This window comes from Talpa europaea (assembly GCF_964194135.1).
Source record: "Talpa europaea genome assembly, chromosome: 15".
NCBI classification, from domain to species: Eukaryota; Metazoa; Chordata; class Mammalia; order Eulipotyphla; family Talpidae; genus Talpa; species Talpa europaea.
Window position 1 is genome coordinate 52,182,711 of NC_140083.1, and position 144,179 is coordinate 52,326,889.

General features: G+C 41.8%; 1 protein-coding gene across 1 annotated transcript in view; it reads right to left on the reverse strand.

Annotated features, from left to right (window-relative positions):
* The window catches only part of RASSF8 (Ras association domain family member 8), a gene marked incomplete at both ends in the record, with an annotated part of 15,488 nt that extends 12,921 nt beyond the window's left edge, over positions 1 to 2,567 (reverse strand). Inside the window, one exon of the mRNA XM_084255115.1 lies at positions 2,465 to 2,567. Coding sequence (XP_084111241.1) covers positions 2,465 to 2,567 — 103 coding nt within the window. The remainder of the gene's footprint in view (positions 1 to 2,464) is intronic.
* Positions 2,568 to 144,179: the final 141,612 nt, after the last annotated feature.

Below are 144,179 nucleotides of genomic sequence, written 5' to 3' on the forward strand. Positions count from 1 at the left end.
GGTTTCCTGAAAGTAATTTTAGCTATCCAGGAAAACCCCATAATTTCTAATCAGCTATATATATATATATATATATATATATATATATGTGTGTGTGTGTGTGTGTGTGTGTGTGTGTGTGTGTTGTTTTACCACAGATGTTACTTTGTCTAAAATTACTTTGCTGTACAGTTTTTAGAAATATCTGTGGTTTTTAGTCCACTCTTAACAGAATAGCTAATCCCTTCCTGGGGTGGTTTGTTAGAGTGGCAACTTCCCTAATTAATAAACCCTGTATTATTTATTTATTTATTTATTTATTTATTTATTTATTTATTTATTTAAAGATTTACTTATGCATACAAGAGCTGGGGTACAGGCCAGAGATGCGGGGGGTGAAAGGATTCACCAGAGACAGAGTGGGGAACAGAACAGGCAGACTGACTGAAATACACTGCTGAGGGGAGCAGCGGGCGAAACAGGAGAGGTCTACTGCGCCATGTGGGTTTCTCCCTGACTGACCGGGATCGAACTCCTGTTGCAGAGGCTGCGGATTGCTTCATAGTGCGGTGCTTAACCCCTTGCACCACCAGAGAGCCCCCAACCCTGTATTATTTATTACAGTCCAAGTAAGATCAAGATGCTAAAAAATTTCATTTAGTGTTCTGATTACCAGAACTCTCATTATGAGATGGATAACTACTTAAGTAGCAGAAACAAAAGTAGCAGAAGCACACTGTACCCAATGCTAAGAAAATCTTTGGGCACAAGAGAAGCGAGGACCAACAGTTCTTGACTGGACACCAGTTCACTCCTCTCTTCGATGAATTCTGAATCTGCAGTATTTATGATCCAGAAAGACAGAGTGTTCATTAGGGGAGTTTGGAGGAATCATAGAACATCTGTATTCAAATTGTTAAGTTATTCAAAACAGGACTGGACTGAGGTACTGAAGAAGCAGAAGTGGGATGTAGGTGTAGTTAAAACTTCCTTTTAGCTTGTTCACAAACAAGAATGTTCTGCCATCCACCAGATCATGTACATCTGGGATGTTTCCCGTGAAATTCTGTGCAGAAAATGTGGTCACCATATGTACAGATGCCATTTATTAAACTCCCTTTTACCCACCTGGACTTTTGTATAAACCACTTGCTTGATTTTTGTCTGTCTACCTGCCTACCTCCCTATCTAATTTCCTTCCTTCCTACAATTGCCCATGACTTGATTCCCAAATAGAACAAAGACAATTAGGTTTGACATTTGTAAATCTTAGTCTTCACTAAGCAGGAACCAAAAAAAAGCTCAATATTTTAATATAAATGAATGTGAGACTTCCAAAAGTGACAACAATGAAATAAATTGGCAGCAAAGAATAGGAAACAAAATTAAATGCCTAATTTCCCTCTCTTCGGTAATTAAGCATAGGTGCACAAATATAATTTTAGTCTCCCAATACAAGAAAATTTCATTGGATGTGGAAACCTAGGATTCTCAGCATTGTTTTAGTGTTTGAGTGTGCTGTATAGTATTTAAGAAAAAATTAAAAGACGTCAGTATGAAAATAAAGTCTATCATTGTATATCTGTCTCTATAACTGCCACCTTCCAACAGGGCACCTGCCATGACACAGGTGGCATTATCCCTGCCACAAAACACTGAAGGGCCATGGCGACAGTGTGAATTGCTTCAGTCTTGAGTTAACCTGACTTGCTTGCAATATAAGCTAGCATGACATAAACTCCTGATAAGGGGTTCAGATCCAAAGAGTCACTAAGTACCTAGCATGGTGCTGAACACACACTCCCCTCCTAACATGTGCTTGCTAGAGGGTGGATTTAAGATGCCGCTATGAGCCTCAATCCACACAACTAGCTTTACTGATAAAGGGGTTTATGCCCTCATCACATTCCAAAAGGACTAAAAGGCAACTGAAAAGCATGCATAAAATATGATCAAGATAAGCTAAGAGTGGATAGGAAGAAAAGTTGTAAAGGGCAGAAGAGTAAGATGGTGTGTGGCCAATGAGCATGTCCTTGACACCCCCACCTTCACTGTAGGGGATTAAAACTGTAACCGTTATCTTTCTCATGGCAAAAACAGATATTTGATTGGTTGCATTTTCTCCATATTCAGAAATAAACAGTAAATAGGATTTTTCCTAATGAGGGAATCAGAAATATGTTTTGGTTTAATAAAATATCTTGAGTTTCAGAAACACTGTTCAAGATGAACCACAGAAGAGAAGGATGAACAGACTCGAGACTCAATGAATAAAATCTGGTGTGTTGTTGAGGGTGGGAGGGGAACAGAGAATAAACCTCTTCAAAGATAACCTAAACACAGGTGATCAATATCAGAGTGCTGTGAGATAAAGCATGGGACCAATAAATAAAACCCACTGGAGACTTGGATTTAAAACAAGCAAACAAGAAAAGGAAGCATAAAGAAAGAAGGCAACTGATCTCAGACACCAGCGTTCACTTACCTATTGCTTGAGCTAGGGCTATTACAACCTCCTGGCAAGTTGTGACTTCTGTGACCCCACAAACAATCCTCTGAACTCCATCTACCCATACTTTAAGTTCCATGGTGCTCCAGCCAGTCACCCAAGGGCCCTGAGAGTGGTCATCGGGGTGTCAGGTCATGTTCTGGCTCTGGGAACACGAAGAAGGCAATTTCTGAGCAATCAGCTAAAAAGGGAAAAAAAAAATCTTCAATGAAACTGATCTTAACATTTCTTCTAGAGAGGACACAAAACAAAATCTGTTTAATATAAAATTTAATAATCCCACTACCAAGAATAACCCCATGTACTTCCTTATTTTACCAAATTGAATTCAGCAGCAAGAATGTAACCAGTGTTTCATGTTACAGCTGCCCTAATTATAACTTTAATCATAAAGTCACTCTCCGTTGGGTAGAGAGATCTTATTTACTTGACCAAGCCTTATTGTTCAACGCACCAGCTGTTTCTTTGGTTTTTAAAATATTATCTCCAATATTAAAGAAACAAAAAGTTCCTTTTGTCTGAGGAAGCACAAAGATGGAACCAATGTCCAGATTCTTGCCAGCAATTACAAGAGGCATCTCGTACACCCATTGCCTGTGTTCCATGTGCCCCAGCCTCTCTCCTTCAGGGACCGAGTGGGGCTTCTGCACACAGATGCTCCAAAGCTGAGGCAGCAGGGGTCAGGGAGTATTAGGGAAAGGAAAGGAATTCCTTTGATGCCTGATGATTTCCCCAGGTATGAACTGCTTATCCTTTTCTCATTTATTTAATTAGGGTTCCATAATTATCTTTTTTTTTTATTTATTTGTTTGTTTGTTTGTTTTGTTTATACATGCACTGGGTACAGTCAGAAGCGTGGGAGGGTGAGAGAATTCACCAGAGCCAGAGCGGGGAGCAGAGCAGGCAGAAGGACCGAAGTACACTGCTGAGGGGAGCAGCGGGCGGCAGGAGAGGTCTGCGCGCCATGTGGGACCCTCCTCCGGTGGCCGGGGAGCAGCCGGGGATCGAACCGGCGCCGCAGAGGCCGTGGGCAGCTTCGCAACCCAACGCTCAACCGCTGCGCCACCGGGGAGGCCCACATAATTATCTTAATTATGAGTTAAATCTAATAATACAAACAACCTTTTTACACTTGCTGTCTCCCTGGTGGTTGAGTTTTTGTTTATCTTCCTTATATGTCAATAAGAAATTTTACATTCTCATACAGTCAAATCAATGCTTTATTTTAGTGATTAGAATGAGTCTGCTATTGATTACACACAATTCTGCAATTGATTACACACAATTCTTTTTCCTGCGTGTTTTTAAAGTCTCAATTCTTCCTGTGTTAAGTCTTCAAGCAAGCTATGATTGGTTTGTCCCCTGTTCTGTCATCTTCCTATTTCTTTGTTGTTTTAAAAAAAATCTTATTATAAAACAGCATTTACTGCAAATAGTAACTTATTCCTTGTATATACTCAAAGGACCTCAGAGAGTTCTAGTTCACCTGGTCACCCGGGAGGATGAGTCAGAACACAAGTAAGGGGCAGGGGAGTAAACTAGTTGTTGTCTCCAGAGCAGGTACAAAAATATGTCGTGTCATCCTGAAGGCAAGGGAAAGGATGACTGAATGTCAGGGCCCCTTGGTCACTTCAGCTCTAAGGGGGTGGCAATGCAGGTGATTTTGGAACCACCTGTGCAACCTGGGGAAGAGCTACAAACCCCACAAGATGCTAATGTCTTTTGCGGGGGGCGGAGGGGGGCCTGGGGTGAAGGGTCCTAGATGATGTGCTATTCGTTGTTGGGACATAATTAAGACTAAAAATATCAAAAAATGGTGTTACATATATTAAAATAATTTAACTTCATTAAAATTATAAAAACCTTAGCTGAATTAAAAACTCAGCTGAACTAAAATCCATCTAACACCTGGTCCCTCATTTTTCACTAAGATCTTAAACTTTGAAAACCTTACAAGGAAGACAGCAGGTTATCCTTCCCAGACAGTTTCTCCCCCCACCCCCCCAGATATCTGCCCTTTAAATGCATGAGGCTCATTTTTAAGTTCTAAAAAGTGCTTCAGTACACCCCCAAATATTTTTCCCATCTGAATGATCACTGTTTCACCTCAAACTTTTATTCATTAAGTGAACACAGATGAACAAAAAGCACATGTACATCTGTTAAGTATTACTGAGAGCAGTAATGCTGTGGGAACACACTGGGCACAGATAATACTGCTCAGTTCATACAAACTAGCAGGCGATTCATCCCGTGACCAGACTCCCACTGCAGCTCCTCACAGAGGAGACCATGCCTGCATTTTTGTTTTACCACCACTAATAACATCTTTCCAGCTTGAATCCTTGAGGGCAGGAAATGCCTTCATGGATCAGCTCAATGGTCCAAAATTTTATTTCTAGGAGGACCACTGTTTTGAGTATATGGCTTCCAGCAGCTTTGGCGTTGTCCTGACCGTCACCCGGGCTTCCCGAAAAACCAGGGAGTTTTTCAGGGGAGTTATGGAGACAGCCTTGTCCATCCTTCCTCTCACAGTATCCCTTTGCTCCCTACCAGCAGTGACAATGCCTCCCCCACCATCCGTTCCCCACAACTAGGCTGGTGGGAAAGAGGGGTCCTACGCTTTTGGTATATGTGGTGGACGGGTCATCACTGGGACTGAGGACTCGGGAAGCAAAGGCACGTTGGCATCTCAGCTGGAATTCAGAATAAATTTTGCCGTAGAAACAGGGAGGTGGGTGGAAATGAGGTTCTACTGCAGAATATTGACATAGCTGCTATTGTTTTCATTATGAGGTTTCCATATGCCAACCATGATCATTCTAATCATTTCTATAATGAAAAACTAGGTTTAGTTAGTACCATGCTGCAGCAGAACAGTTCTCTATCTAAGAACCATATATGATATTCAGAAATCCAGCATTTACATTTGTGGCAACACGGTCCCTCTTCCTTACCCATGGAGTCCTGACTTGTGAATTCACCTGGCTAGACTTATCTGTAGCCTCTAGTCCCTGCATATGGCACTGTCCCAGTCACTGGCAAATGTGTTAGTGCCTGCCCGCACACTAGAGGCTGAGGCTGAATGCGACACTGCCTCCTGTCTGGCTCTCCCACCCAGCGCCCTGGCCTGGCATGTCTGCAGTCTCAGGTGCTACAGACTTCATGCTGATTTCAAAGTACAGCCCCCCCCCCCACCCCCACCCCATGCATATGCGCAAGTGTGGCCTGTGATCAGGGATGTGACTGATGGAGAAGACCTTGTGTGCCAAGGAATCTTGTTCAGGCAACAGTTACAGTGCTGAAAGCTGTCAACAATGCACACTAAATAATGTCTCTACACAGGAGAACACAAAACCAGGGTGTGTACCGACCACCTGATGCAAATATCATGACCCAAGCCTATGCCTCTCCCATAAACAAGGGCTCCATACACCCCTAACTTTACAAAACACAACCCCCTGCAGGTGACAAGAATTGGCTGCATATGTGTGAGTGGTAGATCCTTCCAGGAATAGAAGCCATCTATCTGCTGAGCAAATACCATGTTCTTTGGACACCAGGTGTGAGCGTGCAGAGGGCTCACTGTCGACTTGAACATTCCTTCATTGCTGGTTTTATTCAAGATCTGAGGTTTCTGCATACCAATTTTTTTTGTAGAAACAGTGTACAGAGAAAGTGGGTCATAGCCCACCTCCATGTTACAGACAACACAGATGCTCACCACCAGCTACTTGGGCATCAGAGACAGAGACTTGACACAATGACTATGATACATTTTGAACATATTCACTATAACTACTAAGAACTGGATACTGAAATTCTCCTTTGTACAGACAACTGGCAAAACAAAAACAGAAGGGAATTTGGTTTTCCTCATCCTAAAATGATTGTGATGCAGAAATAAAGTGAAATAACGCAGCCTCACTGTTAGCAACTAGAGAATATTAGCTTTTAAATCTTTAAGTGATTGCTGAGGTGAGGAGAAACTGTGATGGGTGGTTGCCGCCTGTGGAGCCTAGACAGGCACTGAAAATGAGTAACCACCTTACAACCTGGTGGGTGGAGCCTGTGCAAGGGGGAGTAGGGCAACACACACTAGGCAAGTGAGAGGCAGACAGCAGAACTTAGGAGACATGGGTGTGGTTTTGGGGAGTGGCCTGAGGTATCCACCACAGGTCATCTGCTTGAGCTGCAGCCTCAAGTGAGCATGTCTAGAGAACTCTGCTTCTGCAGGCTGCACATCGAGTTAATGGTAGGTTGCCCAGGTGAGCAGGTGCTCTTAGAGACAAAGTGTCAGAAGAGGGTCCTTAGGAAGAAAGACGGGGTGACAGAAAAAGGGCTCCATAAAATGAATCTCCAAGAACAGGAGTCCTGAAAGGTGCACCCAGGGGGCAGGGCTCTGGGCAACATCTCACAACACATCGTCTCCAGGAGGCGAGAAAAAGGTTCTGACACTCCCATCGCAGGGAAACAAGCTAAACTTTGTTCACCTCGCTCAGTGACTTAGCCTGAGTGTGTGAGTGTGTGGGTGGGGTAGAGGGGAAGGTGGGGCTGCCCATAAAATATCCCCCTGAACTCTTATTAGAGTCTACAATGACTAACTTCTGGAAAATATGCCTATGTATAAAATGAGATTTCTGCCAGCCTGGCGTATTTAGAGGTGCCTAGACGTAAAGCTATTTCAAGCTTTACTTATAGGAACAATACAGAACAAATAAAATTTACTAAGAATCCTGGCATTCCTTCATGTGAAGTCTTCATGGCCACAATTAATCTACCTCTTCTAAAGGTGGGTTTTACATTTTCTTTTTAGAAACCTATCGAATTCAGAGCATTTTAAAAATTCAGAATCTTAAGCAATCTCTGCCCTACTACTTGTCAGATCCAATAACCCACACTTTCTCCTCCACTATCTGCCCTGGGGTCACAGCATGTAAACACACCATAGATTTCACATTTCTCAAATCCCCTGTGCTCAAGTACCACCCCCCCCCCCCCCCCGCCGTAGTGGAGGCAAGGGATGTGCATGCTCCCTAATGGCCGGTGGACTCCTGCTCATTCATTCCTCACAACACTGTAGCAGTTAGGTATCATTTGCCTCATTTTAAAGATGAGAAAAGTGAGTCTCAGATTCGCTAATAAATCCTATCTACCATCTCCTGGAAATTTATTTCTATTAATAAACAACGATCAGACCACATGTACAGATGTGTCATTCCAGTTGAAGGAAAAGGTCATCCAACTAAATAATGCTGAAAACCAGAGAGAAAATGATGCTAACCCTGTGAACACACAACCCAGAGTCCCTCTGATAAACACACATGCTAGTGAAATGAATGCCTGATGGTCAGGTTCAATTTTCAGCACCAACAAATTATTCTTTCGGTTTGGGAAAATTATATCCAGATTTACTTGTACAGGGTCCTAACTGAAATGTTTGTACATTTGTTTTAATTTTTAACTCCTGCCTTAAATATAAAGCAAAGCTTCTTAGAGATTTCCTGCATTTTCTTTGGGTTCACAGTATGAAAAAACCTCCATCTGGAATAATCCATCTTTTTTTTCCAAGTGAAAAAGGAGTGGGAAAAAGGAGTGATTAGTGGGAACATGCATCAGGCTTTGATCCTGAGTACTACTTACTGTGTGACTTAAGATGCATAACTATTCAAGTGGCATTTGTGAGAAACAGAATGCTTTCTTTTTTTAAATGTACCAAGTGCAGGGGGTGGCACAAAGCATGGACTTAACATGCTTTGTGTATGGAAGTAAACTTTTTTTTTTTTTAAATTCAGGTAATGCTGTTTTACATTGATGTTTGTATTTGGGGAGTATAGGATCTCCTCCCACCCCCTGCCTAGCTTTTTGGTGCTGTCACCATAGCACTCCCACCACCAAAGCACCCACAGCCCTCCACCATAGGCCACTGTGATCCTCCCCACTTTATTCTCGCTCCGTCTCCTTCCCCTCTGAATGCTTCAGTTCTGTGGTCAGGCTTCAAGAGCTGGTCTTTGAGTTTGGCTTTATCTGACCCTTTGTTTCCCTTCTCTATATTCCACATGCAGGTGACACTGTCCAGTATTTGTCTTCTCCTGATTTATTTCGCTTGGTATAATCCCTTCTTTATCTACTTTGCCACAAATGGCAATGTAGTATTACATCACTTATATATGCCACATCTTCTTGAAACCACTCATCCGTTTTTGGGTACTTAGTTTGTTTCTGCAGCTTGACTGTTGTAAACAGTGCTGCTATGAGCACAGAAGTGCAGGTTTTCCTTCGAATGAGGGTTTTTGTGTTCTTTGGTAGATACCTTGGAATGTAATGGCAGATTCATTTTTAATATTTTGAGAAACCTCCATACTATTTCCCATAGGGCCTGGACCAGTCCACATTTCCACCAAGAGGGTTCCTTTTTCTCCACATCCTTGCCAGCATGTTATAAATTCTAACTTTAAAAAATTATAAACTTTCTAATGAAGGAAATATAGACAAGTACATTTTCAGAAACATTATTTGAATAAGAATCTCTGAAAATAGAGAAAATTTGGGTTATTAGACTAGTGGATATTTCTAATCTCGTTAATCTATGTTAAGAATGTCAATTATCTCCACATCTGGTATTAATATTAATATATGATTCAAATTGAAGTTATTGTTATGAAAATAAATCCCTTTATTAAGAACCACCCCTTTTTTATAAAGTAAACTTTTAAGATACAATAGGTTTTAATTTAACATCAAATTTAGTATAAGAGCCATTACTTTCACTGAGTTTCTTATTCATACCATACCTCCTGAGAGCTTTTTGACAATTACCATTTCTAAATCATTTATCATGTTTTACATTTATCTGCTTACTTTAAAATGAAGACTTCTCCACGCCCAGAGGTCTTAACCACAGGTCATAAAACTGTATCAGAAACAGTCCTTTGCCAGGATGGTACTTACTGCTGAACTAATAATTTGGGTAAATTTTGACCTATCAATTAAAGCTTTGCGCAAAAACACAGGATCTCTATATAATAATTACCATCTCAGAGAAAAGAAAATCTTTACAAATATCCATTTTAGAAAACAGATGTGTTTTAGTATCCATAGCTGATCTCAAAAGTAAGCCAATTCAAATTAACTTCTTTTACCAGTCTAATATGCTGATACCACCAAGAAGTCATCTCTCTCTAGCCCTCTAATCCCATGGTTACTGTTTGTAAAATCATTTTAAAACCCCATAGAAACACAAGGACATGTCCATTAGATTGACTTCTTTGGTGTTTAGAAGACAGGACACTAAGAAAGCAAGGGTCCTGTGTGAACCTAAGCTGGGAACATCATACACTGAAAGGGTGACGGGAAGAGGCACAGAGAAAGGGCAGAGCCATAGATGGCTTGGGACAGGGGTCACTTGGTAGGTGTGAAGGATGTCATCAGAGTGATGGAAACTACCAAGACCACTACACAGATGTATACAGTCCCCTGTCAAGGCTTTAGTGGCTCTGGTAGCCCTCACTGTAAGCTGGTTTCCACAGTGGCTACTCCTTAGCAGTAGTAGCCCTGAGCCAACGCTAACTGAAATGGCACCACTCCATATGGTCACCACTAATCTTGGTACATGCAGCTTTCTTCTATTTTTTCCTACTTTCAACCATCCCAGACTTGCCATATTTGTTTTCCCAAGTGACAAATATACCCTAAATACATTTGGTTTTACCTGGTGAAGATTCTAAGGAAGTTGCAGGCTCCTCACAAGCAGAGCTGTCAGTGAGTGATGGGCACCCAAGGGGTACACATCCTCCAGGCATGTGCAGGTCACTCACACATAATTCCACTTAGCCAAATGGACCGCAAGGCTAGCCTTTCAGAGCTAGCCACCCACTGTCCATCTACTGTTACCATCTTACTGAATGCAGAAGGCAGAACCATCATTTGATGAAGAGAAGTTCCAATATCTGTATTTCCATAGATACTAGTAAAGCCATTGGAATAATGTTAATTTGGGTTACTCTGAAAACAAATTAAATGATTGGGCTTTACACAGCACAAATGCGACTGACACACACACAGTACCAGTACATAAGATATGGAGGGAGTTAGTTGCTCTTGTAAAAAAACTCCAGTTAAAATGGGGATTACATATGATATTTATCACAAGATATCACTGGCTCCCATTTCTTGCTGTAGTTTTATAAAAGGCACTGAAGAAGCCATCTGTCTGGCAATTTTACTTCACATTAGGGTCCAGTCTACTTTGCGGCCCTTGAAGGACAGTTGGAGGCAGGTAATGGCACCAAGTCCTTTGATGCTATAGTTCCTCTCGGGCTGTGCCCAGAGAAAAACCACATTCTCGATCTCAAAGTAAAACCCCCCTGAATGCACATCAGTAAAATCATACTTTCTGGTGTCCATCCTAATCCAGGGTGCTCGTCCATAATCAAGAGAAAGCCAACAGTGAGTTGTGAGGTTATTATGATGTGCTCCTCCTGAAAAAAAAAAATTACTGAAAACTTGTTTTCAAAGGTAGATTTCTGTACAGATTGTGATATTTCTTCTTGCGCCAGATACTCTGGCGCCTTCACAGTGAACTGACCCTTCAAATGCAAACATGACTCTGCTTTTTCGGGAATCTAAAGAGTAAGAAATAGCGCACACTTATTGATTCTTACTATGCAATAGATGCCAAGTGAACCATTTTATTAATACACCAGTTCATTTAATCCTTTCCATTCTTACCCATAACTGTATAGGATATGAACTGTTATTAAACAAATGAGAAATCAGCATCTCACTGAGTCACTCAGCCAGTGAGCAGCAGATGCAAATCTCAATAAATCCTGTGACCACTAAAAAGCTACTTATATCTATGAAAAAAAAACTTCAAGTGAAGTTTATGAGGAAACTTGCAATCACCATTCCTGGCACAGGAGAGAAAGGAATGCACCCTAGGGAGTTAAAAATATCAGCCTGGCTCAATGAATGAGAGACTGACCTTAATTCATTGCGACCAAACTGAGAAGCTACAAAGAGCTAAGGTTTGGTAATCAAATCAGACTTGGTAAGGACTATAGGACCCCTAAAGTTCCTTTCAGGAGATGCTCCTCTCTGACCACCCAACTCAGTAAAGCAGGAATAGAGCTTGAGTCAGAATGAAAATGTTCTAAGACCTCCCAAAATTTATGTCCTCGCCACTACAGAAGCTGTCTAAAAGGTGGAAATCTTTTTCTTCTCCACACCTGGATATTCACTAGTGATTTTTAACCATTTTAATGACAGCAAATTAGCCCCAGCACCGTCTAGTCACCACTCAGGTACTATGAGTCTGTCCCCTGAATTCAGATTTATGACATATTGCAATGAAAGCCATGGTTTCATTTAATGGGGAATAAAGGTAAATCTATTTTCATCTGAAAAATCAAGATCACTATGAACTTCATTCATAATAGCATGAATGTTGAGCCCATCAATTCTGAAAAACAAGTCTATTTCTATCACAATGAAGTATGTGAACTTTTCAACAAAACATTGCTTTGATTTATGGTTACAATGGTGACTTCAAATATTCAAACCGCCTATGTCAAAACATGTTCCTTTGCAGGTAAGTGTTTCTAAGGTAAATTAGCATGTGAACATTTCAAAGCCAAAATAAAATAATTTGAGGAAATAACAAAAACTTAAATATTTAAATCTGAGGAAGACTTGAGTGCCTGACTCTGCTAAGCGTAATTTTAACATCTAATGAACATAGTATATAAACAGAGCAGTTTAAGTGTTCACTAAAATTTCAGTACTATAGTTACTCAGATAATAAAGTACTAAATGCTTTAAGAACATGGAAGCCAGACATTATATTTGGCAACAGTAAACATGAATAATCCCTAAGAATTTTCGTTAAACTGGAGCTATTTCTGTTTATAAAGAAAAAATTAAAACTCCATTTAAGTGTATTGAAAAGGTAGTTTTCTTAGTTTTTAAGACTTGTGAATAATTTTGCTTATTCTACTTATTTCCTGAAGAAAATAGAATTCAATTAAATCTCCAGATGATATGCAAAAACACTGGCATCCTTTGGTGATACTTTAAAAGAATAGGTATTTTCCATAGTAGTAAAGGTTTAATGGAGGTTAATTATTCAGTGTTATAAAATAAAGATGCTACTGTTCCAAATTGCCACACTTTACTCCTCACATTATCTTTCATTGCAACTCTTTGTAAAAAAGAGATAGTATGTGTTGGTCTGCAATAAGTTGAGGTAAGTTTTAGATGTAAGGTAGGAATTCTTGCCCTGTTTGGAGGGCATTCTGTAACATTGGAGAGGACAGAAGCTAAAATTGGGGTGTGCACAGTGAAATTACAGGGCAGTGCTGACCTAGGTGGTACTGGGCCGGACAATATCCTACTGAGAGGACTGGGCTTGGGCCAGGATACTGCTTTCAGGGGGCGATGTTGATGTCAGGGGGTGTGCTGGTCCTCAGTCAGACTTTACCTTGTGCACACAAAAAACCAAGTGGCTTCATTGTCGACAGTAGCCATGGAGAAATTTCTTTTTTTTTTTTAATTTTATATATTTTTTACATCATTTTTCATTTTTACACAATGTATGCATTTTCATCTTGGTTATACTCCCCATACAATTCCCACTCCCCTTATTTTGACCCTAATCCCTCCTCCCCTCCCCCACCCCATTGTGTCTCTGGTTTATAGTTGCTTGTTGATTTTGATTTTTACTTTATTATAACTAGTCTTTTTCCTGGTCCCTTATTTAGGTTTTCTAAATTCCTGCTATGAGTGAGACCATCTGGTATTTTTCTTTTTCTTTCTGGCCAGCTCCATCCATGTTGCTGCAAATTGCACGAGTTTATCTTTTTTTGATTGCTGAGTAATATTCCATGGTGTATATATACCACATCTTCTTGATCCAGTCATTTATTTTTGGGCATTTGGGTTGTTTCCAAGCTTAGCTATTATAAATAGAGCTGCTATAAACATAGAGGTGCAGGTGCCCTTTTGAATTAATGATTCTGTGTCCTGTGGGTAAATACCTAGGAGTGGAATTGCTGGGTCATATGGAAGCTCCATCTTTAGCAGGTTGAGGAATTTCTAGTGCAAAATCCCCTCATGTTAGGGACAGGGGATCCTTAGTTTTTGAATGTTTAAATAAGTTTATCTGCATTTCATTAGTATATCTGACTTCCACAAGCTATTTATATTTTATCACATCCTACATTTTCAGAATAGTGAGCCAAGTTGAGCACTGCTAATCCTGCAGTTATCATGGCAAAAGTTGCTTGGCCAAGAACTGTCTCAACATAACTAAACCCCTTCCCTGCCCCCATGTGCTGCAGAGTGGGGCGGGGTGGGGGAGCAGTAGCAAGGTGGGAAGTCATTGATCAGGCAAAAGAGCCGGGAATAGCCCTGAAATAGTGGACTTGCCCAGCAGTTAAACAAACTGGACTTCTAAAGAAACATTTTCATGAAAGTATAACACACTACAGAGAAACTCAGCTATTTTAAGCATGATGAGTTTTCATAAAGCAAACACACCAGTCTCATCACTTTCCAGATGAGGAAGACCTCTGCCTGTTGTGCCAATCCCTGGCTGGAAGACCCCCAATGCCCTGACCTCTGTGATCAGAGGGAGCTCCACCTGCTTTCAGCTCTATAAAGGCACCCTATTGCAGGAAGTGGTGTCTCTTCTGTGATGCTGACCTTCACCCATCTAGTCGTGTCTAGAAGAAGTTCATTCCTTCCTACCACAGTAGAGATTTCCACCGTAGAAGTAAAACATAATTTGTTCATCTAGCTACTGTTGGTAGACACTGGGTTGATTCTGGGTGTGGGCCACTGCATGTACTCTAACCAGGTCTGAGGTTGCTGCACCTGGCAACTGCCTGATACTGGGTCCCTGCCTCTGTAGCAAGCCTCTCTGTTCACCTCCACTTTGTAACTATGGCTAGAGAAAAATCATGCTAAAATATCAGTTGTGTCCCATAGTCCTGCTCAGCATCCTCCCAAGGCTTTCCACTGCCCTTAGGATAAAATTCAAACTTCCTGCAAGTGGCTAGTGGACTACGACCTTGATTTTTCCAGTGCCTCTGCCCCCACCCCCAGTCCCATGTCAAGAAATTTAGAGTCTCTGAATTACTCACTCTTTCAAGTGTCACTGCATAGGCTGCTCTCTCCTTGGAAACACTTCTGATTCCTGCAAGCCCTCCAAACGTATTTTGGTCTCCTTCAAGGCATCTTTCTGCAATCTTTGGCCCCTTCTTCTGCTCTGGAGGTGGCCACTCTGTCCTGTAGTCCCACAGCACCATGTTGCTGTCTTGACAGGCTTATCTGCTTAGCTCCCCTGGTTCCCAGATCACCTCCAGAACCCTCAGCACAGTGGCCCACCCCACGGGCCCGCCCAGGACACAGGTACTAACAGGACATAAATGGACAGTTCACATTTAACTGGAGCAAAGCACAGTACTACTGAGGAAATGTTGGCATGAACCCAGATGTGATAAAATCGACATCCAAATACTGAGGTCCAGTGGAGTCTTGCAGTACCGATTAGTCACCGAGAAAGACGATAAATCTTACTATTGATGACATTGCTATGAACACCACGCCACACTGCAGAGTCTATGGATCTATCTCAAGGAGAGTTCCTAAAGAAGGATAATATTGTTCTAATTTACAAAATGTGTGGCTTGTATGTGCTAAGTAAAATATTCACTTGAAATCACATCATGGATGTCAGTTTTTAAATGCTCAGTGAAAGGAAATGAAATCACACCTTTGAAAAAAGTAGACAGAAAAATAAGCAAAAAATGTTTAAAGTTGTTCAGGGAGGGGGAAATCCATGTAGTATAAAATTCTCCTGACACAGCTCTTTCTCAACATCTTATCACTTAAGCAAAGCTTTTCCCACCCTGAAAACAAATTAATCAAAATAGGGCAAATGTCACCAGCCTGGAATAAAGACATGCCCCACCCTATAAACTCTGAGGGCTTTAATAAAAAGAATGTAAGGAATCTAATGACATCAAAACAAAGGAATTGATAAAATAAACAGCACAGACTTCTCAAGCCATTTTCAGATTCCGGTTTATAAATTACCTATCTAAGTAACTTGTCTAAGATAATGAAGACAAATAGACCCAAAGATAGAGCTGTGGTTAATATTCTCCACCATTTCAGAGCTCGGGAATCCAACCTCTGCTCTTTTCCCAACTGTTCTTCCAAATATGTTCTTTGTTGTTTCAATCAACAAGCTCTTAAATTGCTAAGCTTAGCTCCTTTAGGTGGGGGAAAGATAAACTAACCTTTGTAATTTGTAACTTTATTATTTCAGAAAAGAATTAAATGGACATAATATCTTAATTTTTTAAACTAGACTCTAAACATTCCAGAACATTTGTAATAACTAGCTTTTCAGGGCCTCCCCTGGTGGCGCAGTGGTTGAGCGCTTGGCTGCGAAGCTGCCCACAGCCTCTGCAGCGCCGGTTCGATCCCTGGCCGCCGGCGAGGGTCCCACATGGCGCCCAGACCTCTCCTGCTGCGCCTGCTGCCCCTCTCAGCAGTGTATTTTGTCAGTCTGCCTATTCTGTTCCCTGCTGTGGCTCTGGTGAATTCTCTCACCCTCCCGCGCGCTTCTGACTGTACCCAGTGCTTGTATAAGTAAATAAATTAATTTAAAAAACAAACAACTAGCTTTTCACTTTTTCAGTACGATTCTACATAAAGTTATTAAGTTTTAGGTATTTTGAATTTGTCAGAGCAATAAACATTTCTGTTGAGCTATCCAGAAAAATTAGAATTTTGTGTTTGGAGCTGAGAAGACAGATCCAGCACCTCAAGTATCTGAGAGACAACACGAAACTACAGCTCACTCACATGTGTAGACAGTCCCTGCTGTTAAATTCTATTTTTTTAAAAGATTTATTTATTTATGCAAACAAGAGCTGGTGTATTAGGGCCAGTGGTGTGGGGGTAAGAGTATTCACCAGAGACAGAGTGGGGAGCAGAACAGGTACACTGAATGAAATACACTGCTGAGGGGAGCAGTGAGTGAGACAGGAGAGGTCTGCTGTGCCATATAGGTCAGCTCCCTGGCCGGGGGATAGGGGATCGAATTGGTGCTGCAGTAGGTGCTGATTACTTTGCTGAAGGTTAACCCTTTGCACCACCAGGGAGACCCTGCCTTTAAATTCTTTAAAACCATACTCTAAATTCTAAATTTGGGCCTTTCCCAGACTAGTGATAGAGGGTGCCATGTTCTCTGGGGGTGCTGGCCAGCAGTAGCATTCACGGCTCCCTGTTAGGTGGCCAGTAGTGTGGGTAAATGCAGAGACTGGACAGTGGACTAGAGTGAGTGTTCTGATTGCCTTCAAGGATGGGGAGGGGAGGCTGTGATGCTTAGTGGGTAGGGGCACTAAATGCCTTTCAACTTAGTGATATTTTCAGCTTGCCATGGGCTTACGGAGATATAATCCTATCAGGAGTGGATGAAGAGCTGTGCTCTGATGATGCCATAACTAGTATCTCTTTAGCATCATTGCACACATTTCTATCAGATTGTCCTTTAAGACTGATACAGACTTGTGATTTAGCATTTTATTTTTTACATTGTTAAACAGAGAGGGGAGTCAAATTGCTCCTTAGCTCTTCCCTGACCCAGACCTCACATTTTCACAAGGTGAATTTGGCCCTGTTAATTTATGTGCTTATCCTTTTAACAATGAAAACTTTTATTGTGGTTTTTATGAAATGAATTGCCTGGAATGTAAAGTAATTTTGTGGAGACTTTTTTCTTCTTTTTCTTTAACCTCTCAGGCTACTTTCAATTTTGTATCATTTAATGTACACATACACACACACATACATACACACAGAGTTTCCAACTGCCCATCTTGTGGACATAGTGGCAGCTAATTAAATTAACAAATTACCCTGTGGATATGTGGTCAAGTTATATAACCATCCAGGGTGAAAGTCAAGAGATCTATACGTTTCTCACTGCCTAAATTTCCACAAGTCCATAAAATACTACTATTCTAATTGAGACCCCAGAGCAGTGACATAATATAGGCCTCTAGGGAATGAATTCAACCATGAAATACCATATATGTGATAACTAATGTAAGAAAGTCTCAAAACTCATGGCTTATAGCCAAATACACTGTATGATTCACTCATATATAGTATATAGAGAAAACAAACATATGAGCTACATAAAACAAAAATAAACTTTGCACTATAAGACCAATTAGTGGTTACCAGAAAGGAAGGGGGGAAAAGGGGTGGGTAAATCTGGACAAAGGGATTTACCACATGGTGAAGTGCAAAACTGGATATTTAGCAGAGAACATAACATCATATACACACACTCTGATTTATAATGATGCACATCCGAAACTTACATATTGTTATAATGCAATGTTACTTAAAAAAAAAAAAAAAAGCAAAAGCAAACTCATGGCTTGTGTTTCAACATGACAAATAACAGCATATTCAGGGGAAAAGACATTCAGGATTAAATAAGTTTTAGACTCTGAAAGTCACACAGAATAAAGAAAGCTATACAAATAGTGACTTAGCAAACAAATAAAATATTCATGTTAGTTCTGTATATCTATTCACTGGCCAGAAAACAACAAGAGGTGACAGGTCAGTAAAGACTCAGCAGTGACCTTACTGATGAAATGGGAAGCCAGGATTTAAGGCCCAAGGATTTAGTCCTGGGGTCGGGGGGTTGAGGGGGGCACCAAAGAGCCAGTAGTTGGGTAAGGACCTTTTGCTCCCAGAGGACTCTGTCCACAGCCCATCAACAGAAGCCCTAGAAACACAAACTCTTTTTGGAAGTTCCTCCATGGCTTAAATTTACCTAGAAGTGACACAATGACTAAGGAAAGAAGTTGCTTTTTTTTTTTAAATTGTAATTCAAGAAATCAATTATTTTGTGCTACGTTATTGAACCAAAAAATCACACATTAAGGAACTAAATTTCCGAATTTTTTTTTTTTGAAGTGAAGAATACTAGTAAATAGTTATGATTTAAGAACTAAAAAGCAAAATCAATGAAAATATTACTCAAACAAAATAAAACATTACTGTTTAGGTGAATCAAAAAGCTCAAATAAATTTGAGAAGAGAATCATCAAAGAAAATGAATTACAATTTCAACAAGCTCTTTGTTAATCATAGTACCAGGATAAGAAATTCAGCAACACATGGGATTATACAGAAAAAATATGTGTAGATAACAAACACTCTTACTGTCTGTGGTTATTTATTAAGTCTAGGCAAAGCAATGGATTTCTTGGAATGAAGCCATGAGCCGTACTTTCGTTTATATAAACCCCCTCCACTTCCTGGTGCAAGGGTGATGACTTCAAAATAACAGGGCAAGAACACCAAGATGAAACTCATACTCTCAGAAAAACCAATGGAGGACGACATGGAAATCATCAATTTCTCGCAGTGTTAACACACTATGAACTGTATATAAGGGAAGACGGATTATAATAGGAGCATTGCTACAACTTTGAGATCATTCTCTTTTTTAGCATGAAAAGTTCAAATGGTGCTGATAAGTAGTAGATGATTTAGAACGTTGGGCAAAGCAGCCATCCCTCTTGTTCACTGCACTCCCCTTCCCCCACCACCACCCAAAAAGAAACAGAACAGCGAAGAGCTGAGATGAAGGCAGAAAAGTGAAAAACTCAGGTGGCAGGAGGTGTCTCCCTGAAACCAGGTGTCAGCCACTCAGACCCACTCCAGATTTAGCCCAAGGGAACCTTAAGTAGCAGATGAGCAAAGAGACCACTTTCTCCCTGCTTTAGCACAACTGGGGAATGGAGTCTGCCCTATCTTCTTAGGTAAGCTCATCCTTCTGGGGTGCCATGAAAGTCACCTTCAGAATTTGCCTTGAGCCTGACCCTGAGCAGTGGCTCAGTCTCCTGAGAAGAGGTGCCTCTTGGAAGCCCATGGCCTTGAATGGTGACCCCCATCCAATTACAGGGCTCAGCTGTGATGCTCCCTGCTCCCCACCCCCTTCCTGATTCTAACACCTCACATCTGAACAGTTAATATTTTTTGTTTTATTTATTTATTTATTTATTTATTTATTTATTTATTTATTCATTCATTCATTCATTCATTCAAGCACTGGGTACAGTCAGAAGTGCGGGAGGGTGAGAGAATTCACCAGAGCCAGAGCGGGGAGCAGAGCAGGCAGAAGGACCGAAGTACACTGCGGAGGGGAGCAGCGGGCGGCAGGAGAGGGCTGCGCGCCATGTGGGACCCTCCTCTGGTGGCCGGGGAGCAGCCGGGGATCGAACCGGTGCCGCAGAGGCCACGGGCAGCTTCGCAACCCAGCGCTCAACCGCTGCGCCACCGGGGAGGCCCCAACAGTTAATATCTCTTTATAAGATAACTCAAACCCTTTAAGAATATAAACATTATCTAGGAACATAAGAGGAAAGTCTCACAGTTATGCAGGAGGATTAAACATCTGTGCATGTTCCACAAAACTCTGAGAAGACTGACACAGACCTGAATGATAGGAAAGATTTGTCTTTGAAAACAAAGGAGTAATTTATCAGGCCAATAAATTCATTGTGAAGACACTAAAGTCAAATTAAATAAAACCAACAAGAGACAAAGCAATGTTCTAGTTTTGTGCACTGGGAGCTGAAGCTTCACTGAGCACTAATTATATCTGATTGGAAACAAAGCAAATTAAATATGGTTCCTTTGATTTTTTTTTTTAAAGCAAGAACATATTAAAGAAGAAGCCATCTTGAATTATTTTCGCAAATGAATCTTGGGAATTAAATAGTCAGTTACACAAATTATTTTTTTTAAATGTGCCCTGGGTGACAATGATGAAGGTGCACCTTGAAAACGCATCTAAGAGCCAAAGATCTAGTTCTACAATGTTGGGCTTTCCAACTGCTTTGGAGGCTAGCGGTCTAAATGTAAATACATGTGAGTAACTTTGTAGGATACGGGAGAGAGGGGTCGCTCATAACTGACAGAGAATGCAATATACTTTATCTTATAGCTTATTTATTTTTGTGGTCTTTGTTGCATTTCCCCCCTGCTAGTTGGTCCTATTTCCAAAGGGACTGAGGATGTCTTCTTTGAGACTTTAATTTGGAACAAAGCTTCACTCTAAGAATAAAAGTATAAAGTGGAAGGGAAACCTTACCCTGTGAACAGCCTGTCTCAACCCAGTGGCATTCATTTATCCATGGCATGTGCACTGTGTACAACCTGTGTGCCTGCTCCCCAAGTTCACTGTCCATAGAACTGAGGGGCAGGCAGTGACAGGGGAGACAGACACACATATAAAATGGACAGACACCTAAGAGGACATGGGATGTAAGCACGGCCACTGCTGCTAAGTCTCAGCACTAAGATTGTAGGTGAGGCTCACTACCCATCTGAGCTGAGCTACTGCACATGCAGCCTGGCTGGGGCATCCTTTTCTTTCAGTCCCTGACTCTAGGGAGGGACTAAATAAATATTTATTTATTTATGCGTTCAAGAACTGGGGTGTAGGCCAAAGGTGCAGGGGGTGAGAAGATTCATCAGAGACAGAGCAGGGAGCAAAACAGGCATGTCTACTGAAATACACTGCTGAGGGGAGCAGTGGGCGAGCCAGGAGAGGTCTGCTGCACCATATAGGTTAGCTCCCTGCCAGGGATTGAACTTGTGCTGCACTGGCTGATAAAAGCTTGATAGAGCTTTGTCTTTAACTCCTGCTCCACTAGAGAGGCCCCCATGGGGTGCCCTTTAGATTAGAGGCAGCTCTTATCTGCAGGACATGGCCACTCCTCTGAAGCTCTTCACCGGAAACTATGCCAGTGTTTTACATTCCTCTTGACTCCATTAAAATTCAACTAAAATGAAGGATTCCCTCCACTAAAAAAAAAAAATTAAAATAAAATAATGAAGTTGCTTCATATAGTTACCATATGTGAAAAGAACTTTCTAAAAAATAAGAAACATGGAAGTATCGAATTTCCTAAAGTCGCTGAATAAGTTGTCCTTAATAGTTGTAGGGTAAGGAAAAATGTCAGGCTTTTCTGCCCTCCCGCCATTAGGATAGATGATGGATCCTTGCGGTCCTGAATGCATGCCTGATGGCGGGCACCTGGAGTAGGGTGTGGGCATAGGTAGATGGGATTCACCTGGGCTAAGACTGTGATTTATTTTTTTTTAAGGGCGGCGTCACGGGGATGCCAGAAGCAGCAGAAGCCGAAAGAGAAGCCAAGAGAGAAGCAGAGAAGAGGCAGCAGAAGCAGAGAACGCCAGAGAGCCCAGATAGAGTGAGGATTTGCTGGGGGCTGGGAGGGCTGCCAGCCTCCCGGCCCCCCAGCACCCCTGCCTGCCATATGCCTGGTGAACCCCAATAAAAGACCTGCAAAAACCCACTGAGGACTCTGACTCTGACTCCTCCTTTACCCGGTCTGCATGGGATCAGAAAACCTGCACTGTGCCCATTCCTGACTTTACAATAGTTTTCTGTTGATGCCTCAGAACTTTTCACTTTGGGAAACAAGCTGTCTCCTGAAAGCTGGGCCACTATGGCCCCGAGTGGGCCCTGCAATTACAGAGTAGGTGCCACAGAGAACATTCCTTTGACTGTTTCTACCACCACTGACCTAGCAAGTCAGTAAGTCAACTGTTTCTAAGGCCTGTCAGGATGTAGGTGCAAAAGCAAGAAGAAACACCATGGCTACCAGTGAAGCCTTGAATGATGATGGCAGACATTATTCAGGTTAAACGAATGTTGCAGGTCAGCACCCGCCTCTGCCCTTCCACACCTTTCCCACATCAACCAATTTGAGTGGCTAAAATTGTTTCTCACCTTTGTTTCTTTGCTACTTCTCCTCATGCCTATTTAAAGAAGGTCATTTAGCAAGCCAAGGACCACAGATGCAGACGACACTGACTTCCATTCTCCTAATGGTCTGTCTGGTCTGCTGAGTCCGGAGCCCTGGTCAAGACTCATGGCAACACAGGCGCTCTGCCGCCAATGTGAGCTGTGCGCACCTCCCCACTGTAGGACATGGTCCCGCTCCTCTCCCCTGTGATCGTTACCAGCAGGTACATGCACTAGAAAGGACGGGATCTGCGGTACCTGCAGGGGTGTCGAACTCACCTCGCTCAGGCACCCTCCACTTGTTTCTCAACTCCAACACCAGAGGCACAGACAGTCTGTCAGGGCCACGGTGACCACTGGGGTGCTTGCAGCAATCGGGGCGAGGGGTAGAGGGGGTGTCGAGGTCCCGGGTCCACAGGGGCAGGAGGAAACAGCCCCAGGCCCTACCTGGGGTACTCTTACTACTTCCAGAATGAAAAAAAAAAAAAATTTAAAAAGGAAATGAATAATCTTCTTATAAAAAAATTTGTTATTCTTTTCTGACAGGCTAAGTAGCTGTTTACTCCTTGTCCTCCAGCACTTCTCTTATATTATTATTTTTGTATAATAGTTGATTTTGCCACTCACAGCACTTTTCATAATTCAAAATGAAGCAACTTTACAAAGCTTCCTGCTTCCCTACATCCTTATAAATGCAGGGGGAGAGGACCAAACAAAGGGTGGGAGAAGATCTAAATACAGGAAAAGCATTGACTATATCTTTTCCATGCAATATACCTATTAAAATGTGTGATACTGGATTAAGAACTGCTTCAAAGCCCATCTTACTCAAAAGCACCATCGTGCAACCAGAAAGCGGCAGAGTTCTACTTGGTCTGTTGTAGACAGCTGTCTGCTCGCCTAGACACTTCCTAGGTATCGCGACGCTGCAGTGTGGATTCCCACGTGCGTTACTTGCTGTGAATTGTGCCCTATTTTAAAAATTTATAAAGATTACTCCAGTGTTGCCCCCCCCCCCACTTTATGGTATATTTTTCCAATTGTCCACTAAAGCTGATAAAAATGACTAACTCCAGAGCTGAGGTTAAAGGCTGCCCCAGGGCACGGGCTTTTCTGGGAGCCCAGCTGCTGAGTCTCACTGTTGCAGGATTAAGTCCTGTGGTCCAGTGAGAAGCAGACTTGACCCTCACCAGCTACTAAATGAGAACATTCCCTGGGCTAGAAAAAGAACTTTTCTATACTCTTATCTTTTTTTTTTTTTAATAAGTGTTCATGGTAGGGGGAAAACCTCAAAAAAACATTAAAAAGATGATGCATATGTAGAACTATCCATGACCTCATTCCTCTAGCAAGAAAGACTCAAACGTGGTCTAAACAGCAGACACTATAACATCCTCTTCATCTTAGCTTCTTCCCACATGGAAAATATACCCATCCAAAAAACCAACTTGGTACACTCACACTCACTCACTCACTCTTAACCCACAAGTGGGCCTCTCTCGCTCAAATCTGCATCTGTTCCTCCTTGGCTTTTCACTCTAGCCCCCATTACTCCTCCCCAGCCTGTACCTTTGTCACTGCTGAGAACATTCTCCTCCTTCTATCCACCTCACAGGCTGGCGCCAGATACCCTCCTGGACTCTGCTCCATGAGGTGGTGGTGGGGAGGGGACACCGGAGATGCCCAGAGCTTCCTCTGTGCCAGGGACCTCTATTAACTCAACAGGGTTTACTGAGGAAATAATATCATCACCCCGTTTCACAAATGAGAACATGGAGGTTTTGAAAGCTTCCAAAATTTGATATAATACAGGGAGCACAAGAGGAAGCTGGGATTTGAACAGAGCCTGACTCGAGAATCCCCACTCTGCTCTTAACCTTCACCTGAAGTGGCAAACCCCACAGGTCAAGCAGGTTTGCATCACAAATGCAAAAAGCCAGTTTTCACCTTCACAAAGAAACATGTTTTTTAAATACATTTCTTTCAAGTTTCTTTTTACTCTCATGCCATGTCTCTCATAAAAACAAAAAACAATAGCCCTTTGTGTTATTCATTTTCCCCTTTAAAAAACTGGATAATTACATTAAAATTATTTTCCTAAAGACTTTTATACTTTGGAAAATTAAATGTGCATTAAGATGAAAGAGTGAGAATAATAATTAAGGTTGAAAAAGGAAATCTAGTTGGAAACTAGAAAAAGAATTGGAAAAATCTCACTACTGGGGTTATTTTATACTGTGAAAACAACAGAAGCCATAAACAATCTGATTTTTCTCTTATGACCTGAAAGATGGCAGTTTTACTCAATGCTTAATATGGATGTGGGCAGACACTAAGTTCCTTTAACTCCACGAGATCCTGAACGGGCCTGAGAACGGAGCCATACAACTTGGATGAGAATTTGCTCTATAACTGATCCCCTTCTGTGTCATTACAGAACATTCAAGGTTAAATTAACTTCTTAGCAAAGCTCTTTTACATCATTTAAGCCATCTGATTGCCTGAGGTAAAAACTCACATTTCAAGAATGAGTGAAGTATCTGACACCTTAGTTCCTAACACATGTCTGCTTTGAAACAAGATCACACACATAAACTTTTAGCTCTCTGTGGTGCATCTGTGGGTAAGAAGCTCTTTGAACTAATGATGTAATATTTTAGTTTGAGTAAAAGATTCCAGATGTTACTCGAACAGCTTTGGCAGACACGTGGGATTAATGTCAGGCATGTAATCATTGGACCTGGAACAGGGCCAGCGCATGTACATATCCCGTGCCCAGGCATCTCAACATCAACAGTTTCTTTTTTTTTTTTTTTTAAATATTTATTTTATTTATACAAGCACTGGGTACAGTCAGAAGCGTGGGAGGGTGAGAGAATTCACCAGAGCCAGAGCGGGGAGCAGAGCAGGCAGAAGGACCGAAGTACACTGCTGAGGGAAGCAGCGGGCGGCAGGAGAGGTCTGCACGCCATGTGGGACCCTCCTTTGGTGGCTGGGGAGCCCCTGGGGATGAACCGGCGCTGCAGAGGCTGCGGGCAGCTTCGCAACCCAGCGCTCAACCGCTGCGCCACCGGGGAGGCCCTCAACATCAACAGTTTCTTAGCTAATATCCCCTTACCGACCCTGCTTTAAACAGTTATAAAGGAGCAAAGGAACCGGGTATTGCACATGCTAATAAAATCTATCCAGTTCCTTTTACAGCTTACTGTATTTGGAGGTCTTATGGATTAAACATCCCTTAGGCTATAAATAGTAGGTAGATACACTAGGAAAACTGCCAGAAAATATTTTCTTTGGAATTCTTTGTGCACACCAGGGTAGTGATTTCCAAATCCCTTTTTGTTATTTTTCTTCTTTCTAAAATTGATATGTCCTGAGGGAACCTCTGACCAAGTCATAAAACTTCCCCATGAGTCCTGGAGTTAGTCTTAGGGATACACTGCTCTACAGAAACAGTGCTAGAGGTTTGTTTTGTTAAACATTACAAAGTTCCTTACCTAGACAATTTTAAACAACCTGCTGTGAACCTAAAAGCATACAGACATAGAATACTGTTGTATATTAATGACTGAAATTTCTTCCATTTCCTTTTAGGAAAAATGAAGCAACAGCATACATATTTACACAAACTTTCCAAAAGACATTTAAGTTTTATATGTGACAAAACATGCAAAGCATCACAAAAATGGATGAACTGAGCTAATATAGTGCTACATATTATCTTAGAGTGAGGGTCTTCTCAGTGACCCAAACTCAGTGGGAAAATTCCTAACAAATTTCCAAACTTTCCAAGACCATATGTCAGTCAACAGCTGGGATACAGGAAGCTTCCTTCATGTGCTGTAAGCTGATGATTTCATGAACACACATTTAAAATAAATACACAGAAACACACATTTCATTAAAATAACGTGATGATGAGATACTTAAGCTATTTTGGCATTTTTTTTTTTTTTGGCAAATTTATTTGGGCACATTGAAGTAAGCTTGAAGAGACACTGAAGCAAATAAGTCCCCCCCCCCACACACTTTATTTATTTTTTAAAGGTTTATTTTATTTATTTATGCATATAAGAACTGGGGTCTAGGCCAGAGGTGCAGGGGGTGAGAGGATTCGCCAGAGGCAGAGTATAAGATCCCTGTCTGGAAATAGCTTGACAGAGCTGTTACTTTAACCCCTGTGCCACCAGAGAGGCCCCCCTTTTCTTTTAAAGACTTAGAAGAATTGGGGTATAGGTCAGAGGTGCAGTGGTGAGAGGATTCATCAGGGACACAGTGGGGAGCAGAACAGGTGGATCTACTGAAATTCACTGCTGAGGGAGCAGCTGGGAGACAGGAGAGGTCTACTGTACTATGTGGGTTAACTCCCTGGCCAGGGATCCAAGTCAGGCTGTGGCTGTGATAGTGGTGAAACTAAATCCCTACACCACTAGGGAGGCCCTCTTCCCTGCCCCCTTTTATATTAGGAGTATAGAGAACTTTCTAACAGATGTTTTAGTAATGAATATTTTTTGATATGCGTAGGAAACAGTGATTTAAATAATGTTTGTGTGTATGTAAAATCTTTATTACTTTAAAAATTCTGCCAACACAGTTCCTGGAGGTATGTTTTTTGCATACTATGAAGTATCAGTACTACAGTGAATATCTGGGCTTTACATGTGATCTCCATGCAAAAACACTTTGCAAAAACACATTTACAAATGTCATGAGCACATTTTTTCTGTAACCAAACAAGAGACGTAATAACCTGTAATTTATTATTACATGACACTCAAATCCTGTATTTCTGTAGGAAATAATATATAAAAATGATATATCATAATATTAAGATGTCTTAGATTATGAATAGAATAATGGCTGATGGTCCAAGAAATATAGTAGTCAAGACTGGCTTTATATTTCATTATATAACTTTCTTTATACCCTTGTTTGGAAAAATTTTGATATATCTTGAGGCTTGGAAATTAACTGCTTGTCTATACAGTGTGTATACCAGACACCTCAGCAGAAAGAGCTGTGGTATTAGTAATAGTTCTACTGAGTATCACAGACATGAAATGTTCTGTGTTTGGTAGGTGAGAACTCAGTGTTGGATTGCAAATCATCCTATGATAGCTCATAGAACATTCTTTGAAAAAAGACACAACTATGTGCAATGGATTAATTTCTGTTTCTTACTGACCCTCTATGGGGTTACAAACCATAGGACACAATTCCACAGAAAGAAAATGGGAAAACCATAGCTCCCGAACAAAACAGGTTTCACTTTCTTCTGAATAAAGCATTCTTCTGATCATGGGGAAAAACTACTAAGAATTGTTTTACTGTTCAGTGTAACTGTATTCATTGTAACATTTATCCATTACATAGCAGAAAAAAGGGATGAGGATGGATCTGGAGACTATTTAGACCATGATATGATGTAATCAGTATGCCAAGAGGAAGATAATTGACCCCTTTTGTTTCATTGTTTAAAATTTATTACTTGCCTTCCAAATACTATGCCCTAAATAATTTTAAAACAAATAACCAATCCAGTGAAGACTGACACGAAAACAATGTTGACAGTCTGATTGTTATTAACTACAAAGCAAGTTAAGGATGAATATCTCTGAGGAAGCAAAGTAATATAAGTCAGAGAGCTGACTCATAGTCATCAGAAGGAAAATAAGACAGTATGGTTTGAGACTGGGTTTCCTCAACAATAAACAAAACTTTTTCTAATTAGAATGACTACAATTTAAAATCGAAAGTTGTAATAATATAAAAGAATGCGAAGGAGATAGTCATGTTAAGAAAATATTTTGAATTCTGAGTTAAGGCCAAACATGAATACAGAGCATAGTTGAAAATAATAGAAGATGCAGTATTTAAGTGTGGTAGCAAAAGACAATGACTTGGAATGAATACATAGGAAGAATATATGACCACAATTTAAGTGGAGATGAGATCAAGCTTTCTGTCTTGAATTTGGGGTTTACTGTTTTAGCCACCAGAGGTCACCCTTCCCCAGAGAGATGAAGAGCAGGGCTTGGGAAGACCTTGTCAGTTACCATGTACTACTATTGGGATACAAAACCAAAAAAACCCAAATAGAAAAACTCACGGTTCTGCAATATTCTTCTTTCCCCACCTAAACTGCATCTGAGGATGGAACATGCCGGAACCCCTAGTTTCCTGGGAACTGGAAACCACTGAGTTAGAATGGCTGAAACATCCCACCAGAGTCCAGAGGCGGTGGATGAAGTTTCTCTGAGACTGTTATGTGGAACAGCTGCCTCTTGCTTGTGAGACATGATAGAGAGAACTAGAAGAGGATTCAAGAATTTTTAATGTATATTATAAATATTTTAAATTCTTGGGCATTTTTCAGGTGAGACTGTAGTGAAGATTTATACTGCTTTTTAAATTAGTTTTGCCTGTCAAACTTAAGTTTTATGTACCTAATCTGACTTTAAAGAAAAAGCAAATTATCCAAGGTTCCTTCAGGTTAATATATATACACATATATAAGAGAGAGTCCCTTAATTCATCATTGTGTCCTGTACAAAAGAGGTGGTCCAAAACCACTCTCTGCCTTTCACTACACCTCATATAGAGCATAAGAAAGAGCTGAAAATCCAAAGTTCTGATCTCTTTTGTAGCCATTCCAGTAAGGGCAGGACCAGTTCTCTCCGGATAGCGTCCTCTATGTAGCCATCGGCAGAAGAGGGGAATTACAGAGGTGGAGTACCTTTTCCTGTGTGTGGACTATAGCAGCAAAAGGGCATTTATCAAGACCCTTATGATAACTGGGCAGTTCAGAGCCTTCCAAAACACAATCTTATTGCATGCGTCCTGAGGAAATCCCAAAGAAAAGCCCAGTAGATGTCCACAGCAGTTTTTGAAATACTTGTTTCTTCATATTCCAACAACTGGCAGATGAGGTTGTTGCACGTCATTATATTGTTAATGTACATGACAACTTTCTTTCCTAACTATAAAGTTTAAAATGTGTTCATTATATTCAGAAAACCCCTAAGAAAATAAAATCACTTATAGTCCCAGAGAATATGGGCAAGAGAATAAAGCACATTTCTAAAATATGCAGGAAATTATATTTACACATGGCCACAAATTCTTTTACTTATAGTAAATTCATCTCCCTCCACACATCTCCCAGAACACATTGGAATCTGTCCTCCCTTTACCAGTGTAATACTTGCAATAAGCTCTCAGTGATCTAGCACTCAGTGGGTCATATACTCAGTTTCTCATTTTCTTACATTAGAGAATAAATTCCTGGTGGGCCTTGTAGATGCTGCCACCATCTGACCTGGTATGTTGCGCAACCAGGGCAAACCACACTGTGTGCTTCGACTATGCTGTTGATGGTGAGCCGGTAGACTGTGTCTCCTTCAAGCTATTTGCAGAAAAAGTTCCAAAAATAGCAGAAAAGTTTTGTGCTCTGAGCACTGGGGAGAAAGGACTTGGTTATAAAGGTTCCTGCCTTCACAGTATTATCCCAGGATTTATGTACCAGGGTGGTGACTTCATATACTCTAATGGCACTGGCAGCAAGTCCATCTATAGGGAGAAGTTTGATGGTGAGTTTCATACTGAAGCACACAGGTCTTGGTGTCATGTCAATGGCAAATGCTGAACCTAACACAAATGTTTCCCAGCTTTTCACTTGCACTGCCAAGACCAAGTGGTTGGATGGCTAGCACGTGGTCTTTGGCAAAGTGAAGACAAGGAGGGCTTTAGGTCCAGGAGTGGCCACACCAGCAAGATGATCACCAACTGCTCATGGTGGACACATCTAATAAATTTGACTTGTGTTTTATCTTAACCACCAGACCATTCCTTCCACAGCTCAGGACAGTAACTTTTCATCCCCATCTGCTCAAAATACCCTATAATCTTTATGCTCTCCCTTCATTTCTTTGGGTTTCATATTTTCCTTATCCCTTTCTAAGTCTAGCTGTATTGCAGTTAAATTTATGAAACAAACAATAAACAACTGTTCATAAAAAAAAAAAAAAATCCTGGTGGGTATGCCCTAGAGGTCAAGAGCTCCTCCCTTCCACCCAGTACTTACTGATAGAAAGGACCCTGTTACAGGTGTGCAGGCCTGAATACTGGGCCCCAGTGGTCCTCACACTTTGTTGGAGGTGCAGATATGTCACACAAAGAGGCTCCTGCCCATCCTACCCACTCTGAGTTAATGGCTCAGAGACTTGGAAAGAATAGAGCACAAAAGGTCTCCCCAAAGGAAGGGACTTTGTTTCAAACAGTCCAAGTCTAAGGACGGCCTTGAAAATAAGGGACATTTCGGGGTAAGCAAATAAGAGGAGGCTGGTTTATGCTAGTTGAGAGCAGAAAGCTAAAGCAAAGGACAGTTAATTCAAAGAAGAGAACCAGGGAGAAGAGTGAAAGAGAGCCGGAGGTCAGAACTAATCTTAAAGACTGGCCCCAAACTACCACTACCCAGATTTCTGGAGCTCAGACTTGGAAATGATTTATGACCCAAACAACATTGCAAACAATAGTCAGCCAGTCAGCCATGCAGCCTGAGAGCTGGGCAGACACCCTGCAGAGAGGTGAGGGACAGAGGGTAGGTAAAATCGTGCATGCACACTTGAGGCACAGCCCTGACAGCTTCAGAAAGTCCAGCATAGTCACACCACAAACCACCAAATACAACAAAAATAAACCCCAGAGAAGGGGAGAAGCATCAGTATCCAGAGTTGATACATTTTTTTATGTCCAGTTTTCATCAAAAACTATGAGACATGAAAACAACAACAACAGGAAAATGCTCCATATACTGGGAAGAAAGCAGGCAACAGAGACCACCTGTGTGGGGACTCAGATGTGGGATCTAACAGCAGGAGACTTCAAAGCAACCACTGTAAAGATGTTCAAAGAACCAAAGGAAACCACACTTTCCAATGAGAAAACTGTGAGGGCAGCATCTCATTACCAGAGATACCATGAAGTGACATACAAAAGAGCCAAGTGGAAATTCTGGAGTGTAATAAGTATCGTAAATGAAAAATTCACTAGAAAGGCTCATCAGTAAGTGTGAATGGGCTGAGGAAAAAATGAGTGAGCTCAAAGACAGGTTGGTGGAGATTATGTTATCTACACCCCTTGACCCAGCATCCTGCTTCTAAGGACATAACCAAATGAAATGAAAGCACAAGACCATAAGAAGACTACATCCTCTCTGCCGCCGTGGTGTGAGGGAGGGTGACATTCACTGGAACTCAGTCCAGCCCTCAAGACAAGGCTTACAAGGCAATTGTGGATTTTTCTACTCAAGCCATCATGAACTAGTTACTCTAAATGACTGACTGAGCTAACAACAGGGAAAAACATCAGATATCAAGTCTGGGGCAAGATGAACTTTTTCAAATACAGTGAAAAGTCCTTCTAGCAGGTGGGTCGATGTCCTTGACAGGCCCAGCACCCATGCCATGTCCCTTGTCCTCAAGAAGTGGCTTGGAGCTCGTCCACAGGTACTTTTTTACTATATAACTTCTGGTCTATGATTCAAGTTTTCAGTTTCCATAGAACTTTAACATCCTCTAAGAAATTAAAATCATATTCTCTGGCTTCTAATGCTGAGAACCATATACATATTTTTGCTTTTAGCTTAGTTTTTGAAGCTGATGAATTTTGTCAATAAATATTAAAGCAGAATGATATAAAATTTTCAGTCCAGTTATGTAATGCAAAATTTTTTTAAATTAAAAAAATCGATGTTAAAAAAATGAGTTTCTAGAGTTATTTTTGAAAACACTTTAAGTAAGAATAGAGTCTTCCTGGGAAGCTGCCAATCACTGGTATAACATTTATATGAATGTTTATATTCTGATAGATACGAGTAAAAAGTGTAATGAAATGAATCAATGCTTTTTAAAAAAACAGTGAAAAAATTAGCTTTATAGTGACAGTGAGACAAAAGATGAGTCTCAAGTGTATAGATATATTTTGGTTACAAAGTAATAATACACTTCATTATAAATTAAATCAACACATATGTCTAACAATGTACATACTTCTTACGTTTTAGTAGAAATGAAATGGAGCTCTCTCATAGACTGTCATGTGCCATGTTTTTGGTTATGAAAGATCTTACAGATAGTGTTATTGGTGACTGCCTTTCAGCTCCAAAGTCCTGCAGCAGGGCTGGCTTCCCCAGTAGGCAGATTCGGCAGCAAATGCAGTCTCTTCAGCACCTAGCTTCTGGCAGAGGAAAGAGGCCAGTCGGAACTGGCCAGTATAAAGAGGCCAGTAGTACCCTCTGCACCAGCTTTGGGGGTACTCACTGTGGAATTCATCTGGTAAGACATCTCCTCAGCATGTTGTAGCAGTACAGTTCTGGAAAGTTCTACAGTAAGGCACTCCAGTGACTTTTCTGTACCCCAGGCAGCTGTAGTGAAGTCCTGGGCAACAAAATCTAAGTCTCAATGCCAGGGCCTCTTTTCCGGGCATTCTATCTTAGACTTAGAGATGGTGGCTATTAGATCTCATTATGTCTACTACTCCTCTAATCTTACCTTCTTCACCTCTTACTTACCAGTCCCACACACCCAATTCCCTGTTGTAATTATAGTCCTTTATGTTAAACTTGCCCTGTACAACGACCTTGTGGTTCCCCTCTCTTGACCAGAGAGCAGACTGTTTAGCAAGAGGACACAACACTTTCTAGTTCTTCTTTGTGTGCATGAGGGTGAACATCCCCACTAACAACTAACAATGCTGATATAATAAAAAATACAAAAACAATGAGGAAAAAGGTTGGTGTTACATAGCAAAAGGTGTTATTTACTAGGCATCTGGATTTTCACTCCCATATGAAATACCAAAGGGGGAAAAAGAATGCTTCCTCATTTAAGATTATTCATCTACAGGAAGAAAAAAATCCAGCTGGAAATACTAAAAACATTACATTGATACCTGCATTAAAATATACTTGCCCTAGTTTTTAAAAGAATCAGGCCAATGTTACAACCATTAAGAAATGAAAAGGTAAGATCTTAACTAATGGACAGGCTTTATGGTCTCTGCAGTCTGTGGATGTGACTTCATATAGTAGGAAGAAGAAAAGGGGTAGGATATTTTCACACTTTATGAAATGAGCTGCCACAAACAACTGTCAGCCACAACTGTCAGCAAGCCACCTTAAAAGTGAGTTAAATTCTGAAAGAAATTTGTTAGTTTTTATATTTTATCTTCACAATTGCCTAGAAAAACATTGCTTTTCAGTATATCATCTACACAGAACTTGTACTTTTCCTCCTCACATCCTTATATGCACATACCCACAACATCAAGTCAGAAGAACCCCCTTGTACATCCCCACTCACCCAACCTTGATGACTTTCCAAATGTCACTTTCTAGCATAAGCAGCAAGAATATGCAAGTTAACCCTTTGCACTCCGAACCATTTTACGATATTTTGATTTAATTTCTTGTACCATTTCAAGATAAAACTTCAGGGAAACATGCATGTCTCAAAAAGTTGCGTTGAAATAACCTCAATTCCCCGTAATCACTAATAAATTGCAATGTCCCCTGAAAGGGGACATTCGAGTGATATGCTAGAATTCCAATGTCCCCTGAGAGGGGACAGCGGAGTGCAAAGGGTTAAGGTAACATCAAGGCAAGAGAAATCCTGGACATATGAGCTACTGTCCAAGATTATCGAGAGATCTGAAAATCTCAGGTGGGGGAGAAGCACATTCTTAATCTAAAGGACATTATACAAAGGTAGCAAAGAAAAAGTACTGGATAGACTTTAGGTCCATCAAGAATCCTTAGACAATCAAAAAACAAAACAATCAAAAAAGAAACACTAATCAATCCAAAAAAAAATGTCCTTAATAACTTCAGACTTTTACAGGTTTAAAATAAATGTAAATGAATGAATTACCCACGTTTCAAGGGGAAACAAGTTCTTACTGCCTTTATTTAAGCAAACTCTTTGGTTGAAGGTTATGACTCTTCAATTTTGAGGACTAGGACTGCTTGACAGACAAAATACAGGATAAAAATAAAGATAATAGTAATTTGGTAACAAATGATAAGCTCCCACTGGCCACCAGCACTTCAAAGTAACCATTAAGCACAGTGAGGCTTGAGGTCACAGTGTTAGAGAGTATTGTCTTCTGTTTCTAAAGTATGAATAGCTAGGATCTTATCAATAAAGAAAAGACAGAAGCAGGATTACTGAGAGCAAGCAGAGTGGCTAAGGAAACACCACTAATGAGATGTTTCTCTTGACTTATTTTTCCAAATAGCACTAAAATCAGCCTTTCTTATAACACAACAGCTCACCTCATGCATGTTTGTACAATCAGTACATCATGGTACTGACTGTAGAAATCCCTGGGTTCCCTGAGCTCAGGAACGCTGCCATGGGGCCCAAATAACCCGCAGTAAGAAAGAATCTTAGAAATAAGACCACATCTGCTGTCCATGGCAGATGACAGCAGCAGGACCACGACCAGTCTCTCTGCATTGAAGGAAATTATCATGTCTAGGTTCCAGATATTCTTTAAAGACTCAACTTCCTAGAGAAGCAACATCCTCGTGAATGGCTTCTGCTTTGCAACATGAGCCTTGTAGTTAAAGAAAGTCACAGTGCTATGATTTGTTTACACTGTGATGCTTTCTAAATAAACTCTTAAAAACAGGTCACCTAACTTTAGGTATTGGGCATTTCTTTTCCTACCATTACTGGAAAAATAGGTAGGGAGACTTTTCATTTTGTTGCAAACTGAGGTAAGTAACAAATTGTTATCTTGTTACTTAACCTTAAAGAAACACACAAATTTGGATTCACTTTCATCTCAAGTTCTTAGCTAGTCAGGTGATCTATCAATGGAAATACATTTTTTTTTTTTATTTGTTAGTGTTGTGTCTCAGATTTCATGGGGGAAAAAATGAAGGGCACATTTTCTAGGAATGTGCACAATCAACAACAGAAAAGGAAAGACAACTGGGGTTGCAGGTATTCCTGGTTTTTGGCTCCAACACTACAACCTTAAATCCTAGGTGCCACGTTCTTTAAAACCCTGCTGCAGGGGTGGAGTACCTTATTGCAAGAGCTCAGGAGAGACACTGAACCCTATAACCATATGTAGAATTAAAAGCAACTCTATTTTCAGTGGAAGTAGTGATACGGTCTGAAAGGAAAAAAGGATCAAAAAAGAAAGCTGTAACTCTAACAAATTTTTGTTTCTACAACTGCAGCTATAGCAGACTGTTAAATTCAGTTCCTAAGGGATTAGCATTTTGATCTGTGATTAAAACGTAATAAGGATCTCACAGCCAGTTGTTGTTGATTTTACAAAAAGATCTAATTTCATTATAACAAACTCTTTGGGTACTGCCAAAATTGTCTTTTATTTCACATTTCCATTTGAGCAAATTTTCACATAAACATTATAAATCAGTAGCCAACTTCCCTTGAAATTCTTTTTACATGGAGATAATATGCTATTTAAAGTGGAATTAACCTGTATTAAATTCAGTTGTCCATGCCAATAAAAACTGTTACAGAAAATTAGTGCCTATTTGTTCTTCCTATAAAATAAAGTGAGTATTTACTTTTTATTATTTCCCAAAAGCAAACTGACCAAATTTAAACATACCACTGAAATTCAAAAGCAAGTTAATATAGACACAGTTAATGTCAGAGATGGCACAAGTATTTTATCTCATCTACCGACTCTGATTGTTTGCCACAGATGCCAAAATGGAGGCTCAGCAGGAACAAGTTTCATCATCAATTAATCATGCCTGCCCTGTGCACAAATGGCATATACACAACATATTTCACCATCCCTCGTATGGAGATTACTAGTTAAGAACATGTTTGGGTGGTCAGGCAGCCCTGGTCTCAAATCCTGGCCCCACCACTTATTGGTTGTACATAACTTCAGACAAATTACTAGTCGCTTTGACTTTAAAGTGAGAATGATAAACCTTAAATTTGTCAGAGTTAAATAACAATGAATGTGAAGACTTACAATACTGCCTGGCAGGCAGTAATTACTTAATAAAATATAGCTATTAACAGTACTACTATAGGAGTTAAAGAGTCTTTCAGAGCTCATTACTGACTGATCACTAAATCTGATCTTGAAATGGGCAGGCCCTTGCCAACATTTGCAGCTGAGATGAATGAGCGCCAACTCAGCAAATCACTGGACATATGGCCAGCCAGCTGTGGCTGCTTGTGCTGGGCAGAGGCGCTGGCAACTCAGGCAGGGCACAGGGACACAACTCTGGAAAGCAACAGAGGTCCACGCTCCCATATTCCTCAAACCAGCACTCCAGTCTGAGGTTTGTCCCCGTGGTAGAGAAATGTGCCGTGTACTCAGAATGAGGTTGAGAAAAATAACGGTTACAAAAATAGAGCCATTTTCTTCCTCCTGGGACCACTCACCTACTACCAAGTATAGGCTACAAACTGGTAATTACACTCTGCAGAGGCTTAACCTAGGTCTACTCTACATGAGCCACATTAGAAAAGATTCCTGGTGACATGAAATCTATTTTAGTGATAAGTACAGAGTAATAATAAAAGATTCAAAAATTTAAAGTCAGTTAGAAAATGTTCATGATGGGGCCTCCCTGGTGGCGCAAGGGGTTAAATCTCAGCACTGTGAAGCTATCTGTAGCTACTGCAGCATGAGTTCAAACTCCCGCCAAGGAGCTAACCCACGTGGTACAGCAGACCTCTCCTGTCTTACCCATTGCTCCCCTCAGCAGTGTATTTCAGTCAGTCTGCCTGTTCTGTTCCCCACTCTGTCTCTGGTGAATTCTCTCACCATCCTGCATCTCTAGCCTACACCCCAGCTCTTATATGCATAAATAAATCAATCTCAAAAAAATAAAGAGAAAATGTTCATGATATATAACCAGTAAAAATTAACATTATAGTTATAAGAATCAGATCTTATACTGTCATCTTAAGTTCTAACTCTGATTATAATTTCCAATTGACACATTTGAACTACTCTGGGTCTTCTACTCCAATCACTACTAAGTGATTTCACTGAGCTCCAGTGAGTATGATTAGAAAGCAATCAAATTTAAAGAGTCAGTAGACCTGGAGTCACTGCTTATTTTCTCCTGAACCCAAGCTCTGGAGAAGCTAACTTCTTCAGCTAGTAAGCACATTTTTCTCCTTTGTTGGCTATGAGCATTAAACTAGATTCACATTCTTAAAAGTATTTCATGAACACTTATGTGCTGTCCCCACCAGGTGGCTATCATGAGAAGAGCCACATTGCCCCTAGTTTGTAAAACAGATTTGAAAAGGAACAGACGAGAAAGGAGAGAGAAGCTGGGGGAAAGTCCTGGGGCTACAATACAGGCCTGCCAAGCCCCTGAGGGCAGCCCATATCAACAAAGACCCTCATGGACTGGGTGCCAAGGTGCCACTCAGTTCTGGGGGACCTCTCTTTCCTTTTGTTTGAGGCCATAAATTTGTGTGGAGGGCCAGAGTCCAAAGATGGAACAAACCACTCAGCTTTCATGACACATGTGGGAGGAAATATGGATGTAGAAGGGCCAAGTAAAAACCAAATCATATCAGGAGTCACAGTTCTCATAGTTTTAAAAATTCAACTCTCACAATTGGCAATAAGTTACATGTGAGCAGTTATGTTGAAGTGTCAGGAGCGACACACTGCGAGGAGGCCAGGAGGGATTACTAGTCATATCCCTCCATGTGCAGAAATGTAAGAAACTGCTAACAGCCCCTGAGAAAGGCTAAATAACTACAGTTCATGCAACCAACACTTCGGGTGTTCATTGTCTGTAATGACACTATTTGGGGAGGTGGTTTTCTTCTAAAATATTAAGTGCCTGAAGCTTTTGTTAAAGCCATTTGTAACATTTATTAAGTACTTACCAGATACCAGGTACCTTCTAAATGCTGGAATCTAGTTTCTCGTAACAGTCTGAGGAGGAAGGTACCATTAGGCTCCCTACTTCTCAGAGGAAGAACCCAAGGCACAGAGAAGCTACAAAACTTATCCATGATCACAAACATCATTAGAAGAAAAGTCAAGACCTGAACTCAGGGGGTCTATAAACAGAGCTCAAAGCTTCCACACAACAATGTACCATCCAGTAGGTGATAAAGCAGAATTGCACGCTTCACGCCAGTGCTTTAAATGGCGTTCACTTAACACTAATGTGTGAATCACACGGATAGCGATTAGACACCAGATATAAACTGAAGATCATGGGTCAGTCTGCACTTATTAGCTAACAGAGCCTATCACCACATAAACCTGACTCAGGTGTCTGTGGGATGGGAGCAGAAGCAAGGGTCCAGAACAGTAAGGACCACTATCAAAAGTAGTGCTATATTAAGATACATGTGGTCTTGTGGACAAGCACTGTGAGACTGTTTTGCATGCCAAATTAATCACTTTTTTCATGGAACAGTATTTTTTATAAAGAATGACTAATAGTATAAGGTGTTCAAACTAGAGCAACTGGCAGACTCTTCTTAAACATGCATGAATCAAGACTGAGAATACCAAAGAAAATACACACCCATATCTCTTGTCAATGATAAAATTTGAACTTTCAAATAAAAATTAGAAATTTGAGGGCTTCCCAGTTGGCGCAGCAGTTGAGCGCTGGGTTGCAAAGCTGCCCGCAGCCTCTGCAGCGCCGGTTCGATCCCCGGCTGCTCCCCGGCCACTGGAGGAGAGTCCCACAAGGCGCGCAGACCTCTCCTGCCGCCCGCTGCTCCCCTCAGCAGTGTACTTCGGTCCTTCTGCCTGCTCTGCTCCCCGCTCTGGCTCTGGTGAGTTCTCTCACCCTCCCGCGCTTCTGACTGTACCCAGTGCTTGTATGTATAAATAAATAAATGTATAAATAAATAAATCTTTAAAAAAAATTAGAATTTTGAAAAACGTGTTTTCCACAGTGAGCACAACAGCTTCCCATTCTTTTAAAGACTTGTCTAATAAGATATTGTTTGTGTTATATTGAATAATGAAACGTTTCAATTTTTGACAAGTTACATAACTCAATGACCCAGTATTTTCTAAATGAAAAATGCATCATACAAAATCACACATGCATAAATGTTCCATTCAAAGTCCTAGAACTTGAGTTAGTTTTGAAAGCAGAGGAACCACTCCATTTTTCTTCCTTGTACTAGACTCGGCCTTGTACTAGACTTTATTATCAGGATAGACAGTACTTTCTTTAATTGGCATGAAATATTTTTCCATATAATTTGTTGTATGACAACTCTACTTTTCACACAAATGTGCTTAATGATTACTTCCAGGAATTTTTCAAAAACTTGCATGAAAGAGTTGAGATTTAATATAATTAATAATGTTTACTGCTTCATTAAGCTCATTTATTAAATTTATTTATTTTCTTACATCATTGTTAATTTTTGGAGAGTATTTGTTTTATCCCCTCAGGTATGATCCTCATCTTTCTCCTACCACCATAGAATACTGGAATATAAAAAAATAAGGGGGGTGCCAATTGTATGGGGACTATAACCAAGATGAAAATGCATACATACTTTGTGCAAAAATGAAAAATGATGTAAAAAATATATAAAATTAAATTTTAAAAATAAAAATAGAAAAAAAAAAGTGCTGTTCACTATGGTGAGGATGATGGGAGCCTTGGTAGTGGGTGTGGTGTGTTAACACCTGAAAGGGGAGATCCTATACTTCTAAATCATAAACAATGCTATAAACCAATGTTACCACAAAAAAAATTATCTTGATAATAGGTTAAAAAAAAAAAGAGGATGCTGTTCATAGTTCATAGAAGAGGAGCGCTCTCTTGGAAACATCTGACTAATCTTGTGGAAAATGAGTTCTGAGGAAAGTCCCTGGGTCTCCTGATGATCTAACAATGACTGAAGTCACAGTTAACTAGTTTCAATAGGGATTTCTTGGACACAGGGCTGAATCAGCCTTCAGACATGAATCAAAAGGTTATCAGGCCTCACTCCAAAAGAAACTGCAGTAAAAGCCTCTATCAGTTGATGGTAGTGCTCCCAGATTGATTCAAGTACATATATGCAGTGAATAAACCTCAAGATCTAAAAACTAGGATCATTAGAAGTTACTCTTTATTTCATTCATAGTCAGGGACTCTTTGCCATTCCAGCTTTCGCTGTGAAACATCTGAAAATTAAGGAAAACTCTCACTTTTAAGCTCCAGGAGCTCTTCCTCAGCCTGGTAATCACCTTTCCCCAGCATAAGAGCACACTGCTCACATCTCCACCCTTCCTGTACCTGACTTCCTCTCCAGGTGTCACCACTCCTATACATCCCATTCTTGCCAATGACCACTCCTTAGAACACAATCACAACCAAGCTACTTCTGTATTCTCGGGCCACACTGTTCCTCCTGTGAGAATCACCTACAGTTCAGTCCAGGTGGTCTGTGCTGCTCCTGGACCTGGATCACCAAGGCTCCTCTGAGGGACCACAGGACAACACAGGCTGTGTTCTGGACACACAGACTGGAGAAGTCTCAGGGTTGTGTGGATGTTGCTGTTGGGCTTCCTTTGGTTTTGGAGAAACAGAGATGGGTTATTCCACGATGTTTTCAGATCTTTCTCAGATCTGTACTGGGCTGAATAAAACTTGATTCTTAGGCTTCATGAGTGATATATTCCTATTCACCTTGGGATTCCAAAGACGAATGGCAAGTGGCACTAGTGCCCTCAAAACACCTACAAAGGGCAACTGTTATCAGCAGGGGAGGGGGAAGTTTCTTGTCTAGTCTTTGTAAATAGGTTTGAACCTAACTATTGTCTTCCTACCCATGGCCCCTCTCTCCACTTTCGGTATCTGGAAGCCCCTCAGTTTGCCCTGTGATTGTTCAATGGTCCAGTCAACCATCCCCAGAAACAGAACTTTGCAGCCCAGAAGCATTTCTCTTCTGCAGCAATTTCCCCTCTTGTTGACTACAGTGGCTGAGTTGACCAGATATTAAGAGGGGAGGAGAGTATCACACTGACGAAGGCACATTCAATTCAACCAATTGGAAATATGAGCAAAGATAATTAGGGCAAAAGAGCTTCCCTACTGTCCCTTAAACAAAGTGCAGTGCCCATTTTCAGGGCAGTGGGTTAGGGTGTAGCCAGCAAGGTGCCAGGGGTGCAGGGGCATTGCTCCCCACTAGACCCACACAGTGGTGACAGTGAGGACTTCCTGATGGTGTTCTCCCAGGCACCCCACTTTCCTCATTCTCAAGGTCCTACTAGTCTCTCTGCAAGTTGAATAGTTAAGATGGCCTCAGTGGACTAGAACAAGAACTTCCGTTACTCTCAAGTTACTGCCTATGGAAAAGCAATTGGCACTACCTTCCTTTGTAATTTCTAATTCTTTTCTGGCCAAAACCTAAACCCTTCGGTAAAGTCAGGCCAACTTTTGCAAATGAGAAAGAACCAACACTGGAGACTGAGAATGTCTTCTGGCTAAGGGACCCAGCGATGCAGTTGCAGGAGCTGAAATTACGATTTTGTTTATAGTAAAAGTCACTGCTTATATTTTTACTTCTTGGTATAAGAAGGGACCCACTCAAGAAGGGACACACTCAAATAATCTTTGGGTACAAAAGAAGGGACACACTTAAATAATCTTCGGGTGCAAGATGGAATACAAATGGCAGTCAATCTCAGCCTTTTTATCTGAAAGCATTATTTGCTCTGCCAAAAAAAAAAAAAAAACCCACACAAAAAGCAATTTTTTATGATTTTCTCCCTTGAACACTTTCCATCCTGCCGACGCAAAATTTGCAAAGGATTAGCACAGTAAAATTGTTTAGTGGCTGGAGCAGCTCATGGGAGAAAATGCCAACAAGGAGAAAGGGACATTAAATGAACTGGCTGGGAACAGTACAGCTTTTAATGTTCTCTGCTCACCTGTGTCTAGTTGTTTAAGTGATAACATTTTTTTTATTTTTTTAATTAATTAATTAATTTTTTAAAGTTATTTGTTTGTTTGTTTGTTTGTTTGTTTATACAAGCACTGGGTACCGTCAGAAGTGCGGGAGGGTGAGAGAATTCATCAGAGTCAGAGCCGGGAGCAGTGCAGGCAGAAGGACCGAAGTACACTTCTGCGGGGAGCAGCGGGCGGCAGGAGAGGTCTGCACGCCTTGTGGGACTCTCCTCCAGTGGCCGGGGAGCAGCCGGGGATCGAACCAGCGCTGCAGAGGCCGTGGGCAGCTTTGCAACCCAGCGCTCAACTGCTGCGCCACCGGGGAGACCCTAAGTGATAACATTTTAAAATACTAATATATCCTTTTGAAGAATGAGGATATGCTAAATATTTAGTTTCTTAAGATGATCAAGAAATTGCACCAGTACCCTATGTTTATTGCAGCACTTTTTACAATAGGTAAAACCTGGAAACAACCCAAATGTCCAAAAATAGATGATTGGATCAAGAAGATATGGCATATATTTACAATGGAATAGTATTCAGCAATCAAAAAAGATAAACTCATGCCATTCGCAGCAACGTGGATGGAGCTAGAAGGAATTATGCTCAGTGAAATAAGCCAGAAGGAAAAAAAAAATATATATCTCATGGTTTCACTTACAACAGGAATATAGGGGAACCAAATAAGATATCAGTGTAAAAAAATAATAAAGTACAAAGCACAACAAAGCAAAAACAGACAATTATAAATCAGAGACATAATACAGGGGAGGAGGAGGGAGGGGGATCACAGGGAGGAGCTCAGGGGACTGAGGTGATGGTGCACGGGTGCATTGGTGAAGGAAACTCTATGGGGACTACATCTGAGGGGGTGGGGGGAAGCAAATATTGTTTAAAAATGAAAAATGATGTAAAAAATAAAAAAATTTAAAAAAAGAAATTGTTGCGAATATAAAGTGTGAGTAACGTTTCTCCTTACAGCTCCACGTGAAGTTGAGGACGCCCTAACTCTTCAATGCTATTTACCATGCATCTATGTAGAACGTTACACACTTATCATTCTGACCCTTTCAGTCATCATAAAACCTAGAGTACCTAAAAGAAAATGTTTCTATCAAACGAGGCGAAGAATCCTGTTTTTTATTTTTTTTTAAAGATTTATTTATTTATGCATACAAGAACTGGGATAAAGGCCAGAGGTGTGGGGGGGCGGTGAGAGGATTCACCAGAGTCAGAGTGGGGAACAGAACAGGCAGACTAAGTGAAATATACTGCTGAGGGGAGCAGCAGGTGAGATAGGAGAGGTCTGCTGCACAATGTGGGTAACTCCCTGGCCGGCTGGGGATTGAACTTGTGCTTCAGAGGCTGCAGACAGCTTCGCAGTGCCGTGCTTAACCCCTTGCGCCACCAGGGAGGCCCCCAGAATGCTGTTTTTTATTTTTATTTTTTTCAAGATTTATTTACTTAATACTTACAAGAGTTAGAGTACAGGCCAGAGGAGCGGGGGCCGAGGGGTGTGTGTGTGAGAGGATTCACCAGAGACAGGGTGGGAAACAGAACAGGCAGACTGAGTGAAATACACTGCTGAGGGGAGCAGCGGGCAAGACAGGAGAGGTCTGCTGCACCAGGTGGGCTGCTCCCTGGCCGGCCAGCCGGGAATTGAACTTGTGCTGCAGAGGCTGCAAATTGTTCATAGTGCTGTGCTTATTAAAACCTTGCGCCACCAGGGACGCCCAGAATCCTATTTTTTAAATCAGTCATCTTTCCATACATTCATATTCATCCCCAGCTGTAAACTTGGTATTCCTTCATAATCTCCCCCTCTCGGTATCAATTATCCTCATTCCCACCATGCTATTAGACTTTATAATTTGCATGGGATCCACTTTATTTTTTTAAAGATTTATTTATTTATGCATAAAAGAACTGGGGTGCAGGCCAGAGGTGTGTGGAGTGAGAGGATTCACCAGAGACAGAGTGGGGAGCAGAACAGGCAGATCTACTGAAAAAAACTGCTGAGGGGAGCAGCAGGAGAAACAGGCGAGGTCTGCTGTGCCATGTGGGCTAGCTGCCTGGCCAGGGACTCATGGTACAGTGGCTGGCTACCTTGATAAAGCTGTATCTTTAACCCTTGTGCCACCAGGGATGCCCACATGGGATCCACTTTAGATAAAAGAAATTGCCTTCCCAAAAATGAGAAAGAGGGGTAGGATATCCTATTACCTTGGAGGTGCTTAAGAACACAAATGATGTTTTCATGTTCACACTCTCCCTAGTACATTCAAGTGGACTATCTCAATGTAAAGGACCCAAGTTGTAAAAATAACTAAAAACAAAACAAAACAAAACATAAACCCAGAAAAGAAGCCAGATCTCAGATCTCAGAGAATGACTACTTTGATGACAGGCACTGGTGCCATCAGGAGATGTGACTTTCTTGTATACCAGGTGACTAATATGCTAATGTCACTGTACACATGCAGTCACATGGAAGAATGCAAACCAGTGACAAATACCCACTGAATTATCACCTGTTCCATGTGGAATCTGGTAATCACATCTGCCTTTAAGATTATTCTGACAGGGCCTCCCTGGTGGCGCAGCAGTTGAGCGCTGGGTTGCGAAGCTGCCCGCAGCCTCTGCAGCGCTGGTTTGATCCCCAGTCACTGGGTGAGGGTCCCAAATGGCACGCAGACCTCTCCTGCCGTCCGCTGCTCCCCTCAGCAGTGTATTTCGTCAGTCTGTCTGTTCTGCTCCCTGCTCTGGCTCTGGTGAATTCTCTCACCCTCCCGCGCTTCTGACTGTACCCAGCGCTCGCATAAATAAATAAATAAATCTTAAAAAAAAAAAAAGATTACTCTGACAAATAAAAGCATCAACCTGTGAAGTATCTCATGTAATACACACATACATAAAAACATGTTTTCTGTGCTCACTTTCTGCAAACATACCCAGGAAACTGGTAACAATAAGTTACCTTTGGGTAGAGGAATAAAATAAGGAAAGAGATAATCTTGTCTTTTGTTTTATACATTTTAAACTCACTATTTTTTTTTAAGATGAGTAATTGTTTCATTTACACAATGACCAATGCTTTGCTAAAAACTTCTTTTCTAAAATTTCAGGATAGAAGATATCAGATGTGTCCTGTCAGAAAAGCAGTTTTTAGTATCAATCCTCATCCACCAAGGAGGAAATGAAACAAACCTGGAAACCACCGTGCTAATGTAAAATCAAATTTCATTCAAACTGAAAAACATTTCATCTGTCCTTACTGTGACTCTTTCCAGAGCAGACCACTCTCTGCCTGGTGGTACTGGGAGCAGGTCCCAGCTCACCTCGGGGGTTGGTGCCAGGGCCAACAGTCTGATCTCGCTGGGGTTCTAAAGCCAGACTCACTCACACTAACACTCAGTGAGGCAGTCTGTGGTGCCTGCCAATCCTGAAACTTAATGGAAAAAAAGCAAGACCACTGCTAGAAGCTGTGTTCTGGGAGAGCAGTACAGGTAAATTAGACCAAGTCAGACTTAAGACTTTAGATGCACAGAATCTCCCTCTGGGCAGATTTCCTAAAACTTAGTCCTCAGTTTCTGGACTAGGTATAACTGCTTACTATAAACCAGTAGTGCCACTGGGGGAGGGATAAGGAAAATGGTAACAGAATGGAAGTAACTGTCCTAGTTCTTCCATTTAATCCATAAAGACTTTAATGAGTTTGATGCAATGTCACCAGCGATCAATACTTGAACCTGCTGTGGTACTTGATACAGTAAGTACTGGACAGGGGGCTAGGTTAAACAGGGTGGCACATGCTCGATACCATCCCGGGATGCAGGGCCTAGGGACACCAGATGCACAGGGAGTCCCACAGTCCAATACCCAGGCCCAGAGGCCCCAGGTACCTGGGGTATTTAATTTTGTACATAGTCCAGCATTCAGTAAATGTGTCTTTACAGTGAGTATATGGGTATATATATATATTTTTTTAAGAAAGCACATAATGAAATTTTAGAAATTTGGTCAGCCATAGATTTTTTTAAAAATTGAATCTGTTTTCAAATATTTGATTATAAATACATTTAGAGAATCTAATAATAGTTATTTTCCTATAGTTCTGCCACTTGGAGATAATCAGACTAACACTTTTGTATAATGCCTTCTCATTTATTTTCCATGTAAATACATTTAAAAATACGCAATTTATAATTTATATTACATCTGATATTGTCTCATTTGGGGCTACTACAGTTTTCCAATTTAATTAGTTTAGAAAATGGTCTATATATAAGTAGACAGGTGATGGGCAGACTGACGGGTTCCATTACTGGCCACACATCAGTGCACCCTCGGCAGGATTATCCAAGCAACCTAATCTTCCTTCTCCCATGGTCAACATCAGGGACCACTGAGGTCTGCTTATGCTCCCCTTTATTATACGCCACTTACAATATGTGTCATGTGTGTCATGCACATGGTTTTAAATCTTTAATAATATGACATTCAAATATTATATTTCTTTTTAAGTATTAAAATTGAACAACTCTTTAGGTCTATACCTGTTCACAAAGAATTACACACTAATTTTTAATTGGGTATTGGTTAACTTTTTATTGAATGAAATGAAGCTTTACATAGATATTAACTCTATATTTTTTAAACTTTTTTCTTTTTGTAAGATTTATTTTTATTTATTTGTGCATAGAAGAACAGGGGGATAGGCCAGAAGTATGTGGGGTGAGAGGATTCACCAGATACAGAGTGGGGAGCAGGACAGGCAAATCTACTGAAATACACTGATGAGGGGAGCAACGGGCGAGACAGGAGAGGTTTGCTGCACCATGTGGGTTAGCTCCCTGAACAGGGATGGAACTCATTTTGCAGTGGCTGGCAATTGCTTGATAGTGCAAAGACTTTAACCCCTGTACCTCCAGAGAGGCCCTTAACTCTGTTTTCTAAGTATATAATAATTTATTTATCTATATCCATTCAGAGAAGTAATTTCAAGTGACTACCTTTTTGTGATCTGACAATATGCAAAATTTATTTATTTTAATGTAGTTATAATAAATCAGTGCCTTTAATTTTTATTTATGTATTTTAATTTATCCTTCCCCAAACCCAAGATCAGATATTCATCTATATTATTTTCTAGTATACTACTATTACATTTATATATTCATTATTTGCAATGGCATTTTTATTAATACAAAATTGTCCTGGGTTTTCTATTCCATTCCAAGTATTTATTTTACCACCACCATATTGTTTTTTAGTTACTACCTAGGATTATAAGCTCCCATTATCATTCTTTGCATAAACATCTCTTAGCTCTTATTTATTTTATAAAAATAAAATTTAGCATCACTGACCCTGTGAAAAATTCCCAGTGTGAATTTATTAGAATTGTATTAAATTTACAAATCAATATAAAAAGACAGAATAATTCATGAATTGCCTTCAGTGTCTATAGACACGCCAAGAATCTATATCATCAGAGGTAAGTTTAATAGTTTCCTTACTACTCTGCATTCTTTACAAGGTTTACTCCTCAATACACTTTCTGCTGTTACTATGAATGGGCTAAGTTTTTCTCGTATTTTTGAAGTTGTTATCACAACTATACACTGTGATATTTATATTACTTGTAATGGAATCTTAATGCACTCTGTTAGATTGTCTTGGAGACCTTGTAATTTACAAATAATTTTATTCCCCTTCCCAACAGTTCTCTCTCTTATTCCTTTCTCTTTTCTTAATATACTAGCTAGATATTTTAGAACTATTCAGAGTAGTGATTGCAGCAAGTGTGTTGCTAATTTGAACAGGAGTTTAAAAATAGTATATTACCATGAATAGTATTTTGGCTATTGATCCTAATTGTTTATAAAACTGTAATGCTTCTCATAAAATACTAATAGCAGGTATCACTGAACAAAGAGATAATGAAGGATTTCATTTTTCTTCACATTTTCTCAGAAAATAGATTATCAAGGTTTTCTATATTTACCATCATACCTTTTGAAAATTAAAATTCTGTTGATGGATGTTTTAAAAAAACACACATTTGATTAAGATTCTCACACACATGTGGAAATGTCCCTACAAAAATATTTTCGTACTTTTTATTTATAAATACATTGCATGTCTGTTACTGTACATTGTTTATATATTGTATATTTATGTATGTCATATTTTTTATTATTAGACCAACAAACTCTCCAAATTATTTTACAAGTTATATAAATCCTAAGGTGACCAGACACACATACCCTTATTTCTTCTTAAGTCTTTTTGCTAAAGGAGAACATTTTTAATTCCAAACAATACTGGCTAGCAATCAGTTTCTTGCAGTAGGCAAGAGTGAAGCTAACCCTAAAAAAAGGAAAGCTTTCTTTTATAAACAACATTCTACTGTCCTTTGTGAAAGGCAGCATCTCTAAAACAATGTCTGGATTCAACTGTTCAACTGTCTCAGAGTAAATGTATTCTGCTAATAAAAACAGTACCTCAACCTTTTTATTAAAATGCTATCACACTGAAGACAACAGTGAAAGATGCTATATATTATTTATGAGCAATTTGATATTAGGTCAGAGCATTCCCAGATCAGAGCTGTACGTAAGCTAGATTCCAGTGTTCTTTAACCAAGACTTGCACATTTAACAAATGTGTGAAAAAATCTTCAAATCATTAAATCCTGTTTCTTTCTTATTTCATTAAGTAACTATTATACTGATTTCATCTTGCTATCTGAAATAATCTGAGATGCATTATTAGAAAATGTCAGCTTCAAATGTAAAGATTTACAGTTGAACTTTTCATTTTTACTCTACCAGGGAAGTTTCAAAACACTAGAAAAATGCAAAGTGCTAGCCATCTCCTAAAACACGAATGAAATAATTAGGTCACAATAGATGCCTCCGTTCTTGGAGGAAAAAAAAAAAAAGATGATGAATGCAAGTGGAATGCTTATTGTCACTGAAATTCTTCAGGCCTGGATTCTAAATACGCGTCTAGATACAGGTTACTATGACAACTTAAATTACAGAAAATGTCCCTTCTCTTGCCAACTTGTTTTCTCCACAAGACTATTTCAAGCCTCCTAAAACCAGTGTACATGAACTACCTGTAACAATAAACATCTATGAATTTTATTCAGAAAAGCTCCCTTCTAGACACTTAAAATCAAATGTAAGCACATAAAAAACAAATTCCATTAAATCTAGATGAGACAGAAACCCTGGCTTGGAAAAGCACACACACAAACACACATGCACACATACATGCACGCACAAACACACAGGGCATGAAAGGAGCTCTCAGACTGCCCCCCATTACCAAGCGTAGTGTATCCCTACCATATGCTTCATTAGAGAGACCAGGGAGGATTATGCGCAAGGCAATTTTTTTTTTTTAAGATTTATTTTATTTCTACAAGTGCTGGGGTACAGGCCAGATGCGTGGGAGGGTGAGAGGATTCACCAGAGACAGAGCGGGGAACAGAACAGGCAGAATGATGAAATACACTGCTGAGGCGAGCAGTGGGTGAGGCAGGAGAGGTCTGCTCGCCATGCGGGTTGCTCCGAGGCCGGCAGGGATCGAACTGGCACTGCAGAGGCTATGGACAGCTTCACAGTGTTGTGCTCAACCACCTGTGCCACCAGGGAGGCCCAAGGCAATTTTTTATTAAGATTTTATTTTTATTTCTACAAGAACTGGGTACAAACCAGAGGCATGGGAGGTTGAGAGGATTCACCAGAGACAGAGTGGGGAGCAGAACAGGCAGAAGACCAAAAACACTGCTGAGGGGAGCAGTGGGTGCGACAGGAGAGGTCTGCCATGCCATGTGGGGTAACTCCCTGGCTGGCTGGGAATTAAATCCTCGCTGCAGAGGCTGCGGACAGCTTCACGGTGCTGGGCTCAACCTGCTGTGCCACTGGGGAGGCCCGCAAAGCAATTTTGAAAGACGATTATAAGGTTAAGTCCTGTTTATCATTATTTTCCCCTCAGTAATGCTTTTTATAGAAAGGTACAGGAAGGAGGCTGGAGGAAGACTACAGTCCTATTTTGACTAGAAAGAGAAGCAAATAATCTGTAAAATCTTATTTTGTTTTACTAATCTGTCTTTTTTACACAAAATATGGGCTTTGAAGTTTGTTCTTACACATCTTCATTTTTAGAAACCTAACAAAGATGCCTTGTGATTAATAAAGTGTGAATTATTCTCCATCATCATTATCCTAAAAGAATAATGGCTTGGGAGAAACTGCATCATTATGGAGAAAAATGTGATTTGGTAGAGATATTCTGCTTGCAAGACATTAACAATTCAAAGTAGTTCCATGAAAAAAAAAATAAGGTAATTTTATAGTGGAGCAATACTGAGAATTCAAAACTGGTATGACTAAATGAGATGTTCATCAAGAAAGGCTCCAGGAGTTCATATGGTCTCCCCTGGAGATGCTGGGTGACTGGTAAAGAGTTGTGGGCACAGGCAAGTTTTCAAGTTTCATGTACAGCAGGTCCAAAGCATTTATTTAAACTGAACAAAATTTCATTTAAAAAAGGAAAAGAAGGGCCTCCCTGGTGGTCCAACGGGTTAAGCACTGCACTCTGAAGCAATCTGAAGCCTCTGCAGCACGAGTTCGATCCCCCGCCGGCCAGGGAGCAACCCATATGGCGCAGCAGACCTCTTCTGTTGCGCGCGCTGCTCCCCTCAGCAGTGTACTTGGGTCAATCTGCCTATTCTGTTCCCCATTCTATCTCTGGTGAATCCTCTCACCCCCCTCCATCTCTGGCCTGTACCCCAGCTCTTGTATGCATAAATAAATAAATCTTAAAAAAAATAAAAAAGGAAAAGAATGCATATGCTAAATGAGTCTCTCTGTACTTGAAGTAGCAAGGGCTAATTTTAGCATATTGAGAATTTGAGAAGAAAGTATAAAACATTAACTGTGTTAGCAGCAAACTCAAAGCAATTCCTCCATCTCCTACCTGAATTAGTGGACAATTGCTAATGTTTCAGGAGAATTAAAATAACTGGATAATTCAAAACCACACATGCAATCTCCAAACACTAAACCTGAACTACAGTTCCTCTTGGTATAACTAACACATTAGTCCTCCTGCTTAGAAAAAAATCAATGTAGAAAAGAGATTTACAGAACAGGAAGCTAAAGCTCAAAGGTAATGACTATCTAGTCATGGAGAGAACTTCAGTAAGTTGAAACACTATTTTTTCTAATGATTTTTTTCTTTAGACTGCATTATAAACAGCAGTAGAGCTCAACTGGATTTTTCAGCTCATAAATGGTTATAACAAAACTGCCTATAGAATCACTCTATCGTCTATCTTCTCTCAGCACTCCTACAGCTCTAAGGTTATACACTAATCTTATTTGTGGGTAAGGGCGGGTGGAATTAATTAATGAGTTCTTCAAAATCCATCATTCAAACAAAAAATGCAACCACATGACTTTTTCAAACAAGGGATGAAGGAATTTACCAGACAGCAGGCTGGCTGGTGCCTTTAAGGGATTTACTCACCTGTAGAATGTGAAGTTTATTCACAAGTGATGTACTTACTACAAACAAGGTCAAGTTATTTTCCCTTTTGGGACCAACAAGTAACTTTAATGTTCAAGAAACAGGCAGAGATACACATGAATCAAGTGGAAAATAATTTCCTTGTGTATTCTCCCTCAAAAGGCTTTGTGCCCCCTTTACTTAATTAAGCCAATCATGGGCACTATTAAAGAGAGGAGAGCTCAAGTTCCCACAGGATTTGTTCACAGACTGTTTCAGACTCATCAAGGCCCTGCACCTCTTGCTATTAAGAGACACTTCTCTGCTTTAAGGGAGGTGCCGAATGGAAGTACTAGGGGGAAGAGAGCTCAGGAGCCAGGGGTGGTAATAGCAAATGACAAATTTGATTCCAACTCCAAATCTGAAACCTAAAGTTTACTTTGTCATGCTCTCAGTGTTCACCCAAATGTACATTTCAATCTGTGTTAAGGTGACCACAGAAAAGATACAGACTACACCTTGTGCTTATCCAAACAATGGGCTGACAAATGATGACTCCTAGGAGTTCACAATCTCTGAAAGATTAAGAAAGCTTTGAAAAGTAGCTCAAAACTAAAAGTAGCTTTAAAAACATCTGTTTTTTAAGTCCCTGTGGGTGAACATCTCCCAGGAGGAGTGTAAGGTTTCTGATTTCAGACTCACCTTCAGCTGCAGTCCGGGTGAGGGTGAGGTAGTCAGGAGGGCACGAGCCCAAGGAGGAGCTCCACAGGCACCTGAAAAGGCACACAGACAGCTAGCTCTCTTACAGGCCTGGTGAATTTTTATCCTTAAAATGATAAATCACCCCACTTTAGCCTATGATCCTCCAACAGCAAAATACCTAAGAGTTTAGCTTCAAATAGTTTTTCCCAGAAGAACTAATCTGCACTTAGCCCTTTGCCATCTGAATTGCAGTCCTGTGTGTGTGCATGGGGGGCGGGGGGCGGGTTTGCTTTCTATTTGGCTTCAGTTAGCATTTTTGTGCCTTTGAAAAAGGAATGGTACTATTTCTGGGATGGTCACTGCATGGGCCCTTGGCATTCTAGGAAAGACACTAAGCCCCCTTGTCCCTGACCAGAGGGCACTGCAGCACCCCCTTCAACGCCCCCTCCCCAACCATCCATCATCAATGAGGGCAGTTTAGCAGTGAGACATCTGGAAAGTTGCCTAGAGCCAGGGCCTAAGACATGAAGCTGAAGGAGAGACCTTGGGTTTTCAGTGATACAAAATAAAAACAAAACAGGCTGCACTTTTCCTTGGTGAGCACAAATCGCTGCCAGACTAAGAACCAGGGTGATTTGGCACCGGCTCTGAGCATACCCTGGCCCCATGCTGTGAGAATGTGAGCCTCTGCCACGACACTGGCTATAGAGAAAGCCTCAGGAAGAAGACTTGGCCGCAAGACTGGAAACTGACACGATTCACATGACTGCTACATCCAGACTGTGGCCCTAGCAGACATGTCTGCATTTGTTTATAGAGATTTACTTTAGTAACAATACCATCCCATCTACCGACTTTCTAAATATACCGACACAATGAACTACTTTTCATTATAAATGGAAAATGCTGCCCCAAAGTTACAATCCTTAAATTCTTAGTTATGAATAATGTGAAGTATCACATTAGAAATAGTGTTAAGGAAAAAGATAGGACGGGCCACCATCTGATGTGAATGATTAGTAAATATCCAAGTTTCAAACACAACCAAGGAAGGGGAACTTAGTCACAGGCCTCCCCCTCCACAGCTGGCTTCTCCCTGCACAGCGACTGTCTCCTGGTCTGGTTACCAGGCTGACACTTCAGATAACTTCATAGTCTCACAAATGCCATTCATGTCCAGATCACTTTTTTACATAGCGTTGCAGCTGCAGCACAAAGGTAAACTACTAGTGCATGCTTCCTAGTTTTAATAGGGACAGAGAGTAGCAGCCACATTAAATTTTTGTTCTAAGGAAGATAAACAGACTTTAAGTCAAGAAGATACCACAGAATTCCAGTTTCGTCTTCTTGTATCAGATGGCTACAGCCTTCTAGCTTCATCTAGACCTATCTATTCCCTGAAGAAGTATAAAGACACAGCTTGGAGGCTGATGTGCCTGGACACCAGAGGAGGATGCCATCCAAAAAGCAACGAAGGGGTCAGCCCACCAGGAGAGAGGACTGGGTGGTGGATTCAGATCCACGGGAGGAGAGAAGCCACAGCCCGAATCCCACCCATCACCTGGAAGCTACTGAAATCAGCCTGATTGGTAAAAGATTCTTTTCTAAATCAAAAATCTCTTTTCCTACCTCATCTCTCTCTTTAGTTTTGTTTTCAAGAAAATCTTTTGGGAATGGAAGCGGGCAGATGCGAACGAGTTTCTACAACTGATACAATCACTATCTTTTTCTGCCATAAAACAAGGTTATCCCTAGAGTCAGATGTTTCAAGGCCAAGATTATGATGCTTATTCTCTCCATAGAGAATTTTGAATGATACTAATTTACATATATGCTGAGATATATGAATTTGTAACTGCAAAATTCTGGGACAGGATGGGAAGTGTCTACTTCTGCTCGTTTCCTGGAAATGTGCTGGGGATGCCCATGGGAAATGCCAAGCTAGAGAGGAAGTGAGGGGCTGGGGCTGCTGTGCACCTCTTCACCGCTCAGGTCCCCAGTGGTCACAGCAACCATCCCAACTACTCCATCTACCAATTACCCTCCAGCCAGACCACTTTGCAAAAAACTCACAAAAGGGCAAATCCTACCATTCATTGTTTAAAAGCATTCACAAAAAGGTACCGCAGTGACAATATTCTCATAACTGCAAATATGAACATAAGATCTGGTGACTAAGAGAGTATTTAGGAAGACAGTGAGACATAAGAGACTGAAACCAGGGTGAACTCAGAGAGCTCACAGTGAGCGCACTGCTGACTCCTCATCCCTGCAGTCTAAGCTTCTTCCTTGTCACTCGCCTGTCAAAGCCACCATCCAACATGCTTTAGCTTTGTCCCCCCATTAAGATCCTCCAACTCTACTTCATGCTGACATCCCAGTTTTGGCTCCATCAAGGTGCAGGCCAAAATTCAACTCACCTTCCAAGAGACAAGGCAAACATTCCCTGCCCCCTGGAAAGTTTCCCTTGTACAAACTGAACACCCCAGGGATTCCCAAGTGGCTAAAACTTGTAAGTCACTGGTACTGTTACCAGAATCGACACAAGAACCCTAAGAGACTAAGCGCTAACAAGCAAATAATCAGACAAGAAAACTAAAGAAAAGAGTGGTAAAGTAACTGGCCCAAGGTCATGAGGCTACTAAGCAGGGAAGCCAGGAATTAAACTCAGGTAAACTGACTTCAGCAGAGTCCACGATCTTCAACCAGGGGACCTCAGAATCTGGTATTTAGCTCTATAATAACACTTGGTATAAACTATGCTGAAATATTTGCCTCTGATTGAGGGCTGAGACATTTTGCATAGATACCTGATTCACAATGCCTAGCATATAAAAGATGCATAATAAATCTTATTAATAGTTTTACATTTCCACATGAAATGTTAAAGCAACAAAATCATTACAGAGACAGACAATAAGGTAGACTTTCAGTGGGGACAAGTCCGTTAAGATGGTATCGACGAAGCAGGGTGCAATGGTAATAATAAAAATAATTATCATGTAATAAATATTAGGCCCTTATCTATGTTTCAAGCACAGTTAGGAGACATTACTAGTATATGTTAATACCACCACCAAATGAATGTTTTAAAAGCCTTGAAAGGAAGCTGTGGCAGAGTTTACACAAGAGAGACACCACTCATGGCTGGACACTCAGGAAACCTTGCTGAAGTAAGTTAAGTCATTATACTTGGAGAGGGTTGTACATTTTTTAAGTTTTTCACATTATATTAAAATGCCCATTATACAGAAGACAAAGTGGAGGTTCAGGAAGATTTGGTGGCTTGATTTGAACCTAGTTCTGCAGAAGAACTTAAAAGACACTTCTTCAAAGACAAAATGCAAATGGCCAACAGGGATATGAAAAAATGTTCAACATCCCTTCTACTCAGGGAAATGCAAATCAAAACCACAATGAGATACCACCTTACTCCATTAAGAATGGCACATATAAAAAACCCAGCAAGAACAAATGTTGGTGAGGATGTGGTGAAAAGGAACTTTCCTACATTGCTGGTGGGAGTGCAAACTCGTCCAACCACTATGGAAAGCTGTGTGGAGGTTCCTCAGTCTACTGAAAATGGAGCTACCATAGGACCCAGCAATTCCATTCCTAGGGATCTACCCAAAGGACACAAAAACATTGATTCCAGAAAACGCCTATACCCCTATGTTTATTGCAGCACTATTTATAATAGATAACATCTGGAAATTACCCAAATGTCCAACAATAGATGACTGGATCAAGATGTGGTATACATACACAATGGAATAACATTCAGCAATCAAAAAAGATAAACTCATTCCATTCACAGCAATATGGATGGAGCTAGAAAGAATTATGTTCAGTGAAATAAGTCAGAAGAAAAAAGAAAAATCGTATGGTTTCACTTATAGGAGGAATATAGGGGAACCAAATAAGACATCAGGGGAAAAATAATAACAACACAAAACAAAACAAAACAAAACAAAACAAAAACAGACAATTATAAACCAGATACATCCTGCAGGGGAGGAGAAGGGAGAAGGATGAGAGGGAGGGAGGGAGGGAGGAGCACAGGGGACTGTGGTGATGGTGCATAGGTGCACTGGTGAAGGAAATTCTATGGAAACTACATCTAGGGGTGGGGTGGAAAGCAAAACATTGTTTAAAAATGAACAATGATATAAAAAATATATTAATTAATTTTTAAAAAAGGAAGCAACAGCAGGCTCTCAATAAACATGTAATTCAGACATCGTCCACACTGGTGAAGGTAAATCCTACAATGCCCATTTATCAGATGAGAAAAGCAAGATTTCAGAACATTCTGGTACCTCTCCAGGTCCACATGGAGAGCTCATTGGAGACCTGATTTGAGCTCCATGTGCACCACCACTTTCCCCCACCTGGCTGCCATCTCACAAAGTTCATATAACCACGTGCCTCTGGATCAGGGTCCACACTCTTAATACAGCTTTCCCCTCTGGCCTAATGAGCTGAAACACACCTTGTCAGTCTATGATTTGCCATTAAACGCCAAGCAGGAAATTGGGAGGACAACAAAGGAGAAGGGTCAGACAAATGGGGGCTTTTCTTAGTGGGGGAACCATTTCATTTTTAAACCAGTTTGAAAAATGCATTTCATCAGATGTACTGGACAAGCAGCAGGATGAGACAAGTAAGCAGTATGGCAAGGACACATCAAGATCCCACACAAGAGAGAGGTTTTCAGGAGATAAGCTGCAGAGTATTGGTAATTATTCATCAAGTGATCTGGGTGTCTTTTGTTGAAGATCTAGAACTAAAATTTGAGTTGGTGGGGAAAAAAATCCACTGTAGGGCCTCCCTGGAGGTGCAGCGGGTTGAGTGTAGCACCATGAAGCTGTCCACAGCCTCTGCAGCATGAGTTCGATTCGTGGCCAGCTAGGGAGAAACCCACATAGCACAGCAGACCTCACCTGCCTTGCCCACTGCTTCCCTCAGCAGGGTCTTCGGTCCATCTGCCTGTTCTGCTCCCCACTCTCTCTGGTGAATTCTCTCACCCTCCTGCGCCTCTGACCTGTACCCCAGTTCTTGTATAAATAAATAAATCTTAAAAAAAATCCACTGTAAAATGTATATAAAAGGACAAGCATAATAATGTTAATGACAGTGTTTTTTACAGTAAAAAAAGATACTCTACAAATGTGCTATTGGGACATGTTAAGGGGCTGCACTCAGTAAGCCCTGAGAAGGGGACAACAGACATGACTGTCAGTGTGGCAAATCACTTGTGGCTGAGGCGCTGGGAAACCGGACCCCATACATTTACCTCACCCCTTGAAGAGAGGAGGGTCACAGAACAGGATATTCTATACTTCATTTTACAGCACTTTGAATTACCCAGATACTGTTCTCAGTGACTTATGCATATTAATCCATTTACTTCTCTTAATTATCTCATGAAATAGGCACCTGCCTCATATTTTGAGGCACAAGGTACAGGGTGGTTAAATGACCTGGAGTTAAGAGCCAGCTACCTCAGGAGCAATGGGCGGACTCTGTGGATGAAGGCTTGTGCACAGCGGTCCAAGTACCAGCCACCCGCACTCTGTGCCAGCTCTGCCAGGTCTGCATTGGCCTGCTCTCCCATCAGGAAGGTGTCTCTTCCCTCATCTCTAAGAGGGAGTGGCACACTTGTTTTCCAGTGGAAATAGTTTTTATGAATAGATGCTTGATGTAATGCTATCAGGGAAATGCTTAAGTATGTGGAGATGCCACCACAAACTTATCACAATGGCAAAAATCCCCAACACTGACAACCACCCCAGCTGGTGAGGATGTGGAGCAATAGGAACTCCCGCCATTGCTGCTGGGACTGCAAAACGGTGCAGCCCTTTGGATGATGGTCCAGAGGTTCTCCCAAAACTAAACAGAATGTGAGCATAGGATCCAGCAATTTCTCTCCTTGATGTTTGCCTAAAGTAGTTGAAAACTTAAACCAGCGCACTGACAAGCATGGTGGCTTTATTCATAACTGCCAAAACTTGCACCAACCAAGATGTGCCTCAGTAGGTGAATGGATAAACTGTGATACCTACAGACAACAGACTATTACTCAAGGTTAAAAATGAGCCATCAAGTGAAGAGACACAGAGGAATCTGAATTCATATGGCATGGTGAATGTCATTCTGAAAAGGCTACACACTACGTGATTCCAACTAATGACCTTCCAGAAAAGACAGGACTATGGAGACAGTGGAAAGATCGGGGGTTGCCAGGGACTGGGGGAAGGGAGGAGGAAGAGGTGAAGAAGAGAATTTTTAGGGTTGTGAAAATACATTGTGTGACACTGTGATGGTGAATAGGTGTTACTGCATATTTGTCAAAACCCTGGGAATGTACAACACAAAAAATGAACTATAAGGTGAACTCTGGTCTTTAGGTGATAATGACATGTCCATGTGGGCTTATCAGCTATAACAAATGCATCACTCTGAGAGCAGGGGTTTGATCACGGGGTAGGCTGTGTGAGTGGAGAAGGATGTATGAGTAATCTCTTCTGTATCTTTGTTTTAATTTTTCTGTGCACTTAAAACTGCTCTCAAAAATTAAATTTTAAACAACAAATAGACCAATTACCTGGTACATTGCAGATTCTCTGTAATTGATCTTTTACTCAAAACAGGCACTACCTGCCCAATCCTCCTGTTTCCATCCAGCTGATGCCCTAGTTGTACAAACAGGCTCCTTCTCAGTCAAAGAGCAACCACAGACTGAGTCTGCCTTTCCTCCAAACTGCACCAAACTGTTCTAGCATGTGTCCCCCAGACAGACACGACCTGAATCTAGAGGTGTCTTCAGCTGCCATGGACAGCAGAAGGCCTGCCTGAACCCAGCAAGGAAAGATTCCCTGTTTGTAAGATGTGACTTGGCATATTACAGCAACATGCTATAAGTTGTTATAACATGCCATAAGTTAGAGCATGACAAAAACAACAAACAAACCTGCCCCCAAACACAAAAGAACTTTAGCAAACCAGAGAACATTGTGGGAATTTTACAACTTATTTCTGCAAGGTGCAGTGAATGTGCATTCTCCTGAGAGCTACACTTAGGTCTCCTCCCCACTTCCACTAACCAGTAGTGCTGGGGAAATCAAAACTTGCCCTCATGCTCTGCATCTGGAAAACAAAGGCTCAAGAGCAGACTGCTGGTTTAAATCACCAGCCTGGATGTTTTCCTCTGGACACATGTCAGCTTGTTAATGTCTATAAAATTTGGCACCCCAAACTAAACATTACTTCCTCAAAATGGTCTGATCAGCATAAAAGATGTATTGCTTGTGCTGATCCTGCCATGGCCATATATATATATATATATATATATATATATATATATATATTTTTTTTTTTTTTTTAAACAAAATGTTTGCATTAAATGTTGAGTTTATTACAAGGAACAACCCTTGGGTACCCACAGTGATTTCAAGATAAGGCAAAGGACGATAACCTCTGATGCTCTTTTGGGGACTCCTCCTACCCTCCTGAGAGCTACCATTTCCTAAGTTCTGCATGTACTCTTGCCTTAAAAATTTACTTAAATCACACATTTGTATCCCTAAACAATATACTATTGAGCTTTGTCCAAATTTCTGAACGTCTTGCCTTTTCTGCTCAGTATCTTGTGGCTGCGCGAAGTGGCGGTCCATTTGTTTCCAAAGCTGGAGAAAGGGCGGCCAGGCACAGGTGTGAGCTCCCCTCAGTAGGTTGGTGCCCACGAGGTATTAGGTGCTCATCATTTAGGTTTCCTCTCAGGTGTAGTCTTTATAAAATTCCCACTGCAATTCACGTGCACCATCACCATAGTCCCTTGTGCTCTTTCCTCCCTTAGTTTGATCCCTTTCCCTCCTTCTCTCCCCTCCCCTGCAGAATGTCTCTGATTTATAGTTGCCTGTTAATTATTATTTTTTCCTGATCCCTTATTTGGTTCCCCTACATTCCTCCTGTAAGTGAAACCATCCCATATTTTTCTTTTTCCTTCTGGCTTCTTTCAGTGATATGCATTGGTCTTTTAGGGGCCACCGCAGGTCTGACAGAGGCCCACAGAGCTGCCTGCGTGCTGGTTATTGGCCAGGAGACATCTATCAGATGGCAGCATTCCTGACAGGCGAGGGTGGATTTTTAGTTCAACTTGGCTTTCTAGACGTAGCAGTCAGGGGGTCCTGGATTCACGTGGTGACAGCTTCTATTAAACTTTTTTCCTTCTTGTGGGCTCTGGATTCTGTCGCCTGCCTGCAGAACAGCAGCAGACTTCAGAAATCAAAGCTCATGTGGCTGGATCCAGCAAGGGTTTGTGGTTGGTGCTTCTACCAAACTCTGAATCATTTGCTTTCAGGCCACTATTTCTTTCTTGTCACTTAAAGGCATGTTTGTATTACAGAGTTTATCTGGCATTTTTATTTTTACTTGTGAGGGACAAATGCATACTTCAGAGGAACTATGCCCTCCACACACCACCAGAAATGAAAGTTTGTATGAACTTTTTCAATAGTCATTATTTCCTGTGAGTTACTCCTGAGAACACTCAGAGCCCATGGTCAACTGGAACAATGAGGTGCAGTTCCTCATTCCTGTTCTTGCATAACCGCTATTGTTTTTTTTTTTTTTAAAGATTTATTTATTTATACAAGCACTGGGTACAGTCAGGATCGCGGGAGGGTGAAAGAATTCACCAGAACCAGAGCGGGGAGCAGAGCAAGCAAAAGGACTGAAGTACATTGCTGAGAGGAGCAGCGGGCGGCAGGAGAGGTCTGCGCGCCATGTGGGACCCTCCTCCGGTGGCTGGGAGCAGCCGGGGATCGAACCAGTGCTGCAGAGGCTGCGGGCAGCTTCACAACCCAGCGCTCAACCGCTGCACCACGGGGGAGACCCTGTTTTTAATCTAAATGTAGAAATTCACATTCTGACCCGTTATCTTTACCCTTATGTTTCAGCTAATGATTTAAGCCACTAGAATCTTTCTGAATTCTCAATCTGTCATTATTAGGTTTTATCTACATCTTCAAACATTTGCATTCACAAACAAAGCCCATGCCTTCTATGTATTTCTTCCAAATTGAAAAAGATGCAGAACATCACATTATTTAGCATATTACAAAGCATAATTTCTGGAAAAAAAAAACCTGACAAGTCTGGAAAGAAGCAGTCAATACAGTCAGTTTCACACAATAATTGATGTTTACTTGGAAATGTGCTTTCTTAAAATCCAGTGTTTTGTTATCTTTACCTAAGTGTCATTTAAGAGTGATGATGAATTGTTAGCATAGGTCCTGGAAGTTAGGGTCTAGGTGGTATGGGGTAAGAAGAGGCTAAAGGTAACAGGGAGGTAGCTCTGAAATAATGATGCCATTAGTCACGCTGTAGGTGGTGCTGGCAAGTGACTCCCCGACAGCAACAGTGGAGGGCCTTCAGGGAAGGCTTAGCCTTTTGCCTCAGTGATTACTGCAAGAAGCCCAAGATTGTTGGTCATACCTACCTCATCCCATATCTATGAGGAAGGGACCAGCAACTAAGAACCTTCTGACTTTATATAGGGTGACTATGTAATTTATCATCCAGGACTAAAGGTCCTATTATTATGCCAGGACAACAGGCATAATCAACCAGGACTGATCTAGTAAAGCAGGACACAGTCACCCAAATGTGACCTCTTTCCTTGTTAGTAAAGCAGCTTGCCTTATGCTACCCATAAAAGACACCCATCCTGGGCGTCCCTGGTGGCACAGGTGGTTGAGCGCAGTGCTGTGAAGCTGTCTGCAGCCTCTGCAGTATGGGTTCGATCCCGGCTGGCCGTGGAGATACCCACATGGTGGGGCAGACCTCTCCTGTCTCTTCCGCTGCTCCCCTCAGCAGTGTATTTCCGTCAGTCTGCCTGTTCTGCTCCCTGCTCTGTCTCTGGTGAATCCTTTCACCCTCCCACACATCTGACCTGTACCCCAGTTCTTGTACAAAAATCAATAAATCTTAAAAAAAAAAAAAGACACCCATCCACAGCTCATTTTGTATGGGATAATACCTACATGTATAGAATGATAGCTAAGATGATCCTCACAACCTCCCCCCAAATATTATGTTTACAGTACTGCTTGTGAAAGGAGTCTGATATCCTTCATTCTCAAAATGCAGGTTTTCAAGAATTTACATTATTTAAAAAATTCAGTGAACTAAAATACCTCATTCCATAAATATTTTGCAAGTTATTTCAAATCTATTAATAAATTATTTTTACCATAAGACTAACAGATTTTCTCACATCCATACACCTCTCCCAACACTGCACATCCCCCTGCCCTCCTGCCCTGGCCTGGCCTGCTGAGCTACTCAGGGAACCCAGAAATGTTGCCATAGGCCCCTTACCACCCCAGCCCACTCCACTGCACAGCTAACAGGAGATACTGACACAATGTAAAGCACAAACCCCCCCTTCAGTGAAGTGCTCTACTTGGCCCACACAGTATTTCTGATGTGTTTAAAAAGATGAAATCACTCAAGAACTCCAGATATCTGGCCTCTGAAATAACCTGAGGATCTGCCAACACTGGTGCACCCTCATTTCCTCAGTGCACTGAGTGGGCACTGCCCCTGCAAGTGAGACAGGTCAGGTCCATGTGACACAGGTCTACACTCACTGTTACTGTCAACCCCTTCCCATCTGCTCAGTGAGCTCACCAATCCTACCTTAAGTGTTCCCAAACACACACGCACACACATTCCGCATACACAGCAGGCTAACATCCAATACAAGAGCATCATGTACCAGTGCTGCAGGTATTCTAGAAGCCTCCACAACATAGGGTCAGTAGAGGGTCAGCTGACCAGTACCAGGGGCTCGCTCCTCTATGCCGTTTCTCCACACATGGGCTTCGTTCTCACAGAGCAGCTTTCCCCACTAGAGCTCAGCTCCTTACGTTTTTGAAAAAATCTCTTCAAACCTGTTTTCTCATTTGTAAAATGAATATATTTACATCAAAGAGTTGTGAAGATAAAAGGAAAATGTGGGTAAGGGCCCTAACACAGTCCTACACACATGGCATTCACTTAATCTAGGCTCTGTTCTTACTGTTATTTAGGTCAACTCCAAAACAAATCAACAGTGAGTGAAGGTAATACAAGAACTTTGGTTTATAAGCTTTATTCTGAGTAAAAAAGTTACATTTTGCCTGCTTTTAAGGAATAGGCAACAAAATATATCTTTTTAAATGTCTCACTTTTAACTTCTACTATGGTAAATATCAACAGATGTGACCCACCCAAAATGGCTCTGAGTGTTCCCAATCCTTTTTAAGAGTGTGATGGGGTTGTGGGACTAGGAAGTTTAAGAACTTGCACTGTGATAAGAAGGAGCACAAGTCTAGGAACTAACTAGCTGTACAGATTTTGTTCTCAGAACTTGCAAAGTTAAGAGTTCGGATTTCTTTTCCATTCACTTGCCACTAGTTTATATAAGCCTATAGTTTGGGGGTTATAACATCACCCCCAACATGTGCACACTTCACCTGGTCTCCACCAATGCTCCAGTGCCACCGCATCACCTTTCCACCCAGCCCCTCCCCTCTCCCTTGAAACTGTTAAATAAGTGAGAAAGAACTCAGCCACACCGCATAACTGCTGTGGGGAGAGGGCATATTCCTGGCTCAGGGGGAAGTCACCAGAAGAGCCCTGTAGGATCTCCAGATCTCCTTGCTGACTTCCCTGTTCTCCTCATTTAGGCAACAATTTCAGTTCTTATAAAATGCTTTTGATGAAGATGCAGGGTCCTTCTCCTACCTATCTCAGACAGAAAGCATGCTAGGTACATTTATGATCTCTAATATTTTTTTTTAAACCAAAAAACAGTGACCATTTTGGTGTGTGTGTGTTCTTTTTTCTTAGAATACGTGAAGGCCTTTCCTTCTCTAAAGAAAGCTGCATATAATTATATTGAGTACACAGGCCAAACAAATAACAACAGAGAGTTCTCATTTATGGGAAAATATCTTGTTAGGACAAACCCATTGGAAACTTTTAAAGACATGGTATTTTAGCCGTGGAGGAAATGTAATTAGAAATCCGATGAGAACAGACAGAAGTTAACCTAAGGAGGCAATTCAGCTTATCACACTTCAATTTTTCAACTCCTGCTCCCCTGCAAGTTTTACACTGTGAACCTCATTTCCTGGGTCACCTTCACAACATTCCCTATCCCTCCCTCCTCCAATAATAAAATCTGGCCTCTGCCTTCCTGCGTCCTGATTCTACCTGCTCTACACTCCCAACACAGACAATACTGTTATGCTGTTGACTGTTTCCCCCTTAGACCTGCAAAAACTCCCCAAGGGAAGAGGACAGCCTCGGAGTCCCCAGCAGAGTACAAGAACCAACCCCAAAGTACCCAAGCTTCCTCCTCTAGGGGCAAGCTTCAGAGTGGGATGGGATCAAGCATGGAAAGAAGAATGAATCTGAATCCTAGCTCTGCCCCACCCTTCACATCCCTGTGAGTCTGTGTAAATTATTCTGGGCCTTGGGTTTTGCAAAGGTGAAATGGCAGAATCAAAAAGTACAGGGAGTTGTTGAGATTTAAATAAGTTAATACAGGTAAGTGCTTTGACCTGGCATATTACAAGTCCTCAGTTATTTATCATCAATAAAAGGACCATTATTATTGTAAAAGATCAGTCTGCATTTGCTCATACTTCTCAACTCAGCACTTACCTCCCTAACTTGAGAAGATCATCAATGAACTCCACACTGCCCAGTCACATCCTCATCCCGCCTGGCTCTACCTTCAGCTGCCACAGGCAGCCAGTGCTTTGTTCTCAAGGGGTTCCCCTTAGCATTCAGGGAGGCATGGCTCTCATTCTCTTGGCTGCTCTTCTTGCCTAGGCTGGCTGCTGGCCTCCCTGCTCTGTGATTCTCTTCTGATTCCGCCAGCATCCAAGACAAGCTTATCTGCTAACGGGGCTTCAACTGCTGCCACATTTGTCAAATACCACCAGAGGGTAGCGGGGAGGGAGCATAGTAGAAAATTCAATCTACCTAGAAATGTATGGACAGCTACAGATGATAGATACATAAAGGTTCAATGCAAGCGTATTTTTTCCTACTTTTTTCCTACTTGCATGCTACTGCTTCACATTTATTCCATAGGTAATGCATTCCAGCCTATCCAAAAAATTATCTATCATTAAGTTTAACTATCCAACTGCATCTACCACATGCATGAGTGTGTAAATTCTTGCAAACATCATTTACCAGGCAGGAACTTATTTAAAGGGGGGGGGGTGTATATGTGTGTGTGTGGTGATGTCACAACCTTAGCCTTACCTCAGCAGTAGAAATCTTTACATCTTGAGCCCTCGTTTCTTCTTAAAAAGCCATGCCTGAGATTCACTCAGTGTTTGGGTTTTATGAAGCTGACACGCAGGCAGACAGGCATTAAGCAGACAGGACAGGCACATGCCCTGGGCACGCTGCCTTGGTGTGAGTACAAATACTTTCAGCCTATTGCTAAGACTGTTCCATAATCAAATGGATGTCTTGGTATAAGCACACATCTCTTTTTAAACAGAACACACAAATAACATTGTAGCCTCCCTAGACATTGCCACACTCTGGAAAATGTATTTTCTGTATCTGTACTTTTTGATTCAGCGAAGCTCTGCTTGAGGGGGACTAGGGGGTGGGGGGAAGCTGTTCGGTAGGTTCGTATCAGGACGCCTAAACTTCGTTAAGTGCTCATAAGCTTATAAGCCACTAGGTGGTTTAGAAACAGAAAGATGTTGGCGAAGTGAAAGGTTCAAGTATGTGGGATTGCTGCGGTGTTTTACAGTTCCTTCTATCCTTCAATGAACAATATGTAAGAATGTGGGGAAGCCTGACCCCTAGATGGCAGAGTGTCACAGCACCATGATCACGCATTACAACCTTTTCCCATTATACTTCTAGAAGAGAACTGGCTCCTTCATGTGTGTAATCTGTCCAGGTGCTTGTATTTAAGGCCCTCATTCTGTTGCTCCTAATCTCCTCTTACCCCCCTCTGCTCCCCCCCACCCCAAGGTTGGTGTCTAAAATCTAAAGCATTCTCAACTGGGAACAAAGAAAGCATTACCTTTTATTAACATAATTACTATTATAATTAATTATATATAGTACATATATAATGAATATACTTGCTAAGAATTAATAGACAGCAGTGAGGGAGCAGGAAGGTTCTATGACCTCCACTGCAAGGGCTCTTGTTAAGCAGGTGAGGCCAGCCAAGCTGACTTCCAAGAAAATAAGGGTATTGACTTCAGGCCTGGTTCTAATCATTCAGGAGCTTAAAAATAATGAGATTTGACCTCAGAATTAAGTGATGCATTCCAGATAAGTTCTCACAATCAGGTCAGAGCCCTCAGCATTTTCAACTATAATGTATTGTATGTTTGTTAATAGCCTGTCAGAAGAGTCCATCTTTGCTTCTGTGTCAGGCCTGTGTTTGGCATTATTATAATGCCAAACTTACTGTCATTATTATAATGCCATCAAATTGTATTCACTCAGTGCCCAGAGGCAAGTACTACCTTTGGTCTGTTCTCTCTCCATCTCCCATTCTCCCTGAGAAGGGCCAGACCTGGCCCAACAGGAACAGGCAGCGGCTGAGGACGGTGAGCAGCCCACATGCTAGCGCTCATAAGGTGACCTTCCACTGCTCTTCTTAATGACTGTTCTGCAAAAGAATTTGGTAAAATGACCTCCTCCCAGTCCTCTCCCAGTGTCGACACCACATCTGAGCATTCCCTAGACTGGTACTTGCTGTCAGTGACCCTCAATTACAAACCAGTCTCTTTGCCCTTACTAAGCTGCTTCACAACCTCATTGTTCTATATCCATTACTTTTAAAAGGTGAACTTTGTTGCTTTCAGCAAAATCAAAGAGTAAATTTAAAAAGCAAGATTTTCAATTTTTTTTTTAATCACAAAAATTTTCAGTTGGGCACTTAACTTGGCAAGTCAGACTTCTCATAAATTATTCATTAAATTAGTACATACTTAATTTTGTTAGCTTGCTGAATAACTGAAAGGTGGGAAACAATTTTCCTGCTAAATACATAAGGTCAAGGGAAAAAAAAAAACCTCAAACAGTGGATTATTTCCAGGAAAAAACATCAAAATGATCAGCTGAAGGAAAGTGGATTACTGAGAAGTCAAGACTGTCCCTTAAATAGAGGAAAAATAAGTAACAAAATGGTTTTGGGGAAACTCCATATATACCAGTTAGTTTCTATCCGTGTAATAATTGCAGAGGTTGCCATACTCTCAGTTACTTCAAAATACTTAAGTCACACCCACAGGGGTGAGTCCATGCAAACATCTAACAAAGCCATTGTAACTCGGATGGCGCGCACTCACTGGTCATCAGAATCACTAAAGTGGAAGGTGGTGGCTCAATGACTTAATGGAAGGACCCTAGAAGAAGGTCATAAAGCCACTGCTTCAGATCTCACTTTCAAGCCACACGACTGAATGATCTTGGGCTCTCTGAGCTAATCTTAGGCTTTCTGAACTGGTTTCCCTAAGAATTCAGTGTCTGATCTAATTATTTCTAATAACTATTAAGAATAAATTTTGCAATGGACTACAAAACTACAAAAGTAATTAAAGAACAGACTAATGTACAGCAAAAATCAAAAGTGAGCGCTAACACAAGGGGTTAAGCTGTTGACTTGAGAAAAATTCTGAGATTTTAGACCCAAATCATGACTTTCTTGGCAATCTACAAAGCCAACAGATTTCCAGAGCTGGCTTCAGACAAGGTGTGCACAGTGGGCTTGTCCGACCACAGCAGGTGGAGGGAGATTGTGGACGGCTGGAGGCTGCTGTTTTGTTTGTAAAACCTACTCATAGCCTTGGAATAAAGTCCAAATTCCTCAGTGCAGTACATTAGACTTGTCCCACCTGGTCCAGCCAGTTCCCAGCCCCTTCCTCTCTATTCAGGGCAGGACACTGCACTTGCTCTCAGGACAGTGTCTTCTAAATAGACTTCCCTGCTGCCTATGGCTGTAAGTTACAAGTCTATTCTCTCCTTTTGCAATTAATTTTATTTCCGTATAGGGCATTTGCAAGTTCAACTTTTGCATGTTTGTTAAGAAGCAGAGGCCATTTCCTGTCTTTGTCACACAGTCCACACACAAGCCTCATCCCTTACACATGGCATGTGCCCCTTCACTCCACTCCCACATGGGGTGGACCCACTAAGCTGGCGGGCACTGAGCAGTACACTGAGGCCCAGTCAATTCAGAAGCAATCTCAGCATTTCCTGATGTAAGATCTCAGCAAGTAGAAATCTAAATTCCAGATAAAATTCAAGGAAAAGCTGCATGTCTCATAACCAATTTTGCTATCAACAAAAAGCTAAAAGAACCTGAGAAGAAGCCCTGCCACAGAATGAATGGGGCTCAGGACTCCAAGCTAGTCTTTCTGCATCACTTCCCCAGCTGATAGGAAGTAAAGGGGAACAAAGAGAACACCCTGCAGTTGCTGACTGCAAAATCCAGACATGAGAAAGGCCGTAAGATAAACAATGCGGTTTCTTTGACTAATAAAGTTCAAGGTAAAAAAAGGTGGAGAGGGACTACAGGTTAAGAGATTAAGAGCTGCATCAGATGTGGTGTGTGGACCTGTCCGGATCCGATTCTGAACAAATCAACTGTAAAATCCTTTAGGAGGTGATTGGAAATGTCAACACCACACACTGTCTACTGTTAAGCAATTGAAAATAGCACAGTGACACTGTGGTTATGGTTGTTGTTTTTTTTTTTTTTTCTTTAAAAGCCCAGATAGTTGACATAATGTCTGAGAACTGTTTCAAAATAATGTAAGGTGTAGGGGAAGTGAAGGAAGATTGGACATAGGTTGATAAGATTATTTTAAAGCTACTGAAGTTGTCTTAGAGTACACACCCAATTTAAAAGAAGCTAAGATGTGCTATACTCTCCCAAGATTGAAAAATAATTCTAATCTCAGCTCCTGCCACTCCCCCCACCTCTGGGCAAATCCACCTTCCTGGATTTTGTGGATTTGCAGTTCCCCAACAGCCTGTGCTCTCCCTTACCCACCAAGCCTTGGTGCCCACTGTAGTGTCCTCGAAAATGCCTTTTCCACTTCTAGTCTTAAAGAGTGAATTTTCCTCCTAAACCTTCCCTGATTTCCTCAGGCAGACTTAGAAATCCCCCTTCCAGAGGCACTCACTACCAACCCCACCGAGGAGGCACATCTCCATTTTATCCCTTATCACATTCCAGAAATTATTTCTTTAAATGCCTGGTTCAGATACAAAGTATGGGGAAGATAAGATTGGCTCCTTTGTTTTGCACACCCAGGCCATCGACAGAGGTGGGGACAGACACCACAGCCATAAACCACCTACTATGTTCATCTCCAATGGGCTCGGAGCTGCAGTGCCACCTTCACCACAATGGAAGAGCAGCCTTCACAGCCCTGAGTGTTATCCCCACAGGAACAGTTCTGACCCAGGTACAGGGTTCCAGACTGGTCCTTCAGGCCTTACCTGAAGGATCTAAAATAGTTAAAATTACTATTGCTTTGAGAACTCTCAGAGCTTGAAAACATAGTATTAGTAGAAGTTCTGTCTGTTCTGTAGACTTTCTGTGGACTCAGTGACAACCTTAGTCCTCTCCTTTAGGAAATACCCTTGGAAAAAACTAACTCAAATTTCGGAGCATGCCGGGAGCTAAAGCACATTTTGATCACAAGCTTCCTTTGCACAGAGCGCTCTCTCTGTGGATGGCACTTCTCATCTGTCAGCTGGCCTTTCTCCTCCTGCCCTTTCCTGTCTCTCCCTCCTCCACTTGTATGCGCAGGAAATATTAGTTTAGTTTGGACCCAAATAAAACACAAGAAACAAATCTCCGGGAGGATAAACTTAAATGCAACTTTCCAGTTCATTCACCTCACTGCGCTCCCCCTCCCTTCACGCTACTGCACCCCAAGCTCACAGAGCCCTCAGGAGCAGCTCCCCTTAAAGCCACTGTTTCCATTTAAAAATAACACCGACTGTCCTCACACTTGTCAGCAAGAATTCACGGCGAATGGGCATGTGCTCACTCCCTGACCATGCAGCCTCTCTCTACCTCACTTCACAAGTCAGACTTGTCACCTCACGGTTAACCCTCCTGACCAGTTTGTAGGAGGCACCATTGCAGCCAGCCAACATGATGAGCCAGCCAAGGATCAAAGGCGCTCCAGGGCGCGTCCACAGAGGCGTGGCTGCTGATGCTGGACTCGCAGTTTCAGGAGTCACCCACTTACTTGTTTCCTCAGTTCTCTTTCTCGGGCCTGTGGTCCAGCCCAAATGGCCAACAGAACCACCAGGCACTTGACCAAAAAGCTTGTCTTTGCCTCTTGAGCACTTTTACTGATTATAAAATACCAGCTCATGTCAGAAAATTTTAGAAAACACCAAAAACGTGAAAGGGAAGATTAATGAATTTATTAAAATGGTAAGAACAATTTACAATCTACACAACGAAAAATCAGAACGAGACACCACCACGGGAAGTTAGGCGCTCGAGGGTCTGGTGGGGATGCAGGTAGCATCCGGCTCTCAACTGCCCCAGCTGGTTCAGTGAGTAGAAACGAAGTGTGTACATCTGCACACTCACACATGTACTATTGCACAACCACAAACGTACCTATTGTACAACCACACACATATATTTCACAGAATCCAAGCCCAACATTATGTTGGTGTGTTCTCTTCCTGGTGCTGTTGCTTCCCTTTTGGTATGCCAGCTCAGGACATCTGCGATGACACTGTAGAGCTCAGCTCATATTCTCACATTTCTCCTAATGATTTTTACCCAAATTAATGTAAATTCTCCATGAATACTTTGGGTAGCTGTGCAGATACACATATCTACAACACACATCACAGCACACTATGCTGCAGATAATGACTGAAGTAAACTCATCACATTGCCCAACTAAGAGCTCCCCGAAATCACAACCATATCACTGCTCCTTGTGCCCTCTGCAGCTTCTTGGTCCTCCAGCCCACGTGTGAGGACAGGGGTGGCGGGGGCTGGAGGGCAGCCAAGCCATGAGACTGGCAAGCCGGGTGGGGGACAAGAGCAGCTGTCAGAGGACCATGTGTTGTGATCCTACAAGCAGTGACAGAGCTGTCTTAAGCAAGTCACTGACACAGTGAGACGCGTGTCACCAAGAGCTCTCCGGCAACATGTGGAAGACGGGGCTCAGGTGGAAATCAGTTAAGAGGCAACAGACTAAATTAGAGACAATAAATTGGAGTAGTGAGTGCTGGGAAATGGAGAAAATATCTCCATGGGCAAGATGAATTAATCAAATCAAGGTAGTACAGGAAAAGCAGGGATAGGTGTAAGACAGAGGACAATGCCACAATCCTAGGGGGCAGTGAGGAGGCTTTTTGGCCTTGCGCTGGCTCAACTCAGGCTCACTGGCCAGGTATCAGGCAGCGGACCCAGCATTGGAGGAACACCTCTGCAAGGGCATCATCAGTCAGGTTGGAGTCAAAACAATGAAAGTAGGTGAGACACTCATGACAGAATTTTACATTCTTAGGATACGGCCCTTAAGAGAACATGATGAAAATTCTTTAGCCACCTATTGTCCACCCTTTCTGTATATAAATATTCTGGGGGAAATACCAGGCAGCTTAGGGGTACACTGGGGCCACATAGGCAGGGAAGGGCAGTGGAAGCAGGGCTAAAGGATGCTACTGGTAAACTGCATGGCACACATCTTCTCCAAGCAAGATACAAAGTGCCCCTGGCCCAGGCCCTGCCCATTAAATAGCAGACTGGCCACACCCTCATCTCTGACACAGGAAAGGCCTCTGTAGGCTTCCAAATGGCACCACCCTGATAGGTCAAGAGGGAGAGAAAGAGGCAAGATGCCAGAGATGAGGAAGGGAGGAAAAGAGTTCTAACTTTCCAGCCACTAACTCAGCCCCACTTCTAAAGCACTCATACCTGCTTATAACTGGTATTCCTGCCTGGACCCCCCACCCCCACCCCATCGCACTTCACAAATGTCATTCCCCATGTCAGCAGAGCAAGCCCTTTCAAGTCCACAGATGTCACTAACAAGCACTTCATAATACTCACTATCTGCCTTACTCTGGTCTTTGCAAACACTAGCTGAGCTCACCTCACAGTGTCACACCTATTCCCATTTCACCGAAGACACAGGAGTCCTGGGACTACTACAGTCCCAGAGCCGAGAGGCTCCGGGCTGGGTCAGCAACAGGCACCCGCTCCAGAGCGTGCTCTTGCACTACCCTTTTCACCTCCATCCATTCATTCCTCTGTTCAAGACCCTCAATGTCTTTCCATTCAGAGTAAAAACCGCTAAGGCCCTAGGATAGGTCCAGCCATCTCCTCTACCCCATCAGCTGCTCCTGTCTTCTCACCCACCCCCAGGCCCAGGACTGTGAGCTGGCTGCCTTGACCTGGTCACGCCTGCTGCCCGGCCTCTGCACTCACAGTCTCCTCATTCTGGGGCAGTCTTCCTCCATTCAGTTAGCTCCTTGGCTTTATTAAGGTCTCAACTCTGACGTGCTCCCATGAGAGGGGGCTTCCTGCCCATTCAATATCAAAAATACTCCCACCCTCAGCATTTCTAATTTCCTCACCTATATTTCTTTCCTCCAAAACATTCATCATCCTATAAAGAATGTAAAGTCAATTACTTACTGACTCCCCCAAAGAACACTCTCCAAGAGAGCAGGAGCTGTGTGTGTTCTCTCCTACCTCTCTATGCAAGGAAGAAGTCCAATTCAGGTCTGAATGAAGAAAGGAAGCCAAGGGGGAGATGTCCTGAAATAGGGAGTAAGTCCCATGGTGTAAAAATGCTACAAAAACTTCAATTAGATTAGGCTTGAAAAAGCTCCCACTGATTTTGGCATTTCAAATATTGGTGCTGTAGTAAGAAATGTTTCTAAGAAATGGTACCTGCCTGGGGAGTTGGGTGGTGAGAGTAGAAGCAACAGGCACAGGCAATTTCTACAACAAGTTGGCTGGAAAGGACATGGCTAGAGGAAGCAACAATTTCAAGAAACTTAGAATTATTTCCAGGCCAAGGGTGAGGAGCCAAGGGAAGGTGAGAATGAAATTTAATGGAGAGAAAGGATTACCAATGGATACAGGCCTTGGAGAGCATAGACTCCAGACTGTGTGTGATAAGGAGCATCTTCCACATTAAGCAGCAGTGCATTCCTCCTACCTTTGCATGAAGTCTAGCCTCAGTGCTCTCTCTAACTCAGGTTTGCTCAGTCCCGGGTCTGGACAGGCTGTGCTGGGGTGAGTACCTGTCCACTCCAGAGCACTGGAACCCACCCTGGCTCCCAGTGCAGAACAAGAGCCTGCAGAGCTCCCTGGGCTCCAAGGGACAAAGGCACTAAGCTTTCACCAGAACACTTCACTGCCACACATGGACATTCGGAAGCATCTCTTTTTATTCCAAACTAGCCCAGATTGGTAAGTTGGTGGCCCCACTTCAAGATCCAGAGAACAGCAGGTCCACCAGACTTTGCTGGAAGCAGCCACTCATTCCAATATACCCAATATACCCAATACACACTGCTGCTCAGTGAAGCACAACAGAAGAGACAGATGGGCAAGACAGGAAACTTTTTTTTTTAAGATTTATTTATTTATGCATACAAGAACTGGGGTGTAGGACTGAGGTGTACCCACCAGAGACAGAGTGGGGAGCAGAACAGGCAGATGTACTTCTGAAATATACTGCTAAGGAGAGCAGCGGGCAAGACAGGAGAGGTCTGCTGAATGATGTGGGTAGCTCCCTGGCCTGGGATCGAACTCATGTTGCAATGGCTAGTGATAGTTTGATAGCACTGTGCTCCCTGTACCTTCTTTAATCCCTGAGCCACCAGGGAGACCCAAGACTGTAAACTTTTAAAGAAGGTGTGATCTGTCAGAAAATTTCCAGACAAAACAGTAAAATAACTGTCCCTAACAGGCAAGATAACAGATGTTTGAAGGGGTGAGTTGTGTATGTCTCCTACAACCAGATTGTGTTATTATAATAGAAAACAAATAAACAAAAAAGAGAATAGAGAGCGAAGGGAAGGTTTCTACAAAGGCTCCCGTTGAAAACTGGAAATTTTGTTAAAGGAAACATGACAAAACTCACTCATTACCAAACACTGGACTGAGTTGCTTTCCCTTTAGTTTGTGTTACACAGCTGAGACTGTCAACTGATGTATTAGAGATGTGAGAGACCACTGAGTTACAAAAGAAGTAAGGACAATTCAGTGGAGAAGGAATACTCTTTTAAACAAACGGTACAGGAACAAATGGATTCCCATATACAGGAAACAAACTTTAACTCAAAACTTACTCAATGTAAAAAATTAATTCAGTGGGTCAAACTCTTTAACAGATACCTTGCCAAAGATATACAGATGGCAAATACGCATATGAAAAGAGGCTCCCTATCCTATGTTATCAGAAAAGCACAGATTAAAACAGCAATGAGATAACCACTAAGTTCTAAAATCCCAATCACCAACCACCACCACCCTGGTGAGGATGTGGAGCAACAGAAACATCCCACAACTGCTGCTGGGACTGCAAAAGGGGTGCAATCCCTTTGGAAGATGGTCCAGAGGTTCTCCCAAAACTAAACAGAATATCAGCATAGGATCCGGCAATTGCTCTCCTTGAAGTATGCCTAAAGGACCTGAAAACTTAAGCCTGCGCACTGACAAGCATGGCAGTTTTATTCACAACCCCCAAAACTTGCACCAACCAAGATGTGCCTCCGTAGGTGAATGGATAAACTGTGATACCTACAGACAATAGACTATTACTCAGGGTTAAAAATGAGCCATCAAGTGATGAAAAGACATGGAGGACCCTGAATTCATATGGCATGGTGAAAGCCAATTCTGAAAAGGCTACACACTGTGATTCCAACTAATGACCTTCCAGAAAAGACAGAACTGTGGAGACAGAAAGATCAGGGGTTGCCAGGGGTAGGAGAGAAGGAAGAATGAAAGGTAGGGGAGAGTATTTTTAGGACAGTTAATTACTCTGTTTGATGCTACAGTGATAGATACAGATCATGACACATTTGTTCAAACACAGAGAAGTGCGCTCTAGTGTAAACCTCTGACTCTGGGTGATGATGACATGCAAATGGAGGTTCAACAACAAGTGTATCACCATGATGATAAGGGGGAGGCTAAGCATGTGTGGGGGCAGAGAATACATGAGAAATCCCTGTACCTTCTGCTCAATTTTGCTGTGAACTTAAAGCAAAAAGTACATTTAAAAAAAATTAACTAGGGCCTCGCCGGTGGTGCAGTGGTTGAGCACTGGGTTGCGAAGCTGCCCGCAGCCTCTGCAGCGCTGGTTTGATCCCCGGCCCCGGGTGAGGAGGGTCCCACATGGCGCAGAGACCTCTCCTGCCGCCCGCTGCTCCCCTCAGCAGTGTATTTCATCAGTCTGCCTGTTCTGCTCCCTGCTCTGGCTCTGGTGAATTCTCTCACCCTCCCACACTTTTGACTGTACCCAGTGCTTGTATAAATAAATAAATAAATCTTTAAAAAAATTAACTAAAAATGGATTGTCCTAAATGTAAAACCTAAAACTACAAAACTTCTTAAAAAAAAAAAATAGGCTTTCTTAAACATAGGTTTGTACCTTAAACATAGATTTCTTAAACAGGACACCAAATACACAATGTATAAAGAACAAATACTTAATTTGGACTTCTAAAAGGCTACACAACCAACCCAATAAAAATGTGGGCAAGGGCCTCCCTGGTGGCGCAAGGGGTTAAGATGCATCCTATGAGGCTGTCCGCAGCTGCTGCAGCACGAGTTCGATCCCCGGCCAGGGAGCTACCCACATGGTGCTGCAGACCTCTCCTGTCTCGCTCACTGCTCCCCTCAGCAGTGTATTTCAGTCGATCCCGTATGTTCTGTTCCTTGCTCTGTCTCTGGTGAATGGTCTCACCCCCTGTACCTCTGACCTGTACCCCAGTTCTTATATGCATAAATAAATCTTTAAAAAAAAATTAAAAAAAAAAAAGTGGGCAAAAAAGGGGCCTCCCTGGTGGTGCAAAGAGTTAATGCACAGCATACAGGCTGTGGCCCTGGAGCTCCCTGTGGCCAGGGAGCTACCCACATGGCACAGCAGTCTCCTGTCTCGCCCACTGCTCTCCTCTCAGTGTATTTCAGTACCTCTGCCTGTTCTGCCCCCCATTCTGTCTCTGATGAGTCCTCTCACCCCCACATCTCTGGCCTGCACCCCAGTTCTTGTATGCATAAATAAATAAATCTTTTTAAAAAACATGTGGGCAAAAAAACTTGGACACCGCCAAAAAAATATATAAAAAGATGCTCAACCATTATTGGTTAGGGAAATGCAAATTAAAATCACAATAAAATACTACTAATGACTGAAATTTAAAAGACTCTCCATACAAAATGTTCACAATGATGTGAAGGAATGAGCATGTTCACACACTGTTGGTAGGAATGTAAAATGGCACAGAGCATACTTCATTTTATTGTGCTTCACTTTATTGCATTAGGCAGACAATTATTTTTTACAAATTGAAGGTTTGTTGAAATCTTGTATTGAGCACATCTATTTGTGCCTTTTTTCCAACAATATGTGCTCACTTCATGCCTGTGCTCACATTTAGTTACACAGATGATTAATTAATATGTTGCTTTTTTAAAAAGATAACAACACTAACTCACAATTTCTAGAGTACAATCAACCCAAGCTCTATATGCACTGGGAAATAAAAAATTCTGTTACCCACTTTACTATGTTATTCTCTTTACTGCAGTAGTTTGGAACCATACCCAAAATAGCTCTAAAGGTGTGCCTTTAATCACTCTGGAAAACAGCTTGGTGACTTCTCAAAAAGCAAACATATGCCTGTCATGATTCAGTGGTCTATGTTCATGCAAAGACAGATGTGCATATGTTCTTAGTGGCTTTATCTGTAATAGCCCAAATGAGAAATAAAACAAAATAAGAAATAAGACATCAATAGGTAAAGAGTTAAATTGCTGTATAGCTATATAATGGAATACTACTTAGGAATGAAGATGAACCACTATGACATATATGAACATGAATGTCAGCAAAAAATTACTGTATGTGTAAAAACACGATTTAGCAGTCAGAAACCAATGACAATTAACAAGAATGAAGAAAAATATCATCCACATGCATAAAACCTGGTGGAAAATTACTACAACTCTCCTCTTGTTACAACCTGCATTTATATTTGATTTCTTATCAAAACAGAGTAAAACATATGCTACTGAAAGAGAAAATATTTTTCTAAATGCATAAAGTTTGGACAGCACTGGAGTTAACTGTAATGAGCGTTGTGATATATCTGAAAGTGACAAAAACACAGTGCCAAAAATAAGTCATCTAAATTCTATAGCCAGTCTGTGAAATAAATAGGTAATATTACTGGTGCTAAAAAAGCTCTAGGCAACACGTTCAAGGTCACCCAAGAAACTAGTAATATACAGGATGGCGCCCAACCACAACTTTCTCCTCCACAGGGGTGCATGCAGATGTCCTGGGGGCACAGAAGCCCAAACAAGACACTTTCAAGGGTGCAACCTCCCCTGCCCTACCCTTAATATGTTCAAAAAGTAAAAGTGGGTCAGGATAAGCAAAGTGAAGGGTGTGGCTATAGGGGCATCTCAAACTCAAGCCTTTGGGGTTAACAGATAACAGGAGGGAGGGGGAATGAGGGGGCAACACTGACAGTTTCCTTGAGGGAAGCAAATCTGCAAAAGGTTGCAGTTTTCTTTTCATGATTTTCGTCAGGTGAACTCCTTTGTGGGAATGCATGGCACGTGCCAGGAGCTCAGAAACACTGCCTTCAGACTCCTGGTCTCCCTATCTGGGGGGACTGAGCTGCTAGCTGCAAAGACTCAGGATTCAGATCACTCACAGGTATAACAACTTGTGGAAAATCCAGAGGCCTCAAGCAGAGGAATAAACTCTGAAAGGACTACAGTCAACTCCCATGTTCCTGTTAGTTATCTACAAAATATAAAACTGGAGAAAAATAATAATTGTACTCTAAGGCTGAGGGAAAATTCTGAAAGGAAAACTGAAATTCTAAGTCAAGTCCAGAGAAAACAGAGGTGGTTATGTAAGGGGGAGAGACAAGGAACAGTAACAAAGACACAAGTACTTCCGAGTTAGAGAGCCTCACATTAATATTTTGAAAGCAGCAACCACATGACAAAAACACTCAAAAGCTTTAAGCGTGCCTGAGCCTTGGAAAGGTAGGAAACTTCTCTGGCTGAAACCAGGAATGCTTTAGTAAAAGAGGGAAAAAGAATTCCAGACCTCTCGGTGGCTCCCAATTTCAAACTCTTCCTCCACCTAAACTAGTTGGTCAAAGGATGTCCAGTCATGAAGACACATCACTGGACAGATCTGGACATCCTGGGAACTATAATTTGTTTTTCCACTGCAGTTCTCTCTACTGTCTTTTGAAGAGTGCCACCAGGCAATCAACAACTCCTGACTAGCATTATCATAGGACATGTATAAAATAACATGTGCCATTTTTTTCTTTCAGTAACCCTAGGCTGATTAAAAAAAAAAAAAAGCACATAATTACTTTAATGATGTACTTAGAAAAAGGATTATCTACAACAGAAAATCACAAGGGCAACACTAATTAAAAGGTGTCTCAATTTATTACTATGAATTTTCCAGAGCCCAGATGTGTTAACTTTATCTGATATCTCCAAAGGATGCTTTATATTATACATAAAATCAGCAGAGGAACAGAGAAGTATGGAGATCTACCTTTTCTGTTATGAAAATGCAGACTTAACAGGGCTCAAGAGGCAACTGAGATAAAATACACAAGGCTATTACTATTGTGTTTATCGTGACAATGACTCTTCACTGAGCACATTTTGTACCAGAACAGGAAGAGAGTGGTGAACAAACCAGGCCTTATTCATGCTTTCAGGGGCCACAAAGAAATGTTAAACACTAATATACATAATTATAAACTGTGATTGATAATAGAAGGAAAAGATGATTGTCTATGTTGCTGATAAGGTTGGTCTTCTCACAGAAGCACTGCATAATGATCCTAGAATAGGCATCAATAGCTTGAGCAGCAGAAACAGTCCCTAGGCCAGTCTGATGGAGAAAGAGCCACTGAGGCTACCAGAAGATGTAGTAGGGGCGGGGACCAAATCACAGAGGGCCTTGCAGTCGTATTGAGGGTTTTTTTATTTCACCCCAAGAATATATGTGTTTCCTAAACGCTCTGCAGCTTTAAACACAAGTGACTTTTGTTTTTCTTTATGAGCTGCTGGTGGGAAACAGACTGGTAGGGAAGGGCTCAGGGAGGGAGGGGTGCAGGGTGTGGAGAGCAGAGATCTGGGACTGGAAAGGAGGATGGTAGCACTGATAATCAGACAGGTTTGAAGTATTTTGACAGAAAAATCAACAGGACTTTGGGACAAACTGGTTGGATTGGGGTGATGGAGAGAAGAGAAAGTGGAGGATAATGCCAGGCTTTGGGCCTGTGTTGCTGGCTGGCTGGATGAGATGAGGAAAAGTCTGAAAGGCTGGCAACCAAGAGCTCAGCTCTGGCGAAGCTGGGATGCTGCCACGATTGGTTGCCTTGGATGTCCAGGTCCAACAGGTGTCCTACTCGTCACAGCATCCCCATTTTGCAGAAAGCACACCGTAGCTCACTGAGGTAACAGGATGATGGCCAGGTGCACTCTGCGCAAAGTCACATCTGCCACCCAAGCCTGGTTGCCTGGCTGGCTAGCAAATGGCTAAGCATTATTTTCCATCCCACAAAGCATTTGGAAACTATCCCTACACTCTGAATTTTGAAATCTATTTAAGCTATCTTCTTATAAGAAACATTAAAAACAGGTGGCACGACTATTTTTTAAAGCATGGTGTCTTCCTTGACAAATCCCTTCCCCACTCACTTCCACCTGCACAGACTTTCACAATGTTCTGCACTCTCTCAAGATATCTAAAATCTTGATGTTTTACAAGGAGTGAGCAAAGTCATAATGCCAGGAAACAACCACAATAAAGGAAACAAGGATATCCAGCAGCAAACAGTATTTTTACTGCCAAGTCATTATAAACACCAACATAAGATAGATCGTTGAGTAAGAAACTCTGAAAACTAATCATTTCTCAAAATGACAAAGGCATTCAAGTTAAAAGTTAATGCAAGGTAGCCAGTACAGACTACAAAAGTCATGCATGCACTGAGATTCAGATTTTAAAAATTTGAAGCCTTAAAAAACATTTTGGCAAAAAGAAAGGGTACCACACCTGTGCAGAGCTTAGAATCTACGATCCCCCCAAATTTTAACCAAATGCCAAGTCAGTCAACATCCACCCTGAAAACATGAATGAGACACTCTCTTCTTTGTTACTCCCCTTCCCTGCAGGCCTTTGACACATGAGCTGCTGACATGTCTTTCCCATCTGCAGTGTCCCACAGTATGCTCCCTACTAGCTTCTGATGTCCCCACAGGATTGGAAGCGCAGGAATTCGGCTTGATCAATGAAGTTAGAAAGAACTCTGTGCAGGCCAGCCAAGTGTCTGTGATAGAATGATCACCTCGATTCTCTTAAAATGAGAGAAAACAGGAAGGGGGCATTTTTTTTAAGGTTTTAGCGCATATATTAAAAATTTTATTTTGTTAGGTCTGAGCCTTCAATAGAATATGTTTCATATGAATATGAGCCTTCAATCAAATTATGTTTCATCTCCTTAAAGTGGTATATGGGCAATGTAATTTCTATGGTTTGGGGACAATTCCCCAGGGAGGTAAATAAAAAGTACCAATTAACATGCTTGTTAAAAGTAAAGACTCAACACAAATCACTCTAAGTAATAGTGCCCTGTCCTGCGTCCTGACTCTTGGGTTCACCTAGTGCCTCTCCCTGCAGAGAACTACTGACATTCACTAAAGCCTGAAAATCGAGTAAGAAAGCTTCCCATTTTCTGTTCCTTCATAACATGATGGCTAACTCCTGGTTGGAAAGACTTAAAGGTCAAAGACTTGAAAAAAAAAAAGGGGGGAGGGGGGTGGAGAAAAAAAAAACAACCACCAAAACCAACCACTGGGTCTCCAACCAGAATGAGTGGTTAATCCAGCTGGCAAAAGAGGAGGTTTCTACATTAAAAGTGCTTCTAATGAGGAACTGCTGAGCCGCATTATACTGGAGAATCCATAAATGTCCGTCCCTAATGTCACCAGCTAGAGGAATTTTAAAAAATGCAATGCTTGGATGGAGTGGCAAAGCTAACCTGGCGGGTGCCCCGCATCCCTCTCCCTTCTACATCCCTACAGATCCGGGCGATACCGACCCGCAGTTACATGCAACGCTGGCAGCGCTCAAGATGCCATCTGATGCTGAGAAAGTGGTGGTTCAGCAACACCAGGCGGCTCTGTGATGCTACAATAACCACGCCGCAGCGAATGGCGAACCGGGGCGCCGGCCGGCGAGACCCCGAGCCGCGCAGGACGGACCCCGGAGCCCGCGTCCCTCCCCACTTTCCAGGTGGCGAGAGGGGATGACTTTGCGCGTCGCCCCTTCTGGACTCTTTCCCCCGGCGCTCAGGCGACCAGGGGCACCCGGGACGGAGGAGGGTGACTCGCTCCCACAGAATTTCAAAAACCTGGAAACCAAGCATTTTTTGGCCAGCGGAGAAAATAAGCGTGGCCCACCCCGCCGGCCCGGCCGCGCGCAGCCCGTTTCCAAGTAGAGAAAGACATAGGAGAGAAGCCAGACCCACATTCGCCTTCTCCCCGAAAGTGGCCTCTAAGCCCCCAGCCAAGGACGCGGGGGGCAGCGGCGGAGCGAGGGGGCACTTTTCGGCCGGGGCGCGGCGAGCCGGGTCCTCGCGCGGCCCGGGACGGCAAGGGGCGGGGCGGGACGCCCGGGGGGCGCGAGGGTCCCAGACGCGGCCCGGGAATCGGGCGCAAAGTTAATACTTACGGAGTTTGGCGTCGGCGCCGCCCCCGCAGGCCGCCCGGAGGGGCGCTGGGACGCGGCGGGGCCGGGAGTCCGCAGCGCGCAGCCCGGCCGGCCTCCCCGAGCGGCCCCGGCGGGAGGCCCCGGCTCCCCGGCGCCCGCTCGGCGCACCTCCCGGCCGGCGCTCGGGGAGCGCGGACGCCCCCGGCGGGGCGACGGGACGCGGCGGGTTGGAGCCGGGCGCCCGGGCGCGGCGACGAGCCTGGGCGAGGAGCGGGCGCCGGGCGGCGGGTCACGGGCGCGGGCGGCGGGGCGGCGGGCGGCCGGCGTCTCCCGCGGCCGGTGCCTCTGGGCGGGGGCCGGCGGGGCCGGGCGGGCGGCGGGCGGCTCCGCCCCTTGGCCGGGCGGCGGGCGGCGCGCGGGAGGAGCGGCGCGGGGGCGCCCCCTCGGCCGCCGCTCGGTGACAGCGCCGCTCGCCGGCCGCCCGCCGCCCGCAGCGCCCTGGTAACGGAACTGGGCCGCTGCGCTGCATTGTGGGAGGGCGAGGGGCGCCCGGACCCCGACCCCGGGCCCGCGCGCGGGGACCGGCCGCGACTCTCCCGGGAGTGAACCGTGCCAGAGCCCGGCGAGAAGCTGGCCACACTGCCCTCTACGGTCACCCCAGAGGAGAGGTTGCTCCTCAGAGGCGCGTGCTTACACACACACACACACACACACACACACAGAGGCGCGCGCTTACACACGTACGCACGCGCCACACAAGCACCACACACTCCACACAGCACACTCACACCCGCCACACATGCACCCCACACTCTACACAGCACACTCACACACACCTGCCACACATGCACCACACACTCCACACAGCACTCTCACACACGCACTCACACGCCACACACCGACACACTGCACATACACATGCCACACACTCATACGCCTCACCCTCACTACACACGTGACACTCGCGCACTCACACACACTGCCCCCACCCGAGCGGGAATTGCCGCGTCTGGAGTGGCCGAGGACCCCTTAGCAGCGGGCGGTGAGCGAGGAGACGCAAAGCACGAGGGAGTCAGACGTGAGTAACCACGTTTAGCGAGAGCGGGGTTCACCATCACACGCACACACACACCTTCACATGCAGCACCTGCCTGGCCCTGGAGGGAAGCCAGAGCGCTGGTCCGAAAGTGCAGAGGGCCTGGTCCTGCCACCCGTGACAGTCCAGCTGCGGCAGAGGGCAGGCCTGGTCCCGCTGGGGCGCTCGTGCCCACCTTTCAGCCCTGGGGAGCCCACTGACTGGGGTTGAAGGTCATGGCTGAGGGCAAGGAGCCTTCCAGTTGTAAACTGCCCCTTTGAATTCTCCAGACACTCTTGGGTTTTGCTGGCTTTGTTTTTAAGCCTCCACACCAGAGTATTAATTGGGAACCACAACTTGTTAGAGCTTATCTGACTCTGGTTTGTTTGTGTTTAGTTTGGGGTTTAAGACCTTTTGTTTCTCCCTCTAGGTTTTTGTCCTTGAGTTCTCACACAATTCATTACTTCCACTACCTGGCAAGTGAACTCAGAAGAGAGGGAAGACCCAGATTTGGTTCATGGACCTTGAAGGGTTCTCTGATCCCATTGAAAACCTGAGGGAACTATTTAAAGAGTACTCTGTAGATCTTCCCTTAACCCTACTAGAATTGTTGTAGAGCAACCCCGATACAAAACGGGGTGCCTGACTGTGGGTCCTCACCCCGCGCTTAAAAGCACTTATCAATGCTCTGTTGCAGGCACACGCGAAAGGTTAATAAAGGTTTATTTACAAGGGAAGGGGAAATAAGGAAATGTACAGCTCTGGGAAAAAAGTGGGAGACAAAGTTTTAAAGGAGTCCTACCCAATCCGCCGATCAGGAATCCCAAAATGGCGCTCTCAGAGTTGGCCGCCAGCCAGGAGCGGTGAAGCCAGGAGGCGAGCGATCGAGAGCCAGAGACTCCAAGGCCCACGTGTTTGGTTTTTATATCCAACCTGGCTGCCCAACTCCACCCTCAGGTCCCAGCCACCCTCCCTTGGAGGTGATGGGATTTGTCTTTCCCAATGTCTTGATGGCTTTAATCTGGAGTGGGGGTGGGGTCCACAAAGCCTGTATGGGATTATCTCAGGACATCCTTTCCCCCTAACAGAATCTTGGCAAAGGAGTTTTCCAGAATTCACAGAACCTTTCTTAAGCCCTCATTCCCACCTCGCCTTCCACTCCACTGAACACCAGTCACCACCTGATTCAGGAAAAATTTAATACCCATTTTGTGCCCTCTGGGGCGTTTGCCAACACTGACCTCTCCTTTCTCTATAGAACTTTCTCCCCTCCCACTGTGGAGGTCTTGAAACTGGATTATGAAATAGCAGACTGGGGTATGGCTATTGGTAAACCAACACGCAGGACCTGACTGTAGCAGAACCTTTCTCTAGTTTCGCTGGTCACCTGGAGGGTCTTGACGATTTTATCACTCATTCTGAGGTGAACTGGCTGACTGACTCAAGACAACCAACTCTCTTGTGACTAGCATTTAAGTCACATGTGATTGAATCACCATGTCTGTGATATAGCCAAAGCCCTTGCTAGCACCCAGGGACCTGGTAAAGGTATCCCTTCCTCAAAAGACAGCATGCCTTCCTGGTGGCTACAGAAGCCATTTGCTTCCATCTGGCCCTGGATAGGAAAAATCCCTTTCCTCATGTCAACCCCATGTGGTTAATGTAGTCTTCCGTCAGTGTAGTACAATTTGTTTTAGACTTTTAGCTATAATCACTTCCCTATTAAGCCTTCCTGATGTCTCACCAAATGTCCTCTTGATGGGACTTGTAAACAATCCTTATTTCTGTTTTCTAGTTATATTCCCAGAAAGTAACCTAAATAAAATGAGTATTTATGCTCCGTGATCTAATCAGCTTTGATTAAAAAAAATCAATCTGGGAGGATGGATTCAGGAAAGCAGGGATTCTAAATGGGAGAGATTGTGGACTGGATGGCAGTGGACTGTACAGGAGGGCCAACACCCAGAGATACAGGAAGTAAGGCTTAGTTTCCTTTTGCTACTGTAAACAGATTACTAGAGAGAGTAGCTTAAAGCAATAAGAATGCTTTATCTTATAGTTCTGAAGCTCAGAAATCCTAAAATAAAAATGTTTTTCATCTGGAGGCTCGAGGGGAGAATCCATTTCCTTGCCTTTTCCAGCTTCTAGCTGCCACCTGCATCCCTTGGCTTGTGGCCTCTTCCTTTGTCTTTAAGACCAACAGCTTAGCATCTTCAAATCTCCTTTTTTCTCTCTTTGTAACCTCTTCATGTTTGGCAGAATATCTCCTTTCCCTAAGATAGGCAAAGAAGATAGGAACTGATGTAGATATAATTCTTTATTATCTAGCTCCACTTATCTTTCCTCCTCTCACCCTACCTCTTCCCCCACTCAGAGTACTCTCAGTTTTCTAACCCTAAAAACAGAACTCTGGACCACTTCCCATTTCTCTTACTCAATTACCCTGAAATTGCTTGTTTATTTGTAGAAGACTCACTATTCTCCCACAAGGCAGGCACTAAGTTGTATTTGTCATTGTATTCCACATGCCTGGCACAGGGCCTGGCTCACACTGGGAGCTCAATATTAGTTGAAATCACAGTCAAATGAGTTAATGACAATATAAATGGAATAAACAAATGCCAGCTATTCATACTTTATCTTTGATTTTCTTTTTCTATAACTACCTAAGTTATTCTTCTTCTTTGATTAAAAGCCATGATAGAAAAAATAGTTAACTATGATATTATGCTAGGTTCTAAAATTACAAAAATGAGTCTGACTTAATCTCAAACACCTGTGACTTCACATTTCGTCTAAAGAAACATGCTAACAAAAAAGAAAACAATGCTATTTGCTATTCTTCTCCCTTGCTCCTCTTCTCTCTTAGTAACACAGACCTGATTTTGGGCCCAGTGAAAATTTCATTTCACAACTTTCCTTGCAAATAGGGGTGACTAAGTATAGACTTATGGTATATGGATGTAAGATGTTGTGTGGGAATTTCAGGAAAATTCTTTATTTGAATGTCTGGTGGTCAGTTATTGGTAGGGATTATCCAAACCCTATTTCCGACTGGAATATGGATGTGATAGCTTGGAGCTCCAGCAATAACTTTGTGACATCAAGACTATCTTGAAGCCCAAAGTCATATTTGATAAGGAAAAAAGAGCAAAATAATGAAAAGAGCCATCATTGCAACCCTGAACACCATACCTTTTAATGGTTTTTCTTATATGAGAGAAAAATAAGAAGTTTCTCATTAATAATAACAGTTACTAACTGACACACAAATATTTATTATATAGCAACTTTAAAGGTCTAAAAGAAGGGTATATAGGGCCTCCCTGGTGGCGCAGCGGTTGAGCGCTGGGTTGCAAAGCTGCCCGCAGCCTTTGCAGCGCCGGTTCTATCCCCGGCTGCTGCCCGGCCACCGGAGGAGGGTCCCACATGGTTTGCAGACCTCTCCTGCCGCCCGCTGCTCCCCTCAGCAGTGTTCTTCGGTCCTTCTGCCTGCTCTGCTCCCCACTCTGGCTCTGGTGAATTCTCTCACCCTCCCGCGCTTCTGACTGTACCCAGTGCTTGTACCCAGTGCTTGTATAAATCAATCAATCAATCAATCAATCAATCAATCTTTGTTAAAAAAATAAAAATAAAAAAATAAAAGAAGGGTATATAAAATTCTCTTAGTGTACATTTGAGGAAAGAGTGAATTTTGCCTGGAGAAAAGGGGGAAGGTTTCGCAGAGGAAGTGACATTTTTCTGGGCCTTAAAAAGTAAGTAAATGTTTAGTAGAAGCTATAGTGAGAAGATTGAAAAGAACATTTCAGATTAAATAGTGTAACACTGATACTGAATATCATTTTTGTTTGTGATAAAGTTGATGAATTTGGAAAAATAAATAGATGATAGTTTTTTTAAAAAATGTTTTGGTATGATTAGGAAAGGATGATGTGGTATGGAGCACTGGAAATCATGAAAAAAAATTTTTCAAAGATTCATTTATTTATTCATACAAGAACTGGGGTACAGGCCAGAGGTGTGGGGGTGAGAGGATTCACCAGAGACAGAGTAGGGAGCAGAACAGGCAGATCTACTGAAATACACTGCTGAGGGGAGCAGCAGGCGAGACAGGAGAGGTCTGCTGCACCATGTGGGTTAGCTCCCTGGCTAGGGATCAAACTCATGCCGCTGTAGCTGGCAATAGCTTGTTAGTGCTGAGACTTTAACCCCTGTACCACCAGGGAGGCCCAAATCATGAAAATTTTTAAGAGTTAAATAGTAGGAAGAATTGGAAGGAATAATGATAAAGGAAATATTATGATGATTATTTATATGTTGGCCTTCATATTCTTTTATCTTATTTTTTTGTAACCTAAAATATTTTCTCCTGTATAATTCTTTCTATTCATTCTAATGTTTTATCACTTCAAAAATTTGTACAAATGAGTCCTTTAGAGTTATTCAGTCTAATCTAACCAAGTCTTTCATTTAGTCACTGTTACTGATAAATGTGGAAGGAAAAGAAAAAAAAGTCATATACCCTGTTCTTTTTAGTATAAAGATGTGGTAAATATGTAAATATGGTATATTTCTAACTAAAGAAAGATCTTGTACACACACTGAAACACTACAAAGGTCTGTAACCATTGTAATTTATTTTCATGCAGTGTGAAGGGGCTTTTAAAAAACAACTAATAGTTCTCAGATTTTTTTTGAAATTACTCATTTGATGATAATTTTTATAACAAAATAGTTTAATTACTAGCTCATAAAAAGCCTCTTGAAAGACCCTCCAATAATTTGATGGGGCAGGATGATGATGATGATGAGTTTATTTTGTTAAACAAATAAAGGACAATATGGAAAGTAAATAAAGCATAAATTGTAAGTGAAAATGACAACCAGTCATACCAAAAGTGAGACATCTAAATATATTTAGAAATAGTATTTAAATTATGGTGAGGTCCTTATTCAACTGGAAGTTTTGTTTTGTTTTGTTTTTTAAGAGGTTAATCTCATGAAAATTGAAAAGTCTTGATTCTTTTATTATTGTCCAGAGGAATGGATGTAGTCAGCAGAGGTTAGGTCTGGGTGACTCTACAAGAGCCTTCATGAGAATCCGTGTATGGGGAGAAAACAGGCATTGGGCTGCCTCATGACACAAGTCTGCATCTTTGTAAATATATGCAGTAAAATCTGGTCTGCGGTGCCTTCTGGCAACCTGCATGCCACGCAACCATCTCCCTCCACTTCCTCAACACTCACTTGTGGTTTATAATGATGCCTTTGATAGGACTTCTGAATCATAGCAGAAAGATTAAATTATGTTCTGCTTGCCTTCATGTATTTAATTATATTTTATTAATCGCAAACTGGAAATCCAATCTGATTTATAATACAGTTAGATTAATCAGAACTTCCTTATCAGGGACCAAACTACCCACAATGCAGAGTTTATAGTTCATGAGGGGAAAAAAGCAACAAAAACATTAACTGATTAAAAATGTGAGATTTATGTAATCATAGCAAGAACAATTATGACATAAGAATGTGGAATCATTCAGACACATTTTAAAGAATCAGTAATAAATGCTACATACTGATTCTTTTTTAAGATGGCAAATTTTGTGACATTTATTCATAGCTAATTCTTTTAATAAGCATAATTCACATTTTGTAGTAAGAGAGAAATTACCTTAGTGTATAAATAAGCAGAACGTCCTTTGGGATTGGATAGAATGAGGTCTGGTGTTAGGAAGACAGTGGCATAGGTTCAGGCATATTATGCATTGATTAGGTTAGGTGTCCAGATTTGGTTTAGGCTCCTGCTCCTTATGTCACCTGTGGTTTCCCTAAAGGCGTTTCTGGAGACAGTAAATACAGGGAATAATCATGTGTCTTAGGTGGGCTTCGCGGAAAATGGAGCCGAGGACAGGGATTCTTGTATAAGTGATTTCTTGCGGGCATGTCTGAGGAGGCATGAGTGGGCTGCTGCAGACCAGGGGGTTAAAGCTCAGCCTTGCCCGGGCCTGTGGGGAACCCTAGAGTGGAACTGCAGCAGAATTGGCCTTGGGACAAGGATGCTGAACATTTCTACCCCACTGTCAGTCACTCATTAGGTGCGTGGTCACTGCCTGCCAGCGCAGCATGGAAGCCTGTTTGACCCGGGGGCAAAGGTATTTTCTCTGAGAGGGCAGAGCTGCAGCTAACAGCCAACCTCCTAGCACTCAGGGGCACCAGGCCAGGAAGGGGTTCTGCGTAGAAAGCACTGCCCAGTTCAGGTACCACTAACTGTGGGTAGAGCCCAGACCAGACACTCATGACCCTCTAACCACTGAAGTCACTGCTGACAGTACCCCTGAGGCCAAGCACCACACCTGAGTCATTTCTAAAGGAAACTGTTGAGACTGCAGCTAGGGGGGCAGGGAGCATGTCTCTTCTACGGCTGCCTTGGCAGCTGGTGTTGGCTGTAGAACTGAGGCAACTAAGCAGGGAAGGAGCTGAGAATGCTAGGAAAATTGAGGGTTGATTTAGAAAGACAAGGATGAGATCAGAGTTCCTATGGGTTAAGATTTCTGTCTGAGCCCCACGTGCCTGTCTCCCCCTTTCTCTTCCACTGAGATAGACCCTTGCCTGTCTATCTCTTTTCTGCTAGCACTCTTAGCTCCCACTGGGATTTCTATCATCCCTGGCCTACCCTAGAGGGTTGTCTGTCTTCCTCCAGCAGCTTTTCACCACTCTTCACATAACAAATATTTCACTGCAGGGTCTATGACCTTATCTGATAGTTCGACAGACAGGTGTGGAGAGAGAATAGAGCAAAACTCCTTCCATGGCCTTCCCCTTTCTAAGTTGAGCCCGAGAAGCTGAGCCCAGGATGGGTGCTGCTGTCAGGTCTTTTGCGAAACAGACACCCTGTTGCTGAACCACCTACATTTCAGAGCATCAGGAGGCCATCCTGGGAGGTGTGGGTGAAAGCTGTGTGTGTGTGGGGGGATGTGGGCATGAAGGAAGCAGACAGCTCCAGGGATACAGGAGAGCAGGGTGGGGGACGTGTGCAGGACAGGCCAGCTGTGCTTGGCGTTCCCTCAGCAAGCCTGGGGCTTCCTTATCTTCCTTCCCCACCCTTCACCAGTCCAGACCTTCCCTGAAAATGCCATTTCAGACTAATGGAAGATACACTGACAACTGAGAGTGGGTGGGTGTGGAGCAAGGACGGCAAGATCCTATCTACTATGATGCTGAAAGACGAGACAAATGTCATTTTTTTTTTTCCTAATCTGGAGAAGAAGTTCCCTTTACCCTAAGTCCAGGGTACAAATAAATGACTCCAAGAATTACTGATACTGAAATTATTGAAGTGCTATCACTTTAATTGAAATCAGCTACATCTCCTGATGGCCGGCTCAAATCAACAAGGGGTTTGGGGTGGCCCCAGTAGCATACCCACCCGGGTGCTGGGTGGCATATTGGAGAGGTGGGCTTGTTCGATGCGATGGCATCCTTATTCCATGCCTGTCACCTTCCAGGAGATGCCCTTCCCTTCCTGCTGCCACCCTCAGCTCCCATGGAGATCTCAATCTTCCTGACCTGTGCCAGAGGTAAGGCTGTGCATTTAAGAAAAGCACTTTAAAGAGCACTAAGACCCTTGTCTCGAAGAGGTTGGAACGATACTAAGACAGGTTTTGGTCCAAGTTCCTGACTCTGCATCTCACTAACTGAGCTGCTGTGGACACATTCCTTTTGTTCTCTGACCTTGGTTTTCTTACCTGCAAAAAAATAAGGAAGGGAGAATGGTATCAGTAGCACACAGAGAGTCATTGTGATTAACTGAAATATCAGTTGGTGCCTGGGAGGTAAGTGGTATCTCCTTTCCTCACCTTCCTCCTCTTATTGTTGTCATTATTATCTGAAGTATTGTTATATCTGCATGCTCTTATCTAAGAAGATATTTTCATCAAAATGAAGAATTACAATCTTCTGTATCAATATACTCAGTGCCAGTCACTGTTCTAAATGCTTCTCAAATCAACTTTCAAATACAGCAACTTACTGGGCCAAGTACTGTGATTATATCCATTTTATACACTAAAAAGCCAAAGCATAGAAAGATTAAGTAAATATTCTGAGTTACATCACTTGGTAGTAGAAGAACTGGGATTTGAACTCAGAAATGCTGGCTTCAAAATCTGCACTCTGCCTCTGCAATATGTAGTTAAAGAGTGAGGATCAAAAATTGCTGAGAAAACACAGCACCAAATTGGTACAGGTTCATGGTGAAAGATCAAAATGGAACTACAAATTGAGGTCTTGGGTAGGCAGGTCCTTCCACCTGGGGCCCAGAGTGTAGTGGAGGGTTGGCAGAGTAGGGATCTCAGGCCCAGCAGCATCTAAGCCTCATCGGCAACTGTGCACCTAGCAAAGGAAGTTAACCTGGTATTTTGGAATGACTGGTAAGTTTTTAAATTCAGTTTACAAGCCAATTGGAATAATAACCCATTGATTACTGTGACCAAGGTAGCTGCCTGTTCTCAAGGATATTACTGGCCTTATGTGCAGATAAGGGCCCATCCTAGAAACTGGTCCCATGACTTCTGGGGCACTGACTTTAGCTTTGTGACGCTGACGCAGCCCTTTGCCCTCTCTCCCCTCTCCAAGATAGAGTGAGCGGTAACCTCAGCACTGACTGGCATACCTGGCTACTATGGGAGGCCCCTTGCCTCTTCTGCTGCCCCTGTGTTTCCTCCAGGAGGGGAGGCCATACTGTCCTCATGCACCACATCTAGCTCTGACATTCTGAATTTATGGGTCACAACTTAAAACAATTGATGCCATTGAGGGAAAAGAGACACTGCAGAATTGGCTTGCTCCAGCTTCTGATAATAACCCAACAACAGTTCAGCATCCCCCCAGAACTCCAGGAAAAAAAAATGTAGGGAGACTTTAAGATAGATTTGTACCAGAGCATGATATAATACTGCTGTTTTGTACAGTATTATGTGACTTCACTCTTCTCAAGCCATTCTCAGTGAGAATTGTGAGCTGTTAGAACTTCCTAACTAGCAATGGATAAAGAAGCATAAACTGGGCCTTCCCTGATGGCACAGTGGTTGAGCCCTGGGCTGCGAAACTGCCTGCAGTCTCTGCAGCTCTGGTTCGATCCCCGGTCACCAGCAAGAGTCCCACATGGCGCGCAGACCTCTCCTGCTTAGCCCACTGCTCCCTTCAGCAGTGTATTTCATCAGTCAGCCTGTTCTGTCCCCCACTCTGGTTCTGGTGAATTCTCTCACCCTCCTGCGCTTCTGACTGTACCCAGTGCTTGTATAAATAAATAAATAAATCTTAAAGGAAAAAAAAATTAAAGAAGCAGAAACCTACTGGCAAGTCCACGTGTGAACAGCAGACGTGATAGCTGAGTAAACTAACAACTCTGGCGCAGTCCTCCCTGATTCTAGACAGAAATCCACAGTCAGGTCAGCCCTGGTCATTTCAGAGAGTAAACTGAAAAAAGAAACTCTTTCTTCTCCTCCAGGGAGAGACATTTTTTGGTTTTGTGTTTTAATTTAATTTATTTTTTTAAAGATTTATTTTTATATTTATTTATCCAAGAACTGGGGTACAGGCCAGAGGCGCAGGAGGGTGAGAGAATTCACCAGAGAGAGTGGGGAGCAGAACAGGCAGATGGATGGAAAATACTGCTGAGGGAAGCAGCGGGCGAGACAGGAGAGGTCTGCTGTGTATCTGCTGGGTATCTCCCTGGCTGGCTGGGAATTGAACCCATGCTGCAGAGGCTGCGGACAGCTTCACAGTGCTGTGCTCAACCTGGTGTGCCACCGGGGAGGCCCTGTTTTAATTTTAGTACCTGATATTCCCTAGTGAAGTGTGGGTTAAGAGAAAAACATCATGTGTTGGAATCCAAGTGTCAGAAATTCATCCAAGATGGAACCCTTGGCCATCCTTGACCCTCCTCTCTTGTAATGAAAGAACAATCATGATTGCACTATGGGGGTCCTTGTTGGTCTAGTCCTGTTTGGCCATGTGGGGCAGGAGCACGTAAGGTGATGAAAAAGAATTATTAGAAAACACAATTTTTTTATGTTAAAAAAATGGAAGCAAGCAAGACAAAATGAAACATCGAAACTAAAACTCTAGACCTTGGCAATCAACCCCCAGGTTTGAGTTCCATGCAGAAGAGGGAAACCTATGGGCCCCTATGGCAGCAACAGCCAGGGCAGGGGATTTTATATAATTTCTATCTTTCCAGTAGGCTGCAGTTGGGAAAGGGAGGATGTGGTGATTTGGAGGAGGAACTACTTTACACATAAATATTTTACTGTGGGTGATCATGGACTTCTTTGGGATATAATTTAGAGCTATTGCATACATCACATGAATGAATTAAAATTTAAATTTCTAAAATTGAGAGATAATTTCCTAATTTCTTAATATAGGCAAAAGGTAATATAGGCAAAAGAGAGGATGCATTGGGAGGTAAAATGGGTTTAGAAGAGGTTTGACAGGCATCAAATATTGGATTCTAATCCTCCCAGGGAGTGGACATCTTGGAGTTCTTTTCTAGTCTTACAAACCCAGCAGCCAGTTCAGGAGTTACTAAAGTTATGCAAGGTGCTTCTGAGTCTTTATGTTAGATAAAGAAAAAGCAAATCAATGCACTTTTTGGTCTCCTTATAAGACCTGAGTCCAAGCAAGGACAGTTGTCAAAAAGGTAGAATATTTGAAAAAACATATTGACATCTGCTAATGCTGTTTGTCATTTCTTTTATTCTTTCTTTACCCTCCTGGCTAACCTAACCCTGACCTCGAGGGCAAGAGAACAGTACAGGCGCTTGGCTCCAGGCCAGCATTGAAGTGGTAGATTAGTTTCTATAGTGGGGGTGGAGCTGGTGCTGACTTTGGGCACTTTATCTCATCTGTTTGGCCTCAGTCTCTGCATCTGTAAACAAGATGATGAGTATCTGCCAAATAAAGTGGTTGAAAGATGAATTCCGTCTACCCTATACTAGGCTCCAACTCAAATAAGTCTTTATCCCTAATCTTTCTCCTGAAACCAGAGGTTGGAGGTCCCATCTCCATGTGAGCTGCTTTCCCTAAGAGGGTGTCTTGAGGTGGGACAAGGAGTTGGTGTGAGTGAGACACCAGCCTCCCAGGCCCTGGTGATGGTTCAGAGACGAGTACCCGTTAATGAAGCTCCCGCCAGTGAATGTTAGAAATGTGCTCTTCGTGTCCTTGTTTGCTTGGGTTTTGATTTTTGTTTTTTTGGTCCATTCTACTGAAAAACGTCCTCATTCAGCAGTTACTACTGCAGATGAAAGTACTGGCAAACCAGATCTCTAAGTTGTCATTTAAAAAAAAATCAGTATTTTACTTGAAGTCAAGCCAAGCTTGTCTTTATTGTTGAGAACATGACTCTGTAGCAGGCAGAGGCTGATAAGAGAGTACCGGGTGAGAGTTTCCTTGGTGATGACTGAATGCCTGCTGCCACTTTGTAAAGCTGGCTTGGGGTCAGGTTATACAAGTCACGTGGCAGGTTCTCAGACACTGTAGAGTTGGGCCCAGAAATTTACTGGCCACATCCTGCAGCCTCCCACCCAGTGATGCAGAGCAGCTGCGAGGGACCCATCCTTGCAGAGCAGCTCAGCACCAAGCAGTACTCCTACCATCCTTTGGTCAGTCATCCACCATCACTGCATGACTGAGGAGCACCCTGTGTGCCCTATGTGCACCCCCAAGCTTGCACACTCTAAACAAGTCCCCGCATCTATGTGCACAAAGGCAGAGCAGACTCTTAGTGTGAGAAAACTTTACTAGAATCAGTGTGTATACAGAGAGAAGAGGAGAAAATTCTGAATGAAACATCCCAAATTAGCCATCTTGTGAGCAAATGCTCAGTCAAATAGGGTTGGCCTGAAGCTGGGCTGCTGAGGCCCAAAAGCTTGCCACAAGTCTACAGCACCTTGGTGGGGAACCATGGAAAGGAGTTCTGAAGGGGATCTAAAGCAGTTTCCAGATAGCTGGGGCAAAAGGAGACACCACATCAAGATCACGGCTGCCCTTGTCAGCCTCCCCACATGTCTCTCACCCACGTATCTCTTTCACGTGTCCCTACAAGTTTCTTCTCCTGTGTCTCCTTCCTTGTCTCTTTTCCAGTAGTAAAGGGTGTAAGCTGGGCTACAAGAACAAGAGGAAGCCTCTCTTCTATTTTAGCCCACCTTCCTTCCCTGTTAGCTGGCTGCTCAGTTGTGTCCCTTAGTCCCCAGTAGCTGGTCCAAATTGACAGCTTGTAAGTGTGGGCGGGGAACATGCACCTCCCCTAATATCACCATCCCTGACAAAGTACCCGAGCCCGGCACAACTGAGACTGGTAGGACTTGAGTTATACAGCCTGTGGAGCTGGCAGGGTAGAGCTGTTCTCCTGCAGCCCCTTCCATTTCCAGTCAAGGAGCCAAATCCAGAGATGCCCAGTGATCTGCTCAGGGCAAGGTAGCTAGACAGTGTGGAGTGAAGACCCAAGACAGGGCACAGCAGTCACTGGTTTTTATTAAACAGCACCCATTTCTATCCCTTGTGTCATCAACTTTTATGTCTTTTGCAAGCTAGTTAACGATGCAATAAACTGGAATAAAAAAAGAAACCGTGAGCGAAATTGTGCCAGCATACTGGAGGTTACATTAATATTCTCTAAAATCACAAAAAAAGCATTTAATGAAGTAGTTGGCAGCCAACTGGAGAATTTGTTTCTTTTCAGAAGGTGCCTTCATTGTCATAAGTTAAGGAAATCTTTGTTGTGCTTTGAGGCTTTAAAGGTTGGGCTGGAGATACCCAGGGTGACAGTGCTTTGTGCTAGTACCACCCTTGGACCAAGTACTGCTTCAAAGGCAATTGGAGGCTGCTTTAGAGGGGCCTGTAATCATGGGAGGTACATTTGTTTAGAGAGAGAAAAAGCAGGCACCCTGGGTGAGCATTTCTACTCCCCCCCAACCCCCACCCTGCAGCCAGGGAGCAGCCAGGCAGAGAACAGCCTCCACTGCATTGAAGATGCAGGACTTACCCTCCCATCAGGCTGCTTGAAATTGCCTTTTACTCAAGACAAAAGATTTTCCTCATTTGCATTGCAGTGTTTTCCTTTCCTTAATGTTAAACCATGAACTTCCCTTGTGCCGAATCAAAAATTTAAAAAAAAAAAAAAATGAAATAGAGGTCAGTCACTCCCTACATTCTTTCTGCTCCAAACATTCCTTCTCTACACGTGGCCTCTGGCACGCTGCTTCTTCCAATTCACAGCCCTCATTGCAGGGGGAATCAAATTCCTGGCTGTCAGGCCAGAGACCATGCCATGCCAAGTGGTTCTCATCCTTCTTCAAGCACGTGTCAGTGTTGGCTCCTTGATCCCACCCTGCCCTGTGTTTGTCCCCTGCTTACTTCTTCCTCAGTGTACCCAGTGGATGTGAGGCTTGTGCACAGCAGATGCTTTCTGTCTGCCCTCTGCCTGGTGGGTCTGCAGAATCCTCTCCTCCTCTATCTTCGTTCATTATTTTGTTCTCAAACCCCCCCGTCATGCCTGACTGGTCAGCAGATGCATTTTCCTTGTGATAAATCTTGAAGAAGGAAGAAGCAAAGTCCATGTGTGTTAGTGTGTGTTCTCACTGAAGAACCTCTGCCAGATTTCTTTTGAAAGTGACTACATTAGCAAGTTCATTTCCCATCCCCCATTCATAGCCTTTTCTAAGGAATCTTATTTTCCTTCTTAAAATATTTTAAAGTTATTTCTAGCTAACCATTCTTTTCCTTTCGAGTGCCACAATACACCATTGTCTTCCATTCCTTTTCAAGGCAGATGTACTCCAAGGAGGTAAATGGGCCTTTTGAAATAATTTTGGAACCTGGCCGTTTTTAGAACATTGTTTCTATGAGAAAATAAATCCCCAGCTTTTATAGGACATGATTTATTTCTTTTTTTCTTTTTTTCTTTATTTATTTATACAAGCACTGGATATAGTCAGAAGCTCAGGAGGGTGAGAGAATTCACCAGAGCCAGAGTGGGGAACAGAACAGGCAGACTGACGAAATACACTGCTGAGGGGAGCAGTGGGCATGGCAGGAGAGGTCTGTGCACCATGTGGGACCCTCGCTGGCGGCTGGGGATCGAACCGGCACTTCAGAGGCTGCGGGCAGCTTCACAGCCCAGCGCTCAACCACTGTGCCACCAGGGGAGGCCCAGGAGATGATTTATTTTAAGTTGGGTATTTCCTATATGTATTTGGTAACAAAAAACATTTTTGATGTGGTGACATAAAATCAGAGACCTGCCTTGGTTTTTACTGAGTTGATTGTTTTCTTATGTTTTGCTGTGTGTGTATAAACAGTCTAGCAATCTGGAAATGCACATGCTTGGTTATTTATAAAATTTTTGACAAAGACTGCAGTTGTCCACTGTTTTGTTCTTCCTCTTTTTCCCCTCTACGTATTTTCCTGTCTTCCTTGTAGCTCTGTGTGGCTGTGTGACTAAATATTGGCCCATAGACTATCAGTACGTGCTTTGAGGAGGTTCAGCCTCCTCTGCTTTGCAAGCTGCCCCTGGTCCAAGACTCCCATTCTTTACCCCCTCTTAGCCAGCTGGGTGGCCATGACCACAGCTACCCTAGAAGCCACGGGTAGTTCCCCAACTGACTCAGCAGAGCTTCCTAGCAGGTGAAACACTGGCCTTGGCCTGAACCTGGGAGACAAGCAAACTTCATTGTCCCTGAAGCCACTGGCTGTCAGGCGCTTTCTTTTTCACAGCAGCTTAACCTACTCTACACTACAACAATTCTTTTATACAGTGCCCTGTTGTATTTGATCTCAACATGCTGAAGGATCAAACTAGATGAGCAAAAAGTGATTTTCTTCAGAAAAAAAAACTCTAAACATTTTCAACTGCTTTCATTTGGTTCTGATAGTGAATTTCTGTCTATATTAAGACATTGATAAAGCTAATTTAATGTTCCATTTAAACATAAAAATCTACCATAATTTACCAAAGCCAGGCAAACAGTTATTGAAAGGAGAAATATGTTCATTCTATCTATTAAAGGAGCACAAGTTAAAGAAGACCCACCTCAACAGACATTTCTTTGATATAATAAGCCATGATAATCCCATTTTAATTAGGGCAAAATTCTGCTTATGACCAAATGCATTCTCAAGGAGCAAGTTCTTCAAAGATTATGTGATATAATAAAGTAAGAAGCATAAAACAAGGTTAAAAATCACTCAATCTTAAAAATAAGCATATATTGGGATGAGGGTGGACTGTATCTATCTGTGGTTTCTATTTTATACTCACAATTGGTGTCATACACAATGCTATTTCTTAGTTGAATATATTTGTTTCTGTGTGTGTTGGCATAAAACATGAAAATTAAAATGAACTAAAATTAAAATGACTAGCCTGCAGTTAACAAAACAAACATGTGGACTTTGAACTAAGTAAGAGTGAGTTCATTTTTCATAATCCTAGAAGAGGTAGGAAAAAGGAAAGAATCTATGCTATTAATAACCTCATGAAAGCTAAGTGAATATTATATTGCTCTCAGCAGAATTCAGAACTCTGATACTGTTACAGGGCCTCCTCGTTTGATATAAAACGGGTTGCTTGACTGTGGGTCCTCACCTGTGCACTTAAGGGGGACTTAAACTGCAGGTACACACAAAAGGTTAACAAAAGGTTTATTTACAAGTCAAGGGGAAATGAGGAAATGTACAACTCAGGGAGAAAAGAGGGAGATAAATTCTTAAATGTGTACTACCCATTTCGCTGACCTGGAATCCCAAATGACCCAAATGATGAGACCAAACGCTGCCTGGCCAAGAGCATGAGCCAAAGAGAGTGAGACCCCACTAACATGGCTGGTTATAAACACAAGCCCTAGAAAATGGCTGCTTAACTCCGCCCTTAGGTCCTGGCAACCTCCCTTTGGAGGTCATGTGATTTGTAGTTACCAGTGTCTTGCCGGAGTGGGGGTAGAGTACAGAAAGCCTGTATGGAGTTTGCTCAGGACATCCTTTCCCCCTAACAATACTACCTCACACTGGTGAGAATGGTCCATATTAAAAAACTGGCAACAACAAATGCTTATGTGGTGTGAAGAAAAAGGAACCTTCTTACACTGCAGGTAGGAATGCCAACGACAGTATTCCAACAACTATGGAAAACTGTGTGGAGATTCCTTAAATTACTAAACATGGATCTACCAATCTGATCAAACAATTCCACTCCTAGGAATCTACCCAAAAGACACAAAAAACATTAATTTGAAAGGAAACCTGCACTCCTGCGTTTATTGCAGCACTATTTACCATAGTTAAGATATGGAAACAACCTAAATGCCCTGATGAATGGAGCAAGAAGATGTGGTGTATGTATACACAATGGAGTACTATTCAGCAATCAAAAAAGAGAAACTCATGCCATTTACAGCCACATGGATGGAACTAGAAGGATATACTCAGTGCAATAAGTCAGAAAGAAAAAGAAAAAATATCAGATGATTTCATTTATAGGAGGAAAATAGGGAAACTGAACAAAGGATCAAAAAAAAAAAAACCCATAAAACTTGCAAGCAAACTATAGATCTGAAGCATATAGCAGGGGAGAAGGAGGAGAGGGATGAAATGAGAGGGAGAAGCACAAGGGACTATGATGATGGTTCATGGGTGATGTGGTGGTGGGAGATTTATGGGGACTACACCTGAGACGAGAAATTACATGTCGTACAAAAATGAACAACAATGTAAGAAAATAAAAAGGTTTGATCAATAAAAAGAAAAAATAAACCTATTTGATGATGTTAACATAAAAAAAGAATTCAGAGCTCAGCAAGAGTTCTAAGAAAATACATTTAAGAGTTTTAAAAAGGCATGAGCTACTGGAGAATAATCCCTTCTCTCTTGACATTGAACTAATAGTAAATGCATCTCTCTCTCTCTCTCTCTCTCTCTCTCTCTCTCTCTCTCTCTCTCTTCTCTCTCTCTCTCTCTCTCTCTCTCTCTCTCTTTCTCTTTCTGTAAAGAACTTTGAGAAATTTTCTAGTTCTCTCTTGAAAGATAAAAACCATATTTGACAGACAATGGACTACTTTGTGGCAATCTGTCCAACATGTTGGTCCAAAAAGCCCAGGGAACAGAGTTCTAATGCTGGCTTTAGTACAGCTTATCTCTGTGACAATTCCAAGCTGGATTCTCTTCTTTCTCTGAAAATGGAAAGGCCATATGAATACTTACTTTCCCCAAGCCCATTCTAAAGAAACTATGCCAGCAGGAAACTACACAGTGTACAACTCTTTATTTTCAAATGAAAGTGAAGACAACCTTTAGGAGGAAGCAGTATCAAATGAGGAGGGAAGAGGAATTGGTGTGGAGCTATGACTGTGGATGTGCCTCTGAAGAGGGTTTAGTGGACAGGGCCAAATTTAGCTTGCCTCCAGTTTATTTTTTTTAAGCTCTAAAAACGACTTTCCCATTTTAAAATAGTTTTTTTAAAAATCCAAAGAATATTTTGTAATATATGAAAATGTTAACAAATTCAGTTATGAGTGTACAATAAAGTTTTATTAAACCATAGCCATGGTCATTGTTACCATGCTACATTGTCTGACTCTGCATTTCTTTATGTGACTGCAGTGACATTTAGTAGTCCTGTCAGACACCGTATAGCCTGTAAAGTCTAAAACATTTAGTATCTGTCCATTGTAGAAATAGTTTTACATTTTTCTTCTTTAGAATATCCAAAGTATAAATGTCAGTAGGCAGTTGGAATTTAGATACTGGAATTATCTACAATAAGCTGTGCTTAAAATGTGGCACTTGATGAAGTCAAGGAAGAGATTAGGGAAAAGAGCTCTGGAGGAAGCACCTGGTGGCTGATCACCTCTGGAAAACTGGAAAAGGAGAAAATTCCTAAAGGAGATGGAGAAAGCATCATCCAAGCTTATGTCTCCTAGAAGCAAGCAAGGATTGGCTTACTCCAGATGACTCAGGGGTAAGAACAGACATCTCAGAGAGTTCATGTAAGCTGAATAATTACAAAGTTCATTAGACTTAGTGATCAGAGATCATTGGTGGCTTCTGAGAAAGCAATTTTTAAGAAGCAAGATGGTGTTAACCAGTTTTTAAGAGGGCTAGGAGCAAACAGGTTTATCCTGGAAAGGAAACCAAGCAGATAATAATCTGATGGAATTGCAAAACTAAGGAAAAGTTGACTTTTTTTTTTTTTTGCTTCCTTGTTTATTGCTTTTCATAGGCGAGTACTGAGAGTGTTTGCTGGTCTGAGAAGCATTGACAAGATAAAGAGGAGACAGACAGAGAGAGCTATGCTAAGCAAATGCCAGGGAAAGGAATAAATAGAGAAAGGTTGAAGGAATAACAAAGTTGAATAAAGAAGGAGCAGAGGTCCCTCTGAAGCAACACAGAAGAAAGAAAAGAGTGGAAGCACAAGGAAAATTTGATAGGGAAGATGGATGTCATCATAGTAGGTGGCAAGTTTACCTGCATAGAATAAGGGACTGGGATTATGATGGGGCATTTCAGGAGGGTAAACCGGTGACCGTCCTACACGAAGCTGTACTAAGTGTGGTAGAGGTCTAAAAGGACTGCTAAGAAAAGTATTTGATATGACTTGATAATCTTTCCCAAAAGGTCATAGCCTCAGTGTGGAGCAGAAAAGAATGTTGAAATGGCCAGAGCCAGGGATCAAAGTGGAAGACTCAGAAAAGTTAAGAGAAGGAATTAGAGCTGAGTAATGATGATAGTGCTGTTTCTGTAAAATGGAGTGAGAAAGAGAAATTGATAAAGGAAAAAACAGAAAGGAGGCGCCCCATCATCACCATCACCACCTCTGAATTTAAGACCTTGGAGTCCAATGCCTGGTCCCTGTGTGTATGGTGGGGATCTCAGAAGAAATCTGAAGATACAACTCTTTACCTGAAGGACCTTGCTCTTCAGGAAGGTTCCCGCTTCCATAGATATCTCCCAGGGTCCCATAGGTGAAAAATTATCAGAGACCAGACAAGTATGTCTGAGCCGTTGCTGGGGGACAAGATCACAATGACAATACTACACTAGAGAACCTCCACTGGAACCTAAGGTTGAAACTGAGCAGGTTTTGGGATGGAGCAAAACAGTGACTCAACTTTGACTTTAATTCATTGAAAAGTGACTTTGCTCAATAAGCTCCCTCTTCCTCCCTCCCAGGGAAACAGAGATTGAATGAATAGTGGCTGCAAAATACTCCCATGAGAACAAGACTCCTACACACTAATAAATATGAAATGCTTTTTATTACAATTTTAGTGAATGCTTTGCTTTCCCCCAAAATGCCTCATAATGAATGATGTGGGAAGGATTGACATTTCCCCCAAATGTTACACATTAATAATAGCATTGTTAAATCATGAATGTCTGCAAATTTTGTTGATTAAAATCAATTTACATAAACATTGGAGGAATGGTGGGAGGGGAATTAATAAATATGTGAACCATTTAGTTATGTGAAGTACCTAGGCCTTACCTACAACTTACTAAAGGATTATTTCAAAGTATGTTTGGCAGATTAAGTAGTGAATAGTTTGGAGTCATTTGAAATGGAAGCCTCTTTTTTTCTCTGCTTCCATTTTACCTCTTCTCCCCTTGGCTTTAAGCCTGATTCCCAGCTCCTAATCCCTGCCCCTGAATATTTCTTTTAGAGATTCAGGAAAAATAGTAAAGAAAAGATTCACATATTCCAGAGAGTGGATAATTTCCTGATCTTCATAGCATAAGAATACAAGCTCTCCCATGGAGAAACAGATTGGATGACAATGTTAGGATAATTGAATTGTTTGATGCTTTTCAATTATTGGGAAACCAGTGCTGTGAAAACAGATTTTTTTTTTCAGCGCTACCTGTAATTTCTTCTGATGGGAGATTTTCTATTTATCCCCCACCCCCCCCAAAAAAAAAAAAACCAAAAAAAAAAAACAACTCAAACACATAGCAAAGATGTGCAGATTTGTAAGTTGGTTCATGTTATATAATGGCTATGAGAATGAACAATTTGGTAAACAAAACTGTAACTGAGTTTCCCAAATTTTCAATAAATTAGTTGTAATAATTAGCAATGCACATAAAGAAATCTGTATAAAAGAGACCCATGGATGCTAATATTAAATCATTTAAGGGCAAAACTGTTACCTATCTCCTCCCAACCCCCAAGTCCAGCAGCATCAGCAGCTTCTGGGAATCTGTTGGAAATGGACACTCTCAGGCTCCATCTCAGATCTACGGGATTAGAAGCCATGGAGAAGGCCAGCACCTAGGTTTCAAATAAAAGCCTTCCAGGTGACTTGGATACACATTCAAGTTTGAGAACACCAAGCCTAAATCATACCCTTTGGGTTCAGTTCCCTGGCTTATCTCTGCCCTGATACTTTCTGAATCTCTTTTGTAATTAATGAACACTTTGGTATCATTACCAATGTGTTGGTAATGATATGTGTTGAATGTGTTGCTGGTCCTGGGCTCCCACATTAAGAACAAGTTTTGGATTGGTATAGGGCCATTGTAAGAGGCAAAAAGCTTTTAATAGAAAGTGTTGAGGGTGGTGAAGAGAGAGAAGAAAATACCTTGTTGGAGAATGCTAAAGGGAAGATAGAATTAAGGAATGGGGATGATGGCTAAATTAAAATGAAAATACTAGCAAGAAAAGATGATTTTAATCTAATGCCAAACCCTGTGCTTGACCCCTCACATTCCCAGTCCTACCTAGTGGATGATGACAGCATCCAGAAGAGGAACCCGAAGATGCTTGAAAACTTGACAAATATGAGTGGATGATGACTACTATGGTAAAATGACTTTCCAAAATCAACAACGTTAAAAAGTGGTCCTGAGTTCTCAGCCACATAAAAGATGGACAAAGATTTAGGCAGATGGAGATCAGAATACCTTATTACCTGTGAAAGCTGGGAGAAATAACGTGGCTTAGAAGTATAGGTACCATGAACTTTCTAATCCTGCAGCTCAGAAATAGGCAGACACCCATCAGCCCAGGCCAGGTAGACCCATTTCCTCCTGGGTGGGGGAGGGACTCTCCTGGTAAAGCTTCACACAAGAATTAGTGCTTTACTGCAGTCATTCCTCATGGAGAGTGTGGCAAGTGTTGAACTCTGACAGCATTACTTCTTTCTTCTCAAATTTACCAAATGATTTGCTCCTCATTCACTGAGTGGTAAAGGAGTAAAAAGTCCAGGAATACTTAATTGAGGTTTTACTAGATACGATGAAACAGCAGGGGCCAGGAATAAATATCCTCTCCTTATAAATGGGAGAACTGGGTGGAAAGCAAATTGTTTCTCTAATGTGTGCTCCTGTTCAGTGATGCTGCTCCTTCTAGAAATAAAATTTACCAGCCAGAGATTGAAGAGTGGGGGATATTACAAAACTTGGGATTCTTCACTGGGTGGATGCAGGATGAAGGCACCACATGCTGTTTCCATAGCATGGAATCTTGACTCCCCAGTCTCAACAAATGTGCATCACCTACAAGATTGAACACTGGAACTTGGTTGTGGTGGCTAGGTCAACATACCAAGGACAGGCTGCTCTATCTAAACTTTGTACATGCTTCCTAGTCCACTCCTGTCTAATTGTAAACATTTCCAGCCAGAGGGCATGATGTCTAGTTTTTATCTTCTTATACTGAGATATGTTCCTTGGGAAAATTGACAGTTGGACACATTTAGAAAGAAACAAAGCAACAAAAGAGCAGGATCATGGTACTCAAACAGAAGGTGTGATCAAGCTAATATTTTCAACATGCAATTTGTGTCCCATCAGCAAAGCTTTGCTGTCCAGTGCCTGTCAAGGTGCAAAATCTCTACCTGCCTTCAACCCCATCACCAGAGTGTCTGCTTGCACCTCTAGAGTTCTGTGGGTGGTACGCAGTTGTATACAGTAGATGAAGGGCAGTGGGTCTCTCAATGGAGCATTCTCAGCCCTTGACTTTTCAATGTCCACAGGCTCAATAGAGACCTCCTTGGCAGGCTGAAAATTCTTTAAATTGGACTTTGTTAAAATGCCCCTGGAAGCACGTTTTAAGGCTGATATTTTAATTATATACCATTAACTACTGCTGCTTCTCTATATTTAAAAGGAATGCCTGAAGATTTTATCTCCACGGGTGAAGTTTTATATATGCAGAAGATTTCTGTTTTTGTTGTAGTGTAAGAAAAAATGTTTGAATCCTGACATTCCTTGCTGGGATCACAGAAGGGAAATCAGAAGATACCCGGGAATGCTAAATCAATATGAGTGGATGAAGATGAATGTAGAAAAACATCAGGAAAACTGTATCTGAACTGTCTGAAATACAAAAAGTCCTGGAAACTTCACACATTTTTTTAATTACTCAAAGAATTCTTGTTTTATGTGGCAAACCAGAGAGTTTTTGTTAGTCTATTGTTTTATGGGTGGAATGATTGGAAAACTTAAACCTGAACTCAATCTATAATTTGGTCAAAATTTTTAGATAAAAACAGGAGAAATTAAGACTTTCAATATCTCTTCTTGAAGCTCCAACACCTATCTAAAATTCTAAACACTTGGAAAATATTGTAAATTTGCATGTATTATTTACCACAAATGATTATTCCAGATTACAAATATTAGTAAAATGCTTGCACAATTTCTTTCTCCTAAATATTCACTGTGGCTAGTAGGTATTCAATTTACTTTATAAATTCTCTTTTAATTGCACAGTTAATAAGAAAATGGAGAGACCAAACTTCCAGTCTACATTCTCCCTTATAACATTGGTATGACCTTGGGCAAGTTAACTTTCTCCTGTGCCACCTGCCTGTTGAGTAGCATTCAGATATATACTATAAAGCTCAAATGAGATCACATATGTGATGCTCTGAAGAAAGTCTAAAGTGTTACATGCCTTCCAAGTAGTATCATCATCATCTTAAATGGGTGAGCAGCATACACTGAAGAGGTTTTGCTTAGGGGAGAAAAGGCAGATGTCATAAATCAAGTGTCTTCTCAGATTTGAAGGTTGCTTAGCTGATGTTGAGGAAAGACTTTAATAGCTGGTAGAAAGTACAGCCCCATCCTTTCTAGCATAATATAAAAAAACAGCTCTTTGCTGCATTGCAGCAGGTGTGTTGTGAGGGCAACCCAGGTGTCCGTTGTGATGTACTGATCACCAAAGATGTCCTCTGTGACATCACCTGCTCTACACTATGACGGGACCAAGAGACCTCTAAGAGCTTTTCCAACATCTGGGGCCTTTGTTTCTATGTTCATTCAACAAACTAATCAGTGAATTTTCTGTCAGGTGATTCCATTTACTGTATTTATGTGGTATGATATAACCAAGTGGAAAGATGTTTGCTTAGGTTACCTTATGAGCATAATGTATTCTCCAGGAACAATGGCACTCCCAGAGCTCTGGAGGCTGGTATCCTTGGTGGACAGCCCTAGCTTCCAAGGACTGCCCTGACACTTCAGTGTTCTGTGCTTGGCCATAGGCCATCATTGACATTAGTGGTAAAATCCACTGAAGATGGTATTTACTATGCTACTTTGTATATATTCTTTTCTCCAAACAAGGAATAGTTTTCAAATTTTATTTTTTAATTAAAAAAAAAAGATTTATTTATTTTATGCATACAAGAACTGGGGTACAGGCCAGAGGTATATGTGTGTGTAGCATGGGGGTGGTGCTGAGAGGATTCGCCAGAGACAGAGTGGGGAACAGAACAGGCAGATTGAAATACACTGCTGAGGGGAGCAGTGGGCGAGTCAAGAGAAGTCTGCTGTGCCATGTAGGTTAGCTCCCTGGCCAGGGATCGAACTTGTGTTGCAGTAGCTGCGGATAGCTTCATAGGTTGCATCTTAATCCCTTGTGCCACCAGGGAGACCGAGTTTTCAAATTTTAAATCTGGGAAAGCCTTTCCTTTTCTGAGGAACTAGAATATTTCTTCATTCCTGTCAAAAAGCTTTATAATTCTGTATGCCCTTTGTCCTGGCTGCAAGGAAGCTCAGTGTGCCTGTGAGAAAATCATACCTCTCTGACATTGCTCAGTTGGCATGTTTACATTATCCCTTCATCCCTCGTGCTTTTTATGATGCCTTAAATGGTCAATTATTTTAAAGCTCATATTTTTATAATTGTTACGGTAGATCCCTTCAGTTGATTTTGCTATAAAGCTTTCAAGTCCTTCTTTCTTTAGCTAATCTTGCTACTTTCATCTCATAAAATGTTTATTATTTTCTTCTTTTTCATATATGCAGAAAGTCAACTTAAGAAAACAGTAAATTATTTGCAGCTCTTAAGGGTTTGATCATGATATAAATTTGATAAGTATGTCCTTCTTGCAGATAACACCATGTTTACTCAACTATCAGAATGATTTCTTGGTCTGCTAAGGTTCAGGAAACCTGTGAGATATATTACTTCACAGTCCTCATGAAGTGTTTTAGTGGAGGCTATGAGTTTTTGGAAAGTGAAGGATTTGGAACTCTTTGGATGCTGATGACAAATGTTAATTTGAAGTTCAAAGAGTCATTGTTCTTGCCAGTTAGTTTTTCTTGCCGTTTCCTATATTCATGCTGTATTTCTGTAGCCCTACCACAATTCCTAATGATAGCCTTAACAGAAAAAAATTTCAGAAATTTCTTTTTGTCTTCCTAAGCTTCTTTGGAATCAATAACCAGATGTTTGGCTTTCTGTTTCATGAACATTCTTTTGCTTTTTCACAAAACTGTGGAAAGTAGGCACCTTTCTCTTCACATCCTATCCTGCTATATATCTCTTGGAAAGTCTTTGTATTTTGTTTTGAATGTGTTGATCTATATGATCTCCACTATAAAAAAATCAAATTTTTGGAAAAGAGGTTTCTTATAAACAATTATACAAATTAATAAATCCTGATGTTCATTTTTACAGCTAATAGCATGTGAATTAAAAAATTTTAAGCTAGCTATCATATGATTGATTACTTGTTATTTAATTTAAAATGTTCTGACTTCAGTATGCAGGACATGAATTATTACTTCTTTTTTTAATATGTAAGGTTTTTAACTGGACAGTAAACAGCTTTTTTTGTTGCTGAGTCTATTTAAGAATAGAATGTTTGATTTTATAGATAATTTTCTATTTTGTGCTCTACCTTCATGAAATTGTTTACTATATAATATATTATAGTTTTAAAAATTACATGAATTATTTTGACATGTGTCAGTGCAAGATTCACAAAAGATTTTTGGCACTACTTGAAACTATATAGTTTTAAATTATGATAATAGCAAGTATATAAATATGATAGTGTAATTTCTTATACTCTTGTTTGCTTCCTGGTCAAATTTGCTAATTGGTTTTAAAAATAATATATTTAATTGCAACTTCTACTGCCATAGTCCTTGCATTGTGAAGGTTTTCTGCCTCTTATGTCTTAGAGGGATTTTATATCAGAATTCAGATGACTCTAATGGTGATTCACAAACCAAACTTAAATTAGGGTAATTTTCCTCCATCAAATTAGGGGGAGTATTGAATTCTTTCAGTGATATTTAAAAACACAAAGGCAGCAAGATTGCATCATTAGTCCTGGGTTTATTTTGACAATTTTTCAGTTGCAAAGTTTTAAAATTACTTCTAAACTGAAAAAAAAAATTCCCTGTGTAGTTAATACATGGGGAGATAACTTTGAATAAGGTAAATAATGCTATTTCTCATAAAAAATTTACCCACTAGTTTTAGTATCCATTGATGATTTTCTACCTACTTTTTTTTCTGACATAAATTATTTGGAATTCTACTGTAAGGAACACTTTGCCTTTTTATTTATTTATTTGGATACTGACTCATGGGTTCTTATTTTATTCAATCGGTTGTAATCCATTACTATTACTTATTCTGATGTACAAGTGATCTGAGATTGAGTCAGTTGGAGCCCCACTAGTTGTTGTATGTCATTTTGATAGAATACATAATTTTTTGAGCAATCCTTTCCTTTTTTGTGAAAGAAAATGTTCCAGGCTCACCCTATCCTTTCTCTGCTCCAGCCCTAAAATCATCAGTTCTTTAAGTTTTGCATTTCTCTAATCATGCAGTTCTCTAAATACTGCATTTCCTTTTAATGGAGAGTGGTACCAAGATCTATTGCTACTAGGATGTCCTTGTTTCCAGGTCTTTTTTAGAGAAAAAGCAGGTAGATGATAGACAATGGATGATAGAGAGGTGATAGGAATTCACACGCTGGGAGATGACAACCCCTGTTCAATCGAACACCACAAGCTGCGTGATAGTGCAGCACTGTCTAATAGATTTAAACAGGATTCACACATGCAATTATAAAGGTTCTAGTGGCTATGTTTAAAAAAGCAAAAAAGAAGCAATTGACAGAGTTTTAAATATATTTATTTACCCCAATAGATCCAAGATTTTACTATTTCAACACATAGTCAGTATAAAACATTATCAATGAGCTATTTTACCTTTGTTTGTACTGAGCCCTCCTAATCTAGTGTGTATTTGACCCAGGACATCATCAGTTCGATCTAGCCACATTTCAGGTGTTCAAAGTTACATGTGGCAAATAACTGCCACAGTGGACAGCCCTGTTCTGTGCCCCTTGCTTTCATGTCTGTTACTCCATTCCCCAACAGTGAGAAACCCAACTTCCCTATTTTCAACAGCCTATAATTTTGCTTAAGTCTAGAAATATGGAAGGATAACCTTAAACAATTCAGTCTCTGGAAGAAAGAAATACATTAATTGAATAATGTTCTGTTTTTTGGTCAAAAAAAATACAGTGAAAATCTCTCATCAAAAGTGGACAATTCAATGAGTTTTCATCAGTGCATGCACCTGTCTAACCCATATCATTGTCATTTCCGTCACTCTAAAAATGTCCCTGGTGCTCCTTGCTCCCTTCTCCCCTTCCCAAACAAGTAGTTTATTTGGCCTTTCCCTGGTGGAGTAGATGATCCTCTCCTAGAACTTCACGTACATGTACTTGTGTTATTGTCTTCTGTGTGTCTGGCTTCTTCCAGTATAATGACTGTGAGATTCATCCATCTTGCAGCTTGTATCAATAGTGTGTTCCCTATCACTGAAAAGCGTTGCATTATAGAAGCACACAATCTGTCCATTTCAGTGTTAATATACATTATATTGCAGTTGCTTCCACTTTGGGCTAACATGAAGAAAGTCTCTGCAAAGATACACTTTTTCATTCATCTTGGGTAAACACCTAGGGGTAGAATTGCTAGGTCGTAGGGTTGATGCAATCATTTTCTTTTCATGAAGTTAAATAGTGTTAACATTTAAATGTTAGTAACTTGTCTATGCTGAAACCATCGACTATGCTTTTTATTCACAGTTTGACTTTAAATAATGGTATTTGTGTTACTGTGACCATTTTTCATGCTGCATCAAGAAACGTGCTAGAATAAAATTTTCTTCCCAGGTCTATGATTATTTCACGTTTTCCTCCTCCCGCACTCCTTTTCCTCACTCCTCTACCTAGGATTGACTGTCTCCTACTCATCCTCAGGTCTCACCTATGACTCTCCTCCCTCTTGAATCCCTGCCATTAGTTCATGCAACTTATTAGTTTGGGTGGGTCAAACCTCTAAGAAAATTAAATACATCATGATCTGTGCCATTTAGTATTTTCCCTCATTCTTCAGGAATTGTTCCTCATTTTTCCTGTATAACTGTTGGCTTCAATATATTTTGCACAATAGGCCTTCTGCAAATGTTGGTTGAATAAATAATAAAAAGCAAGGCAACTTATTCAAGAGCTGTAATGAGTTCAAGATAGAACTAGAATTGGAATTGTTTTGTCTTGAAATCAACTGTTGAAATCAATTGTGTCCTTCCCAGTATTTTGGGTTAAGCATTTTGCTTAAGCTAAAGCAAAAGTGAAAGGTTGCTCACAATCTGTTTGGATAGAGTGTTGGGTAAATCTCTGTAGGTCAGATGTGAGTATCCCTGAGACAAATAGTTGGGAACAGTGGTGGTTTCACTGGATTACTGTGCAGGTAAAGAGCAGAACATGGGAGTTCAGGACCTGGAGAGCCCATGGAACAGGGGTTGATATGAGGTATGAGCAGGACCATGCGGACAGGACCCTCAGGGAAAACTGTACCCCCCTTCCCTGGTGCTACTGTTCCTAAAGAGGAGGACAGAGTACAGTTATCAGTTACAGCAACACCAATACATAATCTACATTTTAGGCCACTTGGCCAAATTTTTCAGTCTCTATGGCGATGGATTAATCTATTATTTTCATGCCTGGGTCATATAGAAGGGGAAAGAGCTGCGTGTGTGGACAGTGGTACCACTGTCGGTTACTGTCAAACACAGCAAACTCTGTTGTTATTTTTCTTCCCTGGCCATTGTTCTAAGTGATAATTCAAGCCTCCCTTAAAAGGCTGGGCCAATATGGTATTCAGCATTTCAGTTCCTGCTGAGATTGAAATGGATTGTGCACTATTAAGAGTTTCAGAACAGGACCAAAAACAAACAAAACAAAACAACAGGAACAATAAAATCCAAATGCTAAACATATCAGTACTCCTGATAAGTTTACACTCCTGCACCACATAATACACCTCTTATTTATCAGATTTTTCTCAGATTGCACAATGGTTGATTAAGGCAGACTGGTGAGAATGTTATGAAGGATAAACCCAGTATTTATTTTTCACTGAAGCAGCAGCAGCACACAGAATGTGGACAACTAGCCAGCAAGGCAAGATTAAAAAAAAAAAAAATCAATGTCTCTGTCATGTTGGTAATAAATAACGACAAAATTTCATTACAGGACTCGTTTTTAATCCTTGTTAAGAGTTAAAACCTCAACGTCTAGATTTCCATTTGTTGTTTTGTTGTTGTTTTTTTTTCCTCCCTTACCTTGCCTTTACCTTTTTTCTGGTTCAGCCACATTCTCTAAGTTATGTGGATTATAAAATGAAATCTGATGTTATGTCCAGGATGTATTTTGTGACTATCCAGAGATTTTCAGTGTAAGGTAATTAACACTCTTAATTAGTAATCAGATATTGTCACAGCATTAATTCACAAAATAAAACCAATTATCTTTTTAAAAGGAAAATTATTTTTGGGTCTCCCTGGTGGTGCAAGGAGTTAAGCACAGCACTTTAGAGCTGTCCACAGCCTCTGCAGCACTAGTTCGATCCTGGCTGGCCAGCGAGCTAACCCATGCGGCGCAGCAGACCTCTCCTGTCTCGCCCGCTGCTCCCCTCAGCAGTGTATTTCAGTCATTCTGCCTGTTCTGTTCCCCACTCTGTCTCTGGTGAGTCCTCTCACCCCTCACAATTCTGGCCTGTACCCCAGTTCTTGTATGCATAAATAAATAAATCTTTAAAAAATAAAAAGAAAATTATTTTTAAATGCTTGAAATGACAACTTAAAAACTATGATAAAAATTAATTGGTCAGTTTCAGCTAAAACACAAGTTAATTTGCTAATTTAAAAAAATCAATGGAAGTATTTGGCATCTTTGTACTTTTCATCAAATTTTGTGACATAAACTATGCTAATTTAAACCTGATAGTGCTATATTTATTTTAATAGACATATAGTATTAAAATAGATGTTACTTTTACAAATGAGTTAAGTTCCTATGCTTTTGAGCCAAGGAGACAAAATTCAGCGCAGAAGTTACCCTTTTCATTTGTACATAGAACTACAACTATTGCTTTATTAGTTGAGGGTTGGTCTATATTCCTTTCTTTCAGACCATGAAAGGGAGATATGATCTAGTAATGACTTAGGAAACACAGAGGGGGTCAACCTCATGTAGTCCCAGCTTGGTCTATAATCAGATTAAGTGACATCCTCAAGTTCTAATTATCTATTTGAACATTACCCTTGATTGTTAGTGATTTGCTCTCCATACCATACAGTATGATCTACTTTATAGAGCCTGGCTCCCATGATGATCAAGCATGATTTTCTTTAAATTATGAGAAGTTTTTATGAACTGGTTTATTTGTCATCATTATGAGATATCTGTTTGAAGAGTTTATGTGTAGGTATTTTTCCACATTACCGGGCAAAGGGTCTAAAAATTGTCATGGGTCAGAGCCTCTTTCAGGGTTTCTGGGTCTAGTCACATGCCACCACAAGCACAAACAAATGGGTTTCTGGTGTAGCAAAAAGAAGAAGAAAATAATCTGTTCTAACTAACAGGGTAGAAGAAAAAGGAGAAGGTTAGTTGTCAACTACAGTGGTGGCTACCAGAGCCTGCAGGGTAACAGAGGCCTACTGTTGTTGAGGTTGGGGGAATCCCCCTACCAGGGCAGGGGGAGAATGGCTGCCTAGCAAGGCAACTGCCTTCCACAGCAGATGTCAGAACAACAACAAAATAGTGAGGACTCCATGCATCACTCCCTTTTCAAATTCTCCCAAGATGGCCACTCAGCTCTGTCCCCTTCCCAGAATTGCCCTTTCTCAGGACATTAGGGGTATGGTTCAGATCATGGCACTAGAGAGGTATGGTCCCTTTTGCTTGGGCAGTGACAGACTTCTGGGATGGAGGGGGGCTGGAGTTTGGCTCCTCTTCTGCACCAGGCCACTCCAACAGAAACAGAATACATGAATATCCTCATAGCTATAAAAGTGAATTTGTGTACATCTAGCTGCATCTGTGCTAGGTTTGTTTGACTCTAAAACCACTGTGCATTGAGATGGTCAAGGCTGTTCAACAAAACTCTCCTACTGTTCTATGTATTCACCTTTGAAATGCCTCTGGAAGCCCATCCAACCAGTTTTCTATGGATTCCCAACTATACATGGTTTTTCTCTACAAACAGAATGAATTAATTCTCTAATAGGAATAATCTATTTGTGATGAAAACTTCACAAAGGGAATAGAATTCAATCTGTCTATGGAAGGATTAATGTACCATAGAGAAAGGGAAGAGGTTTCCCAGTTGTAGTGCTATGCTAGAGCATTCTTGACAGACTTCCAGAAAGGGCTCCATTCATGGGAAGTGCTAAGAAATAGAAACTATTACATGTTTTTCACTTGAGATTAAATGAGAATTTTTCAGTATAACCTCTTTCCATAAAGAAATACTAAGTTTTGATTTTTTTAAAGGTAATTTCATCATAGGTAGTTCATTATGTATCTCCAATAAATAGGGATTTTATTGCCTATGTGGTTCATTTCTATACCAGAGAAGCTATTATGTGCCAAGACTCAGGAAAGGTTCATTATATGCCCAAGAAGCATAATTTATTGGGGGAAAGCCTTATGTCCTCTAAAGATAAATATAAGCAGTTGGTGAGAGAAAAGTTTTTGAGGGCAATTTTTAAAAAATTATCAGCGGAGGGCCTCCCTCGTGGAGCAAGGGGTTAAGATACAACCTATGAGGCTGTCCGCAGCCACTGCAGCACGAGTTTGATGCCAGGCCGGCCAGGGAGCAATACACATGGTGCAGCAGACCTCTTCTGACTCACCCGCTGCTCCCCTCAGCAGTGTATTTCAGTTGATCTGCCTTTTCTGTTCTGCTCTGTCTTTGGTGAAGACTCTTACCCCCCACACCTCTGGCCTGTTCCCCAGTTCTTGCATAAATTAATAAATCTTTTTTTAAAAAAGATATCAGTGGATTAAATAATAAATTCTGTCATGAATAGAAATAGCCAACTCTGAGATGTAACATAATAAGTATAATAATAAGTATCTTTTCTAAATAGTGTACAAATAGTAAGATTAACTGGCATCAGTATTAGAACCTAATTCATTCAAAATTTTTAGAAATTAGTGAAGACTTCAAATTCCCAGATGATATGATATTTTTTCTAAGTGGGAAGATGCAAGATAGAGAAAATGTGAGGTAATATCCCAGAAGCTGAATTAATGGGCAGGAAAATGGCAAATGATCTTATTTCTCACCAACATAGATGTTGATGCATCTAGGTAAAAATAATTCAAATTAAATTTATAAAATGATAAATTTCAACATTCAGCCACATATCTGGAAAGTAATCCAGGAGTTATTGTAGACTTTTCATATTCCTCTGTTTTTAAAAGAAAAATGAAATAAATAGAAAAGGAAGAGAAAGAAAAATATTTGTGAATGATTGTGAAAATATTTTCATGTCATTAGAAATATTTCTCAACTTCCAAACAATGTCACATGTCATCATAAATTGCCTGGAAATGTCATAGTGTTACAATATATTTAAAATTCTATTAAATAACAAAAGTAAAGGGTCACCATTTTTAAGAGACCCAGCAGAGTGTCTTGGAGTATATAGCAGTGATGAGACACAGGTTGTAATTTGTAATTACATCTGTGAGTATAGTCACATATTTACTTCTTGATTTCAGTCAGCATGGAGTAATTATGTGTTCCAGATTGGAGTGCATTCAAAGTTTTATTTAAAAAGTTCATGCAGATTTCCCATTTTGCTATAAGAAAAATCCACTCCTGGGCCTCCCTGGTGGTGCACGGGGTTGATATGCAACCTATGAAGCTCTCTGCAGCCACTGCAGCACAAATTCGATCCCTGGCCAGGGAGCTACCCACATGGTGCAGCAGACCTCTCCTGACTCTCCTGCTACTCCCCTCAGCAGTGTATTTCAGTTATTCTGCCTGTTCTGTTCCCCACTCTGTCTCTGGTGAATCTTCTCCCCCCCCACATTTCTGGCCTGTGCTCTAGTTCTTGTATGCATAAATAGATATGCATACATATCTATTTTTTTCTTAAAATATAGATATGTATACGTATCTATATTTTTTTCTTTAAAAAAAAAGAAAGAAAGAAAAATCCCCTTCTAATGTTATGTTCCCCTCTGGCATGCCATAAATGGACACCCTAGAGATCAGAGTAGCTAATAAGGAGTACAATTTAAGAATAGCTTTTCACAAATTAAACGGCAACAAGTGTGAGATCCACATAGCTGTAAACCAAACATATGCTTCTCAAATCAAAAAACACACATTTATGAAACATCTAAGCTCTTAGTACATCATACTAACAGACTTAACATACTAACAGTCTCTCTTGGGCTCTAGCAATGCAGTCTAAAAAATGAAAATGGCTTTCCAGCTTCAAGAAAGCTAAGAAGAATATTAAACAAAGAATATTTAACCCACATTCCCCTCATGGAAAATGATAACCATAATTTTCCTTTGTTTTAGGCCTCATATGCCTCCATACAACATTTAGTTATGTTAGTGTGCAACTGAGGGGCACCGAGGGACCCGAAACTGTTAAGGACTGTATGCTCTTAAAGGAGTCCAGCCATCTACTACACAGAGAAAGGAAGCAGACTCTTAATGTGAAAGATTTTTAATAGAGTTAGTGTGCAGAGAGAGAGAAGAAAGGATATTCCTGATAATACTTTCCTAATTATACCCTCCAGATTACCCATCCCCTTGTGGGCAAATGTCCAGCCAAACAGGGTCTGCCCAAAGCAGGGCTTCTCAGACCCAAAACCTTGTCACAAGTCTATGGTACCTTCTTGTGAAGAACCACGAGAAGAGGTTAGGTGGGTCCCAGAGAGCTGGGACTGAAGGAGAGATTCAGAATGTAAAATGTAGCAAATAATTCACCATGAAATCAGGAGGAATGATTGCCACTGTCTGCCAAGGACTAGGAGCAGCCTCCCAATGAGTCACTCAACACACTTGTCTCCTCCAAGTGTCCCTACATGTCTCGCCTCTGCATGTCTTCTTGAGTCTCTTTCCCATAGTACTAGGGTGTAAGTCAGGCCACAGAAGCAAAAATCAGGCCCACCTGTCTTTTTGTTATGTAGTGCCCTTAGCTTTGCCTCTGATTCTCCGTAGCTCCCTCACTCAGGAAGTCTGGTCCATATCATACTGGGACTTGTAATCCAAGGTGGCTGCATGTAAGTGGGGGTGAGCAAAATGGTGCCTCCCGTCACAAGGTATATCTGGAACAGGTATGTATGACCATCCTTTCTAAATTTTCTTTCAGCTCTTATTTTCAGCAGCCTGTTTATTTATGGGGTTATTTAAAAAAACAATGTTGAAGGCCACTACACTGTTATGACTGCCTCTTCAGGGAGAACATGCTTAAGAGAGGTGGTAAAAATAGTAAATTGTCATGGGGTAGGATAGGACATGGGGAAATTTCTTTGTGAAAGCAATTACAGCTGATAAAATTACTAAGTTGTCTTACTCAGAATTCTAAATGAAACTCTATTCAGTTACTCCCTACCGCTTCCAACTCCTTCATTTCATATACTGAAGGAGAGGTCGGTGTGCCTGTTAGTTCAAGAAAGTTTTGAGCATAGTCTAAGTGATTTTGATTTCATAGGAAACAAAGGCTAAATTTATTAGGTCTAAGGGCCTAAATGCTTCCTTGTCTGATGGTTTAAATCAGGTGTTCTCTGAAGAATCTCAGATTTGTTCCTTCAGACATACCCATAAAAAATCTATGATACTGAGTGGGTAGCTTGTTCTGTACAGAGAGAGTCTAGCTGTCTGGAATAAGTGGTTCATAATTCTGACTTCGCTCCTTACTTTACATGCTCAGTTGTCTGATAAAAGAACTTAGTTAAAAGCATCAAGTAGAGGTCCTGTTGGGGAAAAGATTTTTTGATAGAGGAATGTGCTCAGGGCTGTTCCTGACCCTGGGCTGTGACCATGAGGTGGTCTCTGAACCAGTGTAGTTATTTGAAGACAGTAGTAACAATGACAACAACAGGCTTCCCCATCTGGTGCTTTCCTAATATTGAGGATAGAAAGGGCCATATTTGAAAATACTTTGTAATCTGTCAAACACCCTCCTAATGCTCATTACTGTTATTGTTTCTTGTATTTGATAACAGTGCTCATGCCATTGTTGTTTGCCAAGCCAGTTTGCAACTAGTGTCAGGACATATTCTGAATTGTTTCAAGTGGCCCATGACTGGCATTTTGTTATCCTTCTCTGCTTTCCATGCATATGTCATCCAGTTGTTGGCAAGCATCCAGTTATTGTTTCAAGGACTGGAGCTGGGTTTTGCATCCCAGAATACTAATGCAAGTGCAGATTCCTCTCTGATGTTGTACAGTCCTAACTTTAATTGTACAATTTAAGAATATATGCAATTGGTTAAGTTGTTGAGTATTGATTTATCTGGTTTTTGCTTGACTTTCAGAACTTCATGCAACATTAAAAAATTCTGTATGAACTTGGGAAGGTCAGTCTCTCCAAGTCTTGTTTTCCTCATTTATAAAGTGAAGAAGGTTAAACTAAGGTCTTTTCCCACTTAACATTTTTATGATGTTACTTTAATATCTCCCTACACGGTTAAAATTTTTTTTCCACCAAACAGGCATGCTCTGTGTAATAGGGTATCTGTATTTTTAAGTGGATTAGAATTCTTAGAAGGTATTTGGTCAAAGAACTTTTTGCTGACTCAGTATTGCCCACCAACTTGTTGACTTCAGGGTGCTTTAAGTGAATTTTATACTAAAGAAAGAGATTAAATTGGACTCTTGCAGGAATTATCATCCTACAAATCAAAATAATTATTAATCGCTGCAATTCCAGGCACAAAGTAAACAGAATAATGCTTTGTCTTCATCATGCACCTTTAGATATGGACCAGAGCTTTTCAGACCCCATCTAGTCCTGTGTTCTAATGTGGGACCAGTGTCTCAGTGGAAGCAGCAGACCACAGAGGGTCAGAGTAGCTGTGCTTATGTCCTGTCTGTCATCATGGTTATAATCTCTGTTTCCTTGCACAAATAGAGTTTTATGTAGTCAGTTTGACATGCATGAGCTCTACATGTACACATGTGCATTCACATACACAAAAATGTAAGTGTGTGAAGGGTTGGATAGGACTTTATGTAATCTTTATATTATCTTTGCCCTCAAGGAATTTACTGTCTTGAAAACTAGAGATAAAAATGTGGTACTGATGCACATAGGCTGGATGTTCCTAAATACAGATGCAGACTTGGGTGATCCAGATGTCTTACGATACTTATGATTTACAGAGTGCATACCATGTGCCACGACTAAGTTAAGCTACTTACACATGTTGACTCAGTTAATCCTCCCAATGATCTTATGAGGTAGGTTCTATATGATACGAATGTCCTTAATTTACAGAGGAGGAACTATGCTGAGTTATACAGAGATGAGGGATATGTCCAAGGTCACACAATCAGCAAGTGGCAAAGAGGTAGAGTTCAACCCGATCAATTGCCTAGATTAGATTAGATCTTCCTGGGGCTCCCTGAATGATGAATGATCAACCTTTGATGAGCAGGCATTTTCATTATGCTCTCCCTGGCCCCGGTGGGTTCTTCTTGTGTAGCTGTGCACATGATTAGTGGACCGTCACGAGCATCACCAGCAGATCAGGCCCAATATTGCTGAAGGCTGAGTTTCCTTGACATGAGCTCTGAGATGGAGATTTGAATGTAAGGATTTATTTGGGGTGAGCTCTCAGGAACACCAGGGAATGTAGGATCAGAAGGGAAGCAAGACAGTTCCAGCATGCACTCAGAGCAGACAGGAGACTTGAACTATGATGAGCTGCCACAGAGGCCTCACCAGACCCCTTGAGGAGCTATAGGGCTGAATTGAGGCAAGGGTCTTTGTACCCCTGCCTAAAGTAATCACTGGATGGGGGATGCCTTAGGAGAGTCAGGTGGCTCCTTCTAACTTAGGGCAACAGTCCCAGCAGCAGAGAGAATGAGAAGTTCAGCTCTGTCGGGGGTTTGGGTGCCATGTACCTACTGTAGACCCATATTCTTGGTGAAAAGGCAGAAAATGAATATAATATTTTAAGGAAGAATTTCTCTGCAATGTTTCTCTGCCTTTGAGAGGCAGATAATGTTATAGAGAATGAAATATACATGGGTGGGGTGGTAAACAGGAATGAGGAAGGGAAACTTCACCTGCCTGCTCCTCTTTACCCATCTTGCTTCTTTCCATTCTATGCTAAACTATCAAAGCTCTTGCAAAAGCTCACAGGAGTGGCTCAGGCACTGGCCAGTCTCCCTCTCCCTTGATGGAAATTTCATGTCCATTCTCTGAAAATTTAAATCTGTTCTGAATGGATGCTGGTTCTTGATATAAAATCCACAGCTCAGGCAAGTTTTATCTTATACCTGGAATAGTAAAATCACAGAGTTTAACAAAACATGTTTCTGTAGCTTTCCTCTTTTTTAACAGCATTGTTATTACCCAGTCTGTCTCCCTTTTTTCTCTAATCCTTTAAATTTTTTTAAAATTTATATATATATTTTAAATCATTTTTCATTTTTGTACAATGTTTGCTTCCTTTTCTCTGGTGTAGTCCCCATAGAATTTCCACCACCAATTCACCCATGCACCATCACCCATACACCCTTTTGGGGTGTGTGTGTGTGTGTATGTGTATGTTTGTGTGCTTTAAAAGGAGCATGGGGATTTGCTATATTTATCATGTAGTGAAAGCCTCCTATATGCCAGATACCATATGTGTATTATTGCTAAATATCCCAGTAATGCAGTGTAATATGTGTTAGTCACACCAATTGAGGCCATGCTGCTCAGTTTCCTTGAATTACTCAGGATTCAAGGTGATGGAGCAAGAATCTTAAGCACTCTCTCCAAATCTGACATCCACATGAACGTGTTGTGAAAGGGATTTTAAGTTCCTCAATTCTCCTTTGGGGTGTCTTGGAGGAGATATTAGCCCTGAAAGGCAGGGAAATGAGTTAGGAGTGGCTAAATAGAGCTCTCCTGCCCCACCCACACTTCTCCTACCATCTACTTTGTGTATGCAGTGGCTGATGGCAGGACCTAATTGCTTACACATTCCCTGTAACACAAAACGTCCTTATTTAACAGAAAACTTTAATAACCAGTTTTTGCCTTGCTGGAAACAGCCTTTAATCTTCCTGGTAGAAAGTGGTGAATTTCCCTCTCACAGCTGCTGTGGGCTTCAATTACAATAGAATAGTTAACTTTTCATTTGTTGTGAGATCTTCAGTAAGAACATGCAGCATGCAATTGTATAATGTCCTAGTCCAAACTCAAAAAACATTGCCTTTAACTGTTGTTTATGGGATTTTCCATCCTATCTCATATCAAAGCTGGTGAATTTATCCAAAGACTGAAGACCCTTTATGCTGTGGGTTGCGGGTCAGGGACAGAGAAATACTGTGAATGAAATAATTGCTCCTTATGGTGATGTAGGGTAAAGAAAATATCAGGCTTTTCTGCCCTTCCGCCTTCAGGATAGATGATGGATCCTTGTCCTGAATGCATGCCTGATGGCGGGCACCTGGAGTAGGGTGTGGGCAGCTATAGATAGGATTCACCTGGGCTAAGACTGTGCTTTTAAGGGCGGCGTCACGGGGACGCCAGCAGCAGGAGTAGCAGCAGCAGCAGTAGAAGCAGCAGCAGAAGCCGAAGCAGAAGCCGAGAGAGAAGCCGAGAAGCAGCAGAACGAACGCCAGAGAGCCCAGATAGAGTGAAGACTTGCTGGGGGCTGGGAGGCCTGCCAGCCTGCCAGCCCCCCAGCCAGCACCCCTGCCTGCCATATGCCTGGTGAACCCCAATAAAAAACCTGCAAAACCACTGAGGACTTTGACTCCTCCTTTACCCGGTCTGCATGGGATCAGAAAACCTGCCCTGTGCCCGTTCCTGCCTTACAGGTGAAAATGCTTGGATTTTAGAGGAGGATCCTGTCTTGGCAATTTGTTTCTGGGTAGGGAGCCAGAAATGAGCGCAAGGGCCCCAGTCCTTACCATGCAGTGGGAAGGCACATAAAGAGCTGCCTCCACTATCTCCCAGGATCCTCCCAAAAGGCCTTTGTTCCACAGGTTATATAAGTTTGGTTTCTGGCAAATTCAGGAAACAGCTTGTGATGGTCTTTTCTTAAATGGGACCAGGCTTTAGCAAATGAAGTCAGGTTGTTGGAATCAAAACAGGCTAAGGATATTTGTGCAGGTTAAGGCCTTTCCTGAAGGCATTGGGTTACTGAAAGATTAGCCTTACGCTGAAATACTAAATGGCGGCAGAAGAAATCTGAGAATCACCACTCAACATTATTAAAGATTCACAGAGACAGGAATGGAGTCATGGGAAAGGAGAGTATTGAGGGAAAGGGTCCGTTCACTGAAGGTGTACGGACATGATAAAACCTGCACTGGACAGAAACGGGGGTCAGGAACACATTCGCTTTTACTGGGGTCCGCTGTTGTTTTGTTTTGCTTACAGTTAGTTAAACATTACCTAGATGTAACTTAAGCAGTTGAGTATTCACTGTAGCTTTCTGAACTGTGCTCATAGGAAGAGTGTATTTTGTTGATGACATTGTTTGGTAAGATTACAATGAAACCTTTAGTGATAACATGATGCTTTAACCAGCACAGCACAAAGGTCAGAAACATAAGAAGAAACATTCCTGAGCAAAGGAAGCCACAGGCAGTTCCCACCCTGCCAGGGAAGACCAGTAAAGAATGCCATGGAGAGTGATATCCTTCAGCACAATCACCATGGGTGTTAGCAGGTAACTCAGGACATGAAGACAAAGGGCTGTGAAGTAGTAATCCCATATGAAGTTGTTGTTCTTGTAACAACCTATGAAGAAAGGTCAATGTCATACAATCATAAAACTCTGGTGCCAGTCAGCCAGCAAGCATGTAGTATTTTGAAAGGAGGAAAGCTCACCCAAGGGCTCACCACATCTGACTCCGGGCAGGCTATGATCCTTAGGACCTCCTAGCTTTCCAGTTTTTATTGTCCTCTCTGACCCATTGCTCATGGTTTCCCTTCTAGCATGGGGGGAAATAGTTTAACCCTCTTCTTTCTCCTTTCTTTCAAGTTCAACTCAGTGTTTATCACCTTCTTTCTCAGTCACTCCACTACACAACTCACCTCTGTCATCTTTGCTAACCCACAGCACTCATTGCCTGTACTTTTTAATGTACTTGAAAAATGTCCTAGATTGTTGTAAAGTTCATCTTGATTTTTAAAAGTATAGTTGATTTTTCTTGAAAGAAATAGGCATTTACTTGTGCTGTGAAACTGTTACAGGGCAGGGAGAGGGGCAGCCCAAACCCCGCAAATCTGCCTATTCTATATAGGGTTCTGCCATGCGCCGTATCAACACAAAACATATGATACTTTAATGGGAAGGAACTTTAATGAAACTAGGAAACAATACAGGAAAGGCAAAGAGTTTAGTTTCTAAATGAAGCACCCAAAGTTACCCGTCCCCTCGTGGGTAAAAGTCCATCCATAGGGGATTGGCCCAGAGCAAGTCCCCAAAGCTGGCCACAAGTCTAAAGCATCTTCCAGTGGGGACCCACAGAAAAGGGTCAGAAACAACCAGACAAGCCCGGAAGGAAAAGAGCAAAGTCAAAATCAAGATAAAAGCTGCCATTGTCACCTCCCCACGGGTCTCACCCACATCTGTGTCACCCAGTCCACGACCAAAAGACAAGCTCAGTTTCTTCACGTGTCTCTAGGCTCCATGCGCCTCCTCCAGGTCTCCTTCTGGCCCCATCCTTCTTCCTTCCTTTCTCAGTCTCCTCTGCAGCCTCTTCTCTCCCTGCTCAGCTCCACCCTCCCTTGGGTGGGGCAGGAAACTTGGAACCTCCCCCTTTCCTGGGGACCACCCTGTTATAAAACCACTTTATGCCATTTTCTGATTTTGCCCAAACTTCTCACATAATACTGAACTTAGGAGAGGCAGTTAGCAAAAGGCATGCCAGTGAATGATTGAAGTAGTGTGTCTATTAGGAGTTGCCAAATAGTAACAATTATTTGATAACAATGACTTTAAAGAGAGAAATTTTTATTTTCTTTCATACACACACACACACACACACACGCATGCGCGCGCACACACACACACACACACATCTGCAAGAAGGCAGTCCAGGGTTATATAGTAATTAAACAACATTGTCAGTGTTCCAGGCTCCTTCCAGGTCTTTCTTTCACTATCCTTGCCATGCAATCACTTTTTAAAGCATTTCTTGTGGTTATAAAATTGCTCCTGAAGCTCCAGCCATCATATCCCAGCTAAAGGCAGGAAAAGGGAAGATTGGGCAAAGGACACACCTACCAGTTGAGTCTACTCCCTTTAAAGAGCTTTCTGGAACACCTACCCAGATAACTGCTGCATGTATCTCATCGGTTAACTGCATTTGTAAGGGAGCCTGCGAACTGTAAGCTTTGTCTATACACATTATAACTTTAAAGAAAATAGGTTTCTGTTAGTAAAGAAGGAGGGTGCAGGCTTAGCAATTACCAATCTTGGTACAAGTAGTGATCAAATTTATCTACTGATGGTGACTTAATCTTTTGATATACCTGTGGGTTTAGATGTCTTCCCAGTGTAATGCATCTGGGGGGGGGGGGTCAAGGAAATATGAAAAGCAGTTATGTCAGTCATCCTAAATAGAATCGATGTGTCAGAGATTAGCGATGTCGAGGCAGGAGAAATTGGGTATCCTAGGAGTAAAGGGGGACTGTGAAAGAACTGGAGCTCTTGATGATGTCTAGAGGCAGGTATTGTGGTAAAGGAATAGCAACACTAGGCCTTACACTAAGCAGCTGTGGTCGTGTGGAATGAGATATGAGATTTAGGATTCCAGAGACTTAGCTCGTTTACAGAGTGAGTGATAACTTCAGGGCCTGGGTTTTCAGAGTAGAGCAGAGCTGAAGGTCATTAAAGTGGAAAAGATTTATAAGCTCCCAGGTTATAGAATCGTATCAATTGAATGCACTTTACATGTTTCCTAGCAGTGAGAAACACAGGTGGATTTTCTTTTTTTGTTGTTAAAAACAATATTAATTACATTCTGGAAAATAGAGGGAGAGAATCTTTACATTTTCACCATCTGCACCACTCAGATCTTGACTTGGGTATTGCCTTCCACCTGATGTGCTTACTCATACTAATGCAGCCATAATTTACATTTAATCATTTTTCCTTTTAATTTAATATGATAGTAGAAGCATTTTCTAGGTTGTAGCATAGCCATTATAATTCATGAGTTCTTAATAAGTTTTTAAAATTACCATTTGCAGGTATTCCAGATCATAGATTAAGATCCTCATTTTTGTGAAACCAAAGAAGGGAATTGTGGCTTTAACTAAATTATCAGGAATACGTTTTATTTATGAACTTTCTTGTTATAGGTTCTATACTTCAATTGCAATGACATAACTAGCCACTATTTCAGAAGTCTGGGATGATTTTTACTATTCCTTTCCTTTCACTTTCCTCCTGTTACAGGGCAACACCGGGGGAAATGGGTGTAACCCAAGTTGTGAGTCTTCAATTAAGCACTTATGGACTTGGGACAAGACACAAAAGCAGACATACAGAGAGAAATAATGTTAAAAATGGTATATTTAGAAGGGGAATGAGAAGAGGGGAGAGAGAGAGATAGAGCATGTACATGCACACTATTAATTGGCCAACAAGACCATCTGAACTGAGACACCAAGGTCAAGTTGAAGCTAGAAAAGTAAGTCGAGCATGTCCACTTAACTCTGCTCCTAGTTCCCAGCAGTCCTCAATTCAGGAAGTTGGGTTCACAGCATGGCTGGAATTAGAATTCTTGGTTCCTGAGACCTTGCTGGTGAGGACATAGGGTAGAATCTGTTCAGGACATTATTCACTGGCTTCCAGTTTGCTCCTCACTGTTCTTCTGACACTCCTTATCCCTGTCAGTATAATCATATTCTATTAATTTTCATACTGCTTAATCTGCTTTAAGCTCTTACCCCCTCACTCAGCAGAAAAAGTTCAAATCTCTAATGTGTCTGGCAAAGTCCTTCGTGTGATTTGAACAGTCTTACCTTTCTAGCGCATATCGTGTCTTCTCCAGTCTCCTGCACTCTGCCACACTGAACATTCATTTTAACAATCATGCCTGTCTTTTACACTTCTCCATGCTGTTCCATTTCCTGCCAATCATCTGTTGACCTGCTAATTCACCTACTTTCTTGACCTCTTGGCAAAATCATGGGCTTTCTTCTCCTTTTTCCCTTGGCTTCTTGACCACACTGCTGTCACATTTCACTGTGGTCATTCATGTGACTCCTGCACCAAACTATTAATATCTTGAAGGCAAGAACCAGATCTCAGTCATTTTTGTCTCTCTAGCATTTGACATATATTAGTTGTCTATGAAAAGGTGAAAATAAGGAAAGCAATGTCCTTCTGATACTGGGTCCCTGTATCTCCCAGCTTGTATTTCCCTTTCACCTCCATGAATGGTTTCGTAACACCATGTTGCTCCACCCCTTTACCTCTTACTTGCCTTTCCAACTCAGGCTGGTTGGTTTCATACCCTCTCCACTTCCATGAGGTGACTTTGCGAAAGAGCAGTGACTCAAGTATTGCCAAATCCTATAAACAATTTCCAGCACTGGACTTCATATGATTTGTCCCATGCCCTTGATCCTGGAGACGGCTCTCTTCCTTGTAAAGCTCTCATGACATAGGACACTCTTCTTCCCTCTCTTAGCCCTTTGTCCTCCTTTATTGCTTGCACTTCCTTAAGGTTTTGTGGAATCACTGTTCTCGTTGTCCAAGCGCAATGTAAAAAATGTACAGTCATCTGTCTCTATGATTTTAGCTAGTACTTAATTCTAATGAGTCTCCAAATGATTTCCAGCTCTCACCATTCATATGCACTTCAGATTTTAATATTCGATTGACCAGTATGGGGCATATCTATTCTACAATCTCTTTAAATGCAAATACCTGCCCTCTACCCTATCCTCATCACAGCCCCTTTCACCTTCCCCCCCTGCAGGCACCTTCTGAATTTCCTGTGTTGGTAACATCAAAGACCTTGCCAACTCCCAGCCATCTTAGTGTTCCTCTCTTCCTTGTCCTGCTACAACAAGTTTGCACATCTCCAGTTCAGCACCACATCCTAAATTCTCGACTAAGTAGACAAATCTTTCGAAGCCCAAATCCCACTGTGTTCTTTATTCTAAACACTGGAATGCCTTCCTGTCCTTCAGGATTAATTGAACATTTTGTGGCAAGACATAGCATATTCATTGTGACCCATCTCCATTACTGCTTTACCTGCCACACCCTATTTTACACTTTTATGTTCCAGTAACCTTGAACTACTCATGGTTCTACTTTGCTTCTTTGTTTTGTTTGTGGTAGTTTCTCTCCTGAGAATGCACTTCATTACTCCCTCACCTTGAACATTCTAATCTTTACCCAATGTTGCTCTCAGTATCACTTCCTTCCTTCAGGATGTTGTCTCCAGGACTGCTGTGTGCTTAGCCTTTGTCTGTAGTTCCTACCATTTTATACTGAAATTGTCTTCCTATGTTACTGTTTCCCTCATGGGAAGTCAGAAGACCCTGGAAGTCAGGGGGTCCCATTTTGGAGTCATTCTATTGGGTTCAAACTCTGTTCCTGAGAAAGTCAGCAAACTCCTGAGAAAGTCAGCAAACTCCTCCAATCATGAGTCCCCAACTCCCAAAATGGAGATAGGATTTGAATTAAATTTATGAGGTTTTTAGGGAAATGAGATGCCCAGAATCTGCCAAATGGTGACAACTCAATAAATACTTGACAGTGTGATTGTTCTCTGCACTGTGCTTTGTCATTCTGTGTTACCAGAGCGAAGCAGTACTTTACATATTGTAGCACCTAGCTGTTGCATTGAATCAAATTCAGTGAATTAATGAATGAGCTGGGGAATATGTAAGGTAGCTTATTAAGAAAGCACAAATGAACCAAACAGACCTGAGTCTCGGTTTTCAGATTTACTTTGGGAAATGCTAACGTGATATTTAGAGAGAGATGGGTACATTTTGTGTACTGGATGCTGTGGAGCAATATTCAGTCCCCCTTTAGTTTGGAAACACTCACCTGGCTGCAGAGTGTGGTGCGTGACTTCTTATAACTGAGTAGCCCACCTCTGGTGACCACGCTGGGCTGAAAGGAACCACTTTACCCCATGTGCTACTCCTAAAAACTGGCCAGTACGGAAACTAACATCTGACCTCCTTGCTCCAACTTGGGACAACCTTGCTGGACCATTCTGTGTCCTGAGTTCACTGCAGAGCTGATGAGGGCTCCACTGTTCCCTCTGTCTAATCCTACCTCCTTCACATCCTATTGGCCCCAAGAGCACACTCTGTGAAATCCTGTGTGCAAATTTCAGTTGCAGGTTCCTTTTCCTGAGGAATATAACCTGCTACATCTGTGAAGGATGAAGAGTTTGGCGACTTACATTTCAAATCCAGTATATGTATCACCAGTTGTGTAGCTGGCACCAAAATGGAAGCTATGATGAGGAGGAGGTTTTGAGGGGATGACTGAATTTAGAAGGGGTTGCTACCATAGAAGAGGCTGATTTTGGCAACTTGACTCCCTGACTCACCTTGTACATTGTATACCAGAAATGGTGAGTCCTTTAGGCTATGTGCCCACTTCTCATCCTTGTGTCCTGTTGGGAAATACTACAGGGAAAGTGCAAGAAGTCTCCGGGCTCCTGCCTGTGGCACTCTCTTGGGGGAAACTGGTAAGCCCTCCATTGCAATTTCGGATCCCTTGGCAGGCAGTGATTGAATCAAGCCTTGGGCTGCATTTTTATTCATTAAAAAAAAAAAAAGACAGTATGTTACCTGTCCATATTACATTAGCATTTCATTATTTTTTAAAAAGATTTCTTTATTTATTTATACAAGCGCTGGATACAGTCAGAAGGGCGGGAGGGTGAGAGGATTCACCAGAGACAGAGCAGGGAACAGAACAGGCAGACTGACAAAATACACTGCTGAGGGGAGCAGGGGGCGCGGCAGGAAGGTCTGCGCGCCATGTGGTACCCTCGCAGGTGGCCGGGGATAGAACCCGGGGGATAGAACCGGCGCTGCAGAGGCTGCGGGCAGCTTCGCAGCCCAGTGCTCAACCGCTGCGCCACCAGGGGAGGCCCGCATTAGTGTTTCACTTTAAAATAACAAAACTGAAGCAAAGAGGGTTTCATTATGAATTTTGCCACAGGGTTGTTCATTCTTAGGGTGGACGGCCAGGGTGGTTTGTTTTTTCTACTCTAAGGTATGTCATAGTTTTCTGCTTATGAATTATAAAGGATACATATACATTTTACTGCATAAAATGCATGTCTATAAAAATAAATGATACAGAATCATATAAATATAAAAAAAGTAGAAATCTCCCACCAATCCTTTCCTCACAATGTCACTCCTCAGAAATAGTCACCATTGAAAGTTTGGTAGGTATCTGGCAACATGTGTCTCAAATATATTTATGCTTATCGTAAAACACGAAAATATGTACAGTAATGCACTGAGTTCCTTCACCAAGTAGAAAAAGCCTCAGTTCTCTCAGACATCCTGCTGTTCAGTTGAGTGGGCTCTGAACATCACAGGAAGACTCAGTTACTGCTGAAATACCGGAGGCTTTCCTCAAACAACTTCCTGTGAGAACACCAGTGTGTTTCTTTGGGAGTTCCGTTTCTTTTCAAAAGAGTAATTTTGTTATAGGGCAGCCCCGATATTGAACGGGTTGTCTGGCTGTGGGTCCTCACCCGCGTGCTTACAAGGGACTTATTAATACTCCACTACAGGCACACACAAAAGGTTAATAAAAGGTTTATTTACAAGGGAAAATAAAGGAAATAAGGAAAATGTACAACTCAGGGAGAAAAAGTAGTCTTTAATGCGTCCTACCCGATCCGCCGACCTAGAAACCCAAAAAGCACTTTCCGAGCTGGCCGGAGGCTGCGAGCTGGCAGAGAGTCAAAATGGGGGACCCCTCCAAAGCCCACGTGTCTGGCTTTATACCAACCTGGCTGCTTAACCCCACCCTCAGGTCCCAGCCACCTTCCCTTTGGTGGTGATGGGATTTGGAGTTCCCGGTGTCTTTGGCTTTGGGCTGGGGTGGGGGTGGAGTCCACAAAGCCTGTATGGAATTAGCTTTAGGACATCCTTTTCCCCCTAACAATTTCAGTGTAAAATGAATCTGTAAGATGAAACTGAAAAACATCAATATAGTGAAAGCTGACTCTTTATAGTGAAGCATCAGCATCAAGATCTGCAATGAGTCAGGGAATTGGTGAAGACATCATGTCTTTGCTGTAGTAGGGCTAATAATTAACCATGGGACAAACTTTTATATCACACACCCTCCAGGCCAGAACTTTTATCTTAGAACGCTCTCTCTGAGAACAAAGAAGATGATGTTCTGGAAGGTGGGGATGATCTGTAGGGTAAAAGATAAACTAAAGCATTTCAGTTGTCATGCTTTTGTAACTAGGTATCATATGAGTCCCCCCCCCCCCTTAGGCTGTTATAAGACGCATACTTGAACCATTCAAGCACAAACTTTTATACAATAAATGTTTTGAATGCAGTGATTATGTTAAATCTTGCCTGTTATTTACTCATAGCTAAGGCACTTGACCATTAAATGGTTTCCAGTTAAATGGAAAACATTCTCCCGGTAGCTGTCAGTATAGTTGCTGCCCTGGACAACCCACAACAAATCTGGCTAGAGCTGCCTCAGCGATCCAGACTGAAAGATTGGTAATTTTATAATGAGATTATGCTGAAACATTGATATTCTGAAGCAGCTTTTCTTCTGGAACCTATGTGGTTAAAACTTCAGGACCTATAGAAAGAAAGTAAGTACTTCTAGGGGAGGGTTGAAATTGTATGGGGGATATAAAAATAAAATTTATTTAAAAAAATAATAAAACAATGCTGAGAAGGGGCAAATGCATTCTTTAGGATTAACACCACCGAAGTCTCATGCAAATGCATTTAATTCCCTTGACATTCAGGGAGAAGTGAAAGCTAATGAATTAAGTAGACAAGTCTTCTTTTGTTGTAATTCTATTTTGCAAATATTGTGATAATCTCGCATTGTCAACATTATTGGAAAGCTACTTTCTCACTATCTTGAACATATTTCCCTACTGCGCAACTGTCTGCTTAAAAGTTTGATGATCAGTGCATTCTGATACTTTTCAACATTCTGAACTCTTCCTTTATAAAATTTTGATTTTAGGAAACAGACAAAAAATATTTTCTATACATGTATGTGTCACGGTTAATATCTTTTGAAGTAGACCATAAACCATTTCACTGCAAGTTTTTTTCTGCCATCTTAGAAAAGATTTTATCAGAAAGATAAAACCATAAGATTTTATCAGAAAGTAAAAGAGTTAAGGAATTTTTACTTTCTAGCCAATACCAAAGTATTCACAAGATGATGAGAAATATGTTCTCATAGTAAATATTTTTTGTTGTTTTTCCAGTTAAATGTTTCAATAAGAGTCTGGAATCACTCCACTCATATGTAGTCTAAATATATATTTCTCAACTCATTAATGCATTAACACGTTGGTGGGTTATATTTACATAATTTGATGCATTGCACTTTCCACTGGTAATAAGCCAAAGACTCAGAAACAGATGATCTAATTTTTGTGAACAGTTGTCCTGAGGTTATATGGATTTGTCCTTAGTTTAGGACTCTATCTTTGAACTAGGAAGGGGCATATTTTTGCTTTCGTATTGTAGCTTCAAGTGAAGGCAGAACGTGTTCCTGTTCTACCACTATATTGAAAAAAACCTCAAAACATTAGTATCTTTGATGACAGCAGTTTTAGGATCGGTTGAATTGTCAAGTTCAATTTCTTAATACGGGTTTAAAGGGAGCGGAGATTATATTACTTGGAGAGGTCAATGGAAAGCTGTAAGCAAAGATTAATTTTTGCCTGGATATTTAGTAAAACATTCAGTTCAATGTCGGGATATTGTGGTCAGGTTTCCTCAGACATTACCTTCTTTGCTTGGAGTGCTGGGCTCTGTGCTCTGGGTGCCGGCCACACTGTGGAGGGGTTCACCGAGTTTGCAGGGCTTCCCTGAAGGGCTCACCAGACAGTACCAGCCTCCAGGGAAGAGATGGCAGTGCCTGAAATTCCTTTCTTTGCCTCAATGAGGCCACATGCAGGAGCTTTAAAAACTGGTGGATGTCTCCCAGAGTCTCTTCTCCCAACCCTTTTTTTTTTTCTTTTCCTCCCTTCATTTATTTAAAGTGAAACTCCTTCCCTACAGCAACTTAGAGATGGTCCCCACCATCTCTGAACTTCTTAAGTGCTACTAACTGTGGGTTTGGGAGTTTTCTGAAAGGCTTATTGCAGAACTACACATGTGCTTTCCAAGGGCAAATTTCTAGGAAATGGTCCTGAAAAATCTGAGGTGGCTTCCCCCTAGCTCCTGCAATGGTATGATCCCCTGTGCCATTGGACTAGAAAATAATTCTCTAGAGCTGCTAGGACAGTGCCCTGGTGAGAAGTTCCCTAGGAGGCACTGGTCTCAGGCCCCTTCTCCTCCCCCTCACCCTCCAGTCTCCCTATGCCCAGTCCTCTGGTGTGACTCACTACATTCTTCAGGGGCTTAGTGTTAAAGAACTGGACTGCTTTCCTCTGGTTTACTGATATCAGGAATCAGTTAACTAATCCAGTCTAGTTTGTAGTCGTAGAATAGAACTATACTTGAAGAAACATCAAACCTCTATAAAAACATTTAATCATGTTCTAAAAGGGAAAACACTGTATAAAAAAAGAAAGCAGGAAAGCAGTTTTCCTTATTTAAAAATGCTTTTGTCCAAAGTGAGAATTAAGAGCATTGGAGTTAATGCATCAGTTTAGTTTATCTCAGCAGACCAGTTCAACAAATATTTCCCATGCATCCACAGGGGCTGGCATCAAATGACATGCTGGAATTACCTAGATGAAGGAGACACCTCCACTTCATTCAGGTAGCTCAGGGTCTGACTGGTGGGACAGGCACACAAAAGGACACTTGCAGAAATGTGGCAAGGACTGTGATTGTGTTGTTTTTGGGCTGCTCTGGGAATCCCGAGGAAGGGTGCTGTGTTCAGCCCAGGGTTGAATGGATAGATGGGTGCTCTCAGATGGGGATAATGTATGAGCCTCCTTTATAGAACAAAAAGGAGATTGCAGGCTAAGAAAGGTTGGGTGGGGAAGGGGGAAAAAGAAGTGTGGTTGGGGTTTAGAAGGCAATTCAACAGAGGGGACAGACAGTAAAGAAGAGCAGAACAGACTAAGACGTATTACTGGAAAGCTGGAGACAGCTTTGGGCCATGAGGAAGCACTGTGAGCAGGGGGATGGCAAAGGGTGGGGCCGGAGGGGCAGGTCCACTCAGGTCCCTATATGCTAGGGCCTTCTGAGCTGGGCTGAGGCATCTGGACTACAGTCTATAGGCGATGGAGAAAAAAGAGAAAGAGGATGAATGTCAAGAGCTATGAGATGTTAACCTGCTTGCAAACCAATGCTGTGATTTCTAGAATGCTTGCAAAAGACAGACTCCTGTGTCATAGACAAAGGATGCTGTTAACTTATGGTGTAGCATGGGCCTGAGGTTCACATTCACAGCGGTGGTTCTTGCTCACTGATTTCCACAGGGGAGACAGGAAAGTTGATGCTGGGCACACAATGGGTTTGCAGACCTGCTCAGCCTTTGCCCTGGAGGGAGATCTTATCTTCATTATCCTGGCTGGTAAGAGTCTCTGTTCTCAGTTCGGAGGAAACAATGTATCTTCCAAGGATGTTTGTGATCCAAATATGCCTGAAAAGACTGCCCGAACAAAGGCAGTCATTCCTCTGCTGACAAGCTGTGCAGAAATGTGAGTGACCTGTGGAGAATTGTGTCCCAAATGAGTAACAATTTGGTGTGTTCTAAGTGTATCATTCTGGTGGTCCATGAGATGCCCAGGTGAGAGAGGCTGAAAGGCTAAGTTTGAGAGATGGTAGAGATGAAGTTGAGAAATATATGGAAGGAAGACAGAGGCAGCTATTGTTTGAGAGAGGGAATATCTAAAACAGGATCAGTGAGCCTTTGTGTGTGTGTGAAGGGCTAAGTCCAGATAGCAAATGTTTTAAGTGTGGTGGGCACCCTGGTCCCTGTAGTCCTCGCCTCTGCCGGTGCGCAGAGAGCTGCCATGGACAGAAAGACATGCGTGTGCGTGACTGTGTTCCCACAAAGCCTCTACAAAAACAGATCCATGAGTTGGTAGTTTTCCAGCACCATGCGGGTGATGAACTCTTGACTTTTGCCTTTTATGATTAGTAGATGAAAATGCTAATACTTGAGAGAAGAGACTTAGCCAGTATTTTCAGCTTGTGTTGGAGAGTGGGAAGATGTTTCTGAAAGATGCAACCTGCCTGGGTTTAAACAAAACAATGGCAACACCATCGTAACCATGTAACACTATAACAGTGACAACAAAACAGTGTTAATTGTGTGGCAGTGCAATGGTGGTGACCATGAAACATGGGAACATGGTAAGGGGACAATGGTAACACCAAGCCAAGTGGGATAAGTGTCTCAAGAGATGGTCATTAAAACCATGTTGATTTCATTGGTGTATTTCCTCTGCTGCTTTTTGTAATTATGCTTAGAAACTTCCAGAAAACAAAAGCAGAAAGACATGCTTTTAAGTCATATGTGATCTCAGGGTTCAGGAAGGGGGATCCAAATAAAAACCACAGGATCACACATCCCTATCAAACATCCCTAGCAGAGTTTGTAAAGGGAGGGATGAAGTTCTGTCAACACTATTATCTATTTGAGTTATAAGAACTACTCTCTTTGGTAGCTTAATTATATTGTTATTACAAGAGTTGAAAATGTCTGCTTTAAAAAAATAAAATCATGTGGTGAAGATAATTCTATCTACACACACAAATGAGTTTGATTTTAGTTTAAACCACCATTTTAAATCTACATCACTAGAAATAATTTAAAATCTTTAAAAGTATTTTTAAAATAAAAAAATCTTTTAGGTGGTTTAGAGTTCTGTAAAAAAGCAGACAAAACCAAGCATTCTCTCTTGCTTGCTTTGGCTCCAAAATGGAAGGATCTATTATTTCTGGGATAGGAGACATTATATTGACACCGGAGTTTCTTATTTCACTATCAGTGCAAAACAAGTCAAACCAATAGTCAGTTCCTTTCCATCCCTCTTCCTTCTCTCTTCCTGTCTCCTTCAATCTTTCTTTTATATCACTATTATGTTTTTTATAGAGGTAACATTGGTTTACAACACTGTTATTTAGAAGTATACTAACGCATATACTTAACACGTAACACCTCCTCATATGCGTGTTACTACACTACACCTGTTAGGGGGAAAGGATGTCCTGAGATAATCCCATACAGGCTTTGTGGACCCCACCCCCACTCCAGACTAAAGCCATCAGGACATTGGGAAAGACAAATCCCATCACCACCAAGGGAGGGTGGCTGGGACCTGAGGGTGGAGTTGGGCAGCCAGGTTGGGTATAAAAACCAAACACGTGGGCCTTGGGCTCGCTTGGGCTCGCAATCACTCGCCTCCTGGCTTCACCGCTCCTGGCTGGCGGCCAACTCTGAGGGCACCATTTTGGGATTCCAGATCTGCAGATCAGGTAGGACTCGTTTAAAACTTTGTCTCCCCCCTTTCTCCCAGAGCTGTACATTTCCTCATTTCCCCTTCCCTTGTAAATAAACCTTTTATTAACCTTTCGCGTGTGCCTGCAGTAGAGCATTGATAAGTCCTTTTAAGCGCGCGGGTGAGGACCCACAGTCAGGCACCCCGTTTTGTATCGGGGTTGCTCTACAACACACCCACCAGCAGGGCACCCACAGTCCTCCATTGTAGCTCTTTGTGCCCCTTCCCCACTTTGTGTACCCCCTTTCCCTCCCCATATTGTAGCCACAATTTCACAGTCAGGTTTCTAGGGTTTGTCATTAATTTGGTTTTCTCTGACCCTCTTGTTTTGTGTTTCTATATTTCACATATAAGTGAAACCATCCAGTATTTGTCTTCCTCCTTCTGAATAGTCAAGTTCTTAATCTCAAAAGACCAGATATATATCTACATTTGCATGCAAAATACATATTTCCATATATTTCCCTTTTGTGTTATGACTTTTTGGGTCAGATATAATGTTTTGTTTATATAAACCAATGCATATTTGTTTGCTGTGAGTGCATTCTTTGGTGGTTTACAGTTAACCCCACAGAGAAAGAAGCTATAATTTTTGCTTTCCAATTTTAATTCAAATAATTAAAAAAGCCCCTAGATTATTAAAAGCTGTTACATGTTCTATTGGAGCGTCTATTGATTCATCCTTTTGAAAGCTCATTATGGAAATAGGTAGTGTTAAATCACAGCTGAGTTTAGATACTAATTTCACACAGCATTTGCGTCTGTAAGTAATGGTGAGTGTGAAATGGCCTATTTGTGCTCATCAAAATAAATTTCCTTGACCCATTAGTTAGATGACAAAGCAGACAGGGTCTTTGGTGAATGGTGAGTGAGTTCTCCCAAAACTCATCCCCCTTCAGTTTTTTAAATTGTAGCATGTCTCCCTAACAGCAATAACCAGGTTCAGCATGAATCGCGTTTTCGCATTTTCTGTCTACCTCAATTTGTGCCTTAAAGAGGGTGAATGTGTCTAGCCCTGGGTAATAAAAGTTTGTAAATAAATAAATAAAAATGTATTTGAAAGATTAAAATCCTACCATCCCACCCCCACCCAAACCCTGTCTGTTCTGGTGCAAAGCTCAATAAACAATATTACCTGTAGTCAGCTGTCACCCATATGTACCTCCAATGTCACCCCATACATGCTTTGCGTATACCAGTCCTGTCCTTTGGGTCCTCTGTAGAAAGTGTCTAAGTGCAAGTGCATCTTCAGTATAACAAGTTCACGTTGGAAGTTCATTTTGTAGTAGAGCAACCCCGATACAAAACGGGGTGCCTGACTATGGGTCCTCGGACCCGCGTGCTTAAAAGGACTTATCAATGCTCTACTGCAGGCACACACGAAAGGTTAATAAAAGGTTTATTTACAAGGGAAGGGGAAATGAAGAAATGTACAGCTCAGGGAGAAAAGTGGGAGACAAAGTTTTAAATGAGTCCTACCCTATCAGCCGATCAGGAATCCCAAAATGGCACTCTGAGAGCTGGCCGCGAGCTAGGAGCTGTGTAGCCAGGAGGCAAGCGACAGCGAGCCCCCCAAGGCCCACGTGTTTGGTTTTTATACCCAACCTGGCTGCTTAACTCCACCCTTAGGTCCCAGCCACCCTCCCTTTGGTGGTGATGGGATTTGTCTTTCCCAATGTCCTGATGGCTTTGGTCCGGAGTGGGGGTGGAGTCCACAAAGCCTGTATGGGATTAGCTCAGGACATCCTTTCCCCCTAACAATTTCACTTCCATGAGGCTGTGAGTTTCTCTGGAGAAAGGCTGCTTCTGCTGTTACCTTAGCAACTCTCCTGTTGTTTTTGGAGTCAGTGAGTTTGGAATGCCGGGTCCTTGGGTTCACTCTGGGAAAGGTGTCACCAGAGCTCCCCTTTCAGCGGCATGCAGCGATTTTCCCAGGCAAGTTTCTCCACAAGGCAGAAATGTTAGTTATGTTTAAAGAGCAGGTTTATTAGAGAAAGGGACAGAAGAGTAAAAGACACTTGCAGAGACACAAGCAGGCAGAAAGAGCTGCCCCAAAGGGGACAGGTTTGCTGAGAGAGGCCTGGATGGTTGCAGGCAGGCGGCCTTAAGGAGAGTTGCCTCCACTGAGGGAGGTCAGTGAGAAGTCCCGGCAGGGTACAGGTTACCTGCAGGCAGGAAGCTGCTGCTCTGCAGAGGGATAGAGTAGGTGAAAGGAAGCACCTGCATAATCACAGATGGGCAGGAAGACTGCTGCCCCTTTGTTGGGGGCAGCCTTAGGTTTTATTATCTTCAGGGAGGGGCTCATCTTTGTGGGTGAATTGTTTATTCCTTAATCTCCATATCTTCACCTTTAGGTCTATAGTCCTGACACTCCCTATAGCAGTCTGATAGTTTCTGGGATGTTGTACCTCCTGATCTGGGCGTTAATGCCTACAGGTCTTGGTTTCTATAACTGGCTTATGCTAATCCCCTCTACCCCTACCTCCTTGTGAGTTAGGTTCTTGACCTTGTATCTTCTTTCCAGTTTTTCTATTCTTATCCTCCATCAAGAGCAAGCCATGTGCTTGTGATTGGGACTCACTGGACATCAGTGTGTGTTTGCCATCAAGGCGTTAAGGTTAGTGCCACTTGTTATTAATAAGAAGTGCAGAGCTGAGAAATAAAGGTTGGTTGGACACAGGTTGAAGCCAGATTGTGGAAAGCATTGTCTGCCAGGCAGATTCGGACTTTTAAGATTTTGGGAGCTGTGTGAATGGCGTGATAAGAGCTAGGAGCCAAGTCTGAGGAAGCTCCATCAGGCAGCAAGCACTGGGGAAGTAGAGAGTGGACAGTGGGCTCAGGGTGATGGACCAGGCAGAAGGGAACTGTTGAGATTTCGGCAAGAAGAACAAAAAGCCACAGTATAGGCAGCAAATCTCACAGTGAGAGAAAGCACTAGTCAGTGAAGTCTGAAGGAAGAGGAGAGATTCACAGGGAGAGGAGAAAATAATCTAGCAAAGAGAAACGGAGAACTTCCTAGTTTGCTAGAAACAATGGAACTCATGGAATTTTAGCTACTGGAATATTTTTGACAAAAAGTTCCTCTCTTCCTCCCCAACCTGCCTGCCCGCCCTCCCTCCTTCCCCTTCGTTTTTTTTTTTTTTTTTTCAAAAAAACACTGCCAGCAAATCCTACATTTTATCCCTCTGGTTGCATCTACTTTACATTTTGTCCCTGGTGTCTTAATTTGATTTTGTTGATTGAAACTGCCTTCCTTTGGATTATTCCTTCTACAAAATACATGGCCAGATCTTGAGGAGATGTTTAAGAATTTCTTCCTGGATTTTTTTTCTCAGATAAACATGCAGACCTTGGCTGGATTTTTGGACTCCTTTTTGTTCCATGATATCCCTGAATTCCCTCTCCAATTGGGAATGTCTTTCAGGCTTTTCTATTTAAGATTTATGCCTATCAAGATTAATCCCTAAATCTCTGTAAATGTGACAGGGAAGGCACTGCTGCAGGTTGCCTGCTTTCATTAGCATTGCCGTCCCCACACCCTCCTTCTCTGGGGGTGTGTGATAGTTTGATGAAGGTAAAATCAATGGGGCTTGGAGCTAGGAGGCAAAAACCTTTATCAAGTATTAGCAGATAGGGCCAAAACAGAGATTCTTTTAGGTGTAAATTTTGTTATCAATCAAAGGCTCCATGAAAAGAAAGAGCTTGATAAGAACCAAAAAAATAAAAGGGGATGAGGGAGGAGAGTGGAGGCCTAACCATGGTGGGTGCTGGTCTAGAAGCTCTGAGCTGTCTGCATATATTGGGGTCACTCTTCAGAGGGGTCCAGTGTGAGGTGGCTACATTTACCCAAGGGATTGAAGTGGAATGGTATTACCTTTCCTAGCCCAAAATCACCAGAGTAATGAAATTTAGGAAAACCATCTATCCAAAATACCTAATTTTCACTTGCAAAAATGGGAAACAATACTTTTTGTTTTGTAACTCATTGTAACTCACCAGCTTCAGTAAATCTTTAATCAGCTTTTCTTCCCAGGAAGTTGAGATTTGGTTATACTGTATGATTTCCTAAGGCAAGTTATTCTTGGCGATTGGAAATATATAGCTTTCTGTTCCATCTTGGGCGTCAAACAAACCTGGGGTTGAAGTTTTGTCTTTTTATTAGCTTTGTGAAGAATTTGTTATCTAAACTCTGCACACCTCTGTTTCATTAACCATAAAAAGGTGATAACAATAATATTTATCTCTTAAGATTCAGGGGATAATTTTTTTTTAAAGATTTATTTATTTATGCATATAAGAACTGGGGTACAGGCCAGAGGTGTGGGGCATGAGAGGATTCACCAGAGACAGAATGGGGAGCAGAACACGCAGATTGACTGAAATACATTGCTGAGGGAAGCAGACAGGAGAGGTCTGCTGTGCCATGTGGGTAGCTCCTTGGTGGGCCAGGGTATCGATCTTGTGCTGCAGAGGCTGCAGATAGCTTCACAGTGCTGTGCTTAACTCCTTGTGCCACCAGGGAGGCTCTCAGGGGATAATTTTATGAAGTATGAACATAAAGAGCTTGGAACCATGGCTGTTGTAAAGTAGATGCTCAATAATGTTAGTTATTGTTACCATTATGATTATTTTCCAACTAATTTTTCTATCTCCTGATTACATTAATATTTAGTTATCTCAACTATATCCATAATATAATGAGAAAAATTAATTGAAAGATCATCCCAGATAGTATTTTTCTTCTAATCTAACATTTGGTACAAATTGTACAAATGAAAATACTTGAGATTCAATACCACAGAGCAAAGTATGCATTTTTTAAGTGGTCTGTTATTGGGTCTGAGTATTCCCAAACCCCATGTCATAGAGATGGAAATGCTCTTCATAAATGCATGTATTGAGACCTGTCTCTCAAGTCTCAATATACTAGAACCAGCTGTCTAATAAGTTAGTAATATTTTGTGATTTTTCACTAAGGTACATGTCCTTAGCAAATGTTGCGTGAGAAATGAGAAAGAATTACAAAATTGAGTGTTGGTCACGATGCTCCCCTTGCCAAGTTAAGGAGATAGAAGATAAATACATAGAAAAAGAAAATAAAATGTGCAAATGAATGTTTCCAAGCCAAATTAAGTTGCTATTAACTGAAAGGAAAATAAGTGCCATGGTGGTTTTTGTTGGTTTTACATTTTCATTTTTGGTTAAAATATTCATGCTTGCAGAAAATTTAGACAGAACACACAAATTTAAAGAGCAACACCAGTCTAATTGGTTTGGTATGTTTGTCTGCAGATTTTCCTCTATGCATGCATTTTACATTTCTTTTGAGTATAGGTAATTAATTTTGCTTTCAGCTTTTTCCCTTCACATTATCATGTAATAATTTACTGGTGTCACTAAAAATTTTTGTTCTTAATTGGTGTTGACATTATTTTTGTTATTTATTTATTTATTTTGAACTTTTAAAATTTCATACTTTTTTTTTTTTTAAGATTTATTTATTTATACAAGCACTGGGTACAGTCAGAAGCGCGGGAGGGTGAGAGAATTCACCAGAGAGAGAGGGGAGAGCAGAGTAGGCAGACTGATGAAGCACACTGGTGAGGGGAGCAGCGCGTGGCAGGAGAGGTCTGCGCGCCGTGTGGGACCCTCGTCCGAGGGCTGGGGATTGAACCGGCGTTGCAGAGGCTGCGGGCAGCTTCACAACCCAGCGCTCAACCGCTGCACCACCGGGGAGGCCCTAAATTTCATACATTTTTTACATCATTTTTCATTTTTGCACAATGTATGCATTTTCATCTTGGTTATAGCCCCATATAATTTCCACCCCCCTTGTTTTGATCCTACTCCCTCCTCTCCCCCACCCCAGTAGTGTGTCTCTGTATTATAGTTGCTTATTGATTTTGATTTTCACTTTATTATAATTAGTTTTTTTTCTGGTGTTGACCTTTTTTTTAAAGACTTTTATTTATTTATGCATACAAGAGCTGGGGTACAGGCCAGAGGTGCAGGGCGTGAGAATTCACCAGCAACAGAGCGGGAACAGAACAGGCAGATCTACTGAAATACACTGCTGAGGGCAGCAGCGGGTGAGACAGGAGATGTCTGCTGCACCATGTGGGTTGCTTCCTGGCTGGCTGGGGATCGAACTCGTCCTGCAGAGGCTACAGATAGCTTCATAGTGCTGTGCTTAACCCCCTTGCACCACCAGGTGTTGACATTTTTAACAGCTTTATAGAGATAAATCCATACACTATACAATTCAGCCATTTAAAGTAGGTGATCTGATGATTTGTAGTCTGTTCACAAGCTATGCAGCCATTGCCACAGTTTGTTTTGGACGCTTTCATCACTCCTGAAAGAAACTATATGCCCACTGACAATTCCAGTCCATTCCTCCCCTCTCCCCAATCCTAACAGAACTACATATCCTAGGCAACCACTCTTCCACCGCCTCCTCTCCCTACCCCTCCTCCCATCTCCTCCCCTCTCCCCCAACCCCATCTCCTTCTTTTTCACTTGGTTCTAATTTATATCAGCAGCTTCTTTGCTGGGGTTGTCCACTGTTTCTGTTTGTTTCAAATGTGTTCATAATTGCAGCATTATTGTTATGGATGCTATAAAATCTCTGTCAGATAATACCAACATCTGTGTTATTTCAGTGTTGGCATAACTTTCCCTGTTCAATTTTTTGAGATTTTCCTGCTTCCTGGCATGACAAGTGATTTTCAGTTGTATCCTAGGCATTTAGAGTATTATGTTATGAAACTGGGTCTCATTGATTCATCTGGCTTAGAGGGTTTATCAGGCATTGTCAGGTGGTGATGAAAGTCTGGGTACCAGTTGACACCCCAAGGTGGGAGCCAGATCTATAACGATGGGTGGAGATAGGAGTCAGGCTCCACACCAGACCTCATCCTGGTCTGGGGACAGGGCTGCCTCATGATACTACCCACTTGGTCTCCACCAGATTGCTGTGGGAGGGTTTCCTCCTTAGCACAAAGAGGGCAAGAGAGTCTACCCAGCCCCCACTGACCCAAATGAAGGAGGAGACAGGGTACCTCATTACCTCCAGCTGGGTATTGAAATCCAGGCTCCCCCTGTGATCTCCATGGACGCTGTAAGGGAGCGGACTTGTCACAGTCAGGCAAGGATGAAAGTCCTGGGTGTGTCTGTCCCAGCCCAGAGAGACCCAGAAACTCCCTACTCAGCCTTTCTGTGTGTGGGCTTACTCATGTTTCTGCCGCCTATTGGCTGTTGTCAGCAGATCATGTGGACCCACCCCACTGAGCAACAAGGCACCCCTCCATCACAGCAGTGCTGATGGAAACCAAATGGAAAGAAGGAAAGAAAAAGAGGCATCCTTCTTCTTAGACTAGTTTGTTTGGAGTAGGGGCCATTTTTGCCTAAAAGTTTTTGTTATTGTCTAAAAGTTTTCTTTTTTCAGATTTTATTTTTATTGAGATACCTTCCGTTTACCACATTGTAGATGATTTAAAGCTATAGGATCACACCCTTCAAGTGTGTGTAACCACAACACACCCACCACCAAGGCACGGAAGTTTTCCGTCCTCCTAAGCTGTTCCTCTGCGTGTTTTTTTAGTCTGAGAGAATTGACTTTTGGGGGTGTTCCATTGTGTTTCTATCTGTGCCCATTGGCACTTACAAGTCACTCCTTCTCGGCTGAAAAGACAACCCAGAGAACTCATGGCTTCTTTCCTGGGGCCCTTGGCCAGTCTGCCTTTTCCCTGCCTTTCAGTGTTGTGAAACCTGTTTGTTTGTTTTTTTAATTTTTATTTATATATTTTTTACATCATTGTTCATTTTTAAACAATATTTTCCCTCCCCCATCCCAGGCTGCCCCAGTGTAGTCTCATGGAGTTTCCTTCACCAATGCACCCGTGCACCATCACCTCAGTCCCCTGTGCTCCTCCCTCTCTCCCTCTGATCCCTCTCTCTCCTCATCCCCTGCAGTATGTCTCTGATTTGTTGTGTTTTGTGTTGTTACTGTGTTT